The sequence below is a fragment of the Dipteris shenzhenensis genome, chromosome 13 (assembly GCF_047967505.1).
Source record: "Dipteris shenzhenensis isolate YYH24624 ecotype China chromosome 13, Dip_SZ_1.0, whole genome shotgun sequence".
Taxonomy (NCBI): Eukaryota; Viridiplantae; Streptophyta; class Polypodiopsida; order Gleicheniales; family Dipteridaceae; genus Dipteris; species Dipteris shenzhenensis.
The window spans coordinates 15,552,112-15,689,134 of NC_141608.1; the positions used below are offsets into that span (position 1 = coordinate 15,552,112).

Here is a 137,023-nt window from a genome sequence, read left to right on the forward strand (position 1 = left end):
AGATGGAGATGGAAGCTTTGGGTGGTTCCTTCTACTTCATGACGTTGATCGACGACTACAGTAGAAGGATATGGATATACTTCCTGAAGACGAAAGACGAGGCTTTCAGTAGGTTCAAGGAATGGCATGTAATGGTCGAGAAAGAATCGGGGAGGAAGGTGAAGAAGCTGAGATCAGACAGAGGTGGAGAGTTCACATCGACTGAATTCGAAAGTTGCTGCAAAATTCACGGAATCAAGAGGCAGAAACCCCCGCACATACATCACAGCAAAATGGAGTAGCAGAACGCAAGATGCACATCATCTGCGAAATGGGCCGGATTATGATGAAAGGGAAAGATTTGCCAAAGAAAGGGAAAGATTTTCCAAAGACTTTCTAGGCTGAAGCGTGTAACACTGCAGTTTACATCCTCAATCGTAGCTACACGAAGGCTGTGAACCGAATGACTCCACTGCAGGCTTTCTCTGGTAAGAAACCTTCAGCTGCACATTTCAGAGTTTTTGGATGTGACTATTTTGTGCATGTCCCTGATGCTACCAAGACCAAATGGGAACCGAAGAGTCGGAATTGTATTTTCTTGGGCTACAGTGAAGAGGCAAAGGGTTACCGTCTATATAACCCTGTTACCAAGAAGGTAATTGTAAGTCGTGATGTGGTATTTTTAGAATAGCCGCATCAATTGGAGGAGGATGCTTCCTTCCCAGACAACCAGGACCAGGATATCCATCCAGTACCGCCACCAACAACAGATCAAACTCCCCCAATGGTGCTTGGGAGGATTCAAGATAAAGAAGATGAAGAAGAGCCTGCAAAACCACAATAGCAACGGCCATTCCCGAAGTGGGTAAAGCAGCTTTTAGACGGCAGAGAACCTCTAGCCATTGAGGAGGAACCATCTGAACACCGCCGGTCCAAGAGATTAGAGGAGCAAAGAAGGGCGCATGAACACTTGGTCAACTATGCTTTGATGACAAAAGTGATCCGTGCTAATGAACCCAAGTGTCTTGAAGAGGCACAGGGTGATGATAGGTGGATGGAGGCTATGCAGTCGGAGTATGGCTCCATAATGAAGAACAATAGTTGGAACCTTGTGGATCGACCACCAAAACGCAAGGTAATTGGAACCAAGTGGGTGTACAAGATCAAGTACAAGTCCGACGGCACGTTGGATAAGTACAAGGCTCGGCTCATGGCAAAAGGATTTGCACAGGTACATGGTTTTGATTATCATCCCATAGCTCGACTAACCACAATTCACAGTGTTTTGGCTTTAGCTGCCCAGGGAAGTTGGCCCGTGTTTCAGATGGATGTGAAATCCACCTTTCTAAATGGAGATCTCAAGGAGGAGGTATACGTGGAACAACCACCAGGTTTTGAGATCCCCGGACCCTAAACCCTATACCGTATACCCTATATCCTAAACCTTAAGCCAAAAAATAATATTTGAGGTGTGTTATTCAACTGTGCACATATTCAATGGGCACGATGCTTTAGACACATGTCAATCAAATCTATGTTAAATCACGTGCAAAATATCATGTCCACCGAATATGCTTTCAATGGTCAAAGTTTCCACAAAGCGAATTGATGCCTACTTTTTGCAAAACAGGTTCAGAAGGAGCCCATCTGATGCAAATTTGTATATCTTCAGAGAAAGAGGCAAGTGTATGATCGTGGTCCTTTATGTGGATGACCTTGTCATAACAAGGAACCATGAAGAGAAGATCTCGCAGACGAAGCATTTGCTAGGAAGAGAGTTTGAAATGATAGACCTCGGACTGATGCATTTCTATTTGGGGATTGAAGTTTGCCAGGAGCTAAAACAGATCTTCATTTCATAGCTGAAGTATGCAGGAGAGATACTGAAGGCACTTGGCATGGCTCAATGCAAAACAATTAGTACCCCTATGGAGGTTGACGTGAAGCTCTCAAACAAGGATTCATCACCACTGGTGGACGAAGCGAAGTACAGAAGGCTTGTGGGCAGCTTGATCTACTTGTGCAACACATGGCCAGACATCAGCTTTGCAACTGGTGTACTAATCGGGTTTTCCAATAAGCCCCGGGAGAACCATTGGAGGGCAGGGATGGGGGTGCTGAAATACATCAACTTGATTACGGCATCACCTATACCAAGGGCAACATCTTGACTAGATTCTGTGACTCAGATTGGGCAGGAGACATGGACAGCAGGAGATCAGTGATAGGGTACTGTTTCTCACTTAAATTTGGAGTTGTGTCATGGGTCAGCAAGAAGCAACCCACAGTTGCTCTTTCTTCTACTGAGGCCGAGTACAAATCTGCATGCTTTGCTTCTTGCGAGGCAATGTGGTTGAGGAGGATTTTGGGGGACATGGGTGCAGTGCAGATCAAGCCTACACAATTGTCATGTGACAATCAGAGTTGCATGGCGACTTCAAAGAACCCGGTGTTCCACACTCGCACAAAACACATTGAGATTCAATATCACTTTGTACATGAGCTGATCATGGATGGAGAGGTCAACTTAGTGTACTGTCCGACTAGTCCGACTACAGAGAATGCAACGGACATCCTCACGAAGGCTCTTGGAAGAGACTTGCTGGAGAGGCATCTTCATCTACTTGGCATTGGACCGAAAAAGTAAGTTCACTTGCGGGTGGACATTGAGGAGTGGTGTTGGATATCAATGCTCCACTCTTATGTAACTATGCAGGAACCAGCTAACTCTACTTGTAAGCCCCCCATATGAGGAGAAGGCATTTGAGTAGCTCGGTTATCCGGTAGGTCCTAGTTTGGACACCAGATGGGGGCCATGTGTGGCCTGATGGCTGGACGGCTTCAGATAGAGTTGGCACACCGCCAACTAGGCTACATGCAAGTGCGGGAAGGCATCCCTTGACTGACCACACTGAGGGTAGATGGAGCATTTCCCGAGGCAGCCCACTCTCACGTTACGAGGCCCATTTGGAGCCTCAGATGATCCCAGATGGCTGTGGGCCGAACGGAGTCCGTAGGTTAGTTGCTCTGTTTTGCACACCGGTTCTATCGTATGGTCAGTGGCCTATTCCAGTCGACCGTTTTGGGCAGACTGGGTCGGTCACCCAATTGGGCCTAACCGACTACGACTGGTAGCTATATAAGAGCAAGCCCGTGAAGCCTATTTCATCACTGGCTACAGCAACCCTGATTCCTTAACAACCAACCTCCATCTTCTACTGTTTTCGGCACACCATTGAAGCTTCTTTCATAGGAGTGCACGGTTGGGAGGCAGCGCCATCTATTGTATCAATTCTACAATAATCAAATTTTTTATTCTTCATACTATCTTGTTTTCTCTCTTGCGTACGAGATCCTGTTATCTGTTGAGCATAGACGTTGTATTATTTTCTTACATGCCCATGTCTCCCCGATGAATGTGCAGTCTGTAGGCCACTTGGATCGTGTTGCAAGGAAGAGCAAGCTTTGTAGTGTTAGGTCTCTATGGGAGCTAGTGGTTTGTCCAAAATGAGATCGTGAGTGGCACCACATTGAATGCATACGTGGCACATGTAAGCATTGCAGTCTGAAGCTAAAGAAGAAGACATTTCATGTCTATCCAAATGAAATGAGGAAAGACAACCATGTTGCTCTAAAATGGAGGAGATTTTAAAATTTCAATGTTGAAGGATTTGATAAAAAGATATGGCTACTTTCATTTAAAAGCACTCAACCAAGGGAACTTATAGGTCACGTGGTTCAATCCATCCAAAAATATGTGCTTCACAATTTCACGGCCAGCTGGCAAGATAACCAGTTCAAGACGTGCCTTGCCAATTTTCCCCATGACACTATTGTCTTTGTCAAATTCTTCATTTCAAGAACAAGATGAGATACAAAGTGCTCACTGGTACAACAAGCAGATAACAATTCTTATGCATATCATGTATAGTCATTTGCTCGATTCTTCTATGCTTGATGACAATCTGCTTACTAATTCCCAGGAGTCCAGGTCAATGCAATGCACATACCATTTCTACATTTCATATGATACGGAACATGACACCTTATTTGTGCAACATGCTTTTCTATTGCATTGGGAATGGCTAAAAAAGGGAAATCCCCATGTAGATAATATAAAACAACATTGGGTGTGGTCAGATGGTGCTGCCTTTCAATTTAAATCAGCCCGTGGATTCTACTTTGTCTCAAGGTTCAAATTCCTAACCAATCTAGACCTGATGTGGAATTTCTTTGGGTCTAGCCATGGCAAGGGTGAACATGATGGATGTAGTGTTGTTATTAAGCAAGCTTAAATACCAATTAACATGTGCTCAAGAAAAACTCAATGATGCCCATGATGTTGTAACATGGCTTACAGACAACCTCTCCACATGCATGCATTCAAGATACAGTAAACAAAGACATAAGAATAGTGTAGTATGCAGAATGTTCCATGAAGTGAAAGTGGATGAAGTGCAAAGGAGAAGCCGACATGATTGCGAGAAAATTATATGAGTTCGTGGTATGTACAGCATATGCGGCTTTTCAAACAACTAGCTGATTAAAACAAGAAAACTTTCTTGTTTCTCCAGTGCGTGCATCATAGGGGATCATGACAATTGAGAACATTGGAATTGTGAAGACATGGGAATGAGTTCAAGTTTTCCCTCTATGTTTAGATGGAGTGACAAATAATGGAGTGACAAACAACAACTCGCCATAGTTTCGGGAGAGTTTTGATGACCTAACTGATTGTCTGGAAGAGGGGGATAACTTTGTAGTTGTCACTGCCTCTGGGAAGAATGGAAGATGACCCATACATTCTATTGTAGTGCATAAAACCTAAGCACAAGGTTGAGCTAGCATTTCAGAATAATTGGGGAACAACCTAAGAGAACTGGTACGTAGTAGTCGAAGCTTTTTGGTACAAAGAAACATCCAAGAGAGGCTGCAATTTTGAACTGCTACATAAGATTCCACAAACATTTGTATACTCTCATCTAGTAAAAGCTATTATGTTCTAGATGCAACCTGTGCCACAACGAAAGAAGGGCAAGATTGTCTTAAAATTGGATTTAGACACGCATGAGCACATCTTGGGGTGTCTTGGAGCGGTGGACAAGGACGACTAAGATAGTACTAAGAAAATGTAGTCTCATTGCAAGGAAACAATATTCCACTTATCCAAGAAAATGGAAAATGTATTTGAGACTAGGCTTCTTTTAGTAAATCCCAAACTAACCACCACACTTGTTTTTGTAAATCCCAAATGATAAATCCCATGCTTGTTTTTAGTATATCCCAAACAACCACCGCACTGGTTTTATTGAATTGTTTTTTTAAATCCCAAACGATAAATCCCATGCTTGTTTTTAGTATATCCCAAACAATCACCGCGCTGGTTTTATTAAATCCCATAACTTGTTTTTAGTATATCCCAAACAACCACCGTGTTGGTTTTATGAAATTGTTTTGTAAATCCCAAACGATAAGTCCCATGCTTGCTTTTAGTATATCCCAAACAAACACAATGCTGGTTTTATTAAATCCCATAATGAATCCATACATCCATAAATCCATTCATCTTGTAATAATGGAAGTAAACCACCACGCTGGTGGTTTTAAATATCCTAGTGCAACCAACCACCACACTAGAGGCCAGAGGGTACGCTATCGAGTTTGATGCTATGTGTTATGAAATGCAATGACCTTTGCAATGCTTATGAGCCATATAGCAAGCAAGTGCATGGAAAAAGAAACAATTCAAAATTGTAAATAGTGTTGGATTTATTAAAAGATCTTTCCACATGCATAAATTGCACATTTTCAACTTCTTCCATTTTAAGTGAATCTAGATACCAATACCAACAACTATCAATGTCTTGAGAACACCATGCAATAGTCCCACTACTTTGGATTCCGAATTTTCAATCCATTTTGGTTTTCAACAAATCAAAAAAAAGTTATGGAGCATGCTCTCAAATGGGTGTGCATCACTTTAGCACAACATTGGAGGTCCATTAATGCATGCCTAATGTTCTCATTTAGGTCTATACTTGGATTGAGGAGAAGTTACATCGTGTAGTTTTGAATGATTACTTGGTTTCATGTACGTACAGAACAAAATTTTGACTTTTTTGAATAAATTGCTATATCTTATAGTCTTCAGGATGCATGCTTCACATGCAACATAGCACTTATAATGTTTTAACAATCTCATTATTCCATAAGTTTTTGGTCACATGTTCAAGTTTGGAATGTGTACTACAACTTGAAGACAAAGTTTGCCGAATTCCATTGAGAAAAGCATAAGTTATGGGTCATGCAAGATACTTATATACGGAAAAGTCCCCAAACCTCACCAAAAATGGCTACACCCAAGCAAACAATGACCTAGGCATGTTCAATGGGCTGCTCATGTTTCAATGAAATTTTCACACTTTGAAGAAGCCAAAAGCAAGAGGCTATGTAGGAGGGATAAGAAGAGGGGGAGAGTGCTATGTAGCAACTAGAAGTAGCCTGGGGTTGTGAGGGTGAGATTTTGAAGGGGGAGGGGGGTGTGTAGAAGCCAGAAGTAGGGGGCTTTGTAGCAACCATAAATAGGGGATGTGCAGAAGCTCAAGCGAGGTGAATAGATGGTGTTTGGGGAAGGCTAATAACCACCAAGAAGGATGTAGGGGGAGGAAACTCTATAGTGAGATTAGGAGAGGGATCATGCAAGATGAACAGAGGGGGTTCTAGGGCTAATAATCAGCCAAAAGGATGTAGGGGGGGCAATTGTGTAGGTGAGAATAGTAGAGGGCTCATGATATACAGAGAGAGAGAGTTTTGGGGATGATAACTAATAGGAAGGATCTAGGAAGAGGTGATTTGAATGGAGGGAATATTTTAGTCCATGTCCTATGTCATCAAAAGAACAAGGATAGCAAGCTTGCATATGTATGCGAATAGAAAATGCCTGTGTCCAGACAAGGTAATGTATGTCCCTATGTAAGCCTCCAATGTATAATCCCATTTGTAAAAGCATACTAAACATTTGACCTAAAGGGAGGGAAGTATAGTGATAGCCGATCTAAATTACTCTCCAAGATTTTTTTTTTTAATCCTTGGGATAAGTCAAAAAAAACAATTTTATTGTAGCAGTATACCATTTCTATTGTAATCTTTAAATATTTCTTCCAAGATAATTTGCTTTAACCTACAACACTAGCAGCATACTCAAAATAGCTCAACAATTTAGCTTCCTTCCTGAATGAGAAAAGCTGGACAACAAATAGCCTCAATATATTCTTTTAAATGCAATGAACTTGAGCAAACTCCCTTTGTAGGAAAATCAGAGGCAATCTCATCTCTTACGTAATGATGACTTACAACACCAATAACTCGTTCTTGCTATTTCTTGCACTTTTGCAAGGACGCCCCTTACCTGTATGTGAATCAACTTCATTACATCCAATTAGCCTAGATGTAGGCTCCATCTCTTTATTGAGGGGTGCATAAATGGGTGAAGGTAGAAGATGATGGATCTGAAATTACTCCTTCTATGGCAAGTGACATTCCGGAAAATGTGTATGCATATGCACAAAAAGTCATCAATAAGCACACTCTCAGAAAAGAAAAAACTTTGAACAAGGGCTTTTTTTTCATACATGAAATCATTTCAAAGTCTCGAAAGAGTGTTGAGTGCAAGGGAGTTTCTTTGAATGATTTTTTGTCCGACGACACTGCTTGGGAGAGGCCTCAGCTTTTCTTTGTCTATGAAATATCACCGGATGACATTCGTCAACTCCTTGACAGAATATTACATACCACCATTGGTAGAGTGGGACTATGTAACATAGTCATATTTGCTGATAAAGATGACAAGGAAAAAATGTCTGCTACCCTAGAAAAACAATATGGCAATGAGCTTAAGATTTACAATGGTATATACTCAAGAAAGAGGGACAAGAGAGAATGCGGTCTCAAGATACAGAGTCTTGAAACCTTTTTCTTGTGCATGAAGAGCCCTTACAATGATCACTCCTTACAGAACAACATAGGAGGGAATACAAAGAGATTGCAACTACTGCTGGAAGAGCATGAAGCTCCAAGTCCCCTCCATCACAACACAAATCACTATGAAAGGCCAGCAAAAAATGCTGATCTTTTAATTAGTATGATGGAATTTTTGATGCCGTCCGGATGGGAAGTCACATTGTGTCGAATGGGACATTTGTTTGACGCTTTTATCAGAAAAGGACACCATGTAAATATTATTGAGAGGCCTACTTTCTTGGAATACCTTGCCGTGGCTTCTCTCACAATAAAGTATGATAAGAAAGGTCCAATCTCACATGAAGAGGATGCTGACATAGAGATGGCCATGTATGATGAGAGCAAGAAAGATGATGAAAATGCTGAAAGCTGTGGATATGATAGTGAGGACACCAGCGATAGTAAGGAAGCTGAAGGAGATGGATATGACACTGACCTTGCCTCAGAAGGTTACATAAAAAGACCACGAAGATATCTAGAGGTATGAAAACTTATCTTTAATTTTCTTTATTCATTTAAAAGCCTTTTTAAAATTATAACTAATTTCAAATTTTGAATCTCAAAATTATTTTATCCTTTTATAGGAGGAGGAAAAGGAGGAGGATGAGGAGAACATAGCTGGAGTAGAGAATATAGGAGGCTCATCTCAAGAAAGCAAAGCTGCTCTGGCTATCCATCGGATGACTCTAGACAATAATCATACCTTGCAGCAAATGGAGAAGTCATTTCAAGTTATGTTTCAAGTTTGAGAACAACCTCTTACTTTTCTATTTGATGAAGAGGACATTTCAATCCTTTTAAACTTCAAGTCTAAAGAGGTTAATGACAAGGTCATAATAGCCATCCTCAGGTTTGACATAAACTTTTTCTTGACTTTATGCTTTTGTATTTCCATTGGATCAAATGAACTAATATTCTTTTCTTTTTATTACAGTATGGTTTTAGAACAGCTTCCCCTATATATATAGAGATGTGCATATATGGTTGATCCTCTTGTTTCTAATGTACTTAGCAATAAGCAGAAGACCATAGATGATGTTTTTAAGTGGTTGCAACCTGTTGATTTGACTGCGGTGTGAGTTATCTTTACTGCATATCATGAGGAGTGAGTATCAACCCCTACTTAGCTTATCTCTTACATTGTGGAGGATTATATCAAATAATAATTATTCTTAATTGATAATGCAGCTCGCATTGGAGCTTGGTGACTGTGGACATCTTAGCCAAGCAGTGTTTCTTTGTCAATTCAATAGCATCTATCCATGGCAGTGTGTTAGAGTAAGTATAACCTACTTGTGTCACAATTACGTCAATGAGATGCATCCTATGCAATGCGCACATTCATTTATGTTATCTATTTTGATGTGTAGATCGGCTTGAAAGTTGGTAGGTGCTATAGATGCACTTATGCAAATGGAAGGTGACTTAGAAGATCAAATAGAGTATGTAACATGCCTCGCAGCAAAGTAGAATGATGACCACAGTTGTGGGTGGAGAGTCGGATATAACTGCTTTTTGCTCCTTGCTCAAATTTTTAATTTGAGCGGCGGTGAAACCTCATTGTCGACATATACAGACTTGCATCTATATGCATTTATGTCATCTATCATTAAGGCATTTATTGATAACATGGTGGAGCATCCAGAGGAAACATTGGTTGCTATGCCCATAAGTTGTCCTAATGTAACCGCTGTATTGGATGAAATGGGGAGCTCTTTTGAGGTTAGGATTATCATTAGCAAGCGACCTCATGTTTTGACATTTGGTAGCGAGAAAGATACAATCCTCTTCGACCCTTTGAAAGAGGCTAATGACAAAGTCATGATGGCCATCCTCAGGTTTGATATGAACATCTCTTGGCTTGATACTTCAATCATTTGGTTCAATCTGCTTCTAACATTTGTTTATTTATTGCTGCAGTACGGTTATATCTCACTTTCATAGATTAGTACAGAATCGCGTGTGTATGCTCGATTCTCTCCTTTCAGTTGTACTTAGTGATACCAAGAGGACTGTATATGATGTTTGTTCAATGCTACAACCTTTAGACTTGGATGGCATGCTAGTCATCTTTATGCCATATTATGAGAAGTAAGTATCGTCTCAATCTTTCGTTTACTCTTTTATTTGTAATGTTGGTTCAATTAATACTTAATATTGTGATAAATCTCATCGCTCTTTATGGGTGATGTAGCTCACATTGGAGCCTGATAATATGGGATCTTGATGACAACCATTGTTGGTTTGTCAATTCATTTATAGGCTTTCACGGGGTGTTCAAGTAAGTGTTCTTTTATCACATCATTATGAACATGCATCTTACTATTTACTACACAAATTCACTTTGTCATATGTCATGATGGACAGATGTGCAAATAAGTTAGTATCTGCGATTATGAAAATCAAGGAGCATCAAGACCAACCAAATTTCCAGACACGCCTCGCAGTGGAGCAGAAAGATAAGTTTTGTAGTGGGTGGAGAATTGCCTACAACATGTTGTTATTCCTCAATGAAATTTTTGAACATGTCTCAATAGAAGCATATACAAAGCTCGAGCTACAAGATTTTATGGCTAAGACTGTTCATTACCTAACTGCTACCATTGGGAAACAACATGATGAACTCAATGAAGAGCCTGAGGGATCCAAAGGAAAACAAGACACAATTCAGTCTCCTTCTGCATCACAGCCTCAAGTAGAAGCATTATAGTCTCCGCTTGAATTAGAGACTCAATGCATTCTTCCTACACAAGAAGTAGGGAATCAATGTGCATCTACAACATCACATCTTGCAAAGGAGGAAGAGATTGAGTCTATCCCGATTGCACCAGAGTAGAATCTCAATGTACACCATCCACACAAGAAGTAGAGACTCAATGTACTCTTAGAGCATCACAGCCTCAAGAGGACTCATCAGACTCTATTTAGTTGTAGAGCATGTAGAAAGAAACATGAGTCCTTGAATATTTTTATCTTGTTTGTGTTGACTAATGATAGTGTTTTTTAAACTTATGTTAAATGTTACAATACATTAGGATATTTACTTATGATATTTATTCAATTTGTATTATTATTGTATTAGCAATTCTAAAAAAATAAATTGTATTAGTAATTCTAATATGATCTGCTCAGCCCTACCAAACTTGCTATAGAGAATACAAAACTATTACAAGCCATAGAAGCCAAGATCACACTAGAAGATCTCATAATTAGTATCTCTTATCTTCTCAACAATCCAATCTTCCACAGACTCCACGTCCATATCCTCAACATAATTACAATGAAGGAAGAAATTCAAGAAATCATGATGGATAGGCCACATAGGCCGAGATCACACTAGAAGATCTCATCATTAGTATCTCTTATCTTCTCAACAATCCATTCTTCCATGGACTCCACTTCCGTATCGTCAACATAATTACAATGAAGGAAGAAATTCAAACAGTCACAAATTGTTTCTTTATAATCTCTTTGGGAGGCCTTTATTGTTCTTTCAGCATCCCGATCAAGGATGTTTTTATCGAAGCTATGCCTATATATTAATATGAAATCTTGGCGAAAGTTTTCAAGCTCATTTTTTTAGTTTCACAATATTGGTAGAATGTAGTACTTTTTTATATTTTGAATTTTGAATTTTGAAGGAAAAAATGTAAATCCTGGCGAAACTTTAATTTTTTTTGCAAAAAAGTTTCAAATCTTGACGAATGTTTCAAACGTTTATTTTTATTAGGACATACAAACTTTCAAAGCCAATATAACATTTTAGTTTCTTAACGAAACTAACTTGAAAAAATCATCCATGATCCCGATCAAATCGGCCATACCGAGTGCTTCGATAACGTAGGTTGCTTAAGAAGTCCAAGAGACCTTGTCGTGCTTTTATAATACATTGTATAAGTCTTTCGCTCTCTGCTATCTTCTGAACGATCTTGCATCAGCAAGTCTAACTTATTATATTTAAAAAATATCTCATGATGAGATTCTAATAATTATATCATTCTTGTGTTCCATCATTCTACTTTATAGATTTCAATGTACTAATCACTGTCTTACATGTCTCACATGTCTCGCATTACGGTCTTGCATCCCATCATTTTATTTTATAGATTTCAATGTACTCACTGTCTTACATGTCTCACATGTCTCGCATTACGGTCTTGCATTTGTTACTTCAGATAATCTAGTCATCTCAGCCTCTACCAATTCTTTATTCTAAATCTTTCATCTCACATTATGAGTCTGCAGTTCTATAAATCCCTTAGTAGTCGTTCGTCTTCTATATTTCACCCACAGCAAACACTTCTTCCACTTTACTCTTCTTACCTTACTCCTCTCCTCAAGCTTGCTCCTTCCATCTTGCCTGCAGCCTTACCTCCTCTCCTCAAGCATATTCCTTTCATCTTGCCTTACCTCCTCTAGCTACCTTCCTCGCTCTCATTACCTTCCTCCTCTTTTTAAGGTAATCAATTCCATCGAGCAAGCCATTAGCAGCATCAAAGTATGGATTGCCGAGAACCAGGGAAAGAGAGAGGAGAGAAAGCAAAATCCAGATCCATTAACCCAGTACGAGAAGGATGACTTTGGTTGTCAGAAGGGCTTAAAGAAGGAAGAGAAAAGAAAAATAAGTATGGCTACTAGTGAAATAGATAAATTGTAGTCATATAGGAGAGAGCTGATAGACTTTCAAAGTGAGATATCTTTGCGTGTGGCTCGTTATGGAAGATTTCCACCCCAGGAAGTGCAAGCCATTCGGAATAAACAAAGTGTTATGCAGGAGAAAATTCATCAATCCTTACTTCTCTTCGATAATTTTAACTACATCGATGAGGATGAGATGAGCTCACAGCTCTTGAATGGGTTGAATTTAGGCTAGAGTCTTGAAAATAGATTTGCCTTCTAGTGAGAGGCTTATTGTAACTTTTGGTGTTTTTCAACACCTTTATAAATATTGTGAGAGTTTGCCACTTCCACTTGTAACTTTTGAAAGTGTTTCCTAAACACTATTATAAATATTAAGAGAGTTTACAATTACTAAATCTTATTTTTTTGTGTAACTTATCTCAGGCTTATTATAACTTTTGGTGTTTGTCAACACCTTTATAAATATGGTGAGAGTTTCTTTAATATTGTAACTTTTGAAGGTGTTTATTAACACTATTAAATATTAAGAGAGTTTATAGCTGCTGAATCTTATTTTTTCATGTAACTTATCTAGGCTGCGTTAAATTTTACAATTTTAGTTTCATCTCCTTTAAAAATATATATATAAATGCTTGTTTTTATGTTTTTATATGTGCTTTGAAGATTGTGTTTTTCTTAAATTTTATTTGAAAACTAGTCCAAAAGTATATGTAAAAATGAATTTGTACATTGACAAGTCCAAATTTTATGAAATAAGTGTTATATGTTGATCTAAAGGGATGCACATGATAGGTGGTGACCCTTGGTATCTACAAGCAAGTTTCTATATAAAAATAAAGTAAAATACTATTCGGATATGTATGTGTATACATCCACATATCACCTGCACACCTACTGGATAGGAATTTTGGAAAAACTCTTGTACCTGAAATTTGTAGCCATATCCTTTGTGAGCTTCCTTTGCAAGCAATCTGTAGGAACAAATACAAAGAAAATTATTCTCTTTTAAATAATCTACTTATTAATTATAAATTTTTATTAAATTGCTTTCTTTCAGTTTAAATTGCATATGATAATAGAAATCTATAAGGCTCTTATTTTTAAATATGGGTTTCCAATAAAGGTTTTATATTTAGCAAATGAGATTTATAATCTGAATACAATGGTATAGGTTTTAGGATAATACATGATGATATAAAGAAAAGTACAAGGAAAGAAGAAAATAGAAAGGTCAAGGAACAAGAAAAATAGAAAAGAAATGGGGAGTTTTCAATAATGTAATGTACTTATTAATTATAACTTTTTATTAAATTACTTTCTTTAAGTTTAAATTTCATGAAGATATAAATTTATAAAACTCTAGCTTTGCATCACTCTTGGGTATGTTAGCACCGATCTCTTAATCTCTGGGGTCGATCCTGCCCCTCGATCTCCTTGCTCCACCATGACCATATATATGTGTTGGAGTGAAAGATGAGAGTATTAAAGGAGTGTGTATGTTTATAGAGACTATAGGAAAGAAAATGCTTTATTTAGAGAGGGGTATGTGACACTTACAGTGGCATGACTACTATGAAATGAATGGTTGCACCCATGCCTTGTTCTTGACCCTTTTGATGCTAGTCCTCGAGCTCTTGTGTTGATCCTGAGAAGGCGAGACAATGGCTATGATGCATTCACATGGCTCTTGACCATGTTGACACACTCTCATGCTGATCTCGAGAAGTCAAGACAATGGCCATGATGTGTCAGGGTTAAGAGTGTTTACACTAGTCGAGAGCAACCGTGATATGCACCAGCGTCATTGTTGACCCTCTGGACTATACCACTACTCACCATATGTATGTGTAGTAGTGAAGGAGAGAGTATAGAAAGAGTGTTTATTTTTTTAAGGTTCAAATGAAATAATTAGTTTAAGTTTAGTTAAACTCTCACTATATATTTACAAGACTCCCCCTTCATAATGACTTCTTAGAATATCTAGTGGTCTTGTTGGAGGTGAAAGAGGTGAAATTGAACGTGAAATCGAATAAGAAGAAGATTGTGGAGCTTCCAATAGAAGGAGAACAAGATCATGGAGCTTCCGAAATTCCAGGCAAGAAAGTTTTTTCCTTCTTACAATTTTTTATTTTTCCCAAAGGGGGTTGGTTCCTTCCTTCAAGGGCCCGGCCCCTCCCTTCATGTCGCTTCCTGTTTCCTTGATTTGAACATCCTGGTTATAGGCTTGGCCCTTCTTGCTCCTTTCTTGAAGGGGGTTGGTTCCTTCCTTCAGGCTCCTTTTCCTCACAATCAGGCTTCAGGCTTGGCCTTCTTCCATTTGAGCTCCTTGTCTTTTTCATTTTTTGCCCAAATGGAAAATTGAGCTACAACATCTATTTTCTCGTCGTCATAGATAGTTGTAGCAGGCAAGCACATTTGATATGTCCATGACCTAGGCAATGGCAAATGTGATTCTCTACATAGCGATCTTGCATGCACAAACACCCCAATGCAAAAAGTGTGCATAGGGTGGTAGCACGCAAGCCATCAAATCATACAATCATCTATGATGGGGGTATGGCAGACCATGCATTTCGGACCCTATTGCATATAGTAGGAAAAGCATCTGATTTAACTGTTGCGGTCATCAATACCACAGCCTTGCTTTGTACATGATGAAGTTGCTTCTTAATTTCTTCCTCCCTCATCCTAAGGCTACGGATGTTCTTCTTCATCTCCTCCACTCTTTTCGCACTATGTGCAACAACTTCATCTGAATCCCTCAACATCTATTGAAGCTACTTAAATTTCTCAAAAACATCAACATGGGCAGTTTCCAAGACCACTCCAGTTTGGAAATCTCTCATGATGATGAACTACTTTTCCAAACTGTCGAAAGCCACGGCAAGCTCATGCACAACCCTATCGTAATCTTGTTGCAGGTCTTGTAACTTACTCATTGAACTTCCAACAGTGTTTTGAACAAACAACCCCCACCATGGCTACCGCAACTTGCTGGCCTGTGGAGAGTTGCCTCATTGTCTTCTCCACCCCGGCTGCTTTCTGCCCCATCCTTCCTAACCTTGACGCTCTCTTGTCGCAGTTGCTACATCACCGCTCTGGTTTCTACATTCTCCCTTTTCAGCTTCTTTTGCATCATTGCTAGCTCCCTGTCCACAATGTCCCCATCACTTCTAGCTTCTTCAAGCCTATCATGGAGCTCCTTGATGCGCTTCTTTGCTTCTTCTCTTTTATGCCTTTCCATGTCGACCATTTTTACAGCGGCCTCAGCTTGCTCTTGTGCCTACAAGGCCCTTGCTTGTGCCTCCTATACCTTGGCTTATGCACCCTCCCTGAGAACTTCTCATGTTGCACTGCTTTTGCTGCATCTGTGGCTTCTCTTGTAGAAAAGTCACCTTCTAAGACATCTTCTTATTGTATTGCTCAAAAATCCTTTTGAGGGTAGATGTCATCATGTGCATTGCAACTCTAGTGGACTAAGATAACAACTGTGATTTGCCATCCATGCAATTCTTCATGTTGGTTATTATGCTCTTTGAGATCACCCTTGAGAAAGATACATCATGTCTTTTTAGTTGCTCTACTATTGCTTGAACCTGCTAGAACTTCACAGTTCCTCTTGTATCAAGAAGAACTGCATTGTCTTCTTCAACACATCTTGAGGGTCTATTGGCCAGCTAGAAAGCTTGAGTCCACCATCTTTACTAATCTAAGTGTTGGGGTGTACATCTAGAATATCATGTCTCTTCCACTGCTTCTCGAAGAAGTGTTCTTGCAAATTGCCTCTAGGAATGCCTAGCACATTTTCAATCATGCTTTCAGTTATGGTAATCTTCTGACCTTGATAGACGATAGGTCCCTCCTTCACATTCACCTCCTATATCAACCTCGTGAAGTTGCTGAGAGCATCCAAATTGGGATTTTGAAGAGCAAGTGAGGAGCTCCTAGATGTCACAATTTCAAGATCAGGGGAGGAGAGGCTCTTGCACTATGCTGCAAAGGGGGAGGAAAGATTGTGTGAGGAGATCTCAGACCATGCAGGGTCCATTACGAGAGGGGATAGAAGTTGCAGGAAGAGTGCAAGGGAGATAGAAATGGTCGAGAGGGATAGAAGATGAAACAGTGAAGGAAATGGAATAGTGGAGGCTTGAGTTTGCAGTCCAAGTGCAAGTCCAAGTGCAAGGGAGAAAGAAGCGGTCAAGAGGGATAGAAGATGAATAGTTAAGGGAATGGAATAGTAGAGGCTTAAATTTGTAGCATGACTACACTGTTAAGGTGAGAGCTGTCGCAGTGGTTGGCCCGAATTTTGGTTGATTCAAGGTGGCAATACTACCTTGCATGGTAATGAGTGATTAGAGGTGGTGGCTCTAAGATTACCAGCCATGTTTGTGGTGGCACCTAACATTCCACCAGGCTAGTAGTTATTACCATCCACTGCAGTGGCCCATAATTACTCACCTTCTAGTTACCACCACTAGGCTTGCATGCATGATTACTACGAGTGTAGTAAACTACCAGTCACCGGGATTGCATGCTCAGTAGAATACTACAGTGCATGGTAATAATGAGTGATTAGAGGTGATTAGGCTCATGATTTACTTTTGTGGTCATTATTGCGCAATGGTGGCGGCTCTCATCACCCACATCCATGGTGTCCATCGGGCTGGAGGTTAATTACCAGCCACCGCAATGGCCTATAGTTACTCACCTTCCAATTGACACCACCAGGATTTCATGCATGATTACTACGAGTGTGGTAAATTACTAGTCACCAGGCTTGCATGCTGAGTAGAGTACTAGAGTGCATGGTAATGAGTGATTAGAGGTGATTAGGCTTCATGACTTACTTTTGTGGAAATTATTGCTTGGTGGTGGTGGCTCTCATCAGCCACGTCTATGGCCACTGGGCTAGTAGTTAATTACCAGCCACACCGTAGTGGCCCACAGTTACTCACCTGCCAACTACCACCATCGAGCTTGCATGCATGATTACTACGAGTGTAGTAAATGTGAAGAGAGTGGGAGAGAAGGAAGGAGTCTCACTTGCAGCTTTCTCACATGCACAATGGGGGAATACACACAAAGGTGGAGGCTGAAAACAGTTTTCCTCTCCTTAGTTATGAAAGCCAAAAGAACTCTAAGTATAAAAGAATAGGTGAACCCTATATGTGGGTCTCAAACCAAACTCAGCTAACTAAGATGGCATACTAACTGAGCCACTAACTAGAGTACATAGATATATATATCATCTAGCTATTATTCATGGGCGGTGTACCAACCACATCTGCAGCTAACAAGTCGGTGACATAAATGCACAACTGTCACCCTGGCATATCATGAGTGGAGCTTGATATCTTAACACTCCCCCTCGAGCTCAATCCCAATTCCTGCACACCAAGAAGATCTCTGAACTTGTGCAGCTTCTCTGCACCCAATGCCTTCATGAATATGTCAACTACCTGATCCTCTGTGCTAACATAAACTAGATCAATAAAACCTACTAGAACCTTCTCCCGCACATAGTGATAATGCACCTCAATGTGCTTTGTTCAAGCATGATAGAGTGGGTTATTTGCCAAGTGTATACTACTCATGTTGTCACAATAAATGATAATTGGCCCTGATGCATATCATAAAGTAGCTTATGCAACCAAGCTGCCTCACATGCAGCCATTGCTGCACCCCTGTACTCAGCCTCTGTGCTCGACAAGGCAGCTGTAGGCTGTTTCTTGCTGCTCCAAGTGACTGCAGCACTCCCAATTGACAAGCTTCCTATCAATCTCTTTCCACGAGGAAGGGGAAACTCTCCAAAGAGTACTCTTGAAGCTATTCCAAGCCTTTTAGGATAGCATCCATAAGAGACAATGGACAGAAGGGGAAGGGGCTAGCCTATAATTATTAGGGAAGGTATGGTTGAAAGAGGAGTTGCACAAGGACTGGCGATAAGCAAATATGAGGGGTTGAGGGAGCATCCATGAGGAGAGGGGAAGCAAGAAGTTGAAGAGGGGAGGGGGAGATGGAGCAAAGGCAAGGGGGGCTGACAAATAGCCATAATGATGGGTGGTGAGAAAAGGTGAGGGGGTATGACACATATCCACTGGTAGATCATCTATCAGAAATACTACCAGCCCAATTAGCATCAGTGTATCCATGCAACTGTATCTGAACCCCAGTCTCATAAAATAGTCCATACTACAATGTGGACTTCACATACCTCAGTATGCATCTAGCTGCATCCAAATGCAGTTTCCTTGGAGCCTGCACAAACTGACTTACCAACCCAACGGCATAGCTCAAATCTAGCCTGGTAATAGTCATATAAATCAAACTTCCTATTATGTGTCTGTACATAGTAGGGTCTTCCAGAAGCTCACCTGCATCTGCACTCAACTTCACATTCTGCTCCAAAGGAACTGAAATAGACTTATAGCCTATCACTCCATATTTGGACAGCGTGTTCAATCCATACTGCCTCTGCAAGAGCCATATCCCACTTGTGGATCTAATCACCTCAATGCCCAAGAAGTAACGCAGCTCTCCCAAATCCTTCATCTCAAACTTCTACTTTAATAACATTTTCACATGAAGGATATCTTCATCACTATCACCTGTGATGATCAAATCATCAACATAAATGACAAGCAGCATAATACCTTTCTCTGTTTTTCTCACATAAAGTGAGAAATCTGCCTTGTAAATTTGAAAGCCAATAATGACAATATACTGTCCTATCTTGTCAAACCATGCTCTGGGTACTTGCTTCAAGCCATACAAGGCTTTCTTCAACCTGCAAACAAACTCAGGATGAACAACATGGACATAACCTGGTGGCTGCTCCATATAGACCTCTTCTTGCAAATCACCATGCAAGAAGGCATTCTTTACATCCATCTGATGTAAAGACCATCCCTTTGATGCAACCATAGCAATGACTGCTCTTATGGTTGCCATCCTTGCAACTGGAGTGAATGTTTCTTCATAATCAATGCCATATGTGTGTGCATACCCCTTGACAACTAATCTTGCCTTGTATCTATTCACAGAACCATCTGCATTGTGCTTCACCTTATAAACCCACTTGCAGCCAATTGCATTCTTGTCTTTAGGCAAAGGCACCAATTCCCATGTAGCATTTTCTTCCAAGGCATCCATGGCTTTCTCCCATTTTTCTTTTCCCATGGCTTGCTCAAAAGAAGTGGGTTCTGGTTCATGTATCACTTTGACCATATAGGCATATTGAATGGCTATAAATCCATCATATTTTAGCCTATCCACAGGATACCTAGCTCTGGTAGACCTATGCAAAATAGTGCAAAATAGGCTCACTACCGGGTGCTCCCAAAACATCCCTTGTCTTCCTTACTCTAGGTGTAACAACAGAAGGAATACCGAACGCATCATCAAAACTCTGTTCTGAGCCACTGGATTTACCATCCACATAAGAGTGACATGCATTCACATCAACCATGGGCTGATCTAATTTCTCTTTTCTTTTTTGTGATTCTTGCATACCACTATCTTCATTGCTTTGAGGAGATCCTCCTGATCTCAATCTGCCTGTCCATGGCGAAGTATGTGAACCACTACTAGAGGACACTACAGGTCCACTAATATTTTGTGATTGCTACTGTGAATCTACATCATCAATCACATTTACTGGTTGATACCAGCTGCTCATCTCATCAAAAACAATATCTCTGCTCACTGTAAACTTACGAGTAGAAGGGTTATAGCATCTATACCCTTCTGCTGCAAAGAATAACCAATAAAGATGCACTTCTCAGCTTTTGGTTCCAACTTGGATCTCAACTCATCTGGCACATGAACATAGGCAATGCAACCAAAAACTTTCAAATGAGAAAAATCTGGTTTCCTACCAGTATACCTCTCCTCTGGCATCATGCCATGTATTGCTGCAGTGGGAGTCCTGAACACTATGTAGACTATTGTAGCAACTGCTTCAGCCCAACAATAATCTGGCAGGTCTTTTTCGTTAAGCATGGCACGAGATACCTCTCCAATATGCCTGTTTTTCCTTTCTGCAATTCTATTTTGTTGTGGGGTATGACTGCATGAATATTGCTACTTTATGCCATGCTCCTGCAAGAAACTTGCAAACTCATTTGAGAGGTACTCTCCCCCTCCATCTGACCTTAGGCATTTTATTTGCAAGCCTGTTTCTTTTTCAACCATAGCTTTAAAAGCTTTGAAATGCCCAAACACTTCACTTTTCTTTTCCATAAAATACACGAAAACTTTTCTATTGTAGTCATCAATAAAAGTGACAAAATAATGACAGCCTCCAATAGATGCAGCTTTAGTAGTCCACACATCAGAGTGGATCAATTCCAATGGCCTCTTACTCTCTTGAACATGTCTAGGAAATGGTTTCCTTGCCTATTTTCCAAATTGATAGGCTTCACATACCTTATGCATTTCTGCAACTTGAACTTAGGCAATCTTGCAACAATATTTTGGCCCTGCATTAATTTAAATCGTTGTACATTGACATGACCAATGCGTTTATGCCAGATATCAATATCTGCAACTACACCGGTCCCATGTGCAAACATTGTTGCACTCAATTCAGGCATGTCTACATCCAACATAAACATCCTGCCCTTCTTCTTCCCTTTTGCTACTAAGCGCTCTTTATTTTTCATATCCTCAACAAAGCATCCATGAGGATTAAATCTGACCTGCAAGCCCTGCTCAACCATTTGACCAACAGAAACCAGGTTCTTGGTGATATTTAGGACATGAAATACATCAGACATGTATTTCTTTTTTCCATCCTGCATAGACAAAGGAATTTTACCAATCTGCATAAGGGATACTTTAATCATCTCAATTTACAAAAGGAGTGGATATAGGTTATAAAAATCCATAGGTAGGGGGCATTTTCAATACCCCTTAATCGCTCGTGCTATATGGGGTTCTTACATAGTGGACCCCCTAGGCAAAATGTCCACAATATACTATGCCCAAGAGAATGGGTAGGCCAAATCCAATAACAAGACCATGATTATGGTCTTGAAAATTATTCTCAATTAAAATTGCAATGATTGGTACCAAATGTTGTATTATATGTTATGGTTGTACCGAATAGCCTACAAGGTCAATACTAGCCTCACACCCTTCAAGATGGTCTATGGGGTGGAGCCAATCATTCCCACCTTGGTGCCTAGTTTATGTATCATGGCTATGGAATGACTAAGCCCTGAAGAATCACTCACTAATCAGATGGACCAGCTCCAATAGCTTGGGGAATATTGCTTTGTCACATCCTATGTCTTTGATATGGTGCAGTGTCATTGAAAGAAATGGGTGGATCACCACCCAGGCAAGCTTCTCCTCTCCATTGACAAGCAAGGTACACTGTTAGCCTTCACAAATATGTCCCATTGAATCTCCCAGTACTCAAGGGAAAATTTGTTGTACTATCAACATCTGACCTTAACATTAGGTCATGTCCTTGCTAGTTCATGTAGAGATGGCCAAATACTCAGGTTTGCATTTGATCTCGTAAATATTTTGACGTCGCAATGGCCTGAATACCTTCATTGGTTGATTCTACAAGGTGTTGAATTGCTAACTGACATAAAGCATTTGAACCTTAGCCTTCAACTAGGCTATCTCATTCTCTTGTGTTGCATGAAGTATGGGTGTGTAGTGATCTAAGGCATGCAACAATCATTTTGTAAGCGCTAAAACTTATTTAACATAAAGAAACACAAGAATTACACCTGTAATGCTAATGTCAGTTAAGCCACACAAACAATATGTAAGACAATTGACTCTTCACGATGCAAATAAAACAGTGGATGATTATGTCAAGTAATACGTAGCCCACTACACGATGCACTATCATAGTGTGAAGTAATGCAAAGTATTTGTTTAAACATATTAGATTTCTTTGTAAAGTTTCTATCTAATATCAACCTATCACATGGTAGAGGCTAGAACAAGAAACATGTAACAAAATCACATAACCAGGATGATCTAGATTAACATTGCCAATCACACATCTATTTGGGAAAGGATATTATAGGGATGAACCAACCAGCAAAAGTGGGCCATCATCCTGATAAAATCCGACTCTATTTACACCTATGTAAAGAAACATTACATACATAAATATGGTATATCACTAGATCAAAGTGGGGGAAACAGACTAGTAAATGTGAGATATCACCCAGCTTTCATCTTTATTATCACAAGAGAACATGTCAGTCAAGGCGAGGCAATTTTGACAGTTTGAATTGGGCCATCTCTTGGTCTGACTGACACTGTTATGGATAAAATTGTCTAAGGAAAAAGGCATTAATATGTATGTGTGTTTGTATATGTGGCAATAGTATAATCAAATATGGTGTGCATAGGGCCCAAGGTTGAGGTGGCAGGGCATGACCATGTGCCACCCTTCCATGTAAGAGGACCCATAAGGTGTGTTGTACATAATCCATGATAGTAATATTATAAAATGCAAGGTGGCATGGCTCCTCCATGTGCCACCCCTCCACCTAGGATGCATTAAGTGAGATATGGCTCAAAGTCCATGGGAGAAGCAATATAAAATGGGTGGAGATGGCTATTATATTGAGTTATTCCCTCCATATGGGATAGGCCCATGTGGGGGAGGTATAGAAGGACAAAGAGAGCTAGTTAAATAATGGGGAAAGTAGGATGAGGTGGCAAGATTCCTTGTGCCAACCCTCCACTTGTCCTCCTAGAGGTTTGAACATATTATAAAATTGGAAAGAGACCAAGGGAGTATCATAGACTTGAGATATGGGGCTTGATTTATGTGGAAAATTGAGGCAAAGGGTTGTCGCACACAATTGAGAGTGCGTACCCACCTAGCCCACATGGGAGACTTTTCCACACACACCATGCATGTGGGAGGAGACATTAATGTGGAGAGACCCCCTCTTTTGGCTATAAAAGGAAGGGGCTATTCCTTGATGAGACACGCTCATTCTTGTAAAGCCACCTAGCTAGTATTTTGATATTTCCCTCTCATCCCTTCTTTCCAATAAAGCATGGATCACTTCCCTTGATGTCTACATCTCAACATTCCTCCTCCTATCATGTTCATGCTTCTCTTCCCCCTCTCCCTTTCCCCTTGTGTCATAGTCTCCCTTTTCCTTCCCTCCCCTTCTAATTCCTTTTTCACCCCTATGTCATCCCTTCGCCCTCATGCTCTCCTCTTCTCTATGGCCTTTGAGCGTCGCCATACTTAGTCTATAGCCTCTGGTCTCGATTACATTTCCGGTTAAAAGTTTTGGTGTGGCTGCTGGGATACGAATCTCCATGGCTGGTGGTGAATCTTCTATTCGTACGGGTTACATCAACAAAACTATACCATCTGTGCTCTTTCTAAGCTACTGCGCGTGCATTCGATTCGTGCGTCTCCTGCGCGACAGTTCTCTGGACTGTTGCGGACAGTTTTCTACACTTCAGTTCTCTGGACTGCCGCGACTTCTGGTCGCGGACTATTTTCTGCGCGACAGTTCTCTGGTCGTAGACTGTTTTCTGGACTGCTCTGATCGCCAATTCAGAACTTCTCCAAGCCCACTTCACGGACGCACGCCTCACGAGAAGGGTGGACATTTATGTCACTTCTCGACGCGTTTAAGGAATTGGTGCCTGTTCCTCCGCACCTTACGGCTACCAATGCACGAGATGTCTTCCTTGATCTTCATGTCGACCTTCAACGGCCAGTGCATTATTGATGGTGATGACGGGTGGAATGACACACCGTGGATAATTCAAGGTGACGAACTACTGATACGCTGGGAGGATTTTGACTTTACTTCTACTCATTGTGCGGTGATCGAACTACTTGCTGCTTCAGAGGTAATCAAAACGGTTTCCTTCTTCGAAGGGTGGGATGCTCCCCAAGCTTGGGGGGAGATTTGGCGCATCTGCTTGTTGATTCCTGTGGAAAAGCTCGTCCTAAATGGTTTATTCACAATCTCATTACAAAGGTTTCTAGGCCTTGGCTATGGTTGGTAATGTTTCGACCAAGGAATCCATTTGTACCTAATCAGCCTTTTGTGCCTCATTTCGAGCTTCAAATTGTAATTCTTTTTGGGCTTAAGATAAACTATCAACAAAGAATTGCAAGTTTATTTGGTGCTGAACGTTTGGCTCAAGTGTTGAATTCTCCCCACCCTCTCCTCCTACCTATTTTGGATTACCGAGAAACTTGGGATGTCCGAATTCTCGTCTTGGTGTGATGACATCTTGGATTCTTCAATTTGATGGAGCTTACAAACCTTCGACCAAGGCGGCTGGCGTGGGTGTGAAGCTCACTTCACCGGGTGGTGAGGAGTTTTGTTACAGCAAGTCTTCGCCCGCAAGTACTTGCAATCAAGCTGAGTACTCGGCGCTCATTTTTGGGCTACAAAAGGCACAAGAACATCAGGCCAAGCAATTGGAGGTGCAAGGAGATTCTCAACTAGTGTGTGAACAAGTTAGTGGAAGGTGGAAGGTGCAGAGCAAAGGCTTGGTTCCACGACATCAACAGGCCTTGGAACTTTGCAACCAGTTTGAAGAGGTAAAAATTCAGCATATCCCTCGAGCTCGAAATCTTGTTGCTGATTTCTTGGCACGTGAAGCTTGTATTTCCATCACGCATGACGCGAGTGGAAGCGCCACCCCAACAAAGCCGCAAGCCACGAAGGAGGGTGATTGTTTGTAAGGAATGCAAAGGTTGTGGTCATCATGAAACTAAGTGTTGGGCCTACTTGATACGAGTTCACCGACTTCGGCAGACCATCAGGAGGGTTCTCAAGGACATTGCTCAAAAGAAGGATGCCAGACCGCACACCCCTTGAAGAAATAGAATGGCGACTACAAGAACTGGAAGAAGCTGAAGGTGATGTGCAAGCTCTCCAACTGTTGACATTTGTCATGGCATTCTTGTTTGCCTTGATGAACAACCTCATGCGGTGCCGCACCTCTAACCCTCGCGTGTAATGATCAAAGTGATATCATGAGGATTGGTCCTTTTAAGATTGTCTATGTGCTATTCTATGCTGAAGATTCTTCTCGTGTAATATTTCACACTACACCAGTCACACCTTACCCTGCCTATGTGTGCTTTTTGGATGTATCTTTGCCCGATTTTCAGTTCAAGCTTCCTCTTACTATTGTTCGTCCATAGATAAGCCCCTCTTTTCCATCTTCCAAGCATGGCTGACATTCCCGTGTTTTGTGGACGGGTAGAAGAAAATCCAAATGAGTATCTTGTGGCTTTCAAGCGCCGTTGTGTTTCTCTCAACTTTCTTACTGAAGACAGATGGCTATTGGTTCTTCCCACATTTCTAGAAGGTTTGGCTCAAGTGTGGTCTGAGAAGCAAGCCGAAGATGTTCGCCAAAGCTGGCCAAGGTTGACAGCAGCAATGATTGAGTATTTCGGCAAAGAAGAGGAGCCGGAGAATGTGTACCTGCAGGTGGCAAATTTGAAGCAGTCAGAAGGTGAGACGGCGCATCGATATGTGGATCGAGCGGCCGTGCTCCTGGACCGTTTGATTGCCACACAGGATGACAATGCTAGGTTTCGAGCTGGAATGACTCAGCATGTGCTGGGCTACCTTGTAGCAGGAGCGAGTGATGAATTCCGCCTCAAGCTTAAATGGGAGAATCCAGAAACTATGGTGCTAGCACATGAGATTGCTCAAAAGTTTGACAAAGTTCAGTCTGACCCCGCTTCAAAGAAGACGATTGTCCCTCCGCATCCCCCTCCATTCCTGCAACAACAACCTGGGGGGTCTAACTCAGGGGCATACCCCCACCCCTCAGGGATGTATCCACCGCCTCCACCTCAGATGTATGGTCCTCCCTTAGATGCTTACCCTCAACAAGGTGGATATCCTCATCCTCCGCCTCGAAGATTTCCCCAGCCTCGCCCACGAGCTCCCCTCCTCTCTACTCCCGTGGCCCCTCCAACTAAAGAGGCCCCCCCTGCAACAGAACCTGGAGTCAATGACCTAGCTAAGGCCCTGAATGATCTTCGGCTTGAGATGGTGGGCATCAGAAATCAAGCCAACCGCCCTCCAAGCGATCGTGCTAATGTTGTATGCTACGAGTGCCACCAGAAGGGTCATTATCGCACAGAATGCCCCAATATTCCAAGGGTGAATCTTCTAAGTGAGTCGGGCACTGAGGATTCTGATGTGGAGATCCTTGATCTCGGGAAAAGAACTCGTGCTACCTCGGACCCCTCTCCAAACCGTGGACCGGGCCGCCCCAGGAAGAAGGTGTCCTTCTCAGAGCCCTCAGATGCTGAGATGGCAGACCCACCAACAGAGAAGACTAAAAGATCTCGCAGGAGTAAGTGGTCACCCTCGGATTTTCCCATCGGCTCAGGGCAAGAGGACTATTCGGTCGTTCAGGACCTTGCTCATCGGTCTTTGAGCATCACACTCCCTCAACTAATAGCATTAAGCCCTAAGGTGAGACGTGAGCTGCAGCAAGGTCTCTCAACAAGGAAGAGCAAGAAGAAGGGAAAGGTACGAGAGGTATCTTCTATCTCTGAAGAAATTGATCGGCACCCACACACAGTAGATGTCATCATAGATAATTGCCGTGTCAAAAATGTGTGTGTTGATGGGGGAGCTGCATGTAATATCATGGTGCCCCGCATCATGAAGAAATTAAATTTGAAATGTACAAGGCGTTCCTCCACTCGCATCAAGGTAGCAGATGGTCGACGACTTGCCACCATGGGAGTCATTGAGGATTTGCCCATCACTGTCAACGGGTTGACCACCACTGTCAATTTCTATGTAGTGGACATTGAAGATACAGGCAGAAGTTACCCAGCCATACTCGGGAGACCATGGTTGAGAAAAAGTGATGCAGTCAGCTATTGGAAGACAGGACACATGTCTTTTGGTGCTTCCAAGGAGAAAATCCCTGTGCAACCTGGTGCCATGGAACCGGAAGAAGAAGAGGAGCAGGACAGTGATACTATCTCATCTTCAGTGTCTGAGTCCATGGAAGAATCAGACGGGGGGGACGAATTCTCAGAGGAGGAAGTTTACATGATGGGGGTGTCTCCGACCCTGTCACCTGCAGAAAAGATAACAGCTAGTCCTCAACAGCTCGAATCAATGCTTTCTCCAGACCTCACTCCAGGTGAGAAAGATGAGTTTCTTGAAATGTTCAAAGATTTCCCTGACCTCTTTGCAACTAGCTACCACCACCTTCGCCATGTGACTGCCATAGAGCACAAGATAGAGCTGAAGCCTGATGCAAAGCCTGTGGCTCAGAAGTATCGGAGATTAGGGCCCCTGTAGACCGACGCTTTGCGCTCAGAGTTGCAGAAGCTTGTAGAGGCTGGGTTTATTGTTCGAGTTCACAATACTGAATGGGTTTCACCAGTGGTAGTCATCCCAAAGAAAAACAACAAGTGGCGGGTCTGCATCGACTATAAGAAGCTCAATGCTGCCACCAAGAGGGATCATCATCCTCTACCCTTTCAAGACCTCATTCTTGAGAAGGTAAGTGGTCATGAGATGTATACTTTCTGTGATGGTTACTCTGGGTTTTATCAAATCAGAATTGCCGAGGAAGATGTGCTTAAAACCACATTTGCCACACCCTGGGGGACATTTGCATTCAAAGTAATGCCATTTGGCCTCACCAATGCTCCTGCCACCTTTCAAAGATTTATGCAGATGGTGTTTGCTCCTTATTTGGGGGATTTCTTGGAGGTGTTTTTAGATGATTTCTGTATATTCTCATCACGTAAGGAGCACGTCATGAAGGTTAGATTGGCCTTCCAAAGGGTCAATGATGCAAATGGCAGTCTCAACCCTGAGAAATGCACCATTGGAGCCACTCAAGGGAGGTTATTGGGACATGTTGTCTCATCCGAGGGCATCAAGCCTGACCCCGAGAAGGTAGAAGCCATCCTCAAGCTCTCCCCACCTACAACCAAACGTCAGGTACGCTCATTTGTCAATCTAGCAGGATACTATCGCCGCTTCATTGATCAGTATGCTGCTTTGACACGGCCCATGACTATGCTATTAAAAGATGGGGTTGATTTCTCTTGGAATGAGGATTGTGATCATGGGTTTGCACAAATCAAGAATGCTCTGGCTTCAGAACCCATTCTACGCAGTCCAGACTGGTCAAAGACCTTCTATATCAATCCTGGGTTTGGTGAGCACACTCTAGCAGGTATTCTTCTCCAGCAAGGGGAGGATCGATTCATGTACCCCGTTCGATTTGCTTCTCGACAATTGCTCGACACCGAGCGACGCTATTCAGAGGCCGACAAGCATGCCTTGTCTTTGGTGTTTTGCATTGAGAAATTTAAGCATTATGTGGCTGGAAGGTCCTTCTTTATACTCACTGACACTGGTCTTGCAAAGCAGGTTCTTCAATCACCAAATCCCATGGGCCGGTTGGCCAAATGGTTGGCAGTTCTACAAGAATATGATTTTTCTTTCAAAATTGTAAAAGGGGGTTGTTCCAACTTGAAGAATGCCTTGATTGATTTAGAGGAGTGCCTTGATGTAACCCTTGTAGCAGCCATAGAAGTTGGGGATCCTTGGTATGGTGGTATCTATAAGTTTTTGACCGCTTTCTCCTTTCCTTCAGAAAGTACTAGCTATGAGAGAAAGAAGATCCGCAGAGATAGTAGGCGCTATACCCTCCTTGATGGGGTGTTGTACCGTCAAGGCATGGATGGGGTGCTCAGATGGGCCATTGATGCAGATGAAGTGCCTAAGGTATTGAAGCATTATCATGATGGATTTTGTGGAGGCCACTATGCCAGTGACTATACAGCTAAGAAGATTTTACATGCTGGATACTATTGGCCGACCTTGTTCAAGGATGTCACTTTGTATTGCAAAACCTGTGAACCATGTCAATTCTTCGGTAGGGAGGATTTGCGTCCTGGGCAACATCACCCAGTGATGTCCATCCATCCGTTTCAGAAGTGGGGCATAGATTTTGTCGGACCCTTGCCCATGACTGCCCGCAAAAAGAAGTATCTTTTGGTAGCCACTCAGTATGTCACTAAGTGGGCTGAAGCTATCGCCCTCTCTGCTGCAAATGGCAAGGCAGTTTCAAATTTCATCTTTGAACGTATCTGCACAAGGTTTGGGACACCCATGGAGATAGTCTCTGACCATGGGAGTCCATTCTTAAATGAAGCAGTGGAGTTACTCATGGATCGCATGGGCATTGATCATCACACTTCTAGCATCTATTACCCAGCATCCATGGGTCAAACAGAGCGGACCAATGGCCTCCTTTGTAAAACCATGGGAAAAATGGCCGCAGGGAATAGGAGCCAATGGGATCAGAAGGTCACTGAAGCCGTGTGGGCTTACAACATCACTCATAAAACTTCTCTAAGTCACACCCCTTTTGAGTTGGTGTATGGTACTGAGGCAGTTTTACCACTAGAGATAGAGATTCCGGCCTTGAGATTGGCGCAGGAACAGAGGATGACAGAAGATGAACATGTAGAGGCCAGATTGGTACAACTTGAGAAGTTAGATGAGACCCGACGTCTTGCACTACATCAAACAGAGATCCAAAAGAATCGACAAAAGGCCCTATTGGATGCTAAGATTCGCAAGGGATGGGAAAGACACTTTGCTAAGGGGGATGTTGTGCTATGCTTTGATAACAGATTGGACCACCAAATGGATAAGAAGTTTCTGCCACTGTGGGCTGGTCCATACAAAGTCATCAAAGAACGTAGCAATGGGTCTGTACAAGTTCAGGAGCTGCATGAACCATATGGCAAGAAGGTGATCAACAAGCGCTACCTCAAGCCTTTCTTTGTGCGTGATGGTCCCAGGCATGGAAATGTGGTGCATTCCCTGCCTGGGGGGGGGGAACTGTTATGGATAAAATTGTCTAAGGAAAAAGGCATTAATATGTATGTGTGTTTGTATATGTGGCAATAGTATAATCAAATATGGTGTGCATAGGGCCCAAGGTTGAGGTGGCAGGGCATGACCATGTGCCACCCTTCCATGTAAGAGGACCCATAAGGTGTGTTGTACATAATCCATGATAGTAATATTATAAAATGCAAGGTGGCATGGCTCCTCCATGTGCCACCCCTCCACCTAGGATGCATTAAGTGAGATATGGCTCAAAGTCCATGGGAGAAGCAATATAAAATGGGTGGAGATGGCTATTATATTGAGTTATTCCCTCCATATGGGATAGGCCCATGTGGGGGAGGTATAGAAGGACAAAGAGAGCTAGTTAAATAATGGGGAAAGTAGGATGAGGTGGCAAGATTCCTTGTGCCAACCCTCCACTTGTCCTCCTAGAGGTTTGAACATATTATAAAATTGGAAAGAGACCAAGGGAGTATCATAGACTTGAGATATGGGGCTTGATTTATGTGGAAAATTGAGGCAAAGGGTTGTCGCACACAATTGAGAGTGCGTACCCACCTAGCCCACATGGGAGACTTTTCCACACACACCATGCATGTGGGAGGAGACATTAATGTGGAGAGACCCCCTCTTTTGGCTATAAAAGGAAGGGGCTATTCCTTGATGAGACACGCTCATTCTTGTAAAGCCACCTAGCTAGTATTTTGATATTTCCCTCTCATCCCTTCTTTCCAATAAAGCATGGATCACTTCCCTTGATGTCTACATCTCAACATTCCTCCTCCTATCATGTTCATGCTTCTCTTCCCCCTCTCCCTTTCCCCTTGTGTCATAGTCTCCCTTTTCCTTCCCTCCCCTTCTAATTCCTTTTTCACCCCTATGTCATCCCTTCGCCCTCATGCTCTCCTCTTCTCTATGGCCTTTGAGCGTCGCCATACTTAGTCTATAGCCTCTGGTCTCGATTACATTTCCGGTTAAAAACACACAAACATGCATCTCTCTCTCTCTCTCTCTCTCTCTCTCTCTCTAGCACCCTATAGCCACTGAGGGTGAGGTGATTTTGACCACTCAAAGTGGGCCATCACCTAGCCCAATGGACACACATCAAAAGAGCAACAAAAGTTGAAAACTCACCAAAAGAGCAAGAAGATGGAAAACCTACAACTCCAAAAATGACAACATGAGTGTATTTTTGCGAAGAATGTGGGAAGATTGCCTTTTTATAACCTATTGTAGCATATCGCATGGTACCGTGAGTTACCATATGATATCTCAATGGCCCTGGTTGAGTTCAATGTGGTGCCCTAAAATCTCAATGGCCTTGGTTGCAACCCGTGGTACCCAAAATTTTACCACGTGGTATATTAATATACCATGCGGCGTTTCTAGTTCCGCATCGTATTTTTATATACCACATGGTAAGTTCATAGATGTACCGCATGGTATTTGTGTTTATGGCACAGTTTGGTTAGAGATATACCTTGTGTATACCGCTTGGTTAGCTGGTCAACAGGTTACCTTTGAACGATTGAAAAAAATGTGTTTTTTGCATTTAGAACATGATTTCAGACGTGTCTTTCAATCAAAAAGTATGTTTTATTTTTTTTTTTAACTTACATTTTAAATTCCTGTAATCAAGAAGAGGATGGTGAGAAAGTCATGGATGGATGAAGATTTCTAGGGATGTTGGAAGGTATTGCAGGTGGAATGTCTGACCCAATTAGTCAGTAGGATTGGTCGACAGACGATGGTTTGTGTCACCATAGCTAGAGTACTGTTTCAGCTATGCCTGCAATAGTGGCAGATTCCCTTATGGTTGAATCTGGCTTGGATGGCTACATGGGGGCTTAAGGAAATTTAGTTTGCTATGAGTGCCCTTGTTCTCTCCACCCACAACCCCCCCCCCCCCCTCCAAGGCTTGAATTATGACAACAGTTGGGTACATCAGTGAGGCAAGGATGCCCTCTCAATGCTTTACTTTATGCCATTGCTACCCATCCATTATTGTTATACATGGACAAACTAATTAGGCAACTGAGGGTAGCTTGCATGGGCTTCAACTTCCAAGTGGCAAACACTTTGTGGCTCAAGCATATATGTTCAAGCATCAAGGTCCATAAGTTCCCCAAAACACAAGGAATCTGAGTATAGAGCACTCCCATCATCATAACAATCAGTCGCATTCATTAGCACTGACATTCGTGTTCTACAATATTTAACCCAAAACAAAGGCATGTGAGTGGCAGACCACACCCACGATTACAATGAATGCTCACTTACCCCCCCTCTCTAGGTCTAGCACAACTCATATCATGGTTCGCCTTTGTGTCCCAACTTACCAAATGGTTTTTTAGGGCACCAACTACAGTCTCATCAAATGAAGTGCCCTTCTTACCCCTTTTCCCAAAATATAGCTGCCAACTGTGGAGCAACTGTGCATAAAGCTGAAAAAGACCTAGCAAACCATACAAGCTACTAATATGCATATTATCAATATTAATATTACCAAAGGTAATATTGTGGTATTTTGCATATTATTGGTGGTAATATTATCACCAAATTAAGTGACACTACTACCATTAATAATATCCCGATTTCTCGATGATCTCTTCAGTGACCAATGTGAATACATTAACTTCATGCTATCATGGATGGACATTAATGGCTCATTAACACAAACATGAAAATGTGAATGAAATCCCTGGTTTCAATATATGGGTTTTCTCATAGCACTTCATCTAATGTTTTTAGCTTGGGTACACAAGCTTGGCCAATTGCCTATGAATGAGGAGTATATCTATACATATACCCATGGACCAAATTAGGCTCTCTTTTAGAATTTGGACTAAGAGGGAGTACCCCATCAATTGGAGTGCAGTGGTGAGGTGTCCTATAAGCCTTTGATCCTCCTTGTTCTCAATCATGTTTGACCTTTTCATTCTTGCCATACCAACAATCTTGGGTTGTTCACCTAACAATATGTGAATATATCACGTGAGTACAAATAAATGGGTTTTTTAATTCAAAATACTAAGGCAAATTTACAAAAATACATTTATAGAAGGGGTTTTTTGAATAAGTTTTGAAAAAATAGCTGTAAGTGTATAAAGGAAAAGGGGCCCTTTTATTCATGGAAAATTCAGAGGTAAGGGGTTTCAAAAATACCCTTTAAACACACATTACACATAGGGTTTCTTGGTAGTGCACACCCTAAGCCAACATTGTTTTTTTAATAGATATACCAATACACATACAAACACTTTGCTCAATAGGAAAAAAAATCCCATGTATTTTATGTCAGAATATGCATTGGAAACTAGCCAAGACCTATGAATAGTTAAAGCATTAAGTTTTGAAGTTTACAAACTATTGTTCAAGAAGCTAGAACAACTTTATTCTGAACAATTTCAATATTTAGGACTCTTATGTGGATTTGGTCAACATCTATAGCATAAATCATTTAAAGGTTTAAGATATCCCAAACCATTCTTCAAAGCAAGGATGATGAAAGTCAAATTCAAAAGCCTTTATGGAAAATAGAACATTGTTCTCACATGGTTTTAATTATTCAAAAAATAGCTAGATCCAATAGGGAGCCAATAGGAAATCCGAAGTACCTAAACATGGAAAGAATGGATGGATGATAACATAGGGGCATGGTGAGCTTGTTATTTAATCTTTATATGAATGGTAAATGATTCATATCTCATGGTAGCGTTTTGCATCATACATGAAATGTACTTTTATTCTAAGGTGAGTAGCATTTATTTCTAGATTAATCATGTAAGGGGTGTCCAAATTAGGAATTAATAAATATGTAAACTAGTTAATTTAACTACCAAATGCAAACTAAATTCTATCCAATCTATAGTCCTTTTTGGTTGAATATGGCATAGCAAAAAAGAAAAATCAATTTTTCTAGAGTTCATGGCATTTCCTTCTCCCATTGTCTGTTCTACTTATGAATCATTGGCAATTAGGGACTCCTACACACAACCCTATACATTTTCACTTGTGGACCAATATGAATTCAAAATTGCTTCTTGGATTCTCCATTAGGTTGTTCGCTCTTGTAGAATGTGTAACCCCATAGACCTGCAGGAAGTTGAACATTATATTCAAGAACAATCCAATCATGCAAATTGCAAGGAAACACTCATTATATGCCCATGCAAGGGCCGAGGGTGGCTCCGTGATAGCCAAAACAAACAATCTTTGACTTTTGGTCATGGCTGACTGGACCCAAGTTGACATTAAGCAGTATCCACATAGACATATTCATTAATGTCAACTTGATCTTTAGTCATTGACGTTTTTCTAGGTGTGTGTGCCCTTTAGTCTATAGAACTCACGAAGTAAGTGTGTGCATGGAATTTATAAGTAAAAGAATGAAATGGACACGGAGTACCTCCCAAGCGTCATGACAGTGGCCTACAGATTGGCTCCAGGGGAGGTGAGGAAAGTGGAACCGCCGTCCACGACTTTGAGCTTGGCAACACCGGTGACACAATAAGTGGGCCATTCAATGACCTTCCCGAGTTGGCAACCGCCGTGGTAGTGCCAGATGGTGGCGAGCTTGTCCTTACAGAATAGAGACATGGCACTTGGATCTGAGATATTGGGTGGGACGAGATTGCCCACAACACTCAAAAGAGAGCAAATCCCCTTGGGAACCTTTTCCTCCCAAGGAAGATAGGAAACATTCCTAATGGCCTTAGACCTCACGACCTCTCCCACCACCTTGATCCCCTTAACCCACTTCTCCATGTCTTCTTTCTTCTTGAAATAGTTGAAGCTCACTGCCGGATTGTCTCTCACGTCCTTGCTTTTCGGCCATAGGCTCCCCTTCGACGCAGGCCCCGCTCACCTTCACCAACAAAAACCCCACCCTCACTCTTAACTCCAGGCTGACTGTAAGCTCAGAAAATGCTCATATAACGAGCCCACGGCATTTGGATTGGCCTTTTTTCTTGGTTCCAATACGCTCCAGATCCCTACCAAGGCTCCCTTGAAACTTAAATTTACTAGCTGATTTGGTTCTGTCAAGATCGACCATTTCCGTGACCCATCTTTATCTTTGTCCTTCTTTTTGTAGGCAAAGGGGCTCCGGAAACTTCCGGAGTAGAGTATGTTGATGAACAGGGAGGTGTGCATCGGGCATATTTATCTCGAGGTGGTGAAGTGATAGTCTCTGCAGGTGCACTGGGGAGTCCCCAGCTGCTTCTTCTGAGCGGGATCGGTCCAAGGAAGTATCTTCGTTCTCTCAACATTGATCCAGTATTAGACGTTCCGCATGTTGCCTACCTTGCTGCCTTTCCGCGAACCGCTTCCAGTCACTCGTCAAAGTGGTAGGAAAAACGTCATTCGACACCTACATCGAGATGCTAAACGGGGGTAATGCGGACTATGAACATCTGCGTACCTCGTTGGAACAAGATCTTGCCACTTCGGCAAACAGAAGAACATCGATGTTTTCAGGCTAATTCGCATAAGCTAGCAATTCCTGAGCCGACCGCCGATTGCCATTGCTATCGAAAATGCTGCCACTGGTCATGGTTCCATACTTGTCATCCAACGTGACTCCGTTATCTGGCAGCACTCCCGCCTGCAGAAGTCCCTCGCGCTCAGTGGCTTGCCACTTAGGAAGCTCCGAGGGAAAGCTGACGACCGCCTTCTCCACCCACTCGTAAGATTCCTTGACAAGGCGCTTCTCCCACCCGACTTTCTCAATATATGCTGCGCTCGCCCGCGTGTAGAACCCAACGTTTACACTGCTTCCACCCCCCAGTACTCTTGCTCGATGATTGGCCACTCCTTCCTCCGATGCAAAAGCTTGAACCGGGGAGCTGCTGGAGTTGTTGTCAGCAATCTGCAAGAAAAATTGCCTTGCTTGCTAAGAATGGGGTCGGAGAAGCCCCCACGTTCTAAAAGCAGCACCTTGAAACGTTGTGATAGCGTGGCAGCCAAAGGGCATCCAGCTGTGCCACCGCCCACGACTACGTAATTGTATTCCGAACTCGGGGAGGAGAAAGAAGCATTTTTGACGAAGGAGAAGGTCGAGGTACCTGCACAGAAAAGAGGCGAGAATTCAATACAGTAATTTTGACGTTTGAGTCTGCACTAGTCCAGCAACATCCGACGTAGGTTCGTTTCAAAAACTAGAACCGCGCTTGCTACAAATGTGAAATCAACAATGCACTTTGGAGAATGGCTGCAGTAAGCGGAACACGCAGAGAACGTGCGAATTCAAGGCTATGGGAGCATCTACTACATTCGAGTGATACCACCTGTACACTGATCGACTAAATAACGCAGTCGCAAACAGCAGATATAGTATACTCATTAAGGCAAGCAATCCTTGAGACTCGAGCTACTGGTTTCTCTCAACGTCCGCCGTTACAAGTTGTAGGAATAGAGGTTGTGTAGAACATCCCAGAGAAAGCGTACGTGACGTAACTCCAAAAGATTGATCAATGAATAACTACCAATAACGTCGCTTGGGGTGTTCATCTCTAAATATGTAAGTTACCACCTCAACAGATTTTTAATTTACGTTTACACAAATGCATTCACCGATTTTGGAGAGTCATTTTGTTCATGAAGAAAGTATAGGTAAGGGTAGCCTTAGTAATGAAACTCATCTTCAAGAATTAAATTACGACCTCAACAGGTTTTTAGTTTACGTTTACACAAATGCATTCACCGATTTTGGAGAGTCATTTTGTTCATAAAGAAAGTATAGGTAAGGGAAGCCTTAGTAATGAAACTCATCTTCGAGAAAAATTACGATTTTTATTTCTTTCTCCCATATTTGGACATACTCCACATGCAACTAGAGTTTAACTTCGACATAATCCCCACTCTCTCTCTCTCTTTCTCGTAAAAATCCTCCTTTACTCTCTCTCTCTCTCATGCCCCCTCCCTCCCTCTCTCTCTCTCTCTCTTTCTCTCTCTCAACTCTCCATCCTCTTTTCCATGCTCCGCATCAAAGGCAGGCCTTATGAATGATTATGAGCGTTCACCTTGTTTAATACCCCTTGAAAGCATGTATTCAAGTTAGACATCCTTGGGTTTCTTAGTTTTGCACCCACTTCAACCATAAGCATGCATTCAAGTTAGACATCCTTGGGTTTCTTAGTTTCGCACCCACTTGAATCGTTAAAGGAAATCACCCATCGCTTTTGTGTTGGCTTGATGTAGACATAGTTATTGTACATATAATTATTTTACACATAGTTGTTGTACACAGACTTATTGAATACAAAGTAGTTCTACATATTGTTATAATTGAGATCTTAATAACTTATCACACATTGTGTTCTTATTTCACTAGCTTTTCTTGATTATCCTTCACTTGGTTGGTGATGTATAAAACCTCCTGTATAGAACATTTTTGTTGTTATAGAATTCTTTTTTCACCCTCTCAGTCACTCCTCAGTCATGGATGTACGACCAACAAAGAAATCATTATTGCTTTTGTGCTAGTTGTATACAAGTTGATGCACACATCGTTGTCGTACACATGGTTGTTGTGCACATATAATTGCCGTATATAAAATAGTTGTACACATAGTTGTTGTTGTTGGGTACTTATCATAAGTGCACTTATTGTATTCCTTTTTCACACCTTTCCTTGATCATCCTTCACATGTTTGGTGATGTTTTAAAACCTCTTGTATTATGTATAGAACATTTGTTTCTGCATCTCCAATAGTGCATCCATTGTATAGTTTTCATGTAGTTGTTGTGGTTAGGAGTGAGTCATCTTTAATATCGTTAAATACCTTAGCTTGTATGGGCATTCTCAAAAGTTCACTTTCATGGTAACTTGTATTATTCTAACGTAATCCAACTCATTTTCTTTTAATTTGGGTATCCCTTGCATGACCTCTACTCTCTTGGGAGACATTTGTCATGACCCTATGATCAGATGTATTATGTCTTACATAGGCCTTCTATATGAGAAAGTGACACCCATGTGGCCATATTGCATTGAAGAAATATATTGAACATGACATCAAAAGAACTAAAATCAGTATCCCACATCCATCGCTTCTTTGTTCTTTAAATAACAAAGTCTTTCAATGAGTAACGATATCAAGTCCAATCCAATAGTGAGCACATAATGAAGCTGACTAAGAAGCTCAAGATTGAGTCCATTTAGCAATAACTAGACTCGAATTAGTGAAATCGTTTTAAGGATATGACAACTTACAAGAGATATTTATAGCTAGGTGAACATAATTAAAATTTGGTGTCTCTCTTGGGACTACCTACTCTTATGAGGGTTTTCCAAACATTAATTGTGATGAATGATGTAAAATTCACCGTTATTAATGAGGACCATACAAAACATGCATTTTAGTTGATTATGCTCTGAAATAATGATTTTCCTTCACAATTCCACATATTTATACACATGTAGCACAAAACAAAAAACACACAGTCAAAAGTGCTCCAGTAAGACACAAATGAATTCATCTCTTCAATCACGAGCCTCATCATCAATGAACATTGTGGTCTTTCTCTACTACTTTTAGTTGCCACATCTAAGACGTGTGACATCTCTTTTGCAATAATCTTTTTCACAATTTCTTCCATGAGTATTCATAACGACACTGTCTTCCTAAAAAATGCACTTACCCAACAATCAATGTCAATGGCCTAATTATCAGTGGCTTCTATGTCCTTAATAGCCAAAAGTTCTCGCACTCAAAGGATCTTCATAGATGCAATCATACGATGGAGCACAATTAGCAATGTCCTAAACATTAGCATCAATTATGAGACAACTAGGATCTGTAGATGGAAAGCATGCAATAGTGTCGTTCCACAACACAACCCTAGCACACAATCCTTTGGGGGAAAAGAAACTCAAAAAAGAAAAAGGCTAGTCTTTCCATGCTTCCATGCCATGTTTCTTTTTTTCTTGGATGCATGTAGTACTTTGAAGAACCCATTAGTAACAATATAGGAAATGACAATCTAAGAGACTTTCCAAAATCCAAGCCTCATTCACATGCATAATTAAACTTCCTCCTACCTTCTTTAAGGTATATCCCATTTTTCTATTCATCTCAAAAAGGGTAAAAAAGAAGACCATATGGATAATTTATTTTCTTGGCATTGGTTTCTATATAAAGAAATTGAAATTGATCAAATGCTAGCTTCCTTCAAATTCAATCAATCTAGAAGTCCTCTCCATGTCATCAATGCAAAGAAAGAAACAAAACACGAGTGTCCATCCATCATCCATATAACTATGCACTTCTCTAATTGAGTAACGAATCAAGTCAGCATTAATATAGCTCCATGATGGAGCCACAACATCACTTAGGGGTGTATGCATCCATTAGAAGGGAAGTATATCACAACAATGTCTATTGACTAAGGAATAGGTGCTCCTCCTCTTTGCTTAGGCCTTTGTTTAGTCTTTGTAAACAAGTATCATATCTAAAGAATTGTGAAAGCTCCAAATTGTTCTGTTTTTGGGCTTGTCGTCCATATAACATAAATACAATTAAATGGCATTTTAAAAGGATAAATAATCTTGTGTTTGTTGTATAAGATAGTATTTATTGAGAGTTGATACAGGTACGTGGCACTGCATGAATAGACTAAGTGAATCTCCCTATTCCATCATCATTATTCATTTATGCATTTTGTTGATTGGTAGTGTGAAATGGAAAGGAGGATATCAATTAAACATCCTAATATAGTTCAATTGGGCAAGCTAAGGAATAGTCACCTAAATCTCCTATTTTTTTTAATTTGGCCCTAAGAAAGTCAAAATTGGGTTTGAGGAAAATTTCAATGGACCTCAAGATTCAAAAGGATACATGACAATAAAATACTAAAGAAGATCGGTGGCTTGATGTGGTTTATTATTTGCCAAGCTATGTGAACTAGTGGGCAAGTCACTAAAATTTGCCTTTTAATGACCCTATTATTGTTTCACTCAAACATGCCAAGTTGACCCAACTACAATGACTTGAACAAAGAAACCTTGCAATACACTGAATTGAATTGAGATATCAAAAAGTTGAATTTCTCTCTCTAAATTGTACTTCTGAGGGACCCCTCCTCATGCCATTCTTTCTTCCTTTGGACATATTTAGATTCAAATAGACCCATTGACATGTTAACTCCTGACCTTGTTGCATAAGATCTTGGATGGTAGCTCAGCTAGAATCCAAATAGTTAAAATAAAACAAAGCTATTCATATGAACCAAAATGTATGTACTTTTAAGTTAATCTTGCCACTCTTAGGTATCCCTTTCCATATCCCTAGTACAAAAAAACCCCAATTACATTGTATCACCATGTTATCTTGATCATTTTTCAAACTTTAAAGGTGAAAGAGATCCATACAAAGATGGAGAACGTTTTCTCTATTGCCAAGACATCCCGTTAAAGTGAGGGATCAAGCTCTCCTAGTCATGAGACAACATCCTACTAAAACACTAATCTCAGGAGAATGTAGCCTAAGTGCAAACATGATGAAGAGAGTCCTCATGACATGTACCTCAAGTCAATTGGGTTTCAAGATAGATTAGGTTGGACTCATAGCCAGAATCTTGAGTGAGTGTGCATTTCTCTCTACTCAACAATACATGATAGGCCTCTTATATAGAGAGTGCCCTTTGAATAGTCAACATCTGTGGGATCCTCTCATCCACATCTCTAGATCATGTAGTCCACATCCTAGGGTGGCTACTTTAATTCTTTCCTATACCATACCTTAGCCTTTAATCTATGTGCTCATGGCACCATATCTCAACACCTCCCCTTGGTGCCATGATCCATTGGCTACCGCAAGGTGGTCAGATGTGAGTTTACATTCTGTCACCTCCCCTTATGCATACGTTGCTACTTAAGGTGATCAAGTGTGGTTTTTACATGTCAATACCTCCCTTGGGTGCTTTCATAGCTACTCTTAGGTGGTCAAGTTTGATTTACAAACGTGTCAGCTAAAGGTGGCAAGGCTTTTGCTTCTCAATGCTTGATATTGATGGCGTTCACTTCTTTGCTTAATGTAGCTTGATGTGTGATGCTTTGTTCTTCCATGTGCCTTAATACTTTATGTGTAGATGCCATGTTCTGTGCTCTCATGCACTTGTTCTTTTGGCATGCATTGTGCATACATGCGTTGCTTTAGCATTTGTTACAAAGGTCTTACCAATTGATTTCTTTCAATATTGGTAGTGTCTAATTGCTAACAATGATTTTGATTTGAAAACCGCATAGAGCTTGAAAAGACGATCACTTTTCCTTTTAAGAAGTATGTCCAAATTCTTCCTAAATTGGAAGTTACAACTTGTCGAAGTTTTGTGAAGAAGAGAGGTCTTTGATGATGTGGCTTGGCTGTTCACATGCTACACTCACACTGTGCTTAGCAAGAGGTTACTGTGCTTGGGTGGCACTGCTGACTGTGCATGCTTATGTGTCACTCTGCCATGTGTCACTCTTCTGAGCCAAATGAGTTAACCCAAGGTTATCAAACTTAACTATGGTTCAAGTAACTGAACCTAACCCCACTAATTGAACTATGCTTAACCATGGTTAAGTTTCATATTTGCCACGTGTTTAATTGTGCAAAACTTAACCACGAGGAGATGTGCCATGTGTCTGATGGTGTAGGAGACATGGTGTAGGAGATGTGGGCGTCGCTGCGGATTCTTGCAAAGGCGATAGATGAAGGCGAGTGGGCTTTGTTGAGGATGCATGAGAAGGTTTCTGCCACTGTCGTGACCGATGGTAGAGGATTAGTCGTGCTGGAGAGAAGACGAGCTGCGCTTCAATCTACTGGTGTAGAGAACTTTGTTTGTGGCTCTGTAGACATTGCTGGAGCCTAGAGGCTGTAGGCTGTGGTGTTGGTGGCATGGAAGCTGTACTGGCAATGGCCGGTGGAGATGCGCTTTGGAGTTGACGCTCGTGACTCAGTGGAAGGAGCTCGGTTGGAGGCGTGGAGGAGACGAGCTTGAAGGGCTAACGTTCGGGACTACCGTGTCAAAGGCAAGGTGCTTGCTGAGATTGTGCTAGCCAACTTGCTACTACATGCCCGTTGCATGGAGGCCCTACTGAGGGTGTTCCATTGGGTGTGCCATTGGACGGGGTCATTGACGGTTGCTTGTTGGTGCTGGCCTTGCCTAGCTTGCTTCACGAGAACAGTGTTTACTCCAGGGCTCACTGAAGGAGGACGCTTACTATGGGGTCGACTAGCAGGTATTGGAGCTGCTTGTGTTGCTGATAGAGGCCGCTGGATGAGCTTTTTCCATCACGTTGTTTTGTTTGGAGAATGGAGCTTGTCCTGTGCTAAAGCCGTCTTTCCTGAAGCGAGGGAGCTCTGAAGATGGTCATTCGGAGCGAGCTGTTCGTTATTATTGATTGTGGATGTCATTTGAGCCGCTATTGGAAAATGCTGCAGCCTGTGCAGACCTTTTGCTTAGGTAGAAAGCCCGTGAAGACTTCGTTAGGTTGCTTGTTGATGGTGTTTGTGGAAGGCTATCAAAGAATGCGCTCCATGGGTAATTGGAATTAGCTTTTGACGCATCTAATCGGCATTTTGAAGGAATATTAGTTCAAGCTGTAGACACACAAAGAGTTTGCTATCTCATAAAGTAAGGAGCTGGCCCTTTGCAAAGATAGACCCCACAATCTAAGCTAAAAATACACGCTCAAAGTTTTTGAAAAGGTGGTAAGGGTTTGTTACTGGCTCAAACAGCTGAGCATAAGGAAGAGGGGAAGGATCTCTCTCTCAAACTTGAACTCCTAGACTTGTAAGGTAATATTGCAAAAATCTCTCTAAAACTAATCTAGGAGAAAACATGAGCTCCTAAGGCGTGCCTACAACAAATCTACTAGGAGACTAGGCCTAAGGTCTGATACCATGTTAAAGTGAGGGATCAAGCTCTCCTAGTCATGAGACAACATCCTACTTAAACACTAATCTAAGGAGGATGTAGCCTAAGTGCAAACATGATGAAGAGAGTGCTCATGATATGTACCTCAACTCAATTAGGTTCCAAGATAGATTAGCTTGGACTCATAGACAGAATCTTGAGTAAGTGTGCATTTCGCTCTACTCAATAATACATGATAGGCCTCTTATATAGAGAGTGCCCTTTGAATAGTCAACATCTATGGGATCCTCTCATCCACATCTCTACATCATGTAGTCCACATCCTAGGGTGGCTACTTTAATTCTTTCCTATACCATACCTTAGCCTTTAATCTATGTGCTCATGGCACCATATCTCAACACATCCCTTACAATACCCGTTCACCAAGCCCATAATCTTAGAGCATATGACATTCTTATGGACTTATCTTAGGCTCTTGGAGGGTTGACCCCTCATGCCAGTGGGGTAGGGATAACTAGGTGTAGTACACCTAGTTGGAGTTGCATCAAGCCTAATAGAGTTGTTTTCCCATTCTATCCACATTGGGGATGCAAGATTATGGATATAAGATCTATCTTGATCGGAGTATTCCTTCTATGCAAACTCTCATAAAGGGGATATTTTCATTAGAAATATCTACCAAAGTTCCAACTAACATATTCATATAGACATGATTATAATTTAACCCTTTATGTACAACTTTGCTACATCATTATATATTGGAGATGATCACTACTTTAGAACCATGATGTAAGTGGGAATACCAAGGCACATAGATCACATAGCAACACCTCATGACCATGTTATAATATGCTACAATCAATGTGGTTGGACCTCACCTAACCACAATGTTTGAGAAGTTAAAGCCAATGCTTTCAAAGATACCTAGAGTTTTGCATGTTGTGATCATGTGTAGACGTGATCATGTGATCACACATAGTAATCACGTTTCCAAAAACCTATATTCACATTGATATTCATGATGACATGGTAGCCATTGGATGGTAAATGCGGGTCTACGATGGTGGTAAGCATAATATATCACTGGTATAACTTTTTTCCAGTGGTATATGTATGCCACCATATTCACCCCTATATCGGCAAAATAAATTCATTTTCTCTTATGTATAACCAATTTCAATTGATGGCAATGCCAATATAATAGCACATCATCTTTCTGATATGGTGATCCCTTATGCTAGAGTTATGCATAAGTTTTAAGCTCTTATGTCACTTGTGAATTGGGCCTTGCCCAACTCTAAGAAAAAGAAGGTGTGTAGAGCATCTCTTTTTTGTTGCAAATGTGAGCTCTTTTACTTTGTCAGTATTGGGGCTTTGGCAATTGTTTGAAAGAGACTAGAGTTTAGGGTGTGTTTTATACATCTTGGTTTCTTGGGATTGTGATGTATTTTACTCCTTTAGTATTGAGGCTTGGGTAACTTTGAAGCTATGAGAGTCGTGATAAAAATAGCGCGTCTCTTTCCTCAACTTTTCCATATTTTAAATTATACAATGGGTAAGAAATTTAGCTCAAAACTAGAATGACAAGTAGTACAACTCATTACTTACATAAGAACATAAAAACTTTGACATTGTCTCCGTTATCATCTAGAAAGCATGAAATTGCAAGCTTTTACCAGACCTAGACATAGGCAAAACAAATATGGAAGGAAAAATTGGAGGAAATCTTTGCTCAGTATTCCTTATTGAGGTCAAACTACTATCAAATAGATCCTTGAGTAAAAGATTGAAACTCCCTTGATATAGAAAAATAGGTGGTAATCTCCCTAAATGGCAAGATGTGTGGGTCTCGGCGGTGACTCATGTGTCGTGGTGATGTTGAAGAGATGCCGTGGAGCCTCCACTCCAAGCTACTCCTTGTGAGAGCAATGCAAGGCACGAGTCATCCGCAAGTGTCACTCAAGTGGCCTAAGGATTGTTGCAATGTGTTTCCATGCGAGAAAGAGGGAAGGGGAAGAGGGGAGAGGAGAGGGGAGAAGGGAGGGAGAAGGAGAAGGGAAGAGGAGGGTGAAGGGGGATGGAGTGGCAAACACAAGGGCACAACAATGGAAACAAGGGAACACCCAAAACACTCTCTTGGAAGAGAAGAGGGAGCTTGTATTCAAACTTGTGCAAACAACAATAAAGCCAAAGTCTAACACTTTGGCCTTTTATACAAGTCACCTTTTGAAGGGAGGGCCAACCCTTTTCCTTTTTAGCACTCTCCTTCTCTTTACAACCAAAGGCTCTTGGGCCCATAGGGTGCCAAGGCATCTTACTATTCTTTCCATCTCTCCCTATTGGCGGAAATAGCACTTGTGTTAACCATATTAAAGCTCTTGGGACAAACCTAGAATTAGGAGGTGGCCTAACCAGTTCCCAAATAGCGCTTGTGTTAGCCTCACACCTCCTAGGCTTAGGTCATTTGGGCTCAAACTCCTTGAGCGCCCTCACACCTTAAGCCATTTGGGACCTAAACCCCATGAACGCGGCTCAAAACCTGGAGTGGCAAGGCTTAGCTTTTGTGAGACACTCAATGGCAAATCTGCACGTTGCCTAGACGCTTTTGCCTTGGGATATTTGAGGATCAAACTCCCTGATTTTGAGTTGTACTCCTTTCATGGCTATTTTCATTAGCGTGGCTATTTTCGTGGACGTAGACCTGAAATGTGCACGTTGCATGCAATCTTTGGTCTTGGGTGTTAGCTAGAACATACAACCTGTGCCTAGAATCCTTGGACTTTTGGTATTTGGGAATCAAACTCCCTAACTTTGAGCTATACTCCTTCCATGTACACATTACCTCTAATCATTAGTCTTTGGGTACTTGGGGGTCAAACTCCCTGAGCTTGTCCGTTGAAGCAAATCATGCATCCTAATCACCTCTAATCACTGATTACCCTGCATTTGATGACTGTACTCTATGGATATTAACACAAGACAAAAGAACTTGATTACAATGTCGTTGAATGAATGGAGGCGGAAGCAAAATCCCTCTTGAGTCATGTCTTTGGGAAAGTTGTACTTGGGAAAGTTGTACAACACATTTGGATCTTTCTGTTGGAGTTCTCTGAATATGGGCCAAGTCCATCATTGCTCCATTGGCATATACAGTGGGTGGATGTGTCGATAAACGTGGGCACTGGCGCCAAAATTTCTCTAGCTTCAAGAAGGAGAGTCCCCATCGTGGCTGTAGATTGGCATTTGCATCGGTCCTTGGGACTGGAGTATCGGGGGCGAGGCTGTATCCTCTTGTTGTGTGCTTTGGATTCTCGAATCGCCTATAATGATGCATTAGGGCAGCAACTCCTAGAAGGACTACAAGTCTGGGCACCATTGATGAAAACACCTATATAAAGGAATTGGGTCTCATTTTTATTTCGTTGTTTTAAGATTTCTCCACTCCCACACCCCCTCCCACCTACCCGTAATCTCCAATGCCACCCTTGCTCTCAGTCTTGTAGCATGCAACTAAAGCCTAGCTGGTAGGCCTTGAACATGAAAAGGGGAAGATAGAGATTCACACACTACCCAATGATCATGAATCCTTCTTCTTCAGTATGGATACCAGATACACTTATATTCACCTTACACTCTTTTTACACCTCATGAACAAGAAGGTCCTTAAGACCCTTTACACACATGCTTTAAATAAGCCACCTCATCATGGCTATCTGCACTCTACAACCATACACACACACACTCTGCACATTAAAAATCTCCCCCCTCAAGCTCACCATGAGCTTGTACATCACATAGGCTTAAAACCTCTCTAAAAGGACAAAACTTATCTCTACCCAATGACTTTGTAAAGATATCTACAACCTGTGCATCTGTGTTAACATATCTCATGTCAATCTCTCCACTTACCACGTTCTCTCTCATATAGTGATAGTATACCTCATGTCAATCTCTCCTCTTACCACATTCTCTCTGATATAGTGATAGTGGACCTCTATGTGTTTAGTTCTTGCATGGTAAATGGGATTCTTGACTAGCATTATAGTGCTTATGTTGTCATAGCATATTAGAATTGGACTATTAATTATACACCCAACTTATTAAGAAGTAGACTCAACCAAGTTTCTTCACATGCTACTATGCATAGCTTCTATGCTAGACAATGCAACTGTGGGTTGCCTTTTGTTGCTCCTACTAGTCACACAACTTCCAAGAGAGAATGCATACCCACTAGTTGATCTCCTATCATCAATACTGCTATCCCAATCTACATTTGGATACCCATGCAGACATGATCCTCCTTCCTTGGCATAAAACAAGCCAACATTGATTGTGGCTTTCACATATCTAAGCATCCTCCTCATGTATCAAGATGACTTTTTCAGGGCCTTTGCATGAATTGGACAATCACACCTAATGCATAGCTCAAGTCTTTCCATATATTAGGCTTCCAACCATATTCTTGAACCTAGTGACATTCTACAAGTAGTGGCCATCATCAATCATCATTTCATTTGTCTCAAGATGACTTTTAGCTGGTTTGCATGCTGCCATACCATATTTTTCTAACATACCCAAGGTATATTGACTTTGAAGCATCCAAATACCATGAGGAGAACGACCTCAATGCTAAGAAAGTACCTAAGCTCTCCTATGGCTTTCATGTCAAATTTCCTTGCCAATTTCTCCTTTATGGCACTAATTCTTGCATCATAGTTGCCCATGATGATCAAGTCATCAACATATATGATTATAATCACCATTTTGGCCTCCTCTTGTTGCACATACAAGGAGTATTTGGCTTTGGATAGTCTTAAATTTGATCTCAACAAGGTTTTTGCTTATCTTTTCAGACCATAACCTTGGTGCTTGATTAAGCCCATATGGAGCTTTCTTAGTCGCGCACACATGCATTGGAAAATTAGGGTGTACGTGCCCCTCTGGCTATAGCATATATACCTCCTCTTGCCACAAGGAATTATTTAGAAAGGCATTTTTAACATCCATCTTCCAATAAATTCCAGCCAAACATGCTAGCCAATGCAATAACCATCCTTATGGTAGTCATTTTCGTACACTTGTCTTGTAGTGGGATCATAACATTTATACCCTTTTCTTCTAGTGAGGTATCCAAGAAAGACACATCTAATAGCTCTTGGCCCCATCTTCTTTCTTAATTCATTGGGCACATGCACATAACAAACATAGCCAAACACTTTCAAATATGCCAAGGTTAGCATATACTCATATATAGAAACATCCTTTGAACGAGGTCCTTCAGACCTTTGGTTCCATGACTTGAAGCAAGATGGTCAATTAGAAGCAAGCGAGAGTTAATGATATGGAAATATCAATGGAATGAGAGAAGAGAAATAGCTCTGATACCATGTCAAGAGTGGAGTACATAATGGAGAGGAAGTCCTCACAAGGGGGAAAGGAGAGAGATAGAGGACCACATGAGAGATAGAGTCAACCCATAAGCTTGTATTGACTATTACCCTCAAACATGGAGGGCTAGGATGATCCACACAATACAAGAGCATGCCCACCCACTAAATAAAACCAAGTCTCCATCCAAACCCTATCCAATATCCACTTCCACCAATCATGTGAAGGTGAATTTTAAACCCCTCTAATCATCTTGCTGATGTACTAATCTCAGTAGAAGCAAGCGAGGGTTAATGATATGGAAAGATCAATGGAATGAGAGAAGAGAGATAGCTCTGATACCATGTCAAGAGTGGAGTACATAATGGAGAGGAAGTCCTCACAAGGGGGAAAGGAGAGAGATGGAGGACCACATGAGAGATAGAGTCAACCCATAAGCTTGTATTGACTATTACCCTCAAACATGGAGGGCTAGGATGATCCACGCAATACAAGAGCATGCCCACCCACTAAATAGAACCAAGTCTCCATCCAAACCCTATCCAATATCCACTTCCACCAATCATGTGAAGGTGGATTTTAAACCCCTCTAATCATCTTGCTGATGTACGAATCTCAATAGTACCTCCTATGGAAAAATTATTTCATGAATACTTTGAGAAGGTTCATCGGTAAGATATATACATTTACCTTTGCCTACTGCACAAAGAGGCTATGTAGAGAGAGAGAGAGAGAGAGAGAGAGAGAGAGCATGTGGAACTTCCCTGATTGGTGTTGTGCAGAGAGAGAGAGAGAGAGAGAGAGAGAGAGAGCACGGTTGGTGGGGCCAGCCCAGATAGTCTATAATTAGAAAGTTGGTTAATGTAGAGCATTCATTGTATGAGGACGGTAGTTTTCTTTCAATATTCAAGCGAAGGTATACTATTCAAAACAAAAGTACTCTTCAAATGCTTGGCCAAAATTTTTTGACACAACCTACCTTGCTTAAACCCTAAAATCACAAGTAGAAAAAGATTTCTTTTTTTGTAGTGTTTTCTTCAATAATTGAACGAACACCATAAAATGTTACTATATTGACTTGACTAAGATCTAGAAGTGGCATTAGGAAAAATCAGAGCTCATTTTGGGGCCTTTTAGCCCAAAAGGAAAATAGCCCTCCACCAATCAAAGGAGGGCCAACATAATGTTGAAAATTTTAGAAAAAGGGGGGAAAAAAATACCGTCGAGTTTGCATTCAAGGAGGATAATTGAGCTACTTTATTATATTTGGCATACTTTGCAGAATTTGGTATTTTTGACGTCACCGACACGTCTGGAGTGGGCCAAAACCCCCAGAAGGACTTTTGAAATGTCGAAAATGGGCACCCAGAGGCTCGAAAAAGGCCAAAAAGGCCCAGAAAACCAATTGTGCAAAAGAACGCGATTTGACAGGTTGGCAGGTGATTTAAAAAATACAGTATACCAAATTCTGCACTGTATGTTAGTGGGATTATGTCGTCTTTTAGTGTTTTGGAGGAAACAAAAAATGAAGGATTTCTCCCAGGGTCCCAAAATGAGCTCCCTTTTTTCATAATGTGTATTTACTATTTCATTGTACATAAGTTGTCCAAACGGACATATATTTGGGATCTCTTTAAAGGCCTTAGCACTAGTTTGGTAGAAGGACATAAAAATATCCTTGGACACTTTTGTCTTGTTAACTTAGCCACTTCCTAGAATTATTTAAAAGCATCGATAAGGTTTTTTGGGGTTTTTATTATTTGACATAATAGTGTATATGAGGCTTGTATGCTTAAAAAAACTTGGAATTATTATGGATTGGAACTTGCTTCTATTACTTTGAGCTCTACCTAAAGTTTTAAGGTCAACCTGGCACCGAAATTTCAAGCTGTTTTCTTAGGTTTTTGTTAAAATGGCCATACTTTTTAATTAGAATGACATTTTTTAGAGTTTGTAAGTCCTAGAGTATAAGGGTAGATATAACACATATGTTTAGATTGCTTTGGAGCTAGATAATCATACTTATAATGAACTATGGTCTCAAATGTATTTTTAGTGAATGCTGACAACGAGGCAAAATTTGATCTTTTCCAAATTCTTTGACATGTCTAACAAGTTTCAAACTCAACCATACTTTGTATATGTCTTCAATACGATATTATGGGGTAGCATGAGTTTTTAGGGGTCCTAATATAGTGTAGAACACCAAATTCAAACCGTATTTTGATTGTCCATTATGCTGTAATTCATGCTAAATTCAAGATACAAGGGTTAAAGGATATCATAAGAACCTTAAAACATTTAAATCATACTTATAGAGTGCCTTAATTTTAATAATTTATATGCAAAATACTTATACACGAGATAATTCAAAAATAGAAAAGTGAGATTTAATGTAGAACCTGTTTTGGTTGTTGAGATTAGGATCACTTAATCTCTTTTAGTTTTAGCCTTTATTGCAGATATGACACTTTGTGGCTATTATGTGTAGTATATAAAGATGCTTATTTATGAAATGCCACTTACAATGGAAACCACCAGGCTAACCTCTCTTGTTAATTGCTAAATCAATCTTGTAGAAATGATTTTTTAAACAAAGTTTTATCACTCTCAGGTGTTTCATATACTTATAAACACTTTGTGAAAAATGCTAGCTCATTGAAATCATTTTTTTCTTCGAGCATGCTAGGCAATGGAAACCGCCAAGCTAACCTCTCTTGTTAATTGCTAAATCAATCTTGCAGAAATGATTTTTTAAACAAAGTTTTATCACTCTCAGGTGTTTCATATACTTATAAACACTTTGTGAAAAATGCTAGCTCATTGAAATCATTTTTATCTTCGAGCATGCTAGATAAAGTTTCAAATATGAGTACTCTCTTTGTGAAATGATGTGTTACCATGCATTTGTGAGCATTTTGTAATCACATGTAATAGTTTTTTGTGATCCTTATATTTTTAGAAAGTAGTCCTATGAGTCTACCTTAAGCTCAAGAGACGAAAGCACCAAAAAACGCATCTACAACAAGTTGTGATTTTTTTGCCAAAACCTCAAAAGGACACTTTTATGTCCTGTTATGCTACCAAACTAGTGTAAAGGCTAAGGCAAAAGAGATGTCACACATCCTACATGTGTAGTAGAAAAAGACCTAATTGTTTCTTCACTGATGATGAGGCTCCTGATTGTGTTACTATGGCACTTTTGACCGTGCATTTTTGTTTTGTGCTACGTGTATGAATATGTGAACTAGTGTTTAATACAAAGTCAAAATTTTTGTTGTGTTGTATTTTCGGATCTAAAGTATGATGATGGAGACCTTAAGGCTATTTCTACATAATGGAGTACTTTTTCATTAGAAAATTTTACTCCATATTAAACTTTAATTTGCATCAAAAGATGTAAATTCTAGAGTGAGGTTCAATTTATGCCTTTGTATGGTGAAATGCGACCTATTTCTCCAAATGACTCTACTTAAATTTAGCTTCTTGTATGTAAGGCTACATTACTAGTCTACAAATTTGAAATCTAAATTTACCAATCAAAAAAATGGGCTATCACCTCTACAAATACTAGCAATGCTACCACGGCACTTCACATCATTCCGAAGACTAAAAACCCCACCATCTATTGGTGATGCACATACATTCATTGATTTTCATTCTTCTAACTTAAAGGAATGATCTTCAACCATTAATTCAAATGTTATAGAGATGAATTACATAGAAACTCCACTCAAAAACTAAGATTTCAATAGTAAAATATAGTCAACGTATACAAAAGAATAACATCTTCACTTCGTTTTACATATATCACAGGCATACACAACCTTACACAATCAAATGTCATGAATACTTCATACAGTTTCAATAGGCAAAACCTGCCAATTTTAATTAGAATGTGCCCATCCAAATCACTGTTTCATGGTTCCCTGTTAACATTCATTGACCTTTCTGGAATCTTGACTTGACTTGGAATTGGGGTTAGGGAGAGGTTCAAACCATGGTGGATACTTTGGATCGTCTTGGTTGTACTATCAACACCTTTGGCACACCCAAGGGAACAAACATCGATCATGAGCTTGAATCCACCTCACAAATAGCCAAGACTAGCGCGAGTATATGGAGGATGCCGATATTAGAAATATGAATCCAAGTACCGACAAAATTGAAAGAAATTGTTCAACAATGGGAACAAAAAATCTAAAGAGGACGACAAAGAAAAAGAAACTAGCTCCCACATTTGTATAGAAGAATCCAAAAGAAATGGTCATTTGATGGTTGACTGCTTCGTAAACTAGCATGATGAATTATCTAGGTTTGAAACTCAAGCCGACCCTTGGTCAAAAGTAAAAACTGAAGTATCTATCATTTCAACTCCACTATCCATACCAACTCTATACTCCAACTAACACGACACGGTGGTGAGTGCCAAAGGACACAATATTGCACCACTCCGTGTAATCCTATGGTTGCTTAGCTCATTGTTCATCCTCTTTGTAAAAGGTCCAAATACTTGTAAAATGGCAAAGACTCCAAAGGGGCTGCAAACAACTCTACATGCCACCTTGCTTTCGCCAAAGCTTGTGTTTTCTCAAAATTACTTCGAACGAGGTGAGGAGTCTAGGATTTTTGCATTTGTAAAAACCAACTTGCATGGAAATAAATATTTAGGAGAGGACACAGGAAATTGGCCAACGTCAAGCTTAGAGCAATTTCAAAGCGAAAATTTCTCACAAAACTAGGATTGGCATTCCAAAAAATGCATTTCAATTGTACTAAATATAAGGACGCATCTTTTGGAGGAATATTAAAGCTATGATAATATGAATGAATGATATCCCCTAGAAAATGGCAAAAGCCAACAAGCCTTATAGATAGGCATCCCAAAATGACCAAAGACTTGTAAGGATATCAATCGCCACCTTTACCAATTGGCTAGTAAATATAGAAAAAGAGAAGGCCAACGGTAGCCAAGCACACTCCAATGCATTAAGAAGTATGAATTATTGTGAAAGAACTAAGGCATACTTCCATGGCTCGATTCAACCACAAAGCTATACTAGCTGGGACAAATAGTAGCCCCATGCCTCCTAAATGCTCTATAGAGACACCATTTTATCTGGCATTGGACTATTGGCCTAGCTTTATGGATTTTTCAAATTCCAACTCAGCATTCCACTGCTGGACTATCTAAACTGAAACAGAGGCTCCTTTATTAATGAAACTCCAAGCCTCTCCACCCTCTCCCATGTAGACTTCGGCATGCAAAATCGACGCTCAACTGGTTTCAGAGGCTTCAGACAATGCAATCGGGACTGTGTCTTCTAGGCTTGCACGTCTAACATGCAAGGATGCGATTCACCGCGCTATCCCCCGCCCGACCACGACACTCTCCCTGGCACCAAGGTGACATGAGCAAGCCCTAAGGAAGCAAAAATGAGATTTTCAATCCGAAACTTTAAAGGGTTTTTTTAATAACTTAATCTTTCGTCATATACTCTCTTATCTGTTCGATACTACTCACTAAGGAAGAGAAAACAAACCTAGCTTTCCAACCCAAATATGAACAACTTCATTTATTTAATTTATTCATCAATCTAACTTAAGTGCTCACTTTGACCTCAAGTCTTGCTTTTGAACAAATCCAATGATAATTTCCCATTGCAAACAAATAGGACACCTCTTGACCATGTAGAAGTAATGTGGAGGCTAGAAACTTTATGATCATCAATATCAAGTCTTAAAAGCTAATGGCTTAGAGCATTTGAAGGCATGTCTAAGAAAATCCTAAGGAGTTGCATACTAAATCCATTATCTACTGAAGGTAACCATAATAATCAAATGGATAGAATCCTATAGGATATGAATATGTTGACTCCCCAAGGAGTTATCGAGACAATGTCCTCGTGGATCATCTTAGTGCTATGAGGGCCACCTCTCAGATTCAAGGAAATTCAAGGCTTAATATTCGAAGCACCGTCCTAAAAAAGGCCCCAATTTTAAATGTATAATAACAGACCATTGTAAAGTGCTTGAGATAAACCACCAACACGACATTCTACCACCTCTTCGTTTGAAGAGCCCATTGTTGTTGCTAGCAATTAAACTCTTACAAATGGATTTTAATGATCAATAACAATTCCTTGAGCTATTCCAAGTGAACCTAATTCTTAGAGATACCTTTTAGAATGTTCCACCTTTTAGAAAGGAACATTCCTCCACAAATTAGATCCCCAAATGGCATACCTTCAATCATGCCTAGACCTCGTCTTGGCTTAGTGAATAGCATTTCAAGCCATATTTAATTTCAAGCGGTAACTATCCTTAACGTTAGTATAGAAACATTAAGTTATTGCTACCACGATCCTTAACATTAGTATAGTAACCTTAAGTTATTGCTAAGAACAAAGGAAAAGAAGGGTACAATGTCATAGTGCAAATGAAGTACCATGATTTTGAACGGGACTAGTGCCGATTAGAACTATTAGTGTGGCATCTAATGTTTTGAATGTATATTAATTTCACTGCAAACGAAAAGGGAGCCCAAATTTTGTGCTAAAACTCCAAGATGTTTTTATAGCTGTCCTCCTTTAAAGCAAAAGTATATCAACCTGTCCTCCTTTAAACCAAAAGTCTATCAAATTAACATTGTTTATTATCCAATTACTTCTAATTACTTGTTTTCATACTTCAACATTCCTTTAAAACAAAATTCTACTAGTCTATCCTTGTCCATCATCATTGCAACTCTTTCAAAGCTCCTTATGTAGTGAATTGTCTATCCGAGTTTCTTTTCACAATGCACGTAATTGTGTCAAAAGGTGCTAAAACTCCACAAATTTCGAATAACTTTCCATTCCTTTCAATTTAAACTCTTATCATTCTAGCCTTGTTTATTAAAGCTCTTATGCTGCCCATTTTTTTACAAGAAACTCCCGTGTCATTTGTTTCTCTTCTCCATGCATGATCCTGATTATAGTGATGACTTGGGGGGGGGGGGGGGGGGGGAGGGGGGGGGGGTTAAGAATGAAGGATACTATATTACTAACAAAAGCACTTCATACAGCTTCGACCATTATACAATGCTGCGTCATTTGTTTCTCTTCTCCATGCATGAGCCTGATTATAGTGATGACTGGGGGGGGCGGTAAGAACAAAAGCACTTCATACAGCTTCGACCATTATATAATGCTACTAATACAAAGCACATACCTCAATCTGAATGGTACACTCAAAATAGAGTTCTTAACATATGCTACTCAATTGCCAAGAAGATGTGAAACAAGTAGTTGCACAAAGCCTATCTTTAGGGTACTAGCATAACAAATAGAATAATTTCTTTTGGTACAATTACATCTACTTTTAAAACGAAAAATAAATCAACTCATTTTCATTTGCTACTTCAATTATTACAAGCTTTTAAAAAACACAGATAACAACTTGATGGTGAATCCAACCAACTTACAGAAATCTATTATTTCCCATATTCCTTTCTTAGGAAGCAATTTGGCTATTTCCAATCCTGTATTTTTCCATGGGAATTCTTCATCCTCAGTCTTCGTTTACTTCGAAGACCTTTGTGGCTACATGGGAGTATATTTAAGGACAATATATTGTCTTCTGAAAAGAATATAATGCATATGTTTTTCCAAAAAAATGAAAAAGTGCATGTGATAACCATACTCTCCGCCAAGAGATGCATGCCTACGTGGAGTGCACTTCAATAGGTTATATGCAAAGGCACTGCCTCCTTGGATTCAAAAGAGAGTAAACGATCATTCGGTTATTAAAAGGAAATCGTTATAGGATGACCTCCATAAATGGCAATTTGAAACACGTTAATTAATTTTTTTTACAATTACACATTAAGTACACAAAAGAGTTTCAATCCACTACCTCTTAGGATGCATGCTAATAAACAGAGACGATGGTGCTAACAAAGAACATGTCTGAGCACGTGCTGAGAAAACCACCCCAGGAAAAAACAAGCATCATTCCAAATGTTCGCCGGTTCAATGACTCAAACCGATCATAACATAAAATTTTAAATAGGACCTCAATGGCAGACTCCTTAGTTGAAGAAAACCATGAAGGCGACGGGAGCTAGGAACCAAAAACTGCATACAGCTTTTCCAATCTAATGATTACCTCATCAACCAGGTTTGCAATGCTACTATCCCTTGTCAGCTGCCACAAAAATCAAAACCCATGAAACAATTCCCCACTTACAACTCCCAACCAGGTTTGCAATGCTGTTCCTTGTGAACTGTCACAAAAAGAAAAACCCATGAAACAATTCCCCCTCTTACAAGTCCCAGTTTCACATGAGCACTGTGTTACACAAGCTAAAATTTCAAGAACAAGTAAGGTGGAGGCATGCCAAGTGTGCACAAATGGATCGGCCAAAGCAGGTGCAGAGAATGCACACTTGTGTCGCCGTGCACTTACCAGTGTGCAAGTGCTCGCATTCATGGCCATGTGCAAACATATACGCCAGCACACATGCATGGATTGTGCTAGCATGCAGCTGCATATAAAGGAAAGAGCCTTTCCTCACAAGTCAATTTGTCAATGCTAAGACAAATTAAGCTTCTTCATGCTTAAAAGAATCAACACTTAACCCAACTTCCACCCCTGGTCTGCCGTTTCTCCAACATTGAAGGTGAGGAGGCCAAAGTACCCCCTCAGAAAAGACCCTTTACAACCATCATGGGAAGGGCTGTACCCCACTGGTTTGATGCTGATAGTGCAATCTAGACTATGAGTCCAGCCACACCACTTGTACTGTAAGCTTCCAAGAGCCACCCACAGACTGTGGAGAAGAAAGATATAGCCATTCGATTGGAGAGGAATATCCTATGCATAGTACATATACAAACTATTGGATGCAGCACAAGCTATCAAATTTGCTGTCGGATGCCAAGCTAGGTGCAGTAACTTCGATGAGAACGTGTATGCTCCATTCAATTCAGTCCCTGGACCTTCATTTCCTGAGTGACATGACAAGGCAAACATGTGTTCCATAAGTTAAATCTTCGGAAATAGAGAGACAATCTATGCTACAAAGCTTGAGACCTAGAATTTGCATCAATGCCCAGCACAGCTGTTCATGAAGTTTATTTTGAAACAGCAGTGGACATATAATGGACCTCTTCTGTTACCGCGGCGGGTAAAGCTCGCCAGACTTCTCCCAGACTTTGTTGGTGCAGTCTGTACAAGGCGCCTTCTGACATAAACCATAAAGGTATTATAATGGGGGCATGGCATAAGCTTACATCAAAAGTGTTCTACCTGGAAAAGCGTGTTTCAAATGTTTTTCTGCCATTTCCAGCCGCTACTTTTCACAGACAGCAGAGAAAAGACAGACCATATAAAATAAACCATGACAATGGTGTTACCTGTTAGGAATTTTGCTAGCTTCCAATGTTGTGGCCTCCTCACTACCCGCTACAACTCCAAATACTCGGAACAGATTGCTGTTATCACCACCAGAGTAATGCGTCAAACATGTACTACATGGTTGAGGTTTATCATGGTTTCAAAATCCAACTAACAGCTCAAGGGATGCTGTACTACAGGACAACCCTTCAGCAAAAGCTTTAGGGATCCTTTGCCCAAGGGTCATATGCTGGCCAAGTATATGATCTGTAATATGGCAGCGCACACAGATACTAGAACGACACAAGACATGAGGATCTACAATGGATCTTTGATCTCCATACAGACAACACTATGAAATAGTTGATGTATCCCCCACACACCCCCCAACAAAACATAAAAACCCAAAACTCACATTTCATCTAGATATATCTCCCACCAACCCCCCAACAAAACATAAAAACCCGAAACCCACCATTAAAAGAGAGAGAGAGAGAGAGAGAGAGAAGGCGAAGGTAACGAGGAGACCAAAGGGGAGGTTTCACAATCGAACCTGTAAGAACCTGTTGCTACTCTGCAGCCATCTCCACTCAAGCAGCACTCAAACTTATCAAATATTGAGTCATTTTCATAAAGGTCGCATAACTGCAACAATGTTGAATAAATCAAACAAAAATTTAGCAAGAGGTTTTGTTAAATTGAACAATGATGCAGACAATCAACAATGTATGTAGGGGCTCAGTCAAACAGAGTCTGGATAGATAAATTATTCTTAGGATACAAGGCAGGCAAGCAACTTCCCAAACAGACAAAGGGGTAAATCCAAAACAGAAGCACGATGTCTTCTTGGGTTAGTTTCTCCCGCCAGCAATAGACTCGGACTACCGCATACACTCAATTTGCAAACATTTTTAAGTTATCAAATCATTTCTAAGATTCTAGTTACTGCCTGGAGTTGTATGCTATAGGATTTATGTGGAACCTTTGACATGAACCTTTTAAACTAAACACTACATTGGGACGTGTACACACTGCCAACTCACGGCCTAGATATTTCAGCGTTTTACAGGAAAATCATCCCCTGAAGATGAGAATTCTGTGTCATCCTGACGCTGTCCCTGATGATAGGGGAACAACAGCTCCTTTAGTCCAAAAGATGTAAAGCTAAGAATCCAAGCTATCCCTTCATAAGGCAACTGCATAGCTCATATAGATGGCCACCTTCTAGCCACAAGCACCCTTCAAATAAGTTCTGTGAAACTACCTGATACCATCTCTCTAACATAAGATAAGACACAACGAGTATGAGGAAACTACCTGATACCATCTCTCTAACATGAGATAAGAGGCGACAAGTACGAGGCGGAAAAAAAACCACAATAGAAACAAAAAATAAGCACAATCAAAGGTCTCGATTTCTTTAGAACACTGAAACTGCAGCCTTCATTTGTTGTAGTGTCTGCACGTAAGAAAAGAAACTTCACAGATGGCAACCCTTTTCACTTGGGTTTCTTGGAAAAGAAAAGTGCCGCATACCGTGGAGCACCCTTCATAAAAGCTGACCATTTTAGTACATGAAATGATGAGTCTAGAGATCCCTCATGAAAAGTAGCATTTGTGAAGTAAACTCATGATAATGACATTAAAATAGAAAGTCCAGAGAGCTTGAAAGGATTCCTGTATGTGCCCATCTGAAATCAAAGACTCTCCATGGTCTCCAATAATAATAGACTACAATGCTAGCTTTGTATATAGATGAAGCTGGGCTGACTACCTAAACTACGGTCTTAAACAGATAGCTTCTACATGAGGTCTCAATCTGTTAACTAACAGATCTTTGAAGGGTGAACTTTCTCATGCGTAGCATCATGCATGGATGTGTCAAAGCATCTTTACTTTCATCAATACCACCCAAAATGAGCTTAATCACATGCACAGTTCATCATAGAAGCTCAGGTTTACTTCAAGGGAGGGTGGCCCTGAGGAAAAGGGCCTCATTAAAGGGAGTGCAGTTTACATGGATGCAGGCCCTTTAAAAAAATACATGAGATAAATTTTTAGTATACACCTAAAGCGGGCATGTGGGGCTACCTTTAAAGACATGAAGGTATTTGAAGGACAAATAGGTCCACTGCATCTGTGGATTTGTAACGGCTTGTAGACTCACAAGCTTGCAATGCAGGCACACATTATATTTTATCAAACAGGCATTAACAAAAAAAAGGGCCTAGCGGATGTCATAGACTACAACACAATCACAAGGGGTTTGTTCATCTAGAAGTGTACATACAGCTTGAGTATGAGAGTCAATTGTCAATGCATTTACTCTCAAATCATTATAAAAAGGCAGAGGAATGGATATGGGTAAAAATATATTTTTCTTAGCTAGCCACTCATATTTGCATTTTGTTATATTATCCAATGTTGACCCATATAGATATTAGAAAGTATGTCCTCTCATCCCTTTTTGGCTTTTTCAATTTTTTGGCACAGCAGCTCATACTGAAAGAAAACGTAGGTCGGGAAGGTAATCAAAAACCCCCATTATTTTGAAGCGGGGATTAGAAGTTAGGAGTACACTAGTGCACGTGGAGTAGTGTGACACATAATCAAGCACAGCTCCTTCACATATGCACAAGGGTACCCATCAGCCAGCTCCGAAACACCCGTTCTCATGTTGCAATTCAGGTAAGTTGGCTTGTAAAAAGAACTAGTGAGCCATGTATGGTTACGGAATCTCCAATAAGCTACCCTTAATTTATGAGGGGACAAATCTATTTTGAGAGTGGAGTAATGTTATGGCCCAATTGGACATAATCACGGCTTTAACCACAATTGGATGATCTAAGGTTGGGGCTGGCTAAATCTAGGACTTGGTTTTGCGACAAGTCTAACCCTATATTTGTATCCGTTGAGGGGTAAACCACATTATAAGTAAGGTTAGGAAAAACCTTTAGTTGAGGCTGAGTTATGTGGATGAGGGTTCACTTCTCTTAAAATTGTTGCTCTTTTACCCCTCTATTGCTTAGGACTAAATGTGTACTATCTAGTGTGCATACGAGTGATCGGGTAATCTAGAAGTCACTGAAAGATCGATGGTTTCAGAGATTATGTCCATCTCACTGGTTAAACTATGTAATCTCTTTTTATAAAGCAAGCATTATTGCCTAGCACAAAAAGGCTCACTTCGAAGGTGTACTTTGAAATAATTAGGACCTTAGGGTATATAAACCCCATGGATGGGTACGGGATGTGCGGAGCATCTTGTTCTTTCGAGGCATGGTGATATAGGTATAGGGTGATTTGGTAAGAAAGATGCCAAGCATTATTGGCTTGAACCACCCTATAAGTTGTAGATAACTCCATATGTTGGACTCCACCCCACGCACTTGCTCCAAAGATCCTATCACTTGGATGTGACTTGTTGTACACTGTATAAAGTCTCTGTTTATCCTCTCGAAAAGGGTCCACCACAGTAATAGGATGGTGTAGTCTCATGGTGTGTAAACCATAGAGTAAATGAGCTCATGGTGTATGTAAACTTGTTCAACAATTGATAAATACACGAGCTAAATTTGGCTTGTCACAACACACATGATTGGTGTCCTTACCATCCAAAGTAACAGTGGCTTCACAAGGAAAGAGAGCACAAGTTTCAATAGGTTTTTCCTTGTGCCACTATCCAAGTTTGTTGGTACCAAGGGTCCTCGAACCCTTATGCTTGTGCATTATGGGCATATGTGATGTAGTAAATGCAAATGTCCTCTTGGAATAAGCACGATTTCTTTGCATACACGTTTACACCCTCATAACATGCTTTCCTTCTAATGTACAGGGCAGGAAATGTGTGGATTTAAACATCTCATCACATCCATTGATAGACATTAATTGAGGAGCATAACTTGTGGCATGTGTTCATTGTATACATGAAAGGAAACATGTGGATTTAAACAATCTTGCACATCCCTGTCCATTGAGAGACGTTGAACAAGCATAAATCTGTGCATAAGGTCGCCCGCCCTCTAGTGATAAAAAACAGAAACATGTGCATTCAATCATGTTGATCCCATGGAACGAGGTGTTCGAGAAAAAAAGGCTACTCCACGGAAAGAAGTCCTATAATGAAAAAGCAGGTAAAGTACTCCTATAATGGAGGCAGATGCTAAACATAGCAAGCCACGCTTATATATATGGGGTAGAACACATATTTCAACACTTGGGACAGCTAGTTCCAAAGCAGTTGTACCAGTTGGCTAAGAGCCGTAGCTTGGTTAAGTGGCATGTGGCATGGGATGTGAGGGAAAGAGAGGGGGAGTGGAACGATGAAGACAGAGAGAGAGAGAGGGGGAGACACAAGAAGTGTGGGTGTGTATTGTGTTGAGCCACACCACAAACTCATAGGTTTTATTAGGATTAGGTTTTCACCCTATGACTGTCTTAAGACAGTCATAGGTGTCATAACTTTAAAAGGGTGGCCATGTGCCTTTACCCCAACAACCTCCCACCTAAAGGCCAATGTGCCTAAAGGGGAGAAAAGAATAAAAATTACAGCAATATACAGTTACTGTATACCAGACCATAAAATAAGAATGGTCTCATCCTAATCCCATGATGTGGCGGCAATGTGCAAACCGCTCTGTAGGCAAGCTCTTAGTGAGCAAATCTGCAGGATTATCATCAGTATGCACCTTCACAAGCTCAAGTCGCTTGTCTTCCAGTACCTCCCTGATGAAATGGTATTTCACATCTATGTGCTTCGTCTTCTGATGAAAGACCAGATTCTTTGCCAACATGATAGCACTCTGACTATCACAATGCAAAACTGGCATATCTCCTGTAATGCCCAAATCTCCCACCAGCCGAGTAAGCCATATAGCTTCCTTGCAAGCCTCAGTGGCTGCAACATATTCAGCTTCAGTGGTTGACAGTGCAACGCATTTTGCAACCGAGACACCCATGATATAGCACCTCCTGCAAATGTGAAAATATAACCGGTAGTAGACTTCCGGTTATCTGCATTCCCTGCATAGTCTGAATCTGTAAAACCATGCACCAATGCATCCTGCCTACCATAGCATATGCACAAATCTTTGGTACCCTTGAGATACCTCAAGGCGCCTTTCACTGCTTCCCAGTGCCGCTTGCCTAGATTTGCCATATACCTGCTGATGACTCCCACCGCAAAAGCAATATCCGGACGAGTGGCAACCATGGCATACATCAAAGAACCAACTGCAGATGCATATGGAACCTTGGCCATTTCAGCCTTATCATCATCTGATCTGGGGCTGTCCTTACTGCTGAGTTTTAAATGAGAAGGCAACGCGGTACTAATAGACTTCCCCCCCTCCATTTTAAACCTCTGCAATACTTTGTCAATGTACTCCTTCTGTGACAGAAACAAAAGTCCCTTGGACCTGTCACGAATAATCCGCATACCAAGAATATGATTTGCATCACCCAAGTCTTTCATGTCAAAAGACTTATGCAGTTGCTTCTTCAAAGCACTAATCTCCTGCTGAGATTTGCTGGCAATCAGCATGTCATCCACATATAGAATGAGTCGCATCAAACTGCCATCCTTTGCCCGTTTGGTGTACAAGCAGTGATCGGTCTCACACCTATGATACCCTTGGGACTGCATGAAGGCATCAAACTTCTTGTACCATTCTCTTGGCGCCTGCTTGAGTCCATACAAGCTCCTCTTGAGCTTACACACGAGCTGCTCTTTCCCTTTAACAGCATATCCCTCTGGCTGACTCATGTAGATCTCATCATGGAGATCTCCGTGAGGAAAAGCAGTCTTCACATCCATCTGACATAAATCCATGTCCTCATGAGCAACAAGAGCTAACACTGCTCTCAAAGTAGTCATCTTGACTACAGGGGAAAAGATCTCATCAAAGTCAATGCCCTTCTCATGCTTAAATCCCTTGGCAACCAATCTGGCCTTATACCTCAGTAAAGCATTTGAATCCACTTTGACTTTGTAAACCCACTTGCATGGCAAAACTTTTCTGCCTGCAGGTAGCTGCACCAAGTCCCATGCATCATTTTGAAGTAGGGAGTCCATTTCTGACTGCATGGCTTTCTCCCACTTCCTTTTCTAAGTTCTTTCCATAGCTTCCTTGAAGCTGGAAGGCTCACCACAATCTGTCAGCATGATAAAATCAGCCACATTATTGGCTCCTGGAACAAACCTGTCAGGAGGCCGTTGTACACGGGTGCTTCTCCTAACAAAATGTTCCGGATTTGGCTGCTGTCTAGCCTGTTCGTCATGCATGACGGGTGGCTGTACCACCATATTTGGCTGTTCTACAGCCCCATTTGCTGGCATATCCAGTGGTGCATCATTGGCAAAATTGTCTGGCTGATTTTCAGCCTGTATACCCTCTTGAACAGGGTTATTTACAGCAGCATGCTGCTGCATATTAATGGGCATTCTTTGCTGTCCGACATCATCATAAACAACCCTCCTGTATTCCACAGGTTGCACGGGTTCTTTGTGTACACTATCCTCTTTAAAGTGTACACTATCCTCTTTAAAGATGACATCATTGCTGCGTATAATCTTCCGTTTGACGGGATCCCATAACCTGTACCCCATTTCACCTTCGTCACCGTAACCCATGAAGATGCATCTGAAAGACTTTGGCTCCAGTTTGGTGCGCAGTTCTTTGCGTACATGAGCAAAGCACTCGCAGCCAAACACACGTAAGTGCTTATATGAAGGTGGCTTGCTAGACCACACCTCCTCTGGCACTTTCAGCTCCAAAGCCTTGTTCGGCCACCTGTTAATTAGGTGAACTGCTGTTTGCACGGCTTCTGCCCAAAAGCCATGGGGCAATGCAGCATAAGACAACATACATCGAACCTTCTCCTGAATAGTTCGATTCATCCGCTCACTCACACCATTTTGAGATGCATTATGAGGGGCTGTGAGTTCCTGTTTAATGCCCTTAGCTTCGCAAAACTGTACAAAAGCATGTGACACATACTCACCCCCATTATCGGATCTGAGGCATTTCAGCCTGCGTCCTGTCCGATTCTCAACCTGAGCGACAAACTTCTTGAAAGCATCTAAGGCATCGCTCTTATGCTTCAAGAAATAGACCCACACTTGGCGTGTGGCATCATCAATAAAAGTAATGAAATACTTTGCACCCCCTAGTGATAGCTGTGGCATCTCACACAAATCAGTGTGCACTAGATCAAGCGGTGCTCTATTTTGGGGAGTTCTCCTCTTATGAGGAGTCATAGAATGCTTGCCAAATATGCAATGATCACAAGTAGGCAAATCTGAAAATGAAAGAGACGGCACATAACCCAAACGTGACAGTTCTTGCATTCCTTTAACAGACATGTGTCCCAACCGGCTATGCCACAATGAAACCTTCGGCAGCTCGGTTATGGCAACAACATGATTACCTACACTGGAAACATAAAGAGGCTACAAGGTATCACTCTTAAAACCCTCAGCCACTACAACCTGGCCATCAGTAATCACCCATTTGGAATCCCCAAATGTGGTGTGGTAACCACTGTCATCCAACAAGCCAGTGCTAATCAGATTTTTCTTGATTTGCGGCACATGGCGAACACCATCAAGCATAAATATGCGTCCATCAGGGAATACTATCTGTATACTGCCAATCCTTGCAATCTGACATGCATAGTTGTTCCCAAGGTGAACAACTCCATGAGTACCTGTATAGGAAGTAAACCACTCCCTATGAGGAGCAACATGAAAAGAAGCACCTGAATCCAAGAGCCAGGTGTGCATGTCATGGCCATCAATAACCAATGTATGTGCAATTACAGCAGAAGAACATAATACATCATGTCTGTCACTGTCATTGTCCTCTGCTGCAACATTCACTGCATCCAAGTCATCTACCTTGGCCTTGCCCTTGCCTTTGCTTCCACTGCCTGCATCCTTTGTCTCAGCCTTCTTGGCTTTCTGATCCCGTATAAACTTGAAGCACTTAGACTTCACATGTCCCTTCTTGCCACAGTAAAAGCATTCAATATCCTTTTTGCCACGGGACTGACTGCGGGATTTGGACTTGCCAGCAGATCTCCCCTTCTGATGAGTCCTACCTCTTTCCTGTACCTGCAAAGCATTGGAAGACTTGCTGCCCATATTATTCTTCCTGCTCATCTCCTCCATAAGGAGAGAGCTCTCCACATCAGCATACATAAGAGTGACATTTGAATTAGACAGGGTGGTCTTGAAAGTGTCCCAACTCTCAGGGAGGGTACACAACAAGAAGGTAGCCTTGAACTCCTCATCAAGGTTCAATCCCTGTGCAATAAGCTGTGTAAAGATGGCATTGAACTCACTCAAGTGTGAGGTCATAGCTGTATCTTCCTTCATGCGAAGGTCGACAAGCTTTTTCGACCAATAAGCCTTACTGGCTGAACTCTTTTGGGCATACAACTCTTCTAGCCTCTGCCATAGGCCATAAGAGGTCTTTTCAGCCTGAACATTGAACACAAGAGAATCAGTGAGAGTAAGCATGATAGCAGCCCTAGCGGACAAATCAAGCTCCTCCCACTCATCATCTGCCATCCCAGATGGCTTGACACCCTTCACCCTTATGGGCTTAGAAATCTTCTTTAGCAGAAGTACATTCAAACACTGTTCTGCCCATAATGCATAATTGTGTGCCCCTTCCAATTTCTTTAGGTTCAGAATTGAAGATTCACTTCCCCCTGATGCCATATCAGATAAGGAAAGTACCAGACTCCCTGTAAGTCAAAAATGACTAAATAAAATTCTGATTTCTCAGAAAACCTGCTCTATCAAGAGCCAGGGGCACTCACAATAGTGCTGTTATTTACTGTCAAAAAATCTGCAGCAAAACAGAAAATTTCCCCTCCAGTCACTGTACCTTCTAACACACTGTACCGTGCTCAAATAGGCATAAAACAGTAACTTCAGAATGCTGCAGCTGTTCCACAAGTGCTTTATCAGTGCATCATCATCTGACAAAGCACAAAACACTCACTGCTGTCCTGGACACTTCTCCCACCTCAGATGAGGTATTGCACTGATTTTATATGCATAAACCACTTGTCATACACTGTTTTGTCCACTGAAAAAGGCTCCAAACACCTCAGCCTGTCACAAACCTGCAACAAAGTATGGGACAAATCCCAAACAATCACCCTTCTGCCAAGGGGATAAAAGGCATCTGAAGTTCTCAAACAGTAACTCAAGTGCTCACAAGCAAAATCTGGGCAAAAGCCCCTTGATTTGACACCTGTACCAAGTGAAAAAACACCCTCAACACTCAGGTAGCATACAAAATACAGCGCTCTCCTGGCACTTTCACCTGACAATGTAATGCATAAACGGCCCTGTGTACACAGTAACAACACAGATCCCAACGTACAAGCACTGAAGAGAAAATCTTTTGAGCACTGTCAACGATGGACAGTTAGGGACCGAGTAAACTCGATGCGCCCTGGCCAAGCGTGGCTCAACTGAGATTTTCTAAGTGCTGTACACAAAATGTGACCTGCAAAGAAATGTCACTGATATACTACGGAAAACAAGACCAATGTGGGCACCCTGGCTCCACACTGCCTCAAGGCATACACTGCATGCACTTCCAGGCAAAAGCCCTTTGAAATTGTCACCCGAAAGCTGAGATTTGCACTCAGCAAAAGCATAAAAGCCCTCTGCAAAATCAAGACATTTGACCTTCCCGAAACAAAATAACTGTGCAACCACCACACACTGTGGCACTAGTCACCTCAAGCACGAGGGACACGAGGGTACTTGCTGTACCTCAAACACACAGTTTTGAGAACTGAACAAATTCCGGGAATGAAGAGCAGAGTGCTCTCTTTTTCTTCTTCCCCCAAAAAAAAAATCTGTGCCTGCTGTACCTGCTGTACCTGCGCAGGGTACCTGCTGTACCCTGTACCTGCGAGGGCACAAATCCCAAAAAAAATCCGACATGTACCTCCTGTCGCAACGTCCGTACGGTACGGCTGCCTGTACGGCATTGGCTGCTGCTGTCACAAGACCGTACAGCCGGTACGGCTGGCTGTACGGGTCGCTCCGGTACGGCTGCCCGTGTGCAGCCTGGGTGCGCGCCGGTGCTGCGCACTGGCTGCGCCCGCCTGGTAGCGGGTAGCAGCTAGCTGCTGCTGTTGCGGCTGCTCGCGCGCGACCTGCGCGCGGCTGCTGCACCCGCTCGCACGCGCTGCCGCCCTGCTCGCGCGACCTGCTCCTGCCGCCGCTGCTCGCTGCTGCGCGCCCGAGGCACGAGGGGAGAGGGGGGGGTAGACCTGAGTGGAGAGGGAGAGGAAGAGGCTCTGATACCAGTTGTGAGGGAAAGAGAGGGGGAGTGGAACGATGAAGACAGAGAGAGAGAGAGGGGGAGACACAAGAAGTGTGGGTGTGTATTGTGTTGAGCCACACCACAAACTCATAGGTTTTATTAGGATTAGGTTTTCACCCTATGACTGTCTTAAGACAGTCATAGGTGTCATAACTTTAAAAGGGTGGCCATGTGCCTTTACCCCAACATGGGATGCATGGTTTGACTATTATGTTGACTAGTATCTACCATGGCCTAGACCTCATGCTCAAGGGTGGTTCAAGCTATAAACCTGTTGGCTGGGAGGTGAGGTTCACAACCTGAACCTTTGGAGGCTTAATTATCATGATCGTGTCTTCCTCACTATGGTGGTTGAAAGATCAATGGGTTCTTACTCAAGGTGGGCACCCCAGTATAGACCTGATAGCATCAATCAGTGAAATACAGCACATGAGACTACAATAAAACCCTAGCATAAATGCCATACTGCTATAGTTTGCAGCCACCTCTGGCTGCACTTTGTATTCTTTCCGTGTGTTATATTTTGGAGAGCCAGGACCTTGAAATTTTCAGTATCTTGTGTTTCAGTCTTTAGGGACTTCTACATGATTACGTAGGTAGCATATGTGCTCTCGTCTTATCTGAAAATTATCCCTGTTGTATTGAGCACATTAAATAGATCTCTTCATCTCTAATTTCACAAAACTTCTCGCTCTAATCATTCCTCTTTGACTATAATGATATCATGTTCATGTTAATCTCTCCTCGGAGTATACAAAAATTAGTTCATTTTCTCCTCCCTGCAGACACAGAATCGTACAACTTCTCTAACATGATCTGTGTATGCAAAAATGTGTATTCATATTTACAACACATACAACATACAAATATACATACCACCACTACCAAACTAACAAAGTCCAAGGAGGCATTATGGATTGACAAATACCACAGGAGAGAAAACAACCAATAATTTCAGAGTCAAGTATGCCAAGTATGCCACACCTTTGGGCGCAGATACTCGTGCACTTTAAACGTTGCCACAGGTGCAGATTCCATGTTTATATCCCAAAGCTGCAATATAGCACAAAATCATATTTTAAAATACCAAATCTTGCAAGTCTATGACACCATCATAAGCTTGCAAGTTCGAAGTTGTTAAGTAAAAAATTCAATACAAAGCTGCCCTTTACAGCTGCGCAATCTCTTGCTAAGAAAGATAGTTCAATGTGTTACCCCTCCTCCTCCCTTGCTCTAGATTGGTAAGGAAACTTATCCCTCCAGCTAGCTAGAATCAACCCATTATATGCCCAGTATATAACATAGATCATTTCAGCGAAAACCTTGAAATGACAACACACTGCTCGACAATCAAAACAGAATCAGTATCCATTTTAGTCCAGAAGAAAGACCTAACTGTCACAGGTCTCTGCTAAAACAGCACAAAGCTGTAGCCTCCTCTACATCCAACTTTAAGGGCCTTTTGGTTAATTCTTGTTTGCAATTTCACCCTCTGTGTCTTTTTCCAAACAAGAAGGATGTCCGTTTGCCCTATGCGACACAGTATGCACATGCACAGGCCATACACGAGTATACATGCGCCAATGCACACACTCTAATCATTAAAGAGTTAGCATTGTAGAGGGAGTAAAATGCGACCTTGAGGGTCATGTAGTCCCTGCAAAGGATGTAGCGACCACCTCTAGCAAACTTAAGATCGGAAATAGAAGCAATAATCTCCGTAAAGAAGGACCTTGAGCCAGGTGCTTCCTGTTCTTCAAAACTGCAGAAGTCAATGTAACAACCAACATGTCAACCCTAATCGCTCGACGATACTCTACATAAAAGGCCATCAGTTTGAATCAAAGCTTTCCACAATCGAATAAAAACAAGCAGGATCCTTACAGCTTTGCATGCCTATCACACAAAGCAGACTGCCGCATGTCTACAAGACGTACAGTGCCTTTAGAGCTACTGTAAGCTAGAGTATTGCAATGTGTAGGATGAAACTCCGCTGATGTAATCACCTCTGCATCAGAGCAATCAAATAAAGCAAGGCAACATATGAATACAGACTAGAGATCAAAGGAGTGATACAATGGTCACATCAGCAGTAACCCAAGTGACAATTTCAACTTTGCACACAAGTTAACATTTTAAATAAGGCAATTTAGACCTTCATTTGCAAAAGACAATTTGGGACTATCACAGCTTTAGTAAATTAGCATATGTACACAGCTCAGTGTGCAACTTGCAGGCTACAATAGAGCCCCTCCGAGAGTGAAAACCTAGGCAACAATATCGACAATGAGATTGGAAGCATTTACTTTTTGTTCACTTCCCAAAAAATTTATAGAAAACAAAATCTTTTGTGCACAATGAGATATACCGTCATAAGACTAGAATATATTAACATTAAAATTTTTTATAGAACAAGCAAACAAACAAAGGAAAGCAGGGAGTTTGTAAGCGACTTTAGACAAACTTTCAGCGGTTTTCCAATCCTGAGGGAAGATGTCTGACAGATAATCACTGGTTCAAGACATTAGTAACAGTAAAATCCATATCAGGGAAGGGAAAGTTTCCCAAAGCCATAGCCCACCAAAACGAAGTTCACCTTCTAAATGAGGCCAGCCCAGCTGTTACAGATCTGATAAGGGAAAAACTTGCCCCACTTGTGAAGGGGGAATGAGTCACCCTGTAGGGCTATAAAAGGAGGACTCTGTATTCCTTGCACTCTGTCTCCCTTTTTTCATGGAGCTGACCTCCTACCCTCCTGCCTTGGAGTCCCCTTGGATTGAGCTTCCTTCAATGCTCTTCCTTGGAGCTTCTGCTGTCCTTGCAACCACCACTTGGAGCTTCCCCCTCTTTCATCCTCTCTTGGAGCAGGAACCACTCTCGGCAGCAACTCTCAACTCAGTATGAAGCCCAACGTCTGCTCAGTTAGCAGCTGACTCGGCTTTGTTGCAGACCAACATCTGCTCACCTTGCAGCCCATCGTTTGTGCTGAGTTTGTAGGCCAATATCTGCTCAGTGTCCAGCCATACATGCGCTTGGCCGTACTTGTGCTCAGTTTGCAGCTGTGTTGGTGTTCAGTTAGCAGCCATACATGTCCTCAGTTTCCAGCCAGTCTCTGCTCTGTTTTGCAGCTGGCCTAAGAATATCTTCTGAGTTTTTCAATCAGTCCTATGTGAGAGAGCCAGTCTTTCTCATGTGTACAATTTTTGCTCAGCTAAATCGTCGGACATTGCATTAGAAGAATGGTATGAGTAGTATATGAGAGCTGTCCTAGCCATCACAATATGTTGGATGGTGGAGTCCACATGTCGCAATGTTAGATGTGTCAATCTTGCCATGCGGCTGTCCCATGCTACGTGTCGTATAGCACTCATGTTTGTGTGTCAATATGCCACATGTCATTTCAAGGAATTTTTAGCCTTAAAAGGCTATGAGAGCTGACAGTAATTTTTGAATTATAAGCACAATTCAATTTGACTGGCCTTTAGCATATTCATTGACTTAAGGTCTACAAGGTCAAGGACTTTGTTGCTAATTCTATTTTTAACATGTTTCAGCTAATTTTACTACATATGTTTCTCATCTATCTACTGCTCCTCCACAATCCAAGAAAACATTCTTGAGGCTTAGACTATTTTTTCCACCGCTACCTGTGGGCTTCGCTCACAAGTGAGGGAAGAGTAGGCTGCACATTAGTTCAGCATGGGCCCATCTTCACCATCCTCTTTTGGAACTTGCTCCTTCCGTCGCCCTCTGGGCATTTATTTCAGGAATGTAATGGTTTGAGTCTTGCTCTTTCTACCGTGCTTTGAGCATTTGTTTCAAGAATGCTATGGTTTGTGGCCATTGATTTCCACCACTACCTGTGGCCTTCGCTCACAAGTGAGGGCCGAGTAGGCTGCACACAAAGTTCAGCATGGTTCATCTTCACCATCCTCTTTTGGATCCTACTCCTTCCGTCGCCCTCTGGGCATTTATGGTTGATACTTTGACTTGCGGGGATAACAGACACAATTGCCGACCGTACTTCCACTAGGTCTTCCATCAGTGAGGTTTAGAGTTTGACCCCATCACCTCCTTCGAGAAGTTAGACATGGGTCGAGAAGAGTGGAAGGTTATGATTGCTCTTCCTTGTCCATGCTTTGTCCTCTTGTTATGATTGCTCCTCCTTGTCCACAATATGTCCTTTGTCCTCTTGTTATGTTGCGCTTCCTTGTCCATTCTCTGTCCTCTTGTTATGATTGCTCTTCCTTGTCCACAATATATCCTCTGACCTCTTGTTAGTACACATCATGGATCTGCTGCAAATCTCAATGTTTTGAGCTTCCCTCCTCCTCAAAAGTGGATTGCATGTCCTAGGGTATCACCCTTACCGCGGTCTGGTATCATGAAGGCATATTGTGCTCTTGGAAGTACCACCTTTGGGGAGTTATAGTGGGATTTGACAGCTGTGCACCCTAAGATATCCTTTCTCAACTAGTGAAAGTAGAAGACAAGGGCAATGTCTTATTAGTCCACCGAATATTTTCCATAAACAAATCTTTACCAGAGCTGTCTCACAGCTAACATTCCTTGTGAATTTCCTAGACATCACTCAGAGTCAAAAATTAGAGCCAATTTAATGGGGCATCTTTGGGTACAGTATGGTACACAATCTGCTTTAGCTGAAGGACCTCCTCCAGCTCATCCACTTCCGGTGGATCCTCTATTACTGGCTTTGTAGACTCCGATCCCTAATATTTCTTTAGAAGACTCACATGAAAGGCATTGTGAATCCTCCAATGCTCTGGCAGTGCCAATTTATATGCAACCTCATTAGTCTCATCTGTAACCCTGAAAGGGCCATAATACCTAGGAGATTACTTTGCATACACTTTTTCTTTGCCCTTAAGCTTGCAGAGCCTAGCTTATTCGAACTTCAAAAGCACCCAATCTCCTCGCTTGAGATCTAACTATATCCTAAGCTTATCTGCAGCTCTTATGCTTTTCTTGAGACCTTTCTATTGCTTTTCTATTGCTATCCAAACCTGGCTGAAATCTGTCTGGAGGTCTCTGACAAACTAATCAGTTGCAAAAATCTCATCTTTGGTCCTCAGGATAAGTGGCATAATCACCTTCCCATAGATGACCTCAAAGGGGGCTTTCCCTGTGGAGCTGTGAACTGTATTATTACGAGCTGTACTTTGCACGAGCAAAGATGCATGACCAGCCTCAACCACTCCCTATCTAAAGGTGGATCTTCCCTCAGCTAGCCAATAGAATGAACGATTCTTAAATTACTAATCAATTCACCTTGCATACTTGGATTGGCTTTTGAAATTTTGGCGTCTTAACCCATGGCTCTGAGACCTTTCATCTCTTCCTTTCATTCCATTAATCTTCCATCTCCCCAAAGTTGAACTTCCATCTCCTCCATTCCATTGACCTTCGGTCTCCTTCTTCCCCCTAAAGCTGCCTCTTGTCTTTCCACCTCCTTCCCTCTCCAAGCCTCCATCCAAGACCTTCTTGAAGAAAGTAATATGCAAGTATGCATCCCAAAGCTTCTGGTTATAGGCCTATACTGTGTCTCTTGCACATCCATATGCAAACTGTCCCAGGCAACAAGGACATGGTCTCTGAACTGCTTAGGCATCAGCTGTTTGTAGACGGCTTTCTTAAAGCCATCCCACTTCTTTGGAGCAGTACCAGTTGTGGTTTGTGCGCTCCACCATGCACTAGCTATCACTATCAGGTGTAAACTAACCATGCGCAGCTAGGAGGACTTTGAAAAAATCCCCATGCCAAAAGTCAAATCAAACTGCCTAATGAACTGCATGGCTTTTTCCGTTTGACCATACTGGCCATTAAAAGTAGCAAACCTGACAGACTTCCCACCTTCTTGGAACTCCTTGTTCTTTGCTTTCTTAAATGACTTCTTCTTCTTCTTGTGCTTAGGCTTCGATGACCTAGAAGGAGAAGACAATGATGAGGATGAAGAAGTAGAGCTAGAAGAAGAAGAAGAAGAACTTGAAGAGCTATGATTATGTCTGGCCTTCTCCTTCCTGGAATGAGAACTCCCTTCTTGACTACCTCCTTTTTCTCTTCTTGCTGTCCTCATAACAAGGCTACTTATTCTTCCTAGATGTATCATCCAAAGGTAGAACAAAAACTGTATTCAAGGATCTCTTTTTGGCTATCACCTTCTGGGTTGCTCCAAAAGAAGCTCTCTGCTGCTCTTCTGTCCAGCTCGTTTTTCATCAGCTGCCACCTTCTAGAGGTGTTCTGGAGCTAGGTGACTGATTTCTGGAGCACTGCAAGGCTGAGCGACACCTCCTACAGCAAAAATGCTTCTTCTGAAGCAAACTTCAAGCTGCCGCAGATCAGCTTCAACCTGTTTTTTGTTGGTGTCAGCTGTTTTCCACTGGCCGCCTGTTGTTTGGAGCTCACTGGACCAGGCCGCCTCTGATTTGACCAAAGCTGGCTGCTGGTTTACTGATTTCGAGGTAGTTTTGAGCTGTGCGATTGGTTGTTCGATTGTTTTCAACCTACACAGCTGGGCGACCAGTTTCTAGTCAGTTTGGAGCTGGTTTGGAGCTGTTTTAGACCAGTTTTCACATGCGGCAGCTGAGTGACATCAAGGCAACCTGATTTTTGTGGATTTTGCTGGTTTTTAATCAGTTAGCACTCTAACTTTGTTCTGGAGCGTTTATCTTGCAGCTCATATGGGTGCCCTTCTTTTTTATGCATGTGCGTCCAACCCTATCATGTATACACCCTTTTCTGTGCATTTTTCGATGTGCCATGTCCTATAGGCAAGTGCCTTGCTCGAGTTGCCAAGTTTTGTCTGAGGGGGTGATAATGCCTTGGTTTTGGCAAAATTCATTCAAGTTTAGGACAGTTTTCGAGGTGCATTTACCACCCTACTGTTTGAGCCACCAGGCATTGGCTTGTTTGGTGCAGATTTGATTCACCATTGGTACTGTTCAAACAGTCCACTTTGTTCAAAACTGATATATTCAGGCTGCACTTACCTAGCCAAGTATTGGCTTGTGGAACAGTGTTCTACTGTTGCTGCAGTTGTCAACCAGTTGTAAATATTCCAACATGTGGCCATTTATTTGATCATAATTAAAGAGTCTTTCATTTATTGAATAATGTTCAAAAAGTTATCTTTTATTGGTCAAAGTATTGACTTCGGTCAAAGATACTTAACCTTGGTTAAGTATACTTAACCATGGCTAGGAAGACTTGGTTTATGCCAAGAGGGTTAACTGCGGTTTACCAAAGAACCTCTGACTACAGTCAGAAAGTGTTGACTTCGGTCAACAAGACTTGGTTTCGGCCAAAGCAGGTAGACTCCAGTCAACCTAGGAGAGTTCAAGCATTAATTAAGGCGCCTTGACCCTCGATCAAAGTCTTTAATTACGGCTAGAAGGGTTGGCTACGGTCAACTGCAGAATTAGTTGTTTTAGCATTGACCATTAATGGGTGCCATGGTTCTGCCCTTTAGCTAATGGTTGTAGGTACTAAGAGGGATTGAAGGCCCATGCAATATGGAGCCTAGTAAGTGACTAGGAGTTGTTCGCGTGACCTAGTGCTACAAAGATCCCAGAATTTGCCCTTTGAGGCATGTAATTAGACTTAGTCTAGGATTTGGACAAGTGGCATGTTGCCAAGAAAGAATGAGCTTGTGAGCTCTTTGTAAAATTGACTCACGTATGGATTTTGTAAGCAGCTAGTACGTTGAACTCTTGTACTCTGAAAATTTCATTTGATAATAAAATTCTTCGGGGGGTCCAGCCCGACTGTTGTAGTAAAGTGTAGGTGACGACGGACACGTGAGGATTGCGACGCCAATTCGTGGAGGCAAATTGATTTTGATGCAGAGTTGACGTGGTGCTGACTTTGCGACCAGGTTGCAGAGCTAACGTGGCACACATGTGGCGGTTGTGTGCTGACGTGGTGCCTAGGTGATGTGGCAGCCTGTGATCTGGCAACACACAGTATAGCGCTGATGTGGCAGTGGAATTGACATGTGCTAAACTAATGTCAAATCTTAAACACCACCACTCGGTGGTCCACAAATGACATTAGTGAATACGCTTAATTCAACATTAACCTCAAAAAAATAACATGCATGGATAGGAACAAGTTGCAAATGTAGCAAGGTGCACTTTATAAAATCCTATAAATTGTACAAGTATGACAAAAATTATCATAATCAGCCTAAGAGTACTGCAGTAGATTTCCCATTTGTGCTATTAATTGTTATATAGCCCTCAGCTTAGGATTTGCAGAAATATCTTTCAGAAAAACCAAAGGCTCTGATCAGCACAAAAGCAGAAATGAAATTTGAGGTGGGGATGTTTCTGTCTACCATTCTCCAAATTTTGCTGGATGGAACTCAGTTTCTTCCTCGAGAAGGCAATGTACCTTGCACAATGAACCTTAGCTTCCTTCTTAAGGAGGAGCATTATTTCTTCTATGCACACACTACCCCTCATAAGGCAATACAAGCAACGGGAGATTAGTTTATGGAAAATGATAACTGAAGAGAGTGATACTCTGTTAGAGGAGTTAAAGGCATTCTGCCTGAAGAGGACCTCTCGATGTTCATACATTCTAAGAAACAATACCTAGACACCGTTTCCGTATAAAAGAATGAGGAAAGAAGTAATAAATCAACAGAGTATGATACTCTAAAAAGAAGGAAAAGGCATATCTTTTTATATTCATATATGCTGAGAAACAATATCTAGACAACATTTCAATGACCATCTGCATGATTAAAATAATAAATCAACAAAGAGGACAGAATATGCAACCTGTGCAAATGCAAGTAAGTTGACGATGACAAACAAGTGCAAGTCTACTGTCAAAAATTTACCCCAAAAATGAAGCACAATATCCACACACACACACACACTAATGCGCGGGTAAGTGGGTATGTAGCTGTTTTTCTTCGGGGGGGAAAGGGGTACATACGTGTGAGTGCATGCATGCGTGAGTGTGCATGTGCGTGCGTGCGTGTATGGTTGTGTGTGCGTGTATGTGTGCATGCGTGCATTCTGAGAAACAAAATCTCAACATCAAATTCAGAATAATTGTGAAGAATATGTCGATCTTACAAGACCAAAAGTTTACTTGCATCCCCAAAAGAAGCATTTAGAACCAAAGAGAATGAAATACCAGTTAAGTCCTCCATGTTTGCAGGCTTGATATCCACTATATTGAAACTTTGATCGCTAACCTCCAAGTTCCAAAGGTTTATTCTCAAATCATCGGCTGAGATGTATGTTTCACCATCACTGCAAAAGCTCACAGAGTGTCCAAGGTCACCACATGAGCAAAGAGCCAACAAAATACAAATGAAGGTGCAACATTATAGTCTACTTGTGTTCACCATACTATACCAGGGTCCCCCCCATTTCCAAAACAAGGTATACTAGTTTTACCGGTCCAAAAGTTGGTGCTTTTGCATGCATGGGCTTAACATCTACTAGGATCGAAAGAACCAAGCTCATCTTTGAGTGTTATCAATGGTAGGACCGTCGAACTAGCTTCAAAGAATATACTGAGACTAGATTTGAAGATGGAAATAATTTATCCACTCTTTTGCCAAGGAAGAGGTGTTGGACGTTGGGTCATCTCATCTCTCTCTCTCTCTCTCTCTCTCTCTCTCTCTCTCTCTCTCTCTCTCTCTCTCACGGCACTTTACGAGAGAGTTTCAAACAAAGTCCGGGCAGGATCCAGGTGGACAGACGAGATCATGAGCACTACCAGGGTCAAACAAGGGTGTCCTTTATCGCCTACCTTGTTTGGCCTCTACATTAACGAGCTTGAAACAGTGATGCAAACAATGGGGGCTAGGTTGCTCTCTTGCGGGCACGTTGATCCGGATATTGCTCTATGCAGATGACGTGGCTCTCTTGTCTTCCTCAACAGAGGGGCTCTAGAGACACCTTGACGCACTACAATCCTTTTGTGAGTCTCATGATTTGAAGGTCAACCTAGGTAAAACCAAGGTCATGATCTTCAATACATCTCGAGCCATCATGCGCCAAGAGCAATTCACATTTGATGGGTCACTTGTTGAGATAGTTTCATCATACACTTATATTGGGGTTATCTTTTCCAGACCCATCTTCACTGTGGAACCCGCGATGCAAGCACACTTGAGCAGAGGGTATGCTTCATTGGCCAAACTAGAGAGGCAATGCTTCTGCTCGCACTTTCAAGATCCACGTACCAAGGGGTTGCTTTTGGACTCCTTGGCTCACCTAGCGGGGATGTACTGCCCATGTTGGGGGTCAGACTTGTCGGATACAGAGTGTTTACGAGGATTCAATTTTCTCTCGGCAATCTAGTGAGGTCTTTCAAGGTGGTTGGATTTGACATTTCAATCCTCATACCTCACTTTTGAGGTTAGGACTGCAAAATACTTCTTCCTTCTATCATCCTCACTCTTCTCAGGTAACTCTAAGAAAGTTTCCGAAACCTAGCTGCAAATTCAGAGTTACTCTTGTTATCAAATTGCATTAACCTTTCCCAGCGCAAGGTCAATTCTTCTTCATGCCTCGGAGGCATGAAAGTGGCCTTAAGCTGCTCTATAGATTTGGACCATTGAAGAATAGGCTCTTCTCCCATTTGTGATAAGGACCACCACATCAAAGCATCCTTCTGTAGATGCAGTGTAGCAAGAGAAAGTTTCTCGTGATCGATCTTATCTTAATGGGCAAAATATAGCTCAAAATGACGAATCCAATTGAGGATGTTATCCGCCTCTCTTGCTCCTTCATACTTTGAGAATTCTATTCTCTCTCAGGATTTGAATTTAGCTCTCTTTAAGGGGATACTTAAATCTTCATCCCCAAAATTCAGCACTCTATTAGTCCCAAATTTTGACATAATGGACTGTTCAATCGCTAAGAAACCAACTTATCAATGGGAGACTCCTCTCTCCCTCTCGCCCTTGGATTATAATCCATGTGTATGGGATTTTGAGTTAAAGGAGAAAATTCAGTGCCTTGCTCTTGGATGGACTCGTTTCTTCCTTCATTTCTAAAGGAAAACTCCCTATCAAGAGATTCTTGAAGGAGATGAAGGTAATTCTATGCGTAGGTTATCATACTCAATATGTGTGTAACTCTCATCTAAATTATTCTCTTCACGAGGAGGTGATGGTGTTCTCTCCCTATCTCCAAATGGACAAGTTCATTATTAAATATCCCTTCTCCTTCCATTCTTTCCTTTTGGTAATACAAGAGAGAAAATGACTTGCTGTAATTTCAGAAAAGGGGTTTATTTCACAGCAAAAGTCAAGTGTTGTAGAGTTGGAGGTACTTATCCGACTCATGCTTCACTTGTGTCGAAAAACCACTTCAAATGACCTCTTCTTCCTTCTCTTTTAGCTTTTCTTCCTTGCTTTTATGCTGTAAACTGGTACACTCTGTTTGGGCTACTTGTTTTGAGTGGATTGGAGCTCTAAATACCCTTATAGGGGATACTTGATGAGAGGATCACCCCCTTAAAATCTTGTTCCGATCCGACTTTCCGTTGGGAAGAACAGGGGGGTCTCTTTTCCTCATGGTTTAAGGGTTTTAAGGGTCTATTCGCACGGGGGAGAAGGAGTCACCCCATTAGGACACCCCGTTCCCTGTCCAAAGACCAGAAAGTTTAGAGAAAGCCCTTACCTCAAGGGCTCCAGAATCCAGGATTTGCAAGGATGAGAAATACCTTCCTCCCAGACTCACACCTTGGTTGACAGGCTCCTGTCAAGGGCCTCCAAAACTCGACCTTTGTAAACGGACTTCTTCCAGGCTGTTGCATCGGGTCTCAATTTGCATCCAACCGAGTGTGGGTGTGTCCCGTGCCCTTCCTTCCGCTTGCCTCTCCGCACACGCACCACCTTTTTGTTTTCCTGTGTCTTCCGTGCAGCCTTTCCCTATGCGTCGCCTCCTTATGCAGCTCTCTTCCACACAATCTTCTCGTGCGCTCGCACTTGCTGTCCATGCCTCCGTCTTGCACACTCTTCTTCTATCTCGGTCGTGGATTGTCGGAGCTCTGATACCACATGTGAAGAACCAGCCTTCTCGAGAAATGAAAATGTGTGCAATGCATGTAGAATTTGAATGCCAATTGGCCCTCTGATGGGGAAGAGCGTCCTCGTGAGAATACTTGTTTCTATTTCGACCTACATGCAAGGTGGGAGAGAGATGGTGGATGAATCCAAGGTGAATAGAGAATGCTACGTGGTGAGATGTCCCTTGAGATCACTCAAGTTCCATCTTCCCACTTACACCTACCCTTAGCCTATGACCCATGCATCCACCATTCAATGCACCTTAATGCACCCTTCCCATCCTATTGCCCCTAGGACCTAGACACGTGTGTGCACATTTTTATTAATAGAATAAGTGTCACGTGACCAAATTTGATGCCGTCTAAAGCAGTCGTTCCAACTCGACTAGTCCTATCTACTGAGATGATCCACCGCCATAACAAATCAATAGGTGTCCATCATAAATACATATACATGTTACACCATTGGTGTATGATATATAATAATGTTTTAATGTCTACTAATCATGGATTGGTGATTTCTCTTGTCATGACATCGCCATGGTATCTCTTCAAATTGGCCACATGAAAGATATTCCTCAAACGCCAGTGGGCTTGTAATTTCAACTCATACGCTCTATATCCTTCTTCCGGATATAAAGCTGCTGAAATCTGAAATGGACCATGATACTTCAGTGCTAACTTGACATGTTTTATACTTCCTCTCGCTGACTTTATTCTTCTTTTATCAATCTTCAGTAAAACCCAGGCATCCTCCTTGTAATGAACCTCTTTTCTGTTCTTATTGGCTGCCTTGGATTGTTGAACCTGGGCCTTCTTGATATGTTCTTTTACATGCTCAATAACCTATGACATATATCCTCGGCACACTGGTCAGCAGCGAAAATTTGCTCCCCCAAATGTGTTGTTGGAGTGTATAAACATTGCCCATACATAATTTCGAATGGGGCTTTCTTGGTGAAAGTATGTACAGTGTTATTATAAGCAAACTCTAACATGGGTAAAAATCCTGGAAACCTTCTAGGTTGGTCATGGACATAAGCTCGAAGTAAAGTAGTTATGGTTTGATTGGCATTCTCACTTTTTCCATCTCCTTGAGAATGGAATGCTATAGTAAATTTCAGTTTGGTTTCGAGATTCTCTAATAGGGCTGTCCAAAAGTTGCTAATGAAACGGCCATCATTATCATATACAATAGATTTTGGTAACACATGTAACCTAAAGATTTCCCTTTGCTGTTTCAAGAGCAAACAACTCCTTTTTGCAGGGAATAAAATGAGCATGTTTACTCAGCCTATCTATAACTGTGAAAATCTGCTCAAACTGACCAACCTTGGAGAAACCTGACACAAAATCCATTGTAATGTGTTCCCACCTTTCAAAGGGAATAGGCAAAGGCTCCAAAAGACCAGCAGTCTTACTTGTGTTAGATTTAATGCGCTGACATACATCACATTGTTGAACGAGGGCTGAAACAAAGTTTAGTACCTCTCAATATTATCAATGGTCCCTCTAATGCCTCTACGTCCACAATATGGACTCGCATGTAACTCACTCATGACTAGATACCGAGATGTTTTGGGTACACATATGGCACATCCCAACAATAGGTATCCATCCACAATGGAATAGGCCTGTAAACCCCCAACCTTGTTCCGTTGAATCTTCCCATAAATTTCAGCAAAGTCTTCATCTAAAGGATAAGCTTCAATCATCGCTCATAATGATTTCTCCTTAATCACAGAAACGTGATTAACTTGGGGCCGTCTACTCAAAGCATCAGCTACTAAATTCTCCTTTCCTGACTGATAATCAATGTTTGGTTGCCCAAAGGATTGAATATATTCAGTCCATTTGAATTGTCTTGAAGAAACAATGGGTTCAGAAAACAAGTGCTTGATACTTTGATGGTCAGTCTTAATCTTGAAAGCAAAACCATATAGATAATGCTTCCATAACTTCAAAGCATGAATGACTGCCAATAACTCCTTCAGACTTTTCATACGTGATATATTTCAATTCAGCCCCTTGAAGCTTTCTACTCTCATAAGCAATGGGATGCCCTCCTTGCATCAACACTGCCCCGATCGAGATACCACTCACATCCATACATACAACAAAGAACTCTTTGTCCATATCCAGAAGTGTTAAACATTGGTGCAGTGACCAATGTTCTCTTAAGCTCCTCAAAAGCTACTTGGTGAACCTCTCCCCACTCATACAAGGAATGCTTCTTCAACAAATCTGTTAGTGGAGAAGCAAGACGTGCAAAATTCTTAATGGATCTACAATAATAACTACACATCCCTAGGAAGGATCTCAACTCATATACCTAGATGAATCCAAGAACATTCCCAAACTCATCCTCTAAAAACACAACATAGTGCAGTTTCAATCTCATGATAGTCACTCACAAGGTTAAAAACCATAACTCCATCATGCATAGCAGGGACTAGCTACTATGACATCCCCACTGACGTCATCAGCGCCCAACAGTGGGTGTAGACCATAGTATAAATATATGCTCTCACACTTCCACACACCCACACATACTTGAGCATCCATTTATACAAAGTCTTCGTACTAAGTTTCTGTCGGCACTCCGGAGGTGAAGGGCAGGACTCAGCCATGATGAAGACTAGCACTAAAGGAGAAGGCTAATCAAAAGGTAGTCCAAAATCTCTTCATTCAAGCTAGAACTGCTTGTGAAGTCTAAACATTTTCATTTTAGTCTCTCCCCAACGAGCATCTAAATCTAAATCTAGCTGATAGGGCAACGCACCATTTAAGATAGAAAGAATTATCACAATACCAGCAGGCCGCAACTTGGACGAAAACTTCACAAGGTGAAATTTGCATGTCCGCTAATACGGCAGAAGCATATACCTAGATGAATCCAGGAACATTCCCAAACTCATCCTCTAAAAACACAACATAGTGCAGTTTCAATCTCATGATAGTCACTCACAAGGTTGAAAACCATAAACTCCATCATGCATAGCAGGGACTAGCTACTATGACATCCCCACTGACGTCATCAGCGCCCAACAGTGGGTGTAGACCATAGTATAAAAATATGCTCTCACACATACAAATCCACACATCCACACATACTTGAGCATCCATTTATACAAAGTCTTCGTACTGAGTTTCTGTCGGCACTCCGGAGGTGAAGGGCACGATCTCAACTCATGTATATTTTAAGGTATTGGCCTTGACCTTTTTAGGGTGGACTTGAATTCCCTCAGCAGACACAATGTGTCCCAAATACTCTATTTCTGTCTTAAAGAACTCACTCTTCTTAGAATTTAGGAACAATCAATTCTTGCAAGAGCTCCACCACCTTAGCAAGGTGATCCTTATTCTCTTACTCAGTCTGGCTGAAAACTGAAATGTTGTCAAAGAAGACTATGACAAATTTTCCCTAGTAGGATCACAAAACCCTTCTCATCAGCCTACTAAAAGTTGTTGGAGCATTATTTAGGCCAAAAGGCATGACCAAAAACTCATAATGTCTAGTGAGAGTGCGAACAGAGTCCTTAAGTTCATCTCCATCTTTCATCCAAAGTTCATGATAACCAGATTTCGAATCGACTTTGCTAAAAACTTTAGCACCTTTAAGAATATATCCAGTAAATCATCCACTCTTGGAATCGGATACCGGTCCTTAATCGTAAGTTTATTCAAAGTACGGTAATCTATACACATACGATATGATCCATCCTTTTTCTTGACCAATAATACAGGTGCTCCAAATGGAGAACTGCTTGGTCGAGTCAGGCCTTTTTACAAAAGATCTTCAATTTGTTTTTCTACCTCCTCTATTTCTATCATGTTCATCCTATATGGAGCTCTACATGGAGAAAAAGCTCTTGGCTCTAAGTCTATGACATGATCATCTTCTCTCTCCATAGGCAATTCAAATGAGTCATCTCTTGGAAATCTATATATACCTTTGTAAGACTAGAATAAGTTCAATCTTGGAAATCTATCCTCATAAGCTCTAAGGAACTCATTTCTCTTTTGGTCTTCTTTTGAGATATATACACAAGATTACAATCTACCCCTCTTTTTACCAGTCTTTTTGCTTGGGTAGGAGTAATCAATGGAATCGTATACACGTCTCGATCCCCTATGATCCCTATGTTTTCATCCTTATGTACAAAGCAGCAATGATGAGTATGAGGATGAATAGCAGGGTTGAAATCATACCGCCATGGTTTACCTAGAATCATGTCAATGTCTTGTAAAGGAGCTACAAGAAAATCCCTTCGATCTCTATACTTTTGTATACGAAAAGGGATATTCCGTACTATGGATGTGTCTTTTTCATTATGTCCCCTAAAAGCTCATGAGAGTGACATGTTTTTTATAGGTTCTGGTTTTTTATAGGTTCTGGTTTAAGATGAAGTAATTTTACCAATCTATCACTCACTAAGTCATAATTGCATGTCATCTAGGAGAACCACTATTCTCTGTCCATTTACGAACCCACACACCTTAAAAAGATCATGAGGCCCAAAGGTATTGGCTGAATGGACAGCATTCACTATTGGCTCAATAGTCACGGTAGATTTCGAGGATGACGACGTAGAAGCCTCACCCTCCTACTTGGATGCCTTACTTATTGTTGAAAAGGTCACCTCCCCATCTATAAGCCCCCATATGAGAAGAGCATGGGGGAGGTGAACCTGGAACTGATGGAAGGCCACATGGGCAACATCATGGTTGCCATGTGGGCAAGGATCAGAGAAAGAAAAGAGCCTTCTAGGAACCTAGAACAGTACAAAACAGATCCGCCACGAGCGCATGTACGGCTCTTTTGGAAAGTTTGTAGGGCCTTGGAGAGACAGCAGCAGGTGCAGCGAAGGGCACCTGGTTAGAGTAGCACTAGGTGCTAGTTCAAGGCTGTTTGGAGCTCCAAACAAAGGCGAAACAGGACGGGGCAGACAAGTAGAGGGAGTTCGGCTACATGAAGAGGCCGATTGGGCTGGTTAGCCAGCCAACCAGGCCTTATGTAGGGCAGACCAAGGGGCTGGGACAATGCCTTCAAGTGAGAAATAAAGCCCTAGAAGTATCAGCCAAAGGCCCTAGTTATCAGAGCCCTTAAGGGCGGGTTTTGCAGCAGGCTGGTCGGCCTGTTTGGGTCAGTCAGAATGATGCTGCTGGTCGGTTTTTTGGAACAGGCCTTGGGCCTATTTAAAGAGGCCATTGGGCCTCATTCATATCATCCAACAGTTCAGAAGAAAGAGGAGCAGACAGGAGCAGCCTGAAGGCATTCCCATGGGCCTCATCTTGGAGGTGAAGGAGAGTTGAAGGTGTGCTGCAGACTAGGGGGTGGACCTTGGCTGTCTCCTAGGGCAGCAAGGTGTTGTGATCTGGACGGAGAGTCTACATACGCTTGAGGTGGTCCCTTTATTATTCCTAAACCAGTTTGGTTTCCTAAAAGTGGGTCTTAGATGTTGGCCCACCCTCCTTATTGAAGGGCTTACGAGGATTCAATTTCCTCTCAGCTATTTCAGCCAGCTTAGTGAGGTCCTTAAGCTTAAACATTTCAACCTCGTATCTTACTTTTGGGCTTAAGGCTGCTAAATACTTCTTTCTCCTATCTTCCTCACTCTTTTCGGGTAACTCTAGAGAGAGTTTCCAAAACATGGCTGTAAAATCTGCATTACTCTCATTATCGAACTGCCTAAACCTCGCCCAACGAAAGGCTAGGTCCTCTTCATGCCTCAGTGGCATGAAAGTGGCTTTCAATTGCTCCACAAACTTAGCCCATTCACGAATAGGCTCTTTTCATATTTGTGACAAAGACCACCACATTAGAGCATCCTTTTGCAGATGCAATGTGGCAAGAGCAAGCTTCTGTTGCTGGGTCTTGTCTTGATGAGCAAAGTATAGCTCAAAATGGCAAATCTAATTGAGGATTTTGTCAGCCTCCCTTGCCCCATCATATTTGGGGAACTGGATTCTCTCTCGTAGTTGGAATTTGGATCTCTTACAAGGGGTACTCAACTCTTCATCCCCAAAGTTTAGAGCCCTCTTAGTTCCTAATCTTGTCATAATGGACTGTTCAATCATATTGCTAAGCTGAAAAATCAGCTTATCAACAGGAGTCTCCTCTCTTCTTCTTGCACTTGGTGTGCTGGGTTTCGAGTTGAAGGTGTAAACTCATCACCTTGTTCTTGGATGGTCTCATTTCTTCTTTCATTACAAAAGGAGAACTCCCTATCAAGAGGTTCTTGAAGGAGAGACTGCTGTAAATATATTTGTGGGTTATCAACTCTCACCTAATCCATCCTCTTCAAGAGGGGGTGAAGGTTTTATTTCTCTCTCTCCTTCAGATAATGGAGGAAAAGGAATAACTTCATTGTTATATATCTCCTCCCCGGTACTTGGTGGGTGGATCACGCCCTTAAAATCTTGTTCCAATCCGACTTCCTGTTAGGGAGAACGGAGGGGAGTTCCCTTTTCCTCAGGGTTTAAGGGTTTTAAGGATACATTCACACGTGGGAAAGGGGGGGATACCCCGTTCCCCATCCAAGAGCAAAAAATGGGAGGGGGTCACCCCGTTAGGACACCCCATTCCCCGTCCAAGGCAAAAAATTTCCAAGAAATCCCTTGCCTGTGAACCTCAAAAATAGACAGGAAAGTTTGTTTGCAGCACAATATTCGGGGTTCGCTAGAAATACTGTTTGCAGCAAGGGAAGACTGTCTACTGAAAATACAAATCAGAGAAGCATTCCTTTCCCCATTCGTTGCTCTCCCGCGATTGCAAATTGTTGTCGCTGCCCATGCGTCGTGCGCCGCTTGTCGTCGAGTGCCTTCACACACCGTTCCATCCTTCCATGCCGCCCCCTCATGTCGGCTATCTCCTCATCCTCTACTCTGATGTGTTCCTGCGCTGACTTGTTCTATGTAAGGCGCATCCTTCATGTTCTTTTGAAATACCTCATTGGCCTTTCATGAAATTATTCGACACATTTGCTTTGGACAATTCACAACTATTATTGCGGTTCTTTTTGCATAAACTCCTTTGATTTGTTGAACTGCTGGGAAAACACTTTATTGCAAAATTTTAGCTGCTTCAATTGCGTGTTGCCCTGATAGCACCCAATAAGAGTACGTGTGTATGTCTTTTATTGACACTTTGGTGAGTGGCGAATTGGTGTTCGGATCATATGGCATCACATTTGCTTTTGTGGAAGAGTCCCTCAAAGGGATAAAAATCAATGACGTGTCTCTGTGCCCGATCACGAACCTCTGGTGCTGTCCTATCCTGATGTCTAGTCTAGGAAATATCACGGTAAATTCTGAAAATACTGCTGTAAAATGTCAGGGTACTGCTGTAAGTCTTCATCAAATTGCCAAGTAGCGTCGAAGGCATCCAGATTCGCCAAAGAACAAGAAATTCCGTGATAAGTCGATGTCGAGTCTCTCACTGTCGATGGTCCAGAATATGCTCAGGAATAAGGAGAACATAATCGTCTTCGATTTCTGGGACATAATCACCTGCAGGAGGAACTGCTTCATCGCCTGGAATGTACATCTTTAGCCAAGAAATATGAAATGTCGGATGGGTTTTACCCCATGATGGTGGTAATTCCAATTTGTAACTTAAAGGTGAATTTCTCTCGACGATCCAGAAAGGTCCATAGTATCTTGGTCGCAACTTAGGAAACACAAACTTGACCGTCTTGTAGCGATGTGGGCCTATAAATAATAGCACCATGTCACCAATTTCAAATTCAAGGTGACATCTATGTTTGTTGGCGGACCGTTGATACCGCTCTTGCGCTTTTCGCATATGACCCCTCACTTGGAGTAGAATATCTTGCATTTCTTGAACCAGTTGATCAGCTAGGACCACTCGATGTTGAAGTACAAAATTCGTTGGTACAATCGGAGTGTGTCCATAACCTGCTTGGAATGGAGTCATGCTAATGGCACTATGGAAAGAGTTATTATAAGCAAACTCAAGGAGTGGTAGATACTCTTCCCAAGTTGCTAAGCGTGACTAAATATAATGTCGGAGCATTTCTTCCAGAACTTGGTTGACTCTTTCAATCTGGCCATCTGATTCTGGGTGGTAGGTTGAACCGAACAGTAGAGTTGTACCAAAGATTCAAACAATGAAATCCAAAAGTGACTGGTAAACTTAGGATCTCTGTCAGAGACGATATTCTTGGGCAATCCATGGTGTGGGAAGATGTATTGTATGAAGAGTTTGGCGATGTCTGGAGCCTATGCACTTCTTTTGCAAGCAACAAAGTGTGCCATCTTTGACAATCGATCAACAATTACCATAATCTGAGTGTTACCTCTGGAGGATCGTGATAGTGTTGTAATAAAATCCATGGAAATACTTTCCCACCTTTCAGTTAGTACTAGAAGAGGCTGAAGAAGTCATGTTGGAAGTCATCGGCTTGCTTTCATTTGTTGACAAGATAAGCAAGATGTAACCATTTTGATGACGTCACTTTTCATCTAAGGCTAGTAGTATGTTGCACTGAGTAACCTATAAGTCTTGTTAATGCTTGGATGGGCAGCATAAGAAACTACATGATGCTCTTTCAACAAAAGATGTCGAACATCCTTTTCATGTGGTACACAAGCGCGATCTTGATAATACAAAAGGTCGTCCGTATAAGAATAGGATGAGAAAATCTTATGTTCGGAAGTCGACGGTTGATCTTTCGAAAGAACTTGTACTGCTATGCCGAAGTCTTTATCATTGAGATACTTCCCTTTGAATAAATTCGGAACATCCACTGACATTGTAGAGATTACCATAGCTGATGCTAGAGTTAACCTACTAAGAGCATCTGCAACTACATTGCGTAGTCCTGGAATGTACTCAATGGTCATGTGAAAGTTAGTTAGAAACTCAACCCAACGTGCTCGTCGAGCATTCATTACTGGCTGAGTAAAGATATTCTTTAGAGAGTGATGATCTGTCTTTACCACCGAGTCGGCTCCCATGAGATAATGTTTCCAAGAGCGATAAGCATGTACAATGGCAAGAAACTCCTTATCATAAACCGGGTATCGGGTTTGGATATCAGAATGTTTATGGCTATAAAAAGCCATAACTCTGCCTTCTTGCATCAAGACTGCTCCTGTAGCGATATCGGAAGCATCGGTCATGACCTCAAACGGAAGGTTTGGGTCAGCAATAGCCATAACAAGTGTGGTAGTGAGTGCTTGCTTGAGTTGTTGGAAACTATACTCTGTTTCGAGTAGCCACTGAAAAACTGCCGTGCTTTTCAATAATTCGGACATAGGAGCTGCAATCTCGGAAAATTGATAGACCTTTGTATGGTAGAAGTTTGCCAATCCGAGAAAAGAGCAGACATCATGAACATTCTTAGAAGTAGGCTAATTTCAGATTAGCTCCACTTTCTTGGGATCCACAGAGATGCCTTAGGCTGAAATAACATGTCCCAAATATTCGAGTTAGGTTTTGAAGAACTCACTTTTCTCAACGTTGATGTAGAGAGAATTTGCGCGGAGAACTTCAAAAACTTGGTGCGAATGTTGTTTATGCTCATGTAGGGATCTGCTGAAAACGAGAATGTCATCGAGGTAAACGATGACGAACTTATCAAAGAAAGGCCTGAAGATGTTATTCATTCATGACTTTCATTAGTGTCATGAATGTGGCCGGGGCATTGTTTAACCCAAAAGGCATGACCAAACATTTATAGTGTCCATACTTTGTTCGAAAAGCTATCTTGTACTCATCGCCTTCTCATATGCGGACTTGATGATAACCTGAACGAAGATCAATCTTTCAGAACTGTGTTGCGTGTAGAAGTTAATCAAAGAGGTCATCAATGCGAGGCAATGGATACTTGTTTTTTATAGTGAGCTTGTTGACGGCTCGGTAGTTGATGCAGAGGCACATTGACTTATTCTTTTTTTCCACAAGTAGTACAGGAGATCCGAAAGGGCTGCGACTGGACCGAATGTGACCTTTGTCGAGTAGTTCGATCACCTGTCTTTGGATTTCTTCATTTTGAGTATAAGAAACCCGATAAGGAGGTTTCGACGGTGGATTACTGCCGGGAATAAGTTCGATTGGGTGATCCACTGGTCGTCGAGTTGGTAACTGCTTTGTCAATTCCTGTGGAAAAATATCCAGGTAGGGCTGGAAAAAAGGTTGGTTGAGGTACTCAGAAGGATCCTTTGTTGGTGTCTCCTCTACTGCCGTAACCAACAGAAGTGAAGTCTTTACTTGACGTTTATGAACCCACTTCTTTACTTGTAGGACGAAGGCAGAGTCCCTAGAACCAGTTAGCTCAATAAGTTTTCCCTAGTGGACAAACTAGATAGTATGGCTGCGAAAACTGATTGATGGATCATAGTCGTAGAGCCACTGTTGTCCGAGTATGACATCGTACCGAGAAAGAGGCATGATGTCGAAGTTCAACTTGTCCGTATAATGTTAGATGCGAAAAGACAAGTTTTTGATCCTGGTGTTGCACAAGAAGGTAGTTCCATTTCTGATAGTCCATGGGACTAGGACTGGTGGTCAACCAAAGTCTTTCAACCATAGAACTAGCTAGGAAGTTATGAGAGCAGCCACTGTCGATGAGGATAGTGACCGTTGTTCGATCGTTGGACGCAAAGTACTTGAGTGGCCAGGGAAGATTCGGGGTTGCTAGCAAGGCTCATGTGGATGATAATTGCCATTCAAACAGCTTTGCCTTTCTTGTCTTGTGTTGGGGTAGCATCTTCTGCTTGGGAAGTGCTAGGTTCCATATTGGAATTTTGCTTTGGTCGCTTTGGACAATCGAACCATCTATGGCTGCCCGTGCAAATGGTACAAAGTCCTTTTGTGCAAGAGTGGTTGTTCTTGTCACTGGCCGACCTTTATGTTAGTGATGACGGTCATGACTTTGTGAAGAGGAAGAGACGCGATCCTTGGAGGAGTGCTTCTATTAGGATCCAGCATACAATTTCTCAGACTTGTTGGGATCTTGAGACCGTCGTTGACCTTCATTACCCGAGTTTTTTCTGAACTTGGAGTTATGGTGAGGGCAAGCATCCTTGGCCATAGTAGAGTTCTGTGTTCTATTAGAACTATGCTTCTCTTTGCTTTGGAAATCAGTAATGCGCTCTGCGTAAGCAATAGCGCCAGCTGTGGTGGTAATGTTTGATTTGAGGACATCAATGCGTAACGAGGGATTTAGGCCTGAGATAAAGGCATGAAGGCAATCATCATCAGTTAAACCATCGATCTCCAGTACCAATGTGGTGAACTGAGAGATGTAGGAAGACAGGAAGCCCATTTGCTTCAACTGTCGAAGTTTTGAGCTTGCTTGGAAGTCCGCATTGGCAAGTATGAACTACTTACGGAGCACGTGTTCAAAACGTTCCCAAGTTAACACACTTTTGTCGTCCTTTAAGCATCGTTGCCCCATAGGAAAGCTGTATCTTTGAGGAGGGAGGCTGCCAAGGCAATCTTTTTTCCTTCAGTGTGGTCGACACTATTAAAGTACATGCGCAGTTTTGTGAGCCATTGGTCAACTGTTCGGCGATTTCGTTGACCAGTAAGCGCTTCCGGAAGTCTAATGTCAAGTCTTTTAGTTTTAGAAGCTTGAAGTAAGCAGTAGAGGGCACGGAGTTCAATGTTTTCTACCTCTAGTGATAACGAGTCCACATAGTCGTCCGGTGGCGTCACGCCATCCTCTGTATGTGTGGTACTGCAAACATCCTGGAGTTGTTGGACCTTTTGGATCAAGTAGGAGAGGTTGTCCTGACACTGAGAAATTTGAAGTTGAAGTAATGCTTCGCCTTATATGTTGACTTCAGGGGTCTTTTTTGGACTTGAGTGGCTTATCTCCGGAGAGGTTGCACGCGAGCGTTGCGACATATCTGAGGTCCTTGTGAGAAGAGCACGAACCTGCACTCTAGTTTGTACCATTCCTAGAAGAAGATCCGGGCTGCTCCCTGAGATTGCTCATGTTGAAGGGGGCAGGCAAGGCAGGATGGAACCACCCGTGGAACTCTGGTAAAGGAGGTCATGTCTGAGGTAACACTGGTGATGCCAAAGTGGGTGTTACTCCTCGTAAGAGGACAAGGGTAGGTTGCAAAGTCCACGGATCTGAGAAGGGATAAGGACCTGCTGTCGGGAGCGGAGCATATCTAGGAGGAGGAGTACCTTCAAAGTGTAAATACTACCTTGGGGAAAAGAAAATCTGTTCAAGAGGATATCTAGGAGCTGAAGGAGGTGGAGAGTACCCTAGAGATGCTGAAGCTGAGGGGTAAAAGTCTCTTCAAAGATGGACAGCAAACTCGTGAGGAAAATCGGGTTCTGGGTATCTACGTGTCTCGTGAAACACAACCTGGACTGTGTTGAGTAAGTAATGTAATTGAGGTGCCTCACGCAAAAGATATAGGATGTGGTCCAAGTCACTGGAAGGGCACGTGACACAAAAGACCCACGATGCAAAAGCTCCGAAATGGGCTGGTTGTGCAATCTGAACACGATATTGTGTGATAGATGATGCCTGAGGTGTCCTTAAAGGGACTGAGGCATTACCAGGAGTTTCCATGATTGAAGGAGAGGGCTTTCATTTGCTGTAATTTGATAATGAGCAGCAAATAACAATATGAAAGAAAATCCTTAGAAAAAGAATGGAAAGAATCCACCTGGCATAGATAAGATCTGCCAGACTATGCTGAAAAGCGTGTACCAGCGGTGGGCTTCAGGCTGGAAAGAGTACAGCATCAAATGCGATTTCAAGGAGGTCCCGATGTCAAGTTGGTAGAAGACAAAAGTCAAGTTTCAAATTTCGAAATTAGGGTTTGCTGTAGCGGGAGGCGAATCAGCGACCAAACAGTCCGGTTGTGGGCAGAATATGTTGCCAGCAAAACCACGAACCACCCAGGATCTCGACCTGTTGTGTAGAGGCGAGAATTTCTTGTACAAGAGGGGCTGGGTGAGGTGATTTGCTGGACAGCAAGGCTTCTGTTCGCAGGCAGAGATGGCGAGGTGAAGAGGTAGAGCCAGCTGTGCAGAGATTGGCGTCAGGCTGTCACTCTTATGAGGCGATGGAAGGCATCCAAGGCTCAGCAAAGGCTGGCGAACAGATTCAGCAGGCTGAAGGCAGGATTGGCGTGACTGTGGAAGGCCGCCAAGGGCTGAGCAAAACCTGGAAGCAGAAATGTTGATGGGGAGCAGGCTTGGCATTGGCTGGCAAGCAGAATCAGCGTGATAAAATGTAATGTGCAGCAGGCGCGATTTTTGAGAAGGCTCTGGCCAATTTGCGATGGCTGAAATAACTGCTAGGCCTTGCTTTTCCCACAAATTAAAGGCTGGGTTACTTGAACGCAAGGGCAGTCTTGGGTTAGGCCTTGGGTGTAGGGCCGGTTGCCCTTTTTAGGCCCTCTAGGTACCCTTTTGGAGGTTGGTGCTTGGTGCCAAAGGGTGTGCCTATTCTAAGGGGTATGTCCCTTGGAATAGGTGTACCTTTTCATGAAGGGGTGTAACCCTATTTTAAAGAGGGGTGTCCCCACACGAAAGGATGTGTCCTTTTTTCCACGATGGGGTGTGTCCCTTGGGTGAGGAGTCAAAAACTCTTCATCAAAAGGTGTGTCCGATGGTGAAAAAGGTGCGTCCCTTGGTTTTGGGACAGCCCAAGCATATCAAAAGACATGATTTTTGTCGTGTCCATTCACATCAACTCCTGATGTGAGGGAGATGGACAGGCCACTGATGACTTTAGGTGGGGTTGGCACTAAAAAATTTTACACTCATTCTCTCCATCTCTTCCATGCACAACGTGCATGGATATCCTTCTAGCGGAAAGAGATGTATCAGATAGGCACTAGAAGGTGGGGGGCATTTCCTACAGGCAGGAGTGAAATTTGCTCTAATACCACTGTAAGAAATCCTAGATTTACTATATTTAGAAATGTGCTAAGGAACAGAAAGGAGACTGAAATAACAGAGAACAAGGAATATTTGTATTGCTTGAGTGTCTGTAGTGTGTCATCCATACAGTTGGGCCTCTCTTATATAGAGAGTGAAGAGTCACACATGAAAAGGTGTGTACTCCAAAGTGTATGTGCATGAAGAGGTGTGTACCCCTTGTGAAGGGTGTGACCCTTGATGAGAGGGTACATTACAATGGTAGTGTCTCTTCAATAGAATGTCTCTTGTGAAGGGTTGTGCCTCATAGGAAGTGTCCCGTCAAAAGGGCATACCCTTCCACAAGTGTCCATTCATAAAACCATTCATACCAAGGTATAGAGAAAGAATACGTCACATATCGTGACAACAGCTCGTACATTCTATGCAGTGAACAAAGAGGATGTGGTGGGCCTAGGTAAGGAGAACAAGTTCGGCGGTGCCTGCATCGGGACAGCGTAGAGTGGAGTCGCATATGTGTGCTAGACCCCTAGATCAATGATAGGAATAGGTGACTCTCTCTCTCCGAAAGGAGACCCCATGCAAAGGTGAAATCATCCCCTCGAAAAGATCTAATAACATCATCCATCCGATGTGAGAGGAAAGCTTGTCTCTTCCAACAAGTCACTCTGCGTGATATCCATTGTGCCTCAATTCTCGTAAGGTGCCCCAATGCCTACTCCCGTATGAGATGGGATCTCATCTCTCGATACTCATCATTGAACCATGAATTCTCGGGCATCTTCCCAGCTGGGGAGATCAAGTAGAGGGGAAGGATATGACTGCGGCATCCTGAACCATTGATACTGAAGTGTCTAAGACATGGGTGAGGTCTGCATCATCCCCAAGGGAGCCTAGTAGCTCACAAGATAGATGACAGGTATACTGCATCAAGGACATGATCAAAGTGCACCTGGACCTGAGTGGAGGCTGGTGGACCCTATTCCGTGGCCGACATGGAGGCTGAGACGTTGAAAGTCAGATAAGAGTGGGGGGAGGGACAAAAAGATCATGTACATGTGACACAAAAGCCGGAGATCCTAAAAAGTAATCTACTATACTCGATCCCCCTCCGTGTGGAAAGCAAGTCAACCCTCCCAACAACGGCCATCTGAGAAGACCGTTGTATATAATCTGATTATGAATTGCTCCCATATCTAGTAGATGTCGGCCATGACCAATGATGCGTGGTGCATCCTCTAAGTGTCTCACTATCCCACTCTGCCGGGTCTATCTCCGGTACTCTAAGGGGATCAATCTCGAAGTCAAGTAGGCCCACATGTTTGCTCCCCGTACGCGCATTGAAGTCACCCAAAAGAAGGATCTCTCTTTGTCCGGAGAACTCCATGATATCGTCAGATATCGTCTCGTACGAGCTATGACCCTCTATGGTGACCTCATGTGCATATGGTAAAGTGTCTAGGGGAAAGTGGCATACCGCAATGTAAATTGGGCATGTGTCGGGTGGCTGAATTCGGGGATGTGCATGCTCCTCCCTCATCACAGATATGTAGGATCTCATATGTGACCGAAAGAGAACTACCACCCCTCATGAGCCCCGTATGCCGCTGTCTCTCCGCATCCCCTTTCTATGGGCTGATTCCCATATATATCCTATTACTATGAGCATATGCGCTCTCATGAGTCTCTGTGAAGAAGATCACATCTTTGTTAGTGTATGTTTCTGAGACACCCCTAGGTCAGAACAAAGGGTTCCATTGCAATTCCATACTGCCATTAGTATTCTGCTTTCTACTCTCGTCTCTAGGCCCCAACATTGTCATGCACTGCCTATTTCACCTTCATTTTTCTCTTCTCCTTTTGCTCTATTTGCTCTTTCACGGCTGATCACTTTACCATCTCTATATGCAGCCCATTTCCCTTCTTGTCTTCCTGTCATCAATTTCACCATTCCTTCCCAGCGATGTTCCTGTTGTTAGGAGGGTGAGAACACCATCTACGAAGGTCCTAGTGCCCTTCAATGTTGCCCTCATGCTCATAAGAATAGATCTGTCCACTTTTGTCCGGAATCTCAGCACTAATGGCCTTACTGGTGCGTCCACCTTACCCACCCTCCAAGCTGCCTCACAAGTGAGGTTGACCCCCATCTTGGCAAATAGGATTTTGGCGTCTGCCATTAGGGTATCCCCAACCGATAAGCCTCTAACAAGTACATTCAAGGATTTACTGTCCTGACTCTTGTCCTCTTCAAGGGCATCCGATATGATCTCTTTTTAAGGAGCTGATGTAGCTTGACCAATTGACATTGTCCTACAATGGAACATGCAGTTAATAATAGAAGATGTCATCCTACTTCAACATGTATCCACTTGCTTGGTACTATTTCTTTTTGTTTTTCAATAGTATGCTTATTAAGAAATGAAATGTTTTCCTACTTTTCAGTTACGGACAATGGGGACTAGGTCTAGCATTTGAGGGTGGACCCCCTTGCTTGGGGTTATGGGCATTAGTGACCCACAAGAGTGATGGCCTCTCTTTGAGAGGGACATCTGGAAACCACGCCCCACCTAAGTACCCAAACATGGGACCAATCAAATGCACAGATTGCATACTGACCTAGGAACCATTCAAGAGAATGTTCCCTGAGCTTTGGGTGTGGGCCTGGCAGCATGCCAAGAGTAATGGAGATACAAGATAAGACGACAAACAAATGAGCTCAGTATGGCTCAATTACGACCTTAGAGTACGTCAATAGATAGTCCACTCTGTTAGGAACCGTGGGTGCGATCAGAATTGAATTTTGACAACTATGAAATTTTAGGGTTTTTGGGAGTCACACGTGGCAGACTGCCACATGGAATCTGAGCTCGCAGGTCAGTCCACCTGTCCCACACATGTGGCACAATGCATGGCAAGTGGCAGGGCATGCAAGCCAAGTGTCTGGCCCCAAATCTGGTAGATTTGAGGCAGGTTGTGGGCTGTCCTCTTTGGGACTGCAGCCCACCAAAAATCTGGGACAAGTGTCCACCTTCCACTCTAAGCCGGGGGGGGGGGGCCTAAGCCTATAAAAGAAGGCCTCTCCCCTTCATTCCCTACATGAAAAATTCGTCACTTTTCTTCTCCCTCCTTTTGGTTGATGCAACAGAACCTCTCCAGCTCCTTGGGTGCAACCAGCTTCTCCCCAGGCCATTCTCTCACCTCAACAGCACTTTCTCTCTCTACAACAGCACATTCTCTCTCTCCAGTTCCAGCCCCTCCTCTCCAGAAATCTTCCCCCTCTCAGCTCTTCTGGAACAGCAGCAGCATCCTCTCTCCTTCTCCTAGCCTGGAGCAGCCACAGCCCCTTTCTCTCTCCTGCTGCAGTCTCTCTCTCTACTGCAAAATTTCTCTCTCTAAGTTCCAGCCCATTCCCCTTGCAGAAATCTGCCTTTTTGTGCACCTCTGGAACAGCAGCAGCTCCTCTCTTACATCCCCTCCCTTGGGATCAGCATTGGCTCTCTCTCTCTACAGCTCTCACTCCATAAAATCTTTCTCTCTCTAGCCTACAGGCTGTTTTTCCTAAGTTGTTTTCATTCCAGCCCCATTTCCACACTCTCCTCACCCAAGGTATAGCTTCAGAGGCATCAAGGACTTCATCTACAAAAGGGTCAAGTCACGAAGGGAGTCTCTATCGTCAAGTTTATCTCATTTACAGCACTATTTCATGTTGTTTCTACTATCTTTCTAGAAACTAGTGCTTGCCTCTAATGTTGGATGTAAGTGGTGATTGTTGCAAGCTTCTTCCTTGTGGATTGGGCAAGCCAAGAGTTGAAACCTGAGCTTGGAGTCCTCCTTTTTGTTGTCTACCTTGTACATATGCTCTTGAGTCTTGTATCTAGGTCCTAGGCTTTCACTGAGTTCATCAGTTTGGAAGGTGCATTGCACCTTGGTCTTGTATCTCCATTTTCAAGAATAAAGTGAGCCTGGATAAGGGGGGGACCGTCTTGGCCCCTCAATCATATTGCAATTTCCAATGATGTCACTTTTCTGTTTAAGCTGTATAAGCTTAATTGCAATCTCTTAAGTTCAAGTATATGTGTTTAGCAACTCACAATCATTTCATTCAAACGCCTCTGCAAAATCCGTTGTCTGAATTGATAGAAAGCACCGAGTAGTTTACAGAAGACAATGGGCCAAACAACTCTAGAAACAAAAAGTCTACATGCATTACAGTTGTCCAAGCCATATACTGGCAATACCTCCCATCATGTTGACATGTAGCATGTAGTCTACTACATTTTGCAACATATTTGTTGATATGCCTCATCATTTGCCTCCGTATCATCTCTATAAGGTGGGAGGGGGAAGAGTAGCACAGCAGGTTGAAGAATCAATTGAGAAGGATTTCATCTCTTATACTTTTGTCTCACCACTTTTGAGAAGGAAGGATGATCCGTACCACATCTGCGTTGATTAGAAAGTATCTAAGGCCACCAACAAAAGTAGGTTTCCAACATAGTTGAAAACTTGTGGGGGTGGAATTAACGGGTACTCAGTATTCCACCAAGATTGATCTAAGATCCAAAATCTCCACCCCTCCAAAAAAAGATCCAATAACCACCAGATTGAGGGTAATAAGCATAAAACACCCGTCGCACGAAAAGAAGCTTGTGTGTACCTTGGTAGTGTTTTTCTTTTCGGAGACCCCCATGCCTAAGTGGGCTATCCTACTATCCTCACCCTTGAGGAATGATGGCCTAAAATGCTCTAAACTTGGTGGATAAATTAGCCATAACTTCATAAAATGCTTTTTTTGACGCATGTAACTTTACTATATGGTGCAAAAAACATGATAAATAATCATGTCTTGCCATTTGTTTTGATATGCTACAGGACCCAATTTGGATTTGTCATTAAAAGATAGAGGTTGTCATAGTTAAGCAGTTTTTGGTGATCAACACAAAGGAAAAGAATGCCACAGTCACCCAGATGAGCGCTAAAGCTAGCCTTTTAATAAACGATTGTAATTGTGGGCTGTATGTTAGGAAACCCTCAGAAACGTTGCAAGCTTTAAAGCCTTACTCACACAACAGAGAATAATACTACAATAACTAACGGATTATATCAACAGAAGATGTGTGTACAGAAATAATGCAACCATAACCCTCACAGATCTCGAGAGATGTGCAGTCAAACGATCATGAATATAAATCTCCACTAATGTGGACAATAGCCAGTACAAACTGTTAATAAATCCCTCATATGTCTGCAGCCAGGTGTGCTGCCAGATATGTATCCTAGATGGGTGAATGTCTCCTGCTGTGGTTTCTCTCCCTCTGCTGCATGCTCTATCTAGAGGCCCTTGCTATTAACAGATTCACATTTTGATGGTGCTTGCACAATCCAAAATTACTTAACTAGATGAACTACTTGCATGCTCCAGCCTCCACTGTATCAAAATACATATGCAAACAGTCAGCTGGATTCCTAGTGAAAAGCATGCCGCACATTTTTCTAAATTTTATTCCCTCAGACAAACAGGCTTTTTAAAGCACATACATATCTATATGAATCCAGGAACATTTATTGTATCCATTCTCCTAGAAGATTAAAAAGAAATTAGAAAAATTGTTCTGATTGTGTCACATAGAATTACTAAGGTGGTGGTCATACAGACCCCACAATTCTCTTTCAAAAGGTTAATACCCGGAAGCTATGAAGCAGAAGGAATATGTTTGTTTCAACATCAATAAAAGTGTACTAAAGAGCAACAACGAAGAGCCCAAATTAAGAACTTCCCACGTTAGTTTAATTATTGTTGAGGAAGAAAACCTTATAGAAACCTGTACATACTACAACTGCAAGAAATTTGAGGAAATCTTCTCTACTTACCTATTATTTGAGATGGAATTAATGTGATAATCATGAGCATGGGCATAGATCCTTCTACATCTGGCAACATGTGTTATTTCATTACTGCAAACCTGCAACCAGAATACAGTTCAGTAAGCCACATAAGGACTGCAAAAGCAATTCTTATGAGAGGCTCCTATGTACTTAACACACACCCTTGCATTAGGATTCGTTTCCAAACAAAAGAATGAAGCTTTATACAATCTCAGCGCATGCACTTTCTTCCCCATAGCCTGAAAGCTAACTCAAATATTCTGAATTGCACAGGAGAACCTATGTCATTGAAATCACTTTCCAACTGATTGTATTATCCCTTCAGTAAAACACACAGCACTTAGATCATACTAGGAAAATTGTATGGTGTTCCCACAAACACGATCCACAGTGCATTCAGAGGCCTTAGAGTAAATACGACTACCGTGGGCAAGTGTAGTGACGGGATGCCATCTGAAGGAAAGGCAAAATCGCTATTTAAGGTTGGAGTAGCCCATTGGGAAGAACTCCCATTCATAGCCCATGCTGTGTTGGAATTCGGGCTTAACACTGAGCTCCCACTCATCATAGTTCCATTGCTCATTCGGATTGGCACATCGACATTCATTTCTGATACTTTCTTCACCTTCTTCTCTAAAACCTGCCAAGAAAGTGAATCTTATTAATAACAGTGTGCAAATTCCCACTCACATAGACTTTGGGTGAAGACGAGGTCTTTCGAAACAATGTTAGATACACCGTGGTCATTTTGGGTAGCAATTGAGCAGCACAAGCTTGTTTGCACGACTTTTCAACACGTGTCACCAGCCAATAAAGTACAATGCATCTTTCAATGAGTGAATCACTGCATGTTGCTACACACAAGCATGATCTAAACAGACTTATACAATGCTAGAGATTCAGGCCTTCCCTCCCCTAGATCCTCCTCTGCACTGGAACTCAATTCAAATAAAGCATCCATGCACCACCCCAAAAAGGTAAAAGGAAAGAAGGATGCTCAAAACTGCAGACACAAGTACCTTCCATAACTTAATGGTTTTGTCATTGGTTGACAGCAGAAATAGAGCACCATTAGCAGTTTCACACCACCTAATTTTGTTGATCTTCTCTTCTATCTCCAAACTCTTCAAATAATCAAACTGAAATAACACTCAAGCATGTTAATGTAACTGCAGGAGTGACAAATAATGATGGTTATGAGCATGCAAATATAACGCAAATGCAACTTCTCCCAAAAACCAAGTCACACCTCAGGTTCATGACTCTGGAATTCAGTCATATATCGATACTCTGGATGCTTGGAAGTTGACACATCTGTCCTTTCCAAGTCCCTACGAGTCCGGAACTGCAGAATTTCAAGAAGCAATGATTCATAAACAACAATGAAAAATCTACCAGCTCGTCTCTTCGCTGAAAAAGGAATAATACAGAGCACACCTTCAGCGAGTATAACTGCAGTCTTAGGAAAACCATTAAAACTTAATATCCAAGCTCAGGTTCATCCATGGCAAACAAACATGTATCCATAAAAAAGTTTCATAGCAACCCAAAACCATATTTCCATCTTACATCTTTTCCATCTGTCCTCTCAAAGAGAACAACACGACCTCCTCTATCTCCTGTTGCCAGATGCTCACCAGTCTTATCGAACTCAATGGCAGAGATTATGTCCACTGCATAACAAAAATTACCAATGATTATAAACTCTATATAAGCCTCCAAAGACTTCAGTATATTCAATTTGATTAATTAGGAGATGGTGAAAACCAAAGATAAGGAAGCACAAAAGTGAAAAAGTGAGAAACTAGAAGAGAGAAAAGAGGGAGAAATGATATATAATAGTAATTTCAATCTGCACTGATCTATTGTACATCAGGCAATAAAGAAGTCCTGCTGTTGGATTTTCTCTTCAGGACAATTTTGCAAAGAATCCATAGTGAAATTGGTGCTGATGCCAAGAATAACAAAATCAGACCATAGAGATGGGAAGACCTCCAAATGACTTAATTCCATGAATTAGCATTCTTCCTCATGCTTACTTAGTTGTCTAGGGTTTATAATCATGTATCATTGCAATCCTTGTGGTGCCCTGCATTGAGAACTTCTAGACAATGAGCAACAATGGCTTTACTCTTCCCCCCTGAAGAGAATTTCCTCTCGGATTCAAGCATCATTTTGTCAAAAGCATCATGTTCTGTCATCTGAACTATATCCTTTTCTTCCTAGAAGCACTACGTGTCTCCTGAGCATTATGGCTTGAGTCGATGCATGGCTGAGAAAGGATGCTGTTATGTCTCATTAGCAAAGTAATTGCCCTACTTCTTTGCAATGATTGTATTTGGAGAGAAGTAACAAAGAAAACTGACCTTTTTCATTTATATTTGCGCAGTAGTCTTTATATCTTTGGGATTTCAGCTTTTGTTACACTTAAACCATCTATTTCTAGAAGAAAGTGGGGCCATTTTACATGAATATACTTGATTTCAAATTTCTATCTTGTATTGCCTTGTTTGATTTGGTTGTGCTACTACTCCAAAAGTAATATGTATCTGAGGGAATTTCCTGATTTTGTCGATTTCATATCTAGTAAGCTCAAGGTTCAAGCTCAAGGTTAACCCAAAGAGGAATTCTTACCTTTTGAAGCCTAGAGGGTAACTTACGGTCAGTGATTGAGGGTTGCTTTGCTTGCTAAGTAACTTAGTCTTTTATTTGGTGTTGTTATTTAGAACAGCTCCCTCTTCCCTTGCAAGAGAGCAAGCTTGTTACTGACTGGCACATGCAGTATTCCTCCTGTAATTTTGAAGGGTAGTATGGAATTGTTGATTGCAAGAGAAGGGCCTGCTATGTTAGTATGAGGATCACAAAAGCTTTGATGCAGTTCTTAAAGACGCTGATCACTCAAAGCATAGCCTCCGCTTCCATGATCACAATATGGCAAACAACACAAAAATTGACACAATATCTTTTTAGATGCCATACAAGACCCACTTGATAAACCCCATCACCGTGCAGGAGTTGTTGGCCCAGTTCAGTCCCATGGCTGCCTAGTTCAGTGGTTAATTTGGGAAGTCTCCTAAGCCTTGAGGAATAGTTAGGAGCAAAAGATGATTCCTCCAATCCTAAAAGAGAACCACCTCCTTTTGAACTCCAAACTGAGTCACCAGCATCCTCCTCATTAGCCGCCTTCTTTGTGCGACCCTTTGTATACTGTCCATGCTTGTCACAGTAGAAACAATTCTTTTTCTTCCTGTTCCCACCGCCGAAGGACTTCTCACCCTTTGAATCTTTGCCAACCTTGGGCTTGCCCTTGTTGGGCTTATCCTTGACTTTATCTTGACTAATGCAAAGAAATCATAATCATCTTCTCCGTCAATGACTCCCATGGAACAGGAACGTTCCGAAATTTCAGGTGCCGGAACGGAAATGTTTTGGGAAGGGGACACGGGGGGAACGGGAATCGGAATGCCACATCATCAATTCATATGAAAATATACAATTATGAAAAGAAAACCACTTTTAGCAGCTCTAAACTTTCCATTTCTGCTTTAGACTCTTAAAGACACTCTTAGAATACTCAAAATTTGCAATGTGCATAAAGCATAGAAGTGTAGAATACTATGAATCAGAAAGCATATATTATGCAAAGTACAAAAAGAGGAGGCCATGCTTCGGGCCTGATGGCCTCAATACAAAATAGGACTCGAGACTCTCGAGACAAGTACAAGGTGTATAGAAAAAAAGAGAGTCAGCCTTAATGGTTTGAAGGTGGCATAGCAATGGAGGCCAAGTTGCCAAATTGCCAATGTCCTCAACTCCTCCTTCCTCCAAGCATACAAAGCATTTATACTTTGAATGGTCTCAATTATCCTATCCATCCCTGTTAGAATTATTGTTATAATTTAGCAGTGACCAATGTAATGTAATAAGTAGGTTAGGGGCACTTTTCCCTCATTTAAAGGTTTTTCCCCCTAACCACAGGTAGTTCACTAACTATGGTTAGTGAAGGATAAGGTTTTGTCACTTAGACAAAACCTATCCCTCTCTTCAAGTTGTACTACACTCTTCTATTGCAACTATTGCTTTCAGCGCGCTACACTACGGGACCACCCTACCATTTTCATCGATGAGGATCTCACACCTATGCAGGTAGAGGAGCGGCGCACCCTACTTCAGCAGCGAGATGCAGCCCGTCAGGAGAGGAAGTGGGCTGTCGTCCGAGATGGCCGCCTGCTAGTTGGCCCCCGCCGCCGAGCCCCACCAGGTAGTCAAGACACGGTAGCAGGCTCCCCCCCCCAAATAGGGAGATATGGTCTATGAGATTCAGACTCAGCACACAGTACCCTTGGCATGCACCATACGGAACTGTAATAGTACCCTATGGTCTGACCCTGGGAATTTCTCAGAGTCATACACTGGACGTGACATAGTTTTCTATACAGAGACACACTAGAGCCCCGAGCTTCCTCTCCCCTCGGTCAGTGGCTATAACTGGGAGTCAGTATTCCGTGAGGAGACCAGAGATACTGGGGGGGTCCAAGGCTCAGGCGGAGTTGCAGTACTCTTCCGTTCAGCACTCATTAGTCTGATATCCGTGGTCAAACGGGATGTTCACGCCCGTTACCTATGGCTCCACTTACGACGCCCTTCCACACGCGACCTTTTTATTGCAGTCTGCTACTTCCCCCCTGAGACGTCACACTTCGCACGGGTGCTACGCAAGGATACGGGGGTATCCCCCTACTTAGATCTCCACCCAGACATTGTGGAGTTTTCCAGACGCGGAGAGGTCCTCCTAGTTGGGGATTTCAACGCAAGGACAGGCACACATCAAACATCCCTCCTGGATTTCCACTCAGATCCGGTCCTATTACCTGAGATGGACAAAGAGGACTCGGGCTTCCCCCGCTCCTCGACCGACAGTCGAGCCCCTGTTACTGCATATGGGCAAGCTCTTTTGGATCTTGGACGTATACATGATCTGGTCATCTACAATGGACTAGATCGGTGGCCCGCATCCTCTGGTTTCACATGTTTCCCACATGGCGGAGGAGCCAGTGTCGTCGATTACTTTTTGGGATCTCTTGCTTTAGCCTCACACATCACTGACTTCCGTACCGCACCCTTACCCCCAGGAGCCGACCACACTTACCTTTTCTTTCATCTCCTTACGCCTCGAGCCCCTTCCAACCACACTCCGCACTACACCACCTATCACGATATACACTTTGATCATAACCTCTCACCTAACTACTCAGCCCACCTAGCCTCTCTCCTCAAACACATAGACACCATACCCTCTCTAGATCACCGAGCCGCCCTGATCACCCACTCTCTCCACAATGCAGCCCGCCACATCTTTCCTTACACTACTCGGTCTACCCGCCCCCCACCCGTTGGCTCCACCCCTTGCAATAACTGGTATGATGACGAATGTAAAGCCTTACGCCGCACACTCCGACTCACGACCCAGCGAAATGCTAGGGCTGACCCACACCTCACCAGGGAATATCGCCGCCTAGTCCGTCGCAAGAAGCTAGCCTTCCTGCGCCAAAATGAGGATACGCTGCTGAACAGGATGTTCAGTAGCAACTCCAAGGATTTCTGGAGGAAATTTCTAGAACGCCGATCCCCTACCCCCCTCACAGACACTTCCCTCTGGCACTCCTACGCACGCACACTCTATGATATCCCTGATCAGCCCCCTCCTGACCTCTCCACCACCCCCCGTCCCACATCTTGCACCCTTTTCACAACCCAGGGAGTCACCCACGCAATGCTCAAGCTTCACAACGGCCGAGCCAAGGATCATGAGGGCCTATGCACAGAGTTTGTCGCCTATGGTATCAAAACTCTAGCCCCCATCCTGGCAACGTTGTTCAATGAAGCTGTCTGCCACGGATTCCCAAGAGCTTGGACCCTGAACACTATCACACCCATCCACAAGAGCCTAGACCCTGAACACTATCACACCCATCCACAAAGCAAGAGATCCCATGGATCCAGGGAATTACAGGACCATCATGATTGGACATGTTATGTCCAAGATCTATGCATCAGTGATTGATGGTGAGGTCAACACTCGCGCAGAGATACGAGGCCTCAGGGCATCTGGACAGGCCAGTTTTAGGACGGATCACTCGACTTACGATCACATTTTTACACTTCAAGGGATCATTGAGGAGGCCAGACACAGGAGACAGAGGGTATACTGTTGCTTTGTGGATTTCCGCAAGGCATTCGACACCGTTCCTCGTCCCCGCCTTGTCAGACGCTTGTAGGAGTTAGGTTACCACTCGGAGGTTATATGGGCGGTAGTAGCTCTCTATGAGAGGGTGACGGGCCGGGTTAGGATTGGTACCAGCTGGACCACAGAGATCACGAGCACTATAGGGATCAAACAAGGATGTCCCTTGTCACCGACTCTATTTGGCCTCTACATCGACGAGCTCGAGACCACCATCAGGACACTTGGAGGTGCAGGCTGCTCTCTTGCGGAGGCTGTCATCCAGATTCTCTTATACGCAGACGATGTAGTACTACTATCCTCCTCTGCTACTAGTCTTCAGCGACACCTGGATGGACTTCAGATCTTCTGTGATACCCATGACTTGAAGGTCAACCTTGGGAAAACCATGACTTGAAGGTCAACCTTGGGAAAACCCAGGTAATGATCTTCAACACCTCCCGACCCGCTATGCACCGAGAGCAGTTCGTCTTCACCGACGACCCTGTTGAGATAGTCGACTCCTATACATACCTGGGCGTTGTATTCTCAGGTCCGATCTTCACGATGCGCCCGGCCATGCAGGCCAAGATCAGCCGAGGCTATGCCGCTCTTGCCAGACTCGAGCGACAATGCTACCACTCTCACTTTCAGGACCCGCGGACCAAGTCTCTTCTTTTTGATTCCTTGGTCCGCCCAGCGGGCATGTACAGCAGCCCATGGTGAGGGGCCGACCTTTCAGACACAGAGTGGGCACGCGTCGAGCGCCTACACATACTGATGTTTGCTCGGATGATCCGCAACAAACCATCGGTACCTCATCAGATCATCTTAGCAAAATTCGGCGCCTCACCAGTACAGCTTGATGCGGCCTTCCAGGCTATAACTTATCTACACAGGGTCAGGGACTTCAGCTCCTCTTTCGACGGTCGCCTCCGCCTACCCTGGCTAGCCTTATCCTCCTCTATGGCCTTATCCGCTTATGGGGACCAGCGATGTTGGTATAGATGCCTTTCCAGCTGGTTCACCCGACTGGGCCTCGATATGGACCGGTTGCCTCCTTTTCAGTATAGCCTCGACGCTCCACCATCCCCTTTCTCCCCCACTGACCAGGAGGTCAACCAGAACATCCAAGAGGACCGGCTCCAGTTTCACACCTAGAGGACTTAGTTTCTTCATCCCGAGCTTCTTGTGAAGCTCGATTGCTATCGCCGACACTACCTCCAGATCTCACAGGAGGGTTTCATCACGCCCCCGGGCTATACACAGATTCATCTACCGCATGCGCTCCGGATTTCACTCGACCAATTTAGGGTTTCGTCACCAATTACGGATCGAGAGTGGACGCGCAAAGGGTATCCCACGAGAGGGGCGCATCTGCCCACTTTGCGACCTGTAGGAGATCGAGTCGGAGGAGCACTTTGCTTTCAGATGCCCTATCTATTATGCCATCCGAGGCCAGTACCACTGCCTATTCTGCAACGGATTCGGCCCCCTCACACGCATGTTGCAGTTCCCCGATTTCACTCGACCAATTTAGGGTTTCGTCACCAATTACGGATCGAGAGTGGACGCGCAAAGGGTATCCCACGAGAGGGGCGCATCTGCCCACTTTGCGACCTGTAGGAGATCAAGTCGGAGCACTTTGCTTTCAGATGCCCTATCTATTATGCCATCCGAGGCTGGTACCACTGCTTATTCCGCGATGGATTCGGCCCCCTCACACGCATGTTGCAGTTCCCGGACTAGCGATGCCTAGCCGCTTTCTTACATGAGATGACCTGCCACCGAGATGCATCTCTCCGAGCACGACAGCATGCGCAGCCCACACAGCGTGAGGACACTCATCGACCCATCACTGATTTCTTCCAGTCACAGGATACCTCTCCTCAGTCTAGCCGACGACGCGGACGTGAACGAGAGCCAGAGCCACGACAGCTGCACCAGCGGACAGACTCACACATTCGGGTCCATGACATCCCTTCTATGCTCTCAGTCCGCCCTACCGAGGTCACCGTTGCTCTCGTTCTTCAACATAGGGCCACCCGCCGCCCCCGACAACCGAGCTCGACTAGGCAGCGTGACGTCAGAGGCCAATCATCCATCGTAGTGTTTGGCTGTATTTTTTGGGAATTATACACTCCATTCCCAGCAAGGGAATTCAGATTTGCATTTGCTGTATTTTCTTTCTCAGACATGGCCCAGCAAAATCAGAATGATTTCCAGTTCAGTGGTCTCTCACAAGAGGATAAGCTGGATGGTACCAACTACTCCCTCTGGAGTTTTATGGTACCCAATATTCTGATTTCCCGTAATTTGTGGGACTATGTAAATGGGAATGAGATCCGGCCAGCAAATGTGGCACCTAATACCCCTCCCCAACAAAAGGTGTAAGAAAATAATACAACGTCTGTGCTCAACAGATAACAAGATCTCGTACGCAAGAGAGAAAACAAGATAGTATAAAGAATCAAAAATTTGATTACTGTAGAACTGATACTATAGATGGCGCTGCCCCCCAGCCGTGCGCTCCTGTGAAAGAAGCTTCGATGGCGTGCTGGATACAGTAGAAGACAGAAGTTGGATGCTAAGGAAATCAGGGTTGCTGTAGCCAGTGATGAAATGGGCTTCACAGGCTTGCTCTTATATAGCCACCAGTCGTAGTCGGTTAGGCTCAATTGGGTGACAGACCCAATCCGCCCAAAACCATCGACTGGGGATCGGTCCCGAAATAGGTCACCAACCATACGATAGAACCGGTGCGCAAAACAGAGCAACTGACCTACGGACACCATTCGGCCCAGAGCCATCCGAGATCATCTAAGGCTCCAAACGGACCCCGCAACCCAAGAGTGGGCTGCTCCGAAAAATGCTCCGTCTACCCTCAGTGCGGTCAGTCAAGGGATGCCTTCTCGCACTTGCATGTAGCCTAGTTGGCGGTGTGCCAACTCTATCTGAAGCCGTCCAGCCATCAGGCCACACATGGCCCCCATCTGGTGTCCAAACCAGGACCTACCGGATAACCGAGCTACTCAAATGCCTTCTCCTCATATGGGGGGCTTACAAGTAGAGTTAGCTGGTTCCCGCGTAGTTACATGAGAGTGAAGCATTGATATCTAACACCCCCCTCAATGTCCACCCGCAAGTGAACTTACTTTTTCGGCCCAATGCCAAGTCGATGAAGATGCCTCTCCAGCAAGTCTCTTCCAAGAGCCTTCGTGAAGATGTCCGCAACATTCTCTGTAGTCGGACAGTACACCAAGTCGACCTCTCCATCCATGATGAGCTCATGTACAAAGTGATATTGAATCTCAAAGTGTTTTGTGCGAGCGTGGAACACCGGATTCTTTGCAATCGCCATGCAACTCTAATTGTCACATGATAACTGCGTAAGCTTGTTCTGTACTGTACCCATATCCCCCAAAATCCTCCTCAATCACACTGCCTTGCAAGAAGCAAAGCATGCAAATTTGTACTCGACCTCGGTAGAAGAAAGAGCAACTGTGGGTTGCTTCTTGCTGACCCATGACACAACTCCAGATTCAAGTGAGAAACAGTACCCTGTCACTGATCTTCTGCTGTCCACGTCTCCTACCCAATCCAAGTCACAGAATCCGGTCAAGATGTTGCCCTTGGTATAGGTGATGCCATAATCAAGTGTGCCTTTGATGTATTTCAGCACCCGCATCCCTGCCCTCCAATGGTTCTCCCGGGGCTTATTGAAAAACTTGCTTAGTACACCAGTCACAAAACTGATGTCCGACCGTGTGTTGCACATGTAAATCAAGCTGCTCACAAGCCTTATGTACATCGCTTCGTCCACCAGTGGTGATGAATCCTCGTTTGAGAGCTTCGCGTCAACCTCCATAGGGGTACCAACTGTCTTGCACTCAGCCATGCCAAATGCCTTCAGTATCTCTCCAGCATACTTCAGCTGTGAAATGAAGATCTGTTTCGGCTCCTGCCAAACTTCAATCCCCAAGCAGAAATGCATCAGTCCGAGGTCTGTCATTTCAAACTCTCTTCCTAACAAATGCTTCGTCTACGAGATCTCCTCTTCATGGTTCCCTGTTATGACAAGGTCGTCCACATAAAGGACCACGATCATACACATGTCTCCTCTGAAGATATACAAATTTGCATCAAATGGGCTCCTCCTGAACCCGTTTTGCAAAAAATAGGAATCAATTCGCTCGTACCACGCTCGTGGGACCTGTTTCAGCCCATAAAGTGCCTTCTTCAGTTTGCACACTTTACCTTCTGAACCGGGGATCTCAAAACTTGGTGGTTGTTGCACGTATACCTCCTCCTTGAGATCTCCATTCAGAAAGACGAATTTCACATCCATCTGAAACACGGGCCAACTTCCCTGGACAGCTAAAGCCAAAACACTGCAAATTGTGGTTAGTCGAGCTGTGGGAGCAAAAGTATCTTGATAATCAAAACCATGTACCTGTGCAAATCCTTTTGCCACGAACCGAGCCTTGCACTTATCCAACGTGCCGTCGGACTTATACTTGATCTTGTACACCCACTTGGTTCCGATTACCTTGCGTTTTGGTGGTCGATCCACAAGGTCACAAGTGTTGTTCTTCATTATGGAGCCATACTCCGACTACATAGCCTCCATCCACCTATCATCGCCCTGTGCCTCTTCAAGACACTTAGGTTCATCCGCACGGATCACTTCTATCATCAAAGCATAGTTGACCAAGTGTTCCTGCGCCCTTCTTTGCTCCTCTAATCTCTTGGACCGACGGTGTTCGGATGGTTCCTCCTCAATGGCTGGAGGTTCTCTGCCGTCCAAAAGCTCCTTTACCCACTTCGAGAATGGCCGTTGCCATTGTGGTTCTGCAGGCTCTTCTTCATCTTCTGTCTTGAATTCTCTCAAGCACCGTTAAGAAAGTTCGGTCTGTTGGTGGTGGCGGTACTGGATGGATATCCTGGTCCTAGTTGTCTGGGAAGGAAGCATCCTCCTCCAATTGATGCGGCTGTTCTGAGAAGACCACATCGCAACTTACAATTACCTTCTTGATAACAGGGTTATAGAGACGGTAACCCTTCGCCTCTTCACTGTAGCCCAAGAAAATACACTTCCAGCTCTTCGGTTCCCATTTAGTCCTAGTAGCATCAGGGACATGCACAAAACAGTCACATCCAAAAACTCTGAAATGTGCAACTGAAGGTTTCTTACCAGAAAAGGCTTGCAGTGGAGTCATCCCGTTCACAGCCTTCGTGTAGCTACGATTCAGGATGTAAATTGCAGTGTTACATGCTTCAACCCAGAAAGTCTTTGGCAAATCTTCTCTGGTCCATTTCACAGATGATGCGCATCTTGCGTTCTGCTACTCCATTTTGCTGCGCATCTTGCGTTCTGCTACTCCATTTTGCTGTGATGTATGTGACGGGGATTTCTACCTCTTGATCCCGTGACTTTTGCAGTAACTTTCAAATTCAGTCGATGTGAACTCTCCACCTTCGTCTGATCTCAACTTCTTCACCTTCCTCCCCGATTCTTTCTCGACCATTACATGCCATTCCTTGAACCTACTGAAAGCCTCGTCTTTCGTCTTCAGGAAGTATATCCATATCCTTCTACTGTAGTCGTCGATCAACGTCATAAAGTAGTAGGAACCACCCAAAGCTTCCGTCTCCATCTTTCTGCAGAGGTCCGTGTAAACGAGCTCTAGAGGAGCCTTTGCCTTGCTGGCCTCTTTAGGAAAGGGATGCCGATGCTGCTTGCCCATCATGCAAGCTTCACATACATTGGACAGATCTGAAATTTCTGGTAGGTCTGCAATCATTCCACTTTTATGCATCTCCTTCAAAGAACTAAGGTTTAGATGACCAAACCTCTCATGCCACAGCTTAGTGTTCTTCACATCCGCTCGAGCACTGAAAGCTGAGAGTTCGTAAATGTTATTGCGCCGTGTACCTTTACCAACGACCTTCCCTTGAAGATCCAGAATCTGTACACCATTCTTATCGAATTGAACTTTAAGGTCCCGATCCGTGATCGCAGAAACGGACAACAAGTTCCTCTTGATATCTTACACATAAAGAACATCGGACAACTGTTTTACAACTCCATCTGACTTTAGACCAATCGTAACTTTGCTGGACATTTTGCATCATTGCTGACTGCTACCAGGATGTCATTCCCTACCGACTGTAAAGAGGTATACCAATCCTCCCGACTGGTCATGTGGCGCGATGCACCACTGTCAATGATCCAAGGTTCATCCGCAGGTACATGAACTACCTCCGTGCAAATCTCCTCAATTGCGACGAACAACTCTATTGGTACTGCTTGCGCGCTGTTGCTGGACTCTTTCTTTACTACGTTCTTCTCATCTGCCATCTTCTTGCGGCACTCATTCTGCTTGTGCCCTGCCTTGTTGCAATAGAAGCACTTGATCTTCTTCTTTCTCTTTTTATCATTAGAAAAAGATGGGTTCCCAGAGTCCTTACCCTTACCTTTCTTTGATCCGGTCCAAAAAGCCGAATCTTCAACAGTCCTCATCTTTTGACGCATCTCCTCCAAAAGCATCGCGTTGAAATCCTCAAAGTTGAGAGACAAATTTCTGTTCTGCGTATTCAGCACCGTAACAAGACCGTCGTACTTTGGTGGGAGAATCCGTATGCACCTTCGTGCTAGATTCTTGCTGGTGATGGTGATGCCAATCGCAGTCATCTAATCGCGCAAATTCTTCACCCTGGTGATGAACTTCTCTGCCACTTCAGACTCAGACAACTTCTCGTTCGCGAGTTGAGTCTCTGGATTCTGAATCCGCGTCTAATTCGTGATCTCGTACTGATTTTTCAAAACCGTCCATGCCTCCTCCGCTGTGGTGACATGTTGAATTAACGCAATGACAGAATCACTAACTCTGCAGACAATAGAACACAGCACATCTGCATTTCTTCTTGTCCACGCGAAAATCTCATCCGCAATTGGTACTATCTGTTGTCCTACATTGGCTGGATCTGGTCTCGCAACCGGCCTCACATCCACCCCAGTAGCAGTGTCCCAAAGCTCGTATGCGCTTAGGATGGTCTTCATCTTGAACTTCCAGAGTGGATAGTTAGAGCCGTCCAACTTTCCGCTTTCGCCGAACGGTGAGATTCGCAGTCTTGCGGGCTGGGCCATCTCTCACAATCTGCCCAAAAACAGAAACACACTACCAAATCTTCTTGCTAGAGTCCAGGCTCTAATACCATGTAAGAAAATAATACGACGTCTGTGCTCAACAGATAACAGGATCTCGTACGCAAGCGAGAAAACAAGATAGTATGGAGAATCAAAAATTTGATTACTGTAGAACTAATACAATAGACGGCGCTGCCTCCCAACCGTGCGCTCCTGTGAAAGAAGCTTCAATGGCGTGTTGGAAACAGTAGAAGACGGAAGCTGGATGCTAAGGAAATCAGGGTTGCTGTAGCCAGTGATGAAATGGGCTTCACGGGCTTGCTCTTATATAGCCACCAGTCGTAGTCGGTTAGGCTCAATCGGGTGACCGACCCAGTCCGCCCAAAATGGTCAGTCCCAAAATAGGCCATCGACCATACGATAGAACCGGTGCGCAAAACAGAGCAACTAACCTACAGTCACCGTTCGGCCCAGAGCCATCCGAGATCATCTGAGGCTCCAAACGGGCCTCGCAACCCGAGAGTAGGCTGCCCCGAAAAATGCTCCGTCTACCCTCAGTGCGGTCAGTCAAGGGATGCCTTCCCGCACTTGCATGTAGCCTAGTTGGCGGTGTGCCAACTCTATCTAAAGCCGTCCAGCCATCAAGCCACACATGGCCCCCATCTGCTGTCCAAACCAGGACCTACCGGATAACCGAGCTACTCAAATGCCTTCTCCTCATATGGGGGGCTTACAAGTAGAGTTGGCTGGTTCCCGCGTAGTTACACGAGAGTGGAGCATTGATATCTAACAAAAGGCGAGCACCATCCCAAAAGAGGTAATCCAAGACAATGGACTTAGGGCTTTGTGCCCCTACAGAGTTCCGTACACGCCATGCATCCCACTCAGCGGAAACAAGAAGCTGCCTCAATTGAGGTTTCAGCTTAAAAAGCATCTTCAACATGATGAAATTATAAGCAAAGCGTGTGTCAAAATACTTCAAGAGATTCTTGCGAAAAATAGCCAAAATGTAGTGATGGCGAGCGATGAAAGAGACAACATGATTACCCATATCAATGGTAGCATCCACCGAATCCAACTTACCAATATCCTTCGCCTTATAGCACCTACACATCTCTTGTCATCTAACCCCAATGTCCTCATATCCGGGTCCACAGGTAAGGTCATAACTTCTAACAGAATAGGCTTAAGGAAGTGAAGGTGAACGAAAGCATTGATTGGTCAGACTAATGTGCTGAGGACAAGGCTTTCACCACATGGATAGAGGAAGTGCTTTTGGAGGGACTTACTAGATCATAGTCAAATCCCCCATGCTCTCCTCATTTGGGGCCTCACAGATGGAGAGGTGACCTACATAACTCCAACAGCCATGTGGGCAGCAATGTAGGCTGCCATATCAGCAGCATCCACAGGCTCATGCAGGGCTGGTGCAAGCCTAAAGAGGGCAGCAAAACCAGCAAATGAGACAGCCAAAAAGGGATGCCAAGGACCTATTTATAGGCAAAGAAGCAGGTCAGCAGACAGGAGGGCAGGTCAAGATTGGGCCAGACTGGACCAGGACTGACATGTCTCAGTCATAGGGGCCTGACAGTTGGCTGCTCTGGGTCAGCCCAATCTGTAGGATGCACAAACTAGTCAGCCAGTCTAGGGAGAAAAGCATCAAGGAGGGCATAGGACCGATCACTAGAGTCCCAAACTCGACACAATACAAAAGGAGATGTGGAGTCCCACCAAACCGTGGTCCTCCAATCTTACCAAAAGGTCCTCCTACTATCTGCTTGGCACCCCTAGATCTCTGAGCCTGCGTGCTCCTCTGAGCTTATGTAGACACTCTATCTTCCACCTTGATGTCCGGATAGCCAGCCTAGGTGGGCAGCACCTCGACCTTAGTCTACAGCTTCTTTATGCCTCCTTCACCTCCTGAGTATAAGCACAAGTAAGGCTGCCTGCTGCTCCTATCGCTTGTCTGAGGGCTGCTCCAAGTGATGCCAACGGAGGCCCCAATGGCTCCCTTTTACAAGGACTGATCCCCTACCAAACTGACCACCTTCCTACCAGCCGACTGGATGGGGAGGCCTATAAGTGGCCCTTCAAAGCTGTACAGGAGCTGTAGGGCTGCAGGACATTCCGAGGCCTGTTTCTGGTCGGAAACAGCATTCACACGTGGCCAGAGCAGGTGCATGGCTGCAGCATGTGCAGCAGATTGCTGGAGCCGAAGAGCATGTCGGCAGCGCAGGTTTAGATGGGACTGAAGGCATCTGCCACATGGATATAACTGCAACAGGGAGGCTGGTCCGGCCACTCAGAGTCTGCCACGTGGCAGACTGATTGGCTTTTGCAGACTGGGTCATCCCGGTCTGTAATTCTGGTCAGATTGACCCTACATGGGGTCAGCCACATCAGCGGGGCTTTAGCCCTATAAAAGGGCCCCATTGGGGGCCTTGGAGAATGACTCCGTACCTTTTGTTTGTGCTGCATCCAGAGCAGCAGGAAGGCCAGAAATCAGGTCACCTTGTGCCTCATACTTGCTGCATCCAGAGCAGCAGGGAGGTCATGGAGAAGGTATGCAGTGCCTCACCATTGGCTGCTTCAGCAAGGAAGTCTGCTGGTGTGGCATCTAAGCAGCCCACTCAAGCTCCATAAGAGCACGCAGACGAGTGGAAGTGCCAGGGGGAGGTAGAGGCCAGCTCTGAAGATGCCAGGGGTTCACATCACGCAGTATCATATCTGCTAGATGGAGCACACTTTTGTATCAGACTTTGTCCATCATTGGAGCAATCCATAACACGTAGTTTTGCTCTTCTACTCGTCTATTTATCTCTACCTACATGTGTGTGCAAAAAGGAAAGGAGTGATTTGGTTTTAGAACTGTGTGATTCCTGTGTTGCATTTCTTTACAATATTCTCCCTGCAGGAGTGTTAGCTACAACAAGCACCTCCGTGTCTGTTTACTACAAGGTGAAACTTCCATGTCTGCTCATAACACAAATATCTAGATGAAGGCCCAAACAAACAAAACAAATAGTGCACTTTTAACCTCATGACAAAACCACAAACTCCATCATGCATAGCAGGGAGTAGCTACTATGACCCCCGGCCACATCATCGGCGCCCAAAATTGGGTGAAGGAAGCTAGGAGTAGATTATTTCGGGGTGTTTCTATTCTTCCACCTTTTATAATAAAACTTGATGAAAAAGAAAAGTCGGATTAATATTTGGGGAAAAGAGTAGGGAAACCATGCGCTATAGGCTGTACAATGTTGCCTCAAAAAAAACTGTTGCCAAGAATGTGATTTTCAAGGGGAAGACAATGGACAGCCCTCATTCATAACTCCTTCAATCAGTCTCAGCTAAGCCTACCAAACAGTGAAATCTACCTTCATAAGAGGCACAAACACCTACCACTTCAAGGGGCACTACACAAGCATAGAATAGATGGTTGGTCAAAATCCTTCAAAGCAGCAACTAACATGGATGCACTATGGGAGCAAGAGGACAAGCTAGCCATGAAATGATTTTCTGTCACTGTTTCTTAGCTCATGCCACAAATATCTTAAATTGCATGAGAGCAACTTCATTTGATGGATTTCAGGCTTCCGTACCTGTATGTCCTCCCAGTCAGTATCGTCTCTATCGCAACCTATCTTTGATCTCTTCATTGCCCTTCGGACAATCACAGAATGCAAAAGTCTCAAAGCCAATTGTCATCAGCGCCCGAGAATATTGTCTGGTTTCAGAGAATGTGAAATCTCTTATGCCATACAATGATGGCCAGGCTGCAAACATGAAGATAAGGCTGTTTAAGAAAGGGAGAGGGGAGCTGAAAGAGAAGGAAAATGAGGAATAGGAAGTGATGAATTGGTCCTCGATGTATTTCACAATGATGAAAATCATGTAGAACCACAAGAGGGGAAAGAAACCTGCATAGACCCCAGACCCCTTTATAAACCTCTTTCCTCCCAATGATTAGGAGCTATAAAATAGGTGATAAATTTACTCTTCAAAGAACAGAGTGCAAATAAAGTAGCACGTTCACTGCATGTTCAGCAAGCATGATACATTGGCACTGATGACCCGTATATATCTTTTCCCCAAGAAATAGAACTTATTGTATTATGATTTGAAAATCATACAAGATCAGCTATCTGCGACGAATTCTGCTTCAATGCATCAACTCCTGCTAGTCTTCGCCCATTTTAATGTTAGTAGATGCCCTCATGCCACTTGGCTCGATCTGTAACCCAGTGATCATAAAGATACTCATCACAGTTTGGATTATCCTCTCTATGGACATCTGAAGAGGAACCTACCCAAAGAGTAGCACACCAAGCAAATGCACATGATTTATGAGCCCCAAATGAGTTCTTCATCAATAAACATCGGCAATTGATGAACTGGTGACTGCCTGTCGGCTACTCTCTCTTGTGAAACTCTCTAGCCACACAGGCACCCAAAACAAAGGGGAATGTTCACTGGCACTTCACAACTCTTATGTTCACGAAGCATTTCTTGTCATGGATGCCTCACAAGATTGTTGAAGGTAGATTGTCTACTGCTGGTAAGTCTGCCAGACGCAGGATTACAGTCAGCTCTTATGGCATAAAGAATGCTCCTTCATCAAGATCTCATCAGCATCAAGACAGCCCGTACACATAGCAATCCAAAGTGGTTAAAGCCCCCTTGCAATTCATATACATTTGGGTGATATGTACATGCGATTTGTGAATAGCACTTCACAACTCTTATGTTCACGAAGCATTTCTTGTCATGGATGCCTCACAAGATTGTTGAAGGTAGATTGTCTACTCCTGGTAAGTCTGCCAGAAGCAGGATTACAGTCAGCTCCTATGGCATAAAGAATGCCCGTTCATCAAAAAGTCTGTAATTCTGGCAGGGCAAATTGTATCTCATCAGCATCAAGACAGCCGGTAACACATAGCAATCCAAAGTGGTTAAAGCCCCCTTGCAATTCATATGCATTTGGGTGATATGTGCATGTGATTTGTGAATAGTACATTAAACAACCTTGTTCTGGCCAAAACTTACTTTTGAGCCCCATCCCTGAGCTGCAATCCTGCTTCAGTACTAGATTTCAAAAGGTATGATCTAGTAACATTGAACGAACAAGTATTCAAATAATGTTGTATTTTAAGTCAGCTTAAGATCGTACTCATCCTCCCAGTTTATCCTCAAAAGAGTGGGTTTCCAATGCTGCCATCTCAGAAACCATCCCATATTCTTTGCAATGTACATACTCTCCTTGCCAAGGTGTCCACGTATGCAAAGTGCACAGCTTTGATTGCAAGTCTCAAAATATGTATTATGAATCCACACATAAGTAACAGCTTCTTGCCCCATTCCAATCCTAAGGACCATACCAGAACAACTGGTTAACATGCCAAAAATTTGAGATGGCTGGCATCATCATCTCTGCAAGGCATGCGAAGCGGTACTATCTGCATCCTCTCTAGGGAAAATACAAACAGATACCGTAATTTAAAAAGCAACTGGCAGCAAAGAATTAACACAACATGAGGAAGCTAGAAAATATAACTGCTGCTGTGTGTCTAGACTGCAATCTTAGGTCATTTAATTGGTCACAAACCAAGAAGTACAAAAAACCTAAGCTTTATATACTATAAAATCTTAGACATCATAATAGTTTGTGCAGTTCCAAAAAGATAGCCAACATCTTTAAAGTGATGATTCAGTTATAGATTTCACTAACTTCTGATACAATGAACTTCATCAATTCATGAACTGGGCATGCTACCTTGCCATCAATACCATACCCTCAGAACTATTCAATCTCAGGCAATTAAAACTGCAAAACAGTAACTGTAGCTACAACCTGAAGCTTGCCGAACTTGAGCACAACAACTATTTATAAACAGAATTGTCTAAAATATCTTTGACATGTTCTCCTTGTCTCGAATGGGTTAGCAAAACTGTAACTCTGTTTATACAAGCCTACAATTAACTTGCAATGGAAGAGCAGGACAACCGTTTCTAAAGAGAATTAAATTCAAGCCTACAACATCTTTAACATGCAAAATAGGTGACATTTTCTCCTTGTCTTGAATAGGTTAGCAAAACTGTGTCGAAATTCCTGAAACTCAAGCCAGCCTTTCTGAATTAAGCAAAGTGATAGGGAACCTAAAACCTAAATTTCTGTGTCTAGACTACCTTAAACCAGCGGAAGAACTAGCCTGAAGAAGAGCATGAAAGTAAAAGTGCAGGATCGCTGATAGCAAACTTCGAATCAGCGTACCTTCTTGCACCTCCTCGCCGGCAGCACGTTCCCCGAAAACCTGAGAAAATTTCCATTCAAGAGCAGCCGGTGTAGTCACCCCTCCTCCACCGCTAGGGACCATTACTGCTGTCCTCCACTGCCAATCGCACTATCACACCCACGAATTCCTTCAGCTTCCACCAACAAAAGGCCCTTGATAGCCCGTTACTTCCGCATGAAGACTCCAATTTGCAATGACGGCTGCATAGTATTCTCATTTAGGCTGACCGCTGGTTGGTTGGAGGTTGCAAGGATGCCCGAAATTGCGTGCAGACCAAAGGTGCAGGGAACACGAAGAACGCCATTAGCTCGGTGGAAAGCGCATAAAGGATCTGTGTCGTGCCAAGCATCGCCCGCTGGCGACACGAACGTGGAAAAACCAATACAGCCCGCGGAATGGCAAAGGGCAAAGAGCTGTCCTTGATATACCTCAGATAAAGAACAGACTACGAGCTCCAGCACGAGAGCGTCGGGAACTCCTGATGAAGAAGGACTGATAGACACAAATTGAAGAGAATTGGGAGAAACCACGCGAACCTATGATCCGAAAACGCGATGTTGAGAGCAAGGAGATCGATAAAATATCCCTTGGGGATACCGACGCGAGAATCCTGGCATTGTAGGGCTGAGAAAGGACGCGGAAGTCGTACCGAGAAAGCTAGGCGGCGGAAGGGGTGCGTGACGAACTACGACGAGAAGTGCAGAATGGAATTTCTCAAAGCCTAGCCTTTTGGTCGATCAATCAATCGTTGCAACAGAGAGCCCCATTGAGAGCCCTTCGTCTTCTGCCTCCAAGGACTGTTGCAGCTCGTGGCTGATTCCGGTCTTGCGACACAGAAGGGAGAATCCAGATGCTGGCCGTCTGCAGGCGAGGGCTATGGAGGATGCTGATGACGAAGAAGCGAAAGGTGTGCAAAGCTGAGCTCTGGAGAGAGGGGGGCGATCTCCGGGGAAGGAAAGAGCAGAGCTGGTGCTGCGGACTCTCAGCGTGTGTGCGACGAGCGAGCTTTTGGAGGAGGAAGGGAGCTCTGGTGCGCCGAGGCTCTTGGAAGGTCCGTCGGAGGGGAAAGGGGGAGCTCGCGATCTGGCAGGGAGAAGCAGAAGGAGCAGGGAAGAAGAAGGGTTTGTGTTGCAGAGATAGGGTGAAGAAGAATATGAAGATGACGAAAACGAAGAAGAAGAAGAAGAAGAAGAAGAAGTGGTAGTAGTAGTAGAAGAAGAAACAGCAGCAGATTAAGCTCTCACAAGAAAGAGGTTATCAAGTTTCCCCTGCACTCACACTCACACACACACACACACACACACACACACACACAAAAACACTCCCACCTCACCATAACAAACGAAGATGAAGAAGGGCTTTGGTTCACCCCCCTCACACACACACACACACACACACCCCCTTTTACCTTGCCGTACCTTGGTTTGTATTACACCGAACCTTTCCTTCCTCCCTGCCCCTGCCCCTCCCGCATTGCGTCGCCTCTCTCCTCTTGACGGTTTCAGAAGACCACTCGCCCTCCCACCACGGTGAGAACACGGAAGCTCCCACTTGGCCACCTCTCTCTCGTCGGACCACTCCGGCCCGCCATGGAGAGAGCACTCCACCTCCCTCCCACTTGGCTGCCGCGCCGGGTGCTATGGTTCACATCCATATTTTATTCTATATTGTAAGCATCATCAATTCTTGATTTGGTGTAATGCGTGAGGTAGAACTCTCGAATGAGGTGGCATCGGTTCGAAGAATGATGGCGCAAAATTTTGTCAATCCACCATAGAGCTAGGCATAGTTTTTGTGTGTCAATGTTTCCACACCCGTCCCTCATATTGGGCCAAACTAGGACAACAGTTCCATGTCTAGGTGTCAGACATATTTTTTGTGTGTTAGTGTTTCCAGGCTCATCCATCCTATTGGGCCAACTAGGATGATAGCCCTTCACTCACATTTTCAAAGGATGGCCGACAGGTGGTGTAAATGCAACCTCCTTCTCCACCTAACCATCGCAACCTCTCCAACCCCTTAAACTTGGTGATCAAGGCGCATCCACATGCGCGCGCACACACACAGAGAAACCCCCTAGTTTTTTAACTTCACTTTTGCTTATCGTACCTTGATTTATAACCCACCCTTGATTTCCTTCCTACCTTAGCTTTTTAAGAGCCCCTCTAGAATAGTGTGGACAAACAATCACCCCCCTATCAGTTGCCTTATTCACCGCATTCACCACACGATGATCATAACCTCTCCAATCCCTTAAAGCCGGTGCTGCTGTTAGCATGAATTGCTTCACAAAGATGGTGTCGATAAAACCTACGATGCCTTGCTCCGCCAAGGGACCACCCTCCGTGTAATACACTCAACCCCTTCCACTACAGAGCTAGTGCAGCACATGTGTTCGATACGAACACGATGGATCATTCTTAATCCATGTCACCCACACATCTCATCTTTAACATGTCGTGCGTTCGGCACTGGTCTGTTATAATCACTCGGCCCTACCACACGTTCCTTTTTAATCTATGGGGCACAAGCTATAATATGGATTGCCCACTTGTTTTTTCTTAATTATTTCCCGAACGAGGGCCCCTCTAAAGAATCTTGTGTCCCCTTGAAAGCCGATATGTTAAGAGAAATATATGAACCAAAAAACTGAGCATAAAGAAAAGAACCCTCGATTACTCTGATTTGCCACTAGGAGAAAAGACAATAATTAATTTTAATTTAGAGGGAAACAATGCCTTGCGTAATTCTTCTTCCTTAATCCCCTAAATTATCACCTTCACCCTGTAATCATCCCGACCTCGAGGCACTTCTCGACACAAAGGCCTCCCCAAAACGCAAATCCTTAGTGCTAGCACCTTTTCTTTTTCACCAGTGCAAAACAAGTACATCAAATGCTCAACAAACCTTAGACAATTATAGAAAAATAATATACACTCAATGTACTCAAATCAATGGGCTTAAAATTCACAGAGCCCATTCTCTAAGTGTCCCACTAGTGTCATTATTTACCAACGTCTTCATTTTTCATCCTAATCACTCAATCTTTCTCTGCAACAACTCATTTTATCGCTCATATTGGTGGCCACCTCCTAATCTATCTATTTTGTTAATCTTGTGATAGCTTCTAATATGTTGTTGCGCGCTCACTTCCAATTATCCTAAATTTCACCTCCTTCCAATTATCCTAAGTATGTTGTTGTGCGCTCACTTCCAATTATCCTAAATTTCACCTCCTTCATAAAAAAAGCTTCGACTCCCTTCCTAATCTCAAGCTAGATGTGTGACCCCCGCCCCCCCCCCTCTCTCTCTCTCTCTCTCTCTCTCTCTCTCTCTCTCTCTCTCTCTCACACACACACACACATATCTTCTTAGTACCATTCTTATGCATCTTCCACTACATGCCATGTGCTATGTCCCTGCATTCCTTAGTTACCATTGTACTACTGCAATAAACATAGTCCTAGTCAATCAGATATACACACTCATACCAACATTGAGACCCACATTGCTACCAATGTTGATGACTCCTTGCCATGATTCGAAATCCATTCATGCATTTTTACATTACCTTACTGAGCGTACACACTTCATATGGTCCCAGCCACTATGGCACTCACACTTTAACTTCGACATCAAATTTTTGCCTCCCTTTGCTTAGTGATTACATGCTTACCATGCACCCATGGCCATTAACACTTCGCTCCATCTCTCAAAGAAGCACCTTGTCTATATACTAATCAAATAGTTCTTGAAACCGCCGAGAAGGATGCAACCACTTGGGTGTTGCTATGAATGCATTGCATGCATTCGATTTCTACTTAACAATTGACAAGGCATCTCCCTTTGTTGTTTAGAATTGGAAGTAGTAAATTAAATGCATTAGCTATATGTATAGAACTAATTCATTGATCCTTTAGTAACACCCATAATCTTTTTTTTCCTCTCATAATTCAAATTTTCTTTCTTTGCCAAAAAAAACACTTATAAATATTCTTGTCTAAAAACTTTGTAAAGTTCCAAATATAAAATGTCTTCATATATCACATTTCTTTTGCAATATGTGGAGTTTCTCTTCTCGATCTATGGAGAGAGAAAGTTGTTGAACTCTAATCATATTTATGCATTTAAGCAAACTTGAACACGAAGTTCTCTCCAAATTTCATACATTCTTGGACTACACGTTAGAGAACAATCAACTATCCTTAGTGCATCCATCTACAATCTATTATGTCCAAGTATTCTTTGAGCAGCCGTGGACTACACATTTTTGTGGAAATTGTTTCTATGTTTGACTATGTGATACACATCAACCATTAGACATTAGATTGCCCCCTCCTCTTCTGTGTCGTGTTTCTTGAAAAAAATACACAGTGTCCCACTTGTAACACAAAACGATGCATTCCTTTCTTTTTCAAGGCCCTACACATTTCGAAGTGTTCCTTCCATACAATAATTTTTCTTATTTCTTTCAACCATGATATCTTGTCTTCTTCTCTTTTGAGCATCACTAAAAGAATGAAAACTTTTATTGGCAATTATTAATGCTTACAATTCTACTACATATCGTATTGCCAGTTCTTATATTCTCATTAATGGCATATAGAATGGGTATATTACTTTGTAGTGTGGTGCTTCTCATCCTAGGATAGGGTACCCTCTCCGATTTAGACACATACGTGAACATTTGATTGTTCTCAATATACTTTTGGGAGCACCTTTGGAAGTTTTTATTTGCCAAAAGCAAGCCTATAGATTTGTTATGATCGCTTGGAGCTAGAATTCTAGATCTCGAGTGAGTAAACAAGTAGTAGATTCTGTTCATGCATAGAGTTCCTTTTTACATTCTAACGAAAGGTCTAAAAAGGACTTGCAACTTAAGACAATTGGTAATCTCTCTCTCTCTCTCTCTCTCTCTCTCTCTCTCTCTCTCTCTCTCTCTCTCTCTCCCTCTCTCTCTCTCCCTCCCTCTCAGTGCTCTCTCTCTCTCTCTCTCTCTCTCTCTCTCTCTCTCTCCCTACCTCCCTCCCTCCCTCCCTCCCTCCCTCCCTCCCTCTCTCTCTCTCTCTCTCTCTCTCTCTCTCTCTCTCTCTCTCTCTCTCTCTCCCTCTCTCGCGCCATTAAGTGGCAAGTTGTAATGATGGTGTCCAAGCTTGCAACGTAAGATTACTAGCCATTAAAGGTGTGGATTAGTTAAGAAATAGTATAGGAATGGTTCTTGAATCCACACAAAAATATTTCTTAAGTTTTCAAGTTCATGATTACATAGAAGAGAATAGTAGAGTTGTAGGTCTAGATGGACTTGCCTTCTCTTATAACTTTTGTACTTATGATCCTCTAGACTTTAGTGAGTAGATCGTAGTACATTTTCTTGAGCTCTTTACTTTCTCTACCTTCCTCCCAATTGGAATTTGCAAAAGTGTCATGCTCTCATTTCTTTATTTGCACAGCTAGTGTATTGTCAAAATTTTGATGCCAAATATGCATACTACTTTTGATTTATGAACAGCATCCACACCAATGCAAAATGCAAAAAATACAAAATGGTAGTACTAAGTACTAAGTACAAGTACTAAGTACAACTTAGTCATGCCAATGGTCGACTACATATTAAACTCATCATCATCATCATCATCATCATCATCAAGACATCAAGGTGGATGAGGTAGTGGAGGCATGAACACAGTGATAGTGTGTTGTCGGTCGCTCATAGGTGTGGCCCTGTGATGTCTTATTGTCATAACTCTACATCTAACAAGGGCTACAGTAACCCTGTTGGCTGGGCTCTGGACTTTGTCTGAGCTACCAAGTCACCTGCTCTAGGTCACAATCATGTCAAGGTCTCACCCCATGGGGGTCCCTGTGTGATCAAGCAGGAAGAACTCCATGATGGAGCTCTGAGAGGGATCTGCCAAGGGAGAAGTTTGCTCCTATCTCCGTGATCGAAGTAGCCTCTACCTAACTGCCTCATGAATGAAAGTTGCTAGGCATCTCTAGTCTGGATAAGAGAGGAACCAGGACAAAACCCCATACCTATCTTTGAAGAGGTAGTAGAATCACCCTCGCACCTCATAGTAAAAAAGGCACTTGAAGATGAAATGCTCCTCCATCTCAACCTCTTGTATGTCACACAATGTGCATATGCGCGCCTCCCTAGGTAGGCCCTCTGCTTTGCCGCTCTCAACACGGAGTCTACGTGAAGAGACCAATAGAGATCCTCTCTGAGTGGGGTAAGTGGATCTATGTGTCTCCTGGTGGGTCAATGAACCCCTCTGTAATATGCAAGCACTAATCCCTGTAGAAGCTGAGCTTCACTAGAAGCTTGCTCGGTCCCACTTAGGTCCGAAATGTGTGTAGCTATAAGAGATCCTTGCAAATGACCTAGTCGGAGGGGAGATAATGGAGCGTCCATATTGTACCGAAAGGAAGAGAGTCTATCCATGGGAGCCCTAGTCACTCAAACCATCTCTTTGTGTGTGCATACTAGCACCTCTAGCCCCCTCCTGCTGAGAGAGCCACAGAAGAGGACAATGCTAGCCATGGTAGCCTGATGTGTTCATAAGTGTAATCCCCGTACTCCCTGACTCGATACAGATACGTGATGACCTGAAATGCAGCATCTAGCTGTAATGGGGATGACCCAAAATCGGCCTGAATGATCTGGTGAGAAACGAATGGCTTACCATGGATCATCCGTGATAGCATGAGAACCTATAGCCACTCCACACGAGCCCACTCTATATCCAACAAGTTTGGCCCCCAGCAGGGACTACCATATATCCCCGTTGGGCGAACCAAGGAGCTAAAAAGCAACCCATTCCCTGCCTTGTGTATGGGTGAAATAGTGTTAATGGTCCAAGTGCGTGGAGAGAGAGAGAGAGAGAGAGGTATGCTTCCATAATGTATGCACAAAGGAGCATGGCATGTGCACATGTAGCATATATATCTACACGTGCATGTGTGTGTGCATGCGCGTGCATGCATGCATGCGTATGTGCATGCGTGTGTGTGTGTGTGTGTGTGTGCATTTCAAGACAAACATTATCCATCTTAGACTAATCAATCAAGACAATACATGACAATATAATTTTTACACGGAAGAATTGAAAATATATTCAATTTACTAATTTATAAATACCAAATGATATTGAAGGAGCTCCACTCACCTTCATCAATCCACAACAAGGACAAGTTAGAACAAGAACCTTAGATTGTGGGACTGTAGGCTTCAAAGCATAGCTCCACTTGTTTGAGAGTGCTCTCAACGAAAGCAAGAACAGAAGAAGGAGAGAGAGAGAGAGAGAGAGAGAGAGAGACAGAGAGCCACACAAGTTTTGGTGGGTGCAGAACCACCCTAATCTTCTTTTTCATTCATTTATATATGTGTTTGAGTATTGTACATAACCGGGGTAAGGGCACAGTGACCTTTAACCCCCACAACCTCCCACTTAAAGGACAATGTGCCTTTAAGGGAGAACAACCAGTGAGCATACTATCCAATGCCCATCAATACACGACAATACTCAAACCGCTGACTAGGTAGACTCTTCGTCAGCATATCTGCAGGGTTACCATCTGTATGAACCTTGACAAGCTCTATGCACTTGTCCTCAAGTACCTCCCTGATGAAATGGTACCTGATCTCAATGTGTTTGGTCTTCGCATGAAAGACCGGATTCCGTGCTAGCTGAATAGCACTCATGGAATCACTATGCAATGTCGGTACGAATCCCCAAATCTCCCACTAGCCGATCAAGCCATATAGCCTCCTTGCAACCCTCTATGGCTGCAACATACTCAGCCTCTGTGGTAGACAAAGCAATGCACTTCTGTGCGCGAGACATCCATGACACTGCACCACCTGCAAAGATGAACACATAACCAGAAGTGGATCTCCTACTATCCACATGCCCTGCATAGTCTGAATCTGTGTACCCAAGTACACGCATGTCTCCTTTACCAAAGCAAATGCACATCTCCTTGGTACCCTTCATGTACCTCATGATGCACTTAACTGCCTCCCAATGCCTCTTTCTTGGATTAGCCATATACCGGCTAACAACTCCCACTGCAAATGCAATGTTTGGTCTAGTAGCTATCATAGCATACATAAGACTCCCAACTGCTGATGCATAAGGAACCTTGGCCATCATGGCCCTCTCCTCATCTGATTTGGGACTATCTGTATTACTCAGTTTCACATATGGAGGCAATGGAGTACTCACTGCCTTCCCCATCTCCATATTGAAACGCTGCAATACTTTTGTAACATACTCTTTTTGTGAAAGCCAAAGGAGTTTCCTACTCCGATCATGCGTGATGCGCATACCAAGAATATGACCTGCAAGTCCCAAATCCTTCATATCAAAGGCCTCATGCAACTTGGCCTTTAATGCATCTAGCTCATAAGTATTCTTGCTAGCCAATAGCATATCATCCACATATAGTGCCAAGATTATCAGGCTATTATTCTTAGCCCTTTTAGTGTAGAGGCAGTGATCAATTTCACTCCTCCTAAAACCTTGGGACCGAATGAAAGCATCAAACTTCTGATACCATTCTCTAGGCGCTTGCTTAAGACCATAGAGACTCTTCTTTAGCTTGCAAACTAAATGCTCTTTGCCCTTTTCTTCAAAGCCTTCCGGCTGCACCATGTAAATTTCCTCATGCAAATCCCCATGCAAGAAAGCTGTCTTGACATCCATCTGCATAAGCTCCATATCCTCTAATGCCACTAGTCCAAGCATACATCTAAGTGTGGTCATCTTCATAACCGGAGAGAATATCTCATGAAAGTCCACACCCTTCTCTTGCTTGAACCCTTTAGCGACCAAACGGGCCTTGTACCTAGGCACATCATCACCTGTGACCTTCATTTTGTAGACCCATTTACATGGCAATGCTTTCTTTCCATGTGGTAAAGAAACCAAGTCCCAAGTCTTATTCCTCATAAGTGAACTCATCTTTGATTGCATAGCATACTCCCACTTGCGTTGATCCTCGTGCATCATAGCCTCTCTGTAACAAGAAGGCTCCCCGCAATCAGTAAGCATCACATAGTCTACCCTTGGAACAAACCTATCAGGTGGTCTAGACACTCTAGATGATCTTCTCAAGGGCATTTCAGCTTGTTGTCCCACTTGCATATCAGCCACATTTGGCTCATCATTTCCACCAATAGATGATCCATCATCTACCCTTGATTGTATACCTATGGGAGTACTTGGTGGTACCATTTCTTGCACATTTGGTGCATGGACAGCTTGCTGTCTATCAACATATGCAGGTGGATTCACATCCTGGAAAGTGATTCTCCTCATTTCCACATCCCTCATGGGTGCCTTATGCATCTTTTTCTCATTGAAGACTACATCATGGCTGCATATGATCTTCTTTGCTTCTGGATCCCAGAGACGATAGCCCATCTCTCCACTTTCACCATAACCCAGAAAGATGCATTTCCTAGACTTAGGATCTAGCTTCTTTCGAAGCTCTTTTGGCACATGTGCATATGCCTCACACCCAAATATACGCAAATGAGAGTAAGAGGGCTTCTTGCCACTCCATGCCTCTTTAGGAATACCACCATCCAAACTCTTACTAGGTGATATATTGATCACATGTACTGCAGTCTTCATTGCCTCAGCCCAAAAACCACCAGAAAGACTTGCATTGGAAAGCATGCATTGCAACCTTTCTTGAATGGTATGGTTCATCTTTTCTGCAACTGGATTTTGCTCTGGAGTATGAGGGGATGTGAGCTCCCTCTTAATCCCATGTGTATCACAGAAATGCTGAAAGTCATGAGAGAGATACTCTCCACCATTGTCAGTCTGTAGGCATTTAAGCATTCTACCTGACTGATTCTCAACCAAGGCCAACCATTTCTGAAATACCTGGAATACATCACTCTTTCGAGCTATAGCATAAGCCCACACTTTCCTAGTTGCATCATCAATGAATGTCACATAGTATTCAGCCCCGCCTAATGACTATGTAGGCATGGGACCACATACGTGTGAATGCACCAAATCAAGCTTTTCAAACTCTTTCTTTCCCCTTCTTTTATGGGCTGATTTAGTCTGCTTCCCATAGAGACAGTGTTCACAAAATTCAAAATTAGAGAAACTCAAATGTCGTACATAACCCAAACGGCATAAGAGTTTCATTCCATTCTGGCTCATGTGCCCCAACTTGCAATGCCACAAAGAAGTGCTTGGCTGCTCGGTTATTGCAACAACATGATCAAATACCCCTGATACATGTAAGGGATACAAAGTCCCACACTTGGCACCCCTGGCCAAAAGCATAGAGCCCTTCTGAATTTTCCAACTCTGAAAGCCAAAAGTGGTGTGAAAACCAGCATCATCTAGCTGACCCACTGAAATAAGACTCTTGGTCAGCTTAGGCACATGTCTCACATGTTTCAAAACAAATGCAGACCCATTTGCAAAAGAAAACTTTATGTCATCTACTCCCACTATGTCACATGCATAGTCATTTCCAAGATGCACACAACCTGTCTTTCCATTATCATAAGTGGAGAACCATTCCCTATGGGGAGTAACATGGAATGAAGCACTAGAATCCAAAATCCAATCCTGGGAATATGCATCATCTGAAGTGGTAAGCAACTCTGCAGATAAACTAGACATGAAGAGAACATCATTGTCACTATCATGTGTGATTGCATTGATCTCCTCGATCTTCACTTTTCTTGTCCTCCCTTGGACTCTCTTCCTTTTGATTTGCACCCCAATTTGCATTCTTTTTCTTATCCCTTTGCTCTCTCTTCAGCTTGTAGCAATCCTTTTTCATATGGCCCTTCTTGCCACAATGGTAACACTCAATGTTCCGTGCCCTGGATTTGCTACGAGACTTCCCTCTTTCTTGGGACTTCCCCTTGAACTGTGATCTACCCCTTTGCACATTTAAGGCTGCATCCTGCTTGTTGCCATCCATAGACTTTCGTCTAATCTCCTCGGCCAACAAGCTACCCACAACATCATCAAATTTCAGTACTCCACCAGGTGCAGAGTTACTGACAGCTGTATGGAAGGTATCCCATGAGGATGGCAATGAACATAAGAGAAATATTGCCTTAGACTCTGCATCAAAATTCATCTTCTGAGCTTGAAGCTGGCTGAAAATAATATTGAATTCATTCAAGTGAGAAGCAATGGAGACCCCTTCCTTCATCTGCAGCTCAAACAACCTCTTCATGAGGTAAACTTTATTAGAGGCAGTTTCCTTCTCATAAGTGGCACACAGTTTCTTCCACAAATCTTCCGTAGTCTGCTCATTTACTACTGTGAAATAAACTGACTCTGCAAGATGAAGTCTAATAGTAGACTTTGCTAATGCATCCAACTCATTCCAATCATCCTCATACATATTTGTAGGCTTAGCTTCAATCCCTGCCAAGGGTTTAATCTGCTTCTTTTGAATAAGCACATCCCTTATTTGTTCTTTCCACAAAGAAAAGTTTGTCCCATCAAACTTTTTTATGTTGAAAAACTCCTTTTCAGACATGGAAGAGGATGCCATAATGCAAATAAAACAAAATCCCAAATGCTAGTGCATACAAGAGAGAATCACACCAAATATCAAGTGCACCCAAATGTGTATGCCACAATAGAGTGAAATATCACCGAAACTCATGTCTCAAAGCATCTGACTCATGTGCATATACTATCCATCCATATGAGCAAATCTGGCCCAAAAGAAAATGCCAACTGCAATGGCAATCCAAAATGCCAATAAGTGCCAAATGACTCAAGCATAAACACCGTCCACTAGCATATGCATTAATAATATCTCATCCAAGAGAGCATAGCACTATCAGTGCATCACCTGCAATGTGTCAAAGCTGTCCCTCAGCATAAAATAGCATCCATGTGCAAAGCGTCCATAAAAATAGCATCCCACAAGGCAATTTGGGCCTATCAGCGCATCCAATAAGGACCGCAATGCATCCAAATGGCCTATAAATCATCCAGTGCGACCAAATACACACCACGAATGAGCACACACTGCTCAAACTGCAACCAGAGTGATATGCATAAGGTATGCTCAAGAAATCATGGTCCCACGGTAATGAGCACTACTGAAAATAGAACCTGAGATGCCTCAAAACATGGGTGCCATTGCATAATCGGACTCAGCAAGAAAATTTGCAAATATCTCTCTTCTGTTGGAACTCCAAAATCCCAACCGATGAGTGAGAAATGGGAGTCAACACTTATCCACTGCCATGTGGCATAAATCTAAGGTTTCAAAACCTTAGAATGAAAAAATGCATAACAGAGAGACGAAATCGAATACACAGAGATCTATAACTCTGAAAATCCTCCACCGAATCGTGCAAGAACTGATAGGTAGGGGTTTTTGGGCGTTCGGAACGCAATGGGACAGACGGTTTTGGAAACCGTGGTCTCAATCACTAGGTCCAACACACGGACTGAAAAACGTTTTTGGAAACAGAGCTGTTTGTAAACTCCACCGGAGTGCGAATGATGAGCAACATAGGAAGTTTTAGGTCCTCCTGAGTCCACCGGAACTGACAGATCTACAAATGGTTGCTCCAAACTTGAGTTCCAACACCCGGGCAAAAAATGCAAAAACTGACACAGTGAGTCAGAAATCCAATGAAATGATCCCAGATTCAAGAATGAAGGTGTTTCCAAGCTTCTGAAGTGAAGCGGACACCAAAAGCAAGCAATAGTTGCCTCTACAAGTCAATACGGAGTCTCTATCATCGAACGGAATAGGGAAAAGCTCAAAAAATGACTTTTTCTTTGAAAACACTTAACAGGCTCTCAAAACCACTTCACAAAGCCAAAGTGACTTTTCTAAAGGTTCCTCCAAGGACTCTGCACACTTGAATGCAAGTAAAGTCACCCACAAAGCTTCCCACAAAGCTTCTCCTTCCTCCCACAGAGCTACTGAGCTTCTAAGCATTCACGCACGCTCAGCTAGATCACCCGGGCTCTGATACCAGTTGAGAGTGCTCTCAACGGAAGCAAGAATGGAAGAAGGAGAGAGAGAGAGAGAGAGAGACAGAGAGCCACACAAGTTTTGGTGGGTGCAGAACCACCCTAATCTTCTTTTTCATTCATTTATATATGTGTTTGAGTATTGTACATAACCGGGGTAAAGGCACAGTGACCTTTAACCCCCACATTGTTAATGTCACAACACCATAAGATATTTATAATTAAAAATCTTATCGACCTTGGATGGCAGTGCATCGTGTGGCACCCCAATGTTTGAGTCACAGGTATCCAGATGCTCCATGTATTTCTCTTTCCAAAACTGGCATTATACAAATTCCCCAGTATGGGGTCATGAGAAAATTCCTTTCATAATTTATAAGGTATCCTCATTAAAGAAAAAATGGTCAATTAGTCAATACACCAATATATAAAGACTATGATCATCATAATATAGGGTTATATCCCTATGTAGAAGCCATAGTTGCCCTTTCTAAAAATGTTTCTTTTTACTAAGGTATTTGTTACCTTTCCTTCTCATATAGCAAAGGTAAAAAAAGAGAGAGACTTGTCAGATTCATTCACATTTCCTATCACACACATAGATTCACTAAAAAACAACATAATGGGAGTAATTCCATGGCCCATGCATTTCATAGCCAATCACATATAGGATGGAAAGATAGACAAGCCTTGGTGAAGATAAACATGTCTCGGTGAACTAATAACCGGTGTATTAAGCCACCATACATTCATATATATGACTATATAAGCAGTTGTTTTTCTGTATAAGTACTGCTCTTACATACGAGAGGCAGTGAGTGATGGCGGCAATCATGCTAATGAATGTTATTTAAAACTTATAGAGCTAAGCATATTTTCAAATATACTAAAGAAACGTCTTGAGAGTGTGTATATTACCAATTGTTGTTCCTAGTCGTATCGACTAGCATGCACGTTGCTCTTCTTAGTGTGATAATCGATGGTAGACAATTTGATTACTTGCACCAACTCTTGTTGATCATGCGTCCCCAATTACATTGAAAGCTAGCATGACTACTTGGCTCGGACCGCATAGATCCTCTGCTTAGTAAGTCATGTGAGCACATGAGCCACCTCAGTAAACATCGAGCTACATATATGGAGCCGAAAAAGAGATATGTAAAAAAGGACCCTTGAGCTTAGATACTTACCATGGCTTTTGAGGTGTCGACCAACAAGTATGTGGTCTTGGAGTCTCTCGATGGCTCTTGTTTGCACCAGAAACTCTCCGTATGCTTGCGAGCTTTAGTACTATAAACGCTCTGATCCATAGAGGTAGGCCATTCTTTGCACAAGTCATAGTCGTAATCAAAAGGCAAATAATCATCCTGATGAGAATGCCAAATGAGGTTATTACCTCTTACCTCAACATCTTCAATCAGTGTGGTTGTATGCGCTCTACCACTAGTCTTGGCTTGAGCTTTTCATTTGTCTCGCCATCTCTCATGAGTTAGAATAGTAGTGGAAGACTCGAGCCTGCTGGTTGAGCATAACATTCTGATCACGGTACTGTTCTTTTAGGGTGTCGCCATCTGTAAAGTCCTTGAAGAGTCTTGGCCATCCTTCATATGAGCTCTATTCTCTTCCCTGCCAACAGTGTTATCATCCCAATGACTAACGATTCTACCATCATGTATGGGAGGTGGCTACAGTGAGGGCGTTTATGTAAAAAAATTTTGTCGAAGAGTCTGCTGCAAAAGTAAGCTAAGTATGGGCCATAAACTTTGTCTTAATCTATAAAACTCATTCGTGATGTACACCCATGTCATACTAGGAATCAATTCTCTATTAGCTATACATCATGAAGAAAAACCCATCAAGGTCCATTAAAGATAGTCTCACCAAATCATGTATACATAGGCGTAAGTGTGTGTGTGTGTGTGTACATAATATATACATATACACATGACTTTAGTGAGGATTTGGCACATTGTTATTCCAATATGATCATGATCACATCATCAACATATATGGTGATGAAGGAAATGTATGAGCTCTCTTAATGCAACGATGTCTTTAGTGACCTTGATGCCTCTAATGAAGTCCTCAATGTTTCAATAAAAATCAATATAGAAAGAAAGAAATATTTAGTAATCATTACACAGACCCTTTAGAAGCTCTAATTTCTTTGACCCCAACAAAAAGACAAATTGTAGATGCATAATTTGGCATTCTTGACACCGAAAACGAGATCAAAAGGCTTGAAAACCTAGAAACAATTATAAGCACATGTATCTTATAATGATCTTTCAAATTCCAATCTGGAAAAAAGTGCTCCTTTGGGGACCAATCATTAGATTTTGCCTGGCAAAATGCAACAGTTGGCTTATGGCTCATTGAAATATTTTAAAGTCATGAGCCAATCTGTGGCTTTCACTCAGGGAAAGCCACAGATTGGCTCAAAAGTCCCTAAACTTAGAGCAAAAGCCATGTAGAAGGAAATTTTCTAAATCATGAGCCAATCCATGGCTTTAGTGTGGCAAAAGCCATGGATTTTGGCTCATGACTTAAAGAGTTTTCATTGTCATTTGACTTAAGTACATCAAATTGTTTTTTCATGAGCCAATCTATGGCAAAACCCATAGATTGGCTCATGAAAAAAAAAAAAGGTGTACTTTAAGCCCTGCAGTTGAGGCAAATGATGGCCAATTTTTATTTTCATGAGGCAAGCTATGGCTTTCACCCAATAAAAGCCATAGATTAGCTCATGAAAATAAGAATTTGATGCACTTTGAGCAAGCCTTTTGAAGCAAATGAATGTAATTTTTTTAAATAATGAGCCATTCTATGGCTTTTGCCTAATGAAATCCATAGATTGGCTCATGACAAAAAAAAAAAGCACTTTGAGCCAATGCATTTGAAGCAAAGGACGACACTTTTTTTTTCATGAGCCAATCTATGGCTTTTTCCCGGATGGCTTTCGTTGGCCGAAAGCCATAGATTACTCATGACAAAAGCAAAAAATTGCTCCAATTGTGTGTGTGTGTGTGTGTGTAATATTGGAGGTATATATGTACATAAATATACAATGTATAATATATAAGATGTATACATATATGCATCTATGTATATATATATCATCTATTCTATTTTTTTATAGATATGAATCTTTTAATTTATTAGATCTGTCCCAATTTGTTTTTAAAATATAGGTATATTTCATGCATATTTTAAAAGGCCTCCTTCCTTGCATCCCAATTTCACTTTCAATTTTCTGTGTTGCAGATGGCATTGAGGAGTGCTCAAGGCTCTCAGTGCCCATTGCAATTGCATTGTAGATCCAGGGACACCACACTGTAGGACAAATTTCTTCCTTGGACCCGTTAAATGAGGAAGAAGTCCTGGATCCCTCTATGGTCTCCAACATTGACATGCATGCATATCCTCATAGTAGGGAAAAGGAATGAATGGGAGCAAAGAGTAGTGATGTCACACATGATGTACAGGAGAAAGAGCATGCAGAAATTCACCTTCCTAGAGAGCTGGGTACCCGTTATGGGAAGTAGATCAAGGTGGATTTATTGCATTAGGTGATGGATAACTTGACGTTGAGAGCAAATTCAAAGCTCCCATTCATAGCCTTGCATAGGCTACCATTCATACCCTTGCATAGGTTTGGTCATAAACAAGGGCATTAGGACAATGGGCAATAACCTAGGAGCTCTAGAGTACAAGTTTATTTCACAGGGGTACATGAATAACAGGGGTGACTTTCTTGTTGCTTGGGCATTCGAGTGAGCCTGAACCCATATGGACCAATGAGGATTGACACCACAATGGGCCCTTGTAAAAAATGGTTAACCAAGAATTTGAGGATGAGCTTGATTTAAAACCAGAGTGGGTCCACTTGAAGGGAAAAAATTTATTGGTTTGGAATGGCAACTACAGACTAAAGGCCTGACTAGGGCAGATCAACATAGGTACCTTCTTTTGCTTTCAATCTATGTGACATTTCTTTGCTGCCATGTTTTTTCCTCCCCCTAGTGGA

At 42.7% G+C, this 137,023-nt stretch overlaps 1 protein-coding gene and 2 pseudogenes across 8 annotated transcripts; 1 reads left to right on the top strand and 2 right to left on the bottom strand.

Moving 5' to 3' along the window:
• Window positions 1-34,582: 34,582 nt before the first annotated feature.
• On the bottom strand, window positions 34,583-36,876 carry LOC147895081 (protein HOTHEAD-like; annotated as a pseudogene).
• Window positions 36,877-56,758: 19,882 nt separating this feature from the next.
• LOC147895082 (serine/threonine protein phosphatase 2A 55 kDa regulatory subunit B beta isoform-like) lies at window positions 56,759-121,295 on the bottom strand. Of its 8 annotated transcripts, none has more exons than XM_087383846.1 (15): window positions 120,651-121,294; window positions 119,980-120,537; window positions 101,905-102,008; window positions 101,585-101,680; window positions 101,355-101,474; window positions 100,757-100,975; window positions 100,321-100,412; window positions 77,679-77,797; window positions 70,398-70,521; window positions 70,152-70,275; window positions 69,498-69,566; window positions 58,712-58,803; window positions 58,179-58,256; window positions 57,930-58,006; window positions 56,759-57,770 (listed from the first exon to the last, which is right to left on the bottom strand). In XM_087383846.1, the coding sequence occupies exons 2-15, from the start codon at window positions 120,080-120,082 to the stop codon at window positions 57,637-57,639; spliced, it is 1,551 nt and encodes a 516-aa protein (XP_087239972.1). In that variant the 5' UTR covers window positions 120,083-120,537; window positions 120,651-121,294; the 3' UTR covers window positions 56,759-57,636. The 8 variants fall into 8 exon arrangements, with proteins under 8 accessions (XP_087239972.1, XP_087239971.1, XP_087239980.1 ...); XM_087383845.1 differs by having other exon boundaries at window positions 119,980-120,230; window positions 120,430-121,294; XM_087383854.1 differs by having other exon boundaries at window positions 57,942-58,003; window positions 100,760-100,975; window positions 119,980-121,295.
• On the top strand, window positions 104,642-116,351 carry LOC147895083 (uncharacterized; annotated as a pseudogene).
• Window positions 121,296-137,023: the final 15,728 nt, after the last annotated feature.

What these genes read in the sequence shown, in the direction of transcription:
- LOC147895082 (XM_087383846.1), bottom strand. Translation starts at nt 120,082, where the DNA reads ATGGTCCCTAGCGGTGGAGGAGGGGTGACTACACCGGCTGCTCTTGAA. An exon ending in AGAGGACAGATGGAAAAGAT is followed by an intron (nt 101,681 to 101,904) that starts GTAAGATGGAAA and finishes GAAATTCTGCAG; the next exon opens with TTCCGGACTCGTAGGGACTT. An exon ending in CCGCCGCGGTAACAGAAGAG is followed by an intron (nt 57,771 to 57,929) that starts GTCCATTATATG and finishes CATGTCACTCAG; the next exon opens with GAAATGAAGGTCCAGGGACT.